The 144,179-nt window shown below is 38.6% G+C and overlaps 1 protein-coding gene, 1 long non-coding RNA gene and 1 pseudogene across 3 annotated transcripts; 2 read left to right on the top strand and 1 right to left on the bottom strand.

The window, feature by feature from the left end:
• The first annotated feature begins 2,548 nt into the window (after nt 1-2,548).
• On the top strand, nt 2,549-48,643 carry LOC113831379 (synaptotagmin-10). The gene is made up of 6 exons (XM_035438817.1): nt 2,549-2,946; nt 16,850-17,417; nt 34,568-34,688; nt 36,108-36,279; nt 39,214-39,343; nt 43,078-48,643. Exons 1-6 carry the CDS (start codon nt 2,549-2,551, stop codon nt 43,147-43,149), a joined length of 1,461 nt encoding a protein of 486 aa, XP_035294708.1. The 3' UTR covers nt 43,150-48,643.
• A 3,565-nt stretch (nt 48,644-52,208) lies between these two features.
• On the bottom strand, nt 52,209-108,674 carry LOC103164463. 2 transcript variants are annotated; one of them, XR_003481403.2, is made up of 3 exons: nt 108,628-108,674; nt 96,931-97,142; nt 52,209-52,679 (listed from the first exon to the last, which is right to left on the bottom strand). It is a non-coding gene; the product is annotated as an uncharacterized LOC103164463 (long non-coding RNA). The 2 variants fall into 2 exon arrangements; XR_003481404.2 differs by lacking the exon at nt 108,628-108,674 and adding an exon at nt 98,381-98,510.
• Nucleotides 108,675-121,647: 12,973 nt separating this feature from the next.
• On the top strand, nt 121,648-131,645 carry LOC100767425 (annotated as a pseudogene).
• Nucleotides 131,646-144,179: the final 12,534 nt, after the last annotated feature.

The raw sequence follows: 144,179 nt of genomic DNA, 5'->3' as shown, positions 1-144,179 counted from the left end.
ATCTTGTGGTAGACTGATTCCCGTTTTCCTGAAGAGTCGCCATACTGATTTCCACAGTGGCTGTACAAGTATGCACTCCCACCAGCAGTGGAGGAGTGTTCCTCTTTCTCCACATCCTCTCCAGCATAAACTGTCGTTGGTATTTTTTATTTTAGCCATTCTGACAGGTGTAAGATGGTATCACAGAGTTGTTTTGATTTGCATTTCCCTGATAGCTAAGGATGTTGAACACTTTCTTATGTGTCTTTTAGCCATTTTAGATTCCTCTATTGAGAATTGTCTATTTCGTTCTGTACCTCACTTTTTAATTGGATTGTTTGATGTTTTGGAGAATTGCTTTTTGAGTTCTTTGTATATTTTGGAGAGCAGCCCTCTGTCAGATGTGGGGTTGGTGAATATCTTTTCCCAGTCTGTGGGCTGTCGTTTTGTCTTGCTGGCTGTGTCCTTTGCCTTACAGAAGCTTCTCAGTTTCAGGAGGTCCCATTTATTAATTGTTGACCTCAGTGTCTGTGCTACTGGTGTTATGTTCAGGAAGCGGTCTCCTGTACCAATTAATTCCAGGGTATTTCCCACTTTATCTTCTAGTAGGTTCAGTGTGGCTGGGTTTATGTTGAGGTCTTTGATCCATTTTGACTTAAGTTTTGTGCAGGGCAAAAGGCTTGTGTCTATCTGAACTCTGCTACATGTTTGCATCCAGTTATGCCAGCACCATTTGTTGAAGATGTTCTCTTTGTTCCAGCGTATATATTTAGCTTCTTTGTCAAAAATCAGGTGTTTGTAGGTGTGTGGGTTAATATCAGGGTTTTCAACTCTATTCCATTGGTCTACCTGTCTATTTTTGTGACAATACCAAGCTGTTTGCAGGACTATAGCTCTGTAATAGAGCTTGAGTCAGGGATGGTGATGCCTCCAGAAGTTCCTTTATTGTATAGGGATGTTTTGGCTATCCTGGGTCTTTTGTTTCTCCATATAAAGTTGAGAATTGTTCTTTCAAGGTCTGTGAAGAATTGTGTTGGGATTTTGATGGGGATTGCATTGAATCTGTAGATTGCTTTTGGCAAGATTGCCATTTTTACTATGTTGATCCTGCCTATCCAAGAGCATGGGAGATCTTTCCATTTTCTGGTATCTTCTTTAATTTCTTTCTTTAGAGACTCAAAATTCTTATGGTATAGGTCTTTCACTTTTTTGGTTAGTGTTACTCCAAGGTATTTTATGTTGTTTGTGGCAATTGTAAAGGGTGATGCTTCTCTGATTTCTTTTTCCACCAATGTGTCATCCATATATAGTAGGGCTACAGATTATTTTGAGTTAATCCTGTATCCTGCCACTTTGCTGAAGGTGTTTATGAGCTGTAGGAGTTCCCTGGTTGAGTTTTTCGGGTGACTTATGTAGACTATCATATCATCTGCAATTAGTGAGAGTTTGACTTCTTCCTTTCCGATTTGTATTCCCTTGATCTCCTTTTGTTGTCTTATTGCTCTAGCTAGAACTTCAAGGACCAAGAGATACATTTTGGAAGGGATAAAAGATATGCATGATCAGTTTGTGATATACTCCTAACATTTTCATTTAAGACAGAGGAAATTGGACAGAGGAAATTGGATTTATATTTGTATGAGGGTAAGCAAATTTGGTAATAGAGAAGTATAAGGTTAATCAAATCTAGAAAAATTGTCCTTTATTGAGAATCTATTTGACATTCAAAATTTTAATAATGCTACATACCATATGGCTAATTTGGGTCTCTTTGGAAAGATAGAAATTAGTAATGGGAAGATTAATTTGTATTTGTTTAGACTTCATGTTTTCTAGCAGTTTAAGACTTGCAGACTCCCATAATATCCATAATATGCTTCTCCTCATACTTATGCCATACACTGAAATGACACATCTGTTATTATTCATGCTCTGGTACTGGGAGATAAACTACAGCCCATACCTTTTTCTTTGAGCTTTCCTTCACTTTTGACTAATGCCCTTTAACTTTATTCCAGGACCCTATCCAGGATGATTTGCAACATTTGGTGGTGAAGTCTGCTTAGATTCTCTTTGACTGACATGTTTCCCTAGAACTTTTGTTGATGACTTTGATAGGAGTACTAGTTAGGTGTTTTTAGGATATCTATTTCTCAGAACTTGTCTGATTTTTTTTATCATGATTAGACTTGGGCTATTGGTATGAGGAGCTCTTGGTCCCCAGACTGATCACTGGGAAACCATCATGGGACTGATCCAGACCCCATGAGTGTGGGTGTCAGTGAGGAGGCCTCGGAAATAAATGGGACCTCTTGTAGTAAATCAGTACTTATCCCTAGCATAGGAATGGACTTTGGTATCCCATTTTAAAAGAGGAAACAAATAGTTTCTATTATAGACAACTTCAGAGTTTAACTTTCTGGTTTTGTGGCAGGGGCATGTTGGCCACCTTCACTTGGAAAATCTTGAATCCTTTGTGGTATGTTGGGTATAACATGCATATGTCGAGTGTTCCCTGAATCCAGTTGCTAATTTTCCACTTGTATCACCATTTCTGCTTCTTCCTTACATGGTCAATGATATTTCTTTCGGTTGTGATTTTTTCCCAGATATCTCAGTCAGCCTGTTGGCAGTTGTCGTGAGCTTCTGCGGCCTAGCCTTGTTGGTTGTCTCCCTTTTCGTCTTCTGGAAGTTGTGCTGGCCATGCTGGAAGAGCAAGCTTGTGGCTCCCAACGTCAGTGCCCTTCCACAGAGCATTTCAAGTGCTCCAACTGAAGTTTTTGAGACTGAAGAGAAAAAAGAAGTTGAAGAAAATGAAAGGCCAGCACCAAAAGCTGTTGAGCCTGCAATAAAAATCAGCCACACTTCCCCCGATATCCCGGCAGAAGTACAGACCGCTTTAAAGGAGCACTTAATTAAACATGCGCGTGTGCAAAGACAGACCACTGAGCCCACATCTTCATCCCGGTAAGGACGGGCTGTGCTTGTGATCCCATGGGTGTGATTTCAGAAGAGAACAGGAAAGAAACAAGAAAAATCAACAGTAAGAATAGGGTGAACTCCCATAGCTCTGCCTATTCCCATCCCCACCTGCTACCCCCCTTTAGTTCCCCGCCCCACTGCAGCCCCCAGTTTACCCAGGAGAGCTCATCTCCTTCCCTGGATGACCCATGTGGAGAGAGAGGAGGTATTATATGAGCAAGGGTTGTCAAGGTTATGACCAGGGAAATCCACAGAGATTGACCTGAACTTGTGGGAGCTCACTGACTCTAGACCTACAGCTGGGGAGCCTGCATGGGACTGAACCAGGGCCTTTGCAGGTGGGTGACAGTTTTGTAGCCTGGTCTGTTTGTGGGACCCCTGGCAGTGGGACCAGGATCTACCCCTAGTGTGTGAGCTGGCTTTTTGAAGCCCATCCCATATGGTGGGATTCCTTGCTCGGCCTTGATGGGGGGGTGGGGGCAGGTTTGGGGTGGGACTTGGTCTTGGTATACCAGTCTTTGTTGACTCCCCATTGGAGGCCTTACCCTTTCTGAGGAGTGGATGGAGTGGGGGGGAAGGGGGAGGGGGAGAGGGAGGGGGATGCTATTGGTATATAAAATGAATAAACAAAAAAGACAAAAAGGTCACTAAAAAAGAATTGAGGTGGGGGCAGGAGAAAAAAGAAAGGAGTAACGGGAAAGAAGAAGAAAGCATGTAAACATATAAGGAAGTCAAGTGACAAAGGGTGGGACACAAAGAAAATTAAAAGCAAACAAGTAGATAAAGTGGTGTGTGAAAAGGACTTGGTATTTGACTCTTTGAAATGTCATCAGCCCACAGCTGCCACTGCAAGTTTTCAATTTAGTTTTGTTAACTAATAAGTAGTGTACAAACAGCCATTGAAAATGTATATCACAGAAGCATGAGTACACACACGCACACACACACACACACACACACACACACACACACACACACACACTGAGCCGCTCACAATAAAAACAAATGGAAGATAGTTTTTAGTCTGCAGTTAGTCAGTACCTAAACTGCAAACACAAAAATGCATCCCTTATCTGAGCCCATGTAGATGAAATTTTCATGCTAGGCAATTCTACAGGAACCTAAATGTCACAGGCATACCGTGCAGCAAAGACTTCTTTTAGAAATGCGTTCCGGAGAGATGAGTAAGAGAGAGACTGTTACCACTGAAATAAAAAACTTGAGAACAAGGAAAGCGGGTAGAACTGTCACTCAGGCTAGCCTCCTGCACTGGTTAAAATGTATAATCAAGCCACAGATGCTTGCTAGTTATTTTGAAAACATTTTAACCAGTGGCGTTTATGGTCATTTAAAACTGTGCATGAGTGAAATGACCCCATATGCCTCCTTGATTATTATTCTATTATTTCTGAAAACCACTGTAACATGAATAGTAAAAACCCAGTGATAGATACTGGGGTTCAAGCTGAAAGATCAGAGAAGCAAAGCAGCTAGCCACTAGCTCTTACCTCTACCTCAGGGTGAAAGTGCTGTCCTGTCCTCAGCGTGGCTGGAGAATAAATCTTACATGAGACCCCTTGTGTTTTTTTTTTCTTTTATACCTCTCAGATCCTGGGATTAAAGTTGTGGGATCCCAAGTGCTGAGGTCTGCTTTGTGTGAGCTGTTTCTCTTTTAGACTGAATCCATTCATATAGCTCAGTGTGGCCTTGAACTAACAGAGATCTGTCTACCTCTGTCCCCTGAATCCTGGGGTTAAAGGTGTGTACCACCACTGCCTAGTTTCTATAGCTAACTAGTATGGGTGGCTTTGCATTCTGATACTTCTGGCAACCTTTATTAAATCATAAATAATATATCGCCACAAACCACAAAGCAATTTTTAAAAGGAGCAGATCCTCCTGCCCACCAGGGGTTATTCTAAGACCCCAGAGGATTTATGAAAGCACCAAGCTCTATAAATGCTATACTTTCCTGTGTGTACACACCTATAGTAAAGCAATAACAACAGTAGTGGTTAATAATGAAATGATAATTAAAGCAGTATGATATGGTCCCATTGTCTCAAAGTATCATATATATATATATATATATATAATATATATATACATATATATATATATATATATTTTCTTTTTGCTGTGATATGCAACAATATTCTCTCCAGGATGCAATAAAGGGAAATGAATGATGCAGGTATTGTGACGTAGTGTTGAACTTCTGCATCAGAGTAACTTGAATGAATGCATGGTGGTACATAGATACAGCAGTGTTTCTGACCACCAAGATGACATGTTAGTGACTAAGAAGCAGATTTCATGAACTGAATGAATGAAACAGGCAGTGGTGTGAGCCACATCCCCTGGAAGACAGAGTAAAGTGAACAACAATTCATCTCACCCGTCAGAAGAGTATTCAGTTTTCCATTTATGAATTGTTTACTTCTGGAATTTTCCATTCAGTATTTCAAGCCTTCAGTTGGTCACTGGTAACCAAGACAACATTTGACAAAGACCAGAGAACATAAAACAGGATAAGAGGAACTACTGTCCTAACAATTATGAATAAATGACAGCATGGTGTTTAGACTTATCAACTGAAGTTTAGTCAACATCAGTTGATAAGTATACACTTCACATAAATAAAATTCAGGTGATGAAGATGATGCAGGTATTCTATTTGAATGAAATTTCTATCTCCAAAGCACTATCAAAAGAGTACAGAGACCATCTGATTATTCCTAGTTAAGGGAGAATGAAAGACCATACTAAAAACGCATGTGAACCCTGAGCTTCGGCTATGGGATGGCTTCTTGCAATCACTGCAAATAATTTAATATTGGGGTTTTCAGGAATTATATGCAAAAGAAAACAGCAATTAGGTCAGAAAATTTTTCTTTGCTCAGTCTTAGAAAACATAAAAATAGGTTGTACACATTTGGTATTTTCTAAGTGGAAAGAGACTGCACAAATCAGTGATTTGGTTGGAATGTTGCTGTTTGATCTGCTTCTGTAAGTACCCTTATCTACATGGGAGGTTGTGGAAAAAGAAAGGAAACCCTTTCCTCTCTGTGCCTTCTCTGTCCTGCAGAAAGTATTAGTGATTGTCTCTATTATTTGTGAATTAGCCAAAGCCCTGAGAGATTAAATATTTTGCCTAACGTAATGAAAGCTTCCAAGACTGATAATTCAGATTTATCCAGATGGATGGAATGTTTCAATTTTTAAACATAATGCAGGTTTTATACAAAGAAAACTGAGTTACAAAGTCGGCTGAAGACAAGTAGTTTGGAGTTGAAAAATATCTTCCTGCTTGTCCCACTAAATTAAAGGTCTGAAATTGGGTGTGGCTACTGTATGCTTGGCATGGGGATGAATGCCTTGTAGAAAATTTCATCACTCCTGCTTCTCAAAATCCCTCATCTTCATCTATCACTTCATCATGGTGTGTGTTCCCTTAATACAAAGAAAAAGAGGAGATTGCAGAATTCATTATGCAGTCACCTTGGACATGACATGGAAATTACTTTTTAATAAATCAAATTGTCCAGCTCTAATGCCAATTTTGCATGACATGGCAAAATCAAAGCTACATGCTACATGTACACATGTCCAAAATAAACTTAACTTTAATTTTCCATTTCCACATCTTATTAGTTTAGACAAGAGATGACATCATGCTCTTTCAAGGTTCAATTATTCCTTTCTCTATTGAAATAACATTTTGACAAATCTAGAAATTAGCAACATTTCTAAAACATTGCTGGACACTGGGAAATTTTTCAGTTTCTCATCCCCATTTTCAAATCCCTGGACATTTGACCTCTCCAGCTGTTTGACAAACTACTCAACTTCCCTTGTATGTTTCTTTGTTACTAAAATTTTCACGCGTTCCTCCTGATTGGCCCTGAGTTCTCACAAAACACATGTTTACTTCTGAGTGTAATAAATGTGTTCTGTCCTCTATGCACTCAAAGACTCCGTGAATCTATAAAGAAACTTACATCGTGTGATAGTGACTTCACTATTAGTAAATATAAATGTCACCTGTGTATTGGACAAGGTGAACTTCGGAGCACAGAGAGGTTATTTCCAGCTGAGTCATGAAGAAGTGTTACTAAGCTGAGAGGCAAATATGAGTCCATAAATTTCCCGTGGAGATTTAGCAGGTTATTGCTGATGGGAACACATGAAGTCATAGAACAAAACGTACTGCTAAGAAAAGAGCAATCTGGTGGCAAAATAAGCAGAGTCAGCAGGAATCAAAATATATGAGGCCTTCAAATTACGGCTGAGATGTGCAAAGGCTTTCCTTTCAAATATATGTTCAGTAGAAGTCACTTGTTTCTAAGAGTTACATTTCAAAATAATTAACTCAGCAGCTGTTTATGGGGATGACATGTCTTTTGAAACTAATGTAGTAAATTTATAAAGGAAAGAAACATGGTGTCTTTTATCAAAACTTACTTAGATGATACTTCAGTGATCATCTGTCTTGTTCAAACTTTCAGAAACTTGAAACTGCCAGAATTTGTCATCTAACTTTACCTAAATTCTGGATGTTTCTACCTGGATAGTTCCATGCATTTTCCTGTTAGGTATTCGCTTCTACTCTGCTTTTCCTAGTAAAGAATGCACTACAGAAACTCTGCACAATGTAGTGAATTTGAAAAGTGAATCAATTGATTCCATCTCCTTGCCTTGCCCATCCAAAGGGAACTTTCATGGTTACGTACTCTTCTAAGTCCCCTGAAAACCTTAACCGCCTCTCTATTTTTGTTCATGCTGTTTTCTGTCTAAATGGTGGTCTTTTTATTTTTTTATTTTTTATATATTTGAATTACAAACAAGATTGAATTACATGACAATCCCAGTTCCCTTCTCCCTCCCTTCCTCCCCTACCACCCCCCAACTAAAATCCTACCTATCATATGTCCTTTCTTCTAATCTACACCTGACTCAACCTTTCTGCTTCCTCATGAGCTCTGCATCCTTCCTTTTTATTTACTCAAAAATCTTCACTGAAAATATTTCCGAGTCTATGTTTCTTCCCAGACATAAGCCATTTTCCCTGTTGTTTAAAACTGAAGTTACGAGCATAGTGTCTCACTATTGAGCTTGTAGAACTAAATGCTAAATTCTCAAACTACAAGGATGTGTAACCTACTTCTTTTTTTTTTTTTTTTTTTTTTACTTTTTTTAATTTGAATTACAAACAAGATTGAATTACATGACAATCCCAGTTCCCTTCTCCCCGTGTAACCTACTTTTATACCGGCCTATCTTCCAGCACTGTGTAGGTAGGTACACAGCAATTGTCAAAGGATGTTTTTCATTGAGTGATCGTTGCTTCATTTCAGTTTAATCAGCTAGGCATCAGGTGGGAAAGGGGCAGTGTGCTCAAATTAGAAGGAGGTTGATGGTGGTGTACTCACAGAAGGAGTATGGAAACCAACTTTCTGTTCATTCATTCATGGTGTAAAAATTGAAGGAATAGTCGCATGGGTTCATCACTGTTCAAGGACTCTAAGGACCCACCAAAACGATTAGAAAACATGAGAGATCTAATTGAACATGAACAAAGCAGGGAAATTTGTGTAAGATAGATGCTGACTATATGTTCTGATGGAATTAGCTATGACTGATTCTAAAACAATTCATGCAAAGACCATGCACAATTTTATGAAGAATAATTCAATGTACCTTGTTATAAGGAAAATGAAAAATTATGTAAAACTGTGTGTAATTTTATTTACTGTAAGGTTTTTTATATAAATTAAATTTCTTTCAAAAGAGAACAAAAAACTGAAATTACTTATTCCAGGTCATTGTAAGGAATACAAAACAAGATATAATAATGATAAAAGGGAGCATTTGAAAAATATGTAGCTAGCTGGGATATTAAGAAGCAATGTTTGCCCAGAACAATAGACAAAACTAAGGTCAATCTCCTTAAGCTGTAAGTTCATGAGACATGTGGTCATGAAGTCAGTGCATAAGCTGTCTTATAAAAGGGGTGTATTTGGTGTGTACACATGCTGCTTTTCTCAAATGGGGTACCCCCCTTCAACCAAGGCTGTACCTAACACAACAACCAGAAAACGAATTCAAGTTTGAATCTATTTTAGTTTTCTAGCACTAATAAATAGTAATTTTTTCTATAAAAGCACTAATTTCAGATTGACTGGATGCTTCCTCTTTATGATGTAGATAAGTCCTAGAATATTTCATAGCATTCATCACACGGACCCTAGCATAAATCATTTATATAATAGCTATTTGTGTGGTCCCATAATGCTTTTAAATTAAAAATATAGTAAGACGAATCATTATTTTTTACATTATGAACACCACAGTCTAATAAAATACTGAAGAATGACCGACACAGACATGAAAGAAATTGGGTAATTCCAATAGGTCAGAGACATTGTGCTAAAGGACAGGGAGGGCAGAAAGGTGGCAGACAGGAGGAGGTCAGCTCAGCTCAGGACAGCAACTGTTTTTCAGAACCTAGCTCAGCTCACCCAAGAGCTGGGCTGAGGATGGTCAAAAGAGTGTTGCTATATAAGGGAGAGACTAAACTGGCACACTGAGTACAGAAATTTAAGGTCAAAATACATTCAGTCAGAACACTTTTGAAGGTTCTAGAAATAATATAAAATGAGCCTAACATTTATTATATTAATCATGTTATTGATAATTTTTTAATTATTTTTTTACTTTTGAGTGTTTAATGTAATTACATCATTCACCTCTTCCTCCCTCCAAACCTTCGTACATATTCATATATATATACATATATATACATATATATGTATATGTATATATGCTCTCTTTTAAGTTCATGAACTCTATTTTCATTAAATGTTGTTATATATGTATATGCATATATATTCCTATAAACACAACGTGCTCAGTCTATACAAAGTTACATGTTTTCAGGGCTGACAATTTGTTGTAGGATAGCCAATTGGTGTGCTCATCCCTGGGAAAGACTATTTCTCCTGCTCTCAACATTCATTAGTTGTCTGTGTGTAGGGCTGAGGCCCTCTGGGCTTCCCTCATCCACTTCAGCATGTCTATTGTTGTTCATCTCATGTTTAGGCAGTCATGTTGTTGAGATTTTATGGGTATAGCTTCTGATATTTCTAGGAGGCACAGTCTCACAGTGAAGAACTTGATCTTACCTTCCCCCCCCCTCTTCCACAGTGTTCCCTGAGCCTTGGGTGCAGAAGTGTTTTTTTTTTTTTTTTTTTTTTTTAGATGTATCATTTGGGACTAGGGTCCACATCAATGCATTTTGATTAGTTGTGGTTTTCTATAATGGTCTCCCTCTGTTGCAAGAGGTTCCTTGATGAGGGGTGAAAAATACACCTGCAGGTATAATGACAAATATTTATAAATTAGTTTAGTGATTTTGCTGGTAAAGCTGGGGAAACAGCATTGGATCGAACCAAGTCCTCTGAATGTGGGTTCCAGCTAGGAGGCCAAGATAGTCTATGGGAATTTTAACAGTGGAGCCAGTCTTTAACCCTAGAGCACAAATGAACTTTGGGAACCCATTCCCTATGGAGCAATACTATTGCAGCCCAGATACAGCAAGGTGGGCCTAGGCCCTCCCCCAAATGATATGACAGACTTTGAAGGTCCCTGGTGGAGGGCCTCACTATCCCCGGGGAGGAGCTGGGGAATGGCTGGTGGGTTCCATGGGAGAATGGGAGGGTGAGGGTATGGAGGGGATGGATATATAAATATGAATAGTAATTAAAGAATTTAAATTTTTAAAAAAGCTGGGTCATATGGTAGATTTATTTTAGTTGTTTTTTTTTCAATTCTCCACACTGATGTCCAGAGTGGGGTGTGCAATGCCCCCAACAGTGAATGAGGGTCATTTTCAACACGCTGGCCCCACCGCTGCATCTCCTCTACTATTTGTTGTCAATTGTTTTGTTGATCTTTGCCATTTTTACTGGGGTAAAATTAAATCTCGAAGTTGTTTTGGGTTTCATTTCCCTAGTTGGTAGGGAAGATAAACATTTTTTATATATTTCTTAGTTGTTTTGTTCTTCTTTTAGGAACTTCCTGTTCTGGTCCCATGTCCATTTTATGGATGAGTCATTTGTTTTATGACTTTTTTCTTAGCTCGTCATATATTCTGGATATTAATACTTTGTCAGATGGGTAACCGACAAAGATTTTTCTCTCATTTTGTGAACTTCCTCTTCACCTGGTTGATTTTTTTTTTTTTAGCTGTACAGAAGCTTTTTAGTTTTATGAAGTCCCACCTGTTAATTGTTGGCCTTACTCCTTGGACAAATAGAGTCGTAGTCATAATGTCGTTTCCTACACCTATATTAGGGAACTGCCTGTGTTGTCTTCTAGCAGTATCAGTGTCTGGGGTTTCACATGTAAGTCTTTGATCCATTTTCAGCCAGCTTTTGTACAAGTTGATAGATACGATTGTAATTTCATTCTTCTGCGTGTGAACTTCAGTTTTCCATTGGTCTATGTGTCTGTTTCTGTGCCAGTAACATTGTTTTGTTACTACGAGTCTGTAATATGTGGTTTGTGTCTTTTGATAGGCGAATTGAGACCACTAATATTTAAAGTTATTGTTGAAGTGTGTGTGTTAATTGCAGACATCATACTGTTGGGTTTTGGTGTTGCTGTTTGTGTAATCAGTGGTACTTCATGTTTTAGTAATTATAGCTTCTAATTTCTTTCCATGGTCTCTGTTATGCCCATTCCTCTTTTCAGCCTGAAATATTGCTTCCTGTATTATCTTTAGGTTTCACTTGTTGTATCTAAATAGTTTTCAGGGTGTTAATATTATGGAAAGTTTTCCTTTCTCCTTTAACTATGAAGGATAATTTTGCTGGATACATTCTTCAAGCTCGGCCATCATGGTCTTCCAGGTCTTGGAATGCTGGTCTCCAGGCTCTTCCTGCATTCAAAGTGTCCACTGAAAATCTTGTTATTCTGATGAGTTTTCCTTTGTATGTAACTTGCATTTTTTTTCTCTTTGCAGCTTTCAATACACATTTCTTTGGTTCTGCATACTTAGTGTTTTAACTATGATAGGCCACAAGGATTTTCTCTTCTGGTCTTGTCTACTCAGTGTTTTGTGGGCTTCTTCTATCTGTATGTGTACGTTTTTTCTTTGTTTGGGGAAGATTTAGTCTATGATTTTGTTGATGGTATGTCCTATGCCATTGGCTTCAGATTCTTCTCCCTCATCTATGACTATAATTCAATGGCATAGTCCTTGCTTATTCAGCCTAGATCTTCTGCTTTATCTTTGAGTCCTGACAGTCTATCTTCTGCTTGATTCATTCTACTTGTAAGGCTTTCTGTCCTTTGAGTTTGTAGCTCTATTTTTACCTATGAACTTTGAATTTTCATTTGATTTGATTGTGATTATACCCTGGTTCTTTGTTCTTGGAAAAAGAAAACATGTAACTTGTTTTTTATTATTATTATTTTATAGGAACCAACAATTGAGAGATTTTGGATATTTTAAAGAAGCTGATATTTTAAGCCGTTTGAATTTTTAAAGACTATGGGACTTCTAATGTTATTTATGCTTCATGTTGTAATATTAGCATTAATATGCAATCTTAGGATCAAATAAGAATGTTTATTGTTGAATAGGGAGGTATTTGTGTGCCAAGTTTTAAGGAGTCAAATGTCAAGGGGGTTTTGTTGTTGTTGTTGTTGTTGTTGTTGTTATTTGTTTGTTTTTGTCAACTTAACACAAATTAGAGTTATCTGGGATGAAGAACCCCAATCCTCCAAATGCCTCCATCAAGACTACCTATAACAAGACTGTAAGGAATTTTCTTGATTAATGATTGATGTGGGAGGGTCCAGCCCTTTTGGGTAATGCAACTCCTGGAAAGGTGGTCCTGGATTGTGTAAGAAAGCAAACTAAGCAAGCCATAAGAAGCAAGCAAAAAAAATTTAAAATAAAAAAAAGAAGTAGCAAGCCAATGGTTTCTGCTTCCATCACTATCTTCAGGTTCCTACCATGAATTCCTGCACTGCATTCTGTCAGTTTCTGGGGAATGTAAGATAAAACAAACCCTTTCCTCTCCATGTTGTTTCTGGTCATGGTATTTTATCACAGCAGTGGAATTCCTCCCTAAGACAACAACCAATGCCTTGATCTCGTAGCAGATCATCACTTGTTGCTAAATCTCCTTCAAAGCATCTAAAACTGCTCTTCTCTGACTCTGCATCATTAATTCTCTTTACTTGATAATTCTTTGGTCTCAAAAAGAACATGGAAAGGTAGGAAATATTCACCAGAAGTATGCTCAAAGTCAGAGCTGTGGAATAGTTTCCAATTAATGATAAAAACAGAATCTAGAGCCAGGCGTTGGTGGTGCATGCCTTTAATCCCAGCACACGGGAAGCAGAGGCAGGTGGATCTCTGTGAGTTCGAGACCAGCCTGGTCTACAAGAGCTAATTCCAGGACAGCCTCCAAAGCCACAGAGAAACCCTGTCTCGAAAAAAAAATCTAACTAGTGGCATGGGAGTGTGATTAAGATATAAGACATTCATAGTAGGGAAGTAGATCATTGAAATTAGAGATCAGACTTTGGGAAGAAACAGGTATATGGTGCCAATTAGAATAGAAGTGTCCAAAATGATATGGAACCAGGAGACTAAAATAATGTAGAATTTCAAGGGAATGATTAGAGTAGTGATACAGGGCTAATAGCAGGTGATTTCCATGAAGATGTGCTTCAGTGACAAATCAGAGAGCTATTTTATTTCTGAACTGTATAAATGTGGTAATGGGGAACAAGAGCTATGGAGTATTCCAGACCAAGATGCAGAAGAGAAAGCATCAGTAACCACATGAGAAGGCCAGGGCAGGTTTCTAAGAAACAATAAACTGAAAAACATTTATACAGTCAGTTACTTGTGTAGTTACCCTTTCTGTGTAAGACAACTGAGGCCCAGTTGCAGTCCTTCACAGTCCAGCACTTCTCCCAGAGTGTTTGCATGGGCCTCCAGAAGTTTGAGGGATGAGAGGTGCAGCAGTTCACATTTTCATTGTTTGAAAATTTGCTTATCACTGTCATTCTAGAAGAGAAAAGATGGAAGAGGGAGATGCTGTGTGTTGTCAATGGTGATAGTTCAACACTGTATCCTTGAACACTTTTCTTAAGCTACTAGCTGAACTGATTTAGATTCTGCACCATTTACCCTGTAATTATGACACTGGGACTTGTACAAAAGTGACACTACAGTTTTTGTTCCATTAAAAGGGATCCTGTAGACATGAATCCAATGAGTGGCTTTACAACCATGCACATCACATTCAGAGGAATAAAGAAATTTCTAAGTTTTGATAGAAGGAGAGATAATTAAATTATTGTATTTGAAAGCCTTTGAAATTATGAAATAAGCTTATGACATTCAGTAACTAACTTCCCTCAGGTTCTGTCTATACAAATCACAATTGTTGGACAAGTAAAAGTGATTTTAATAGGAATATTGTTTAATGAACCTTCTCAAGGAGCTAAGGGCTGCCCCATTATGCAGTGATGAGCACCCCAGACTTGATTTGCAAACTGGATTATAATAGGCCAATTTTATAGTTCATAACAACAATGGAGCCTATGGGAATTTTTTCCTGCTATTTCATAAATTCTCTCTGGCCTTACTCTGAATATAATTCAGGCTTCTGATCTTTATTTTAGGATAAGTTTAGGGTCAATATTCATTACATGGAATGAATAATGGATTATAATGGAAAAGGTCTAAAGAGACAGATTGCTTCAAGGTTTACAGTCAAATCTGAAAGACTTCCATACATGTGTTTATATGCTCAGTTACAGAAACTTAAGTACTGAGTCTTTTTTATCATTTTTTATTTAATTACAAACAAGATTGAATTACATGACAATCCCAGTTCCCTTCTCCCTCCTGTCCTCCCCTACCACCCCCCCAACTAGAACCCTACCTATCACATATCCTTTCTTCTAATCTACACGACTCAATCTTTCTGCTCTCTCATGACCTCTGCATCCTTCCTCCTCTTCCCTTCTCATTCTCATAGCTCCCTCCCCCCTCTTCCCATGCTCTCAATTTGCTCAGGGGATCGTGACCCTTTCCCCTTCTCAGGGGACAAAGTTTGTCTCTTTTAGGGTCCTCCTTGTTTACTAGTTTCTCTAGCAGTGTGGATTGTAGGCTGGTAATCCCTTACTCTATGTCTAAAATTCACATATGAGTGAGTACATATCATGTTTGTCTTTTTGTGATTGGGTTACCTCTCTCAGAATGGTTTCTTCAAGTTCCATCCATTTTCCTGTAAATTAAGTACTGAGTCTTAAAGTAACTATATTCTTAATTAATAGCTAATTTTTATCTTATCTTAGATTTCTAGTATATTTCTTTGTATAAAAACAATTTTTCGATTATGGTCAAATTTTAACAGTCATTATTTAATAACATAAATTGTTATAATATCTATGTTGCTGATCTCAATATACGTTAAATATATAAACACATTACAAAATACACTTTACTAATATACTTACTAGAATTTTTTACACCATGGAATTGTTATAATTTGGCTTACAAATTCAGTGTCCTTATGCCATTTCAGTTTTAGTTAGCTATTTAAAGAAATGAAAAGAAAACCTCTAAAATTATACCTTATTCAACCAAGTAGTAAGTTTTGAAGTTTAATATGTGTGTGTGCTTTATATATAATGTTTACATGAAACTGTTATATAAAGCATATGTGAATATCTTTCAATATTTTTATGATTACTGAATACAACACATTAGTACTGATAAAAATTGTAGGAGAAGAATTGCTCTGGCAGCAAAAAGAAGACAATAATGGATTTGCTTGAGTTTGGAGGAGGGTTCTTAGGAAATCAGTTTTGAAATCTTGGGGATTTAGAGACATGGGAGTAGAATCTTATATAGCTGGGACATATCTGAGGACTATATAACTCAACCAGGAATTATAGTCCAAAGCTGTAATTTTAAGATGGATAGATTGGAGAGAGAAAAGAACAAAAGACCTGGAATGGACCCTGCAAGAAGGTCCGTGCACTGGCATAGCTCATGCTGGATAGAAATCATGAAGGACGTATAAAGGAAAGGATCTCAATTCAATTTATACTTACATGACACTCACGAGATTCGTGTATTCAATATTTGGAAATGTGGATGGATAATAATGAGTATGATATATTCAGTTGTAATTTTTAAGACTCATTTTTGCACCATTAAAATTGTTCACTTATTTTGTCCTTAAAGATTTGAAGCCCACCCCAAGTTAAGGGAAATACACTCACTTGGGTTGTCACAACTCTATTCATTTTAAAAGTAAATAATCATCTAGTTATCTTAAGGATGAGAAATAATTGGCATGTAAGAATATGTTTTATAGGGTTTTGTTTTAGTAGCAGAGTTACTAAAACATGAAATTTAAATTTCTAGATGTAAAGAAGTGGACCAAGTGAATAACTTTCTTCAGTCTAGATGTGAATGATGAATGAAGACATGCATAGTGTTTACGGAATAGAACATTGTAGAGAATCCTGTTCCTTCACAATGGTGTTTAATGATATGTTTATGAGTGGAAAAAAGCAGAACCACTTCTAAAATGTACATCTGTGGGTTTCAATTATCTATTAGATTTTAGACTTTTTCTTTGACTACTGTCATTCTGGCTTTTCATGTGGCCTCATGTGAGTATGGGGCAGCATTGACAAAAACAAAGCTAAAATCATCCCACACGTGGACAATAACATTGTTTCCTGATGCTGGCTGGTGGGGAGGGTATGTGCGCCACTTTATAACTTCCATCAGAAATGACTAACCAGAATGATTTTGTGTATGTGTGTCTGTGTGTGTGTACAGCCACAACTCCTTCAGGAGACACCTACCAAGGCAAATGAATGTCTCCAGTGTTGACTTTAGCATGGGCACTGAACCTGTTTTACAAAGAGGAGAAACAAGGACCAGCATCGGGAGGATCAAACCAGAGCTCTATAAGCAGAAATCAGTTGACTCCGAGGGCAACAGAAAAGACGATGTCAAAACCTGTGGGAAACTTAACTTTACGCTCCAGTACGATTATGAAAACGAGCTCCTCGTTGTTAATATTATCAAAGCTTTAGATCTCCCAGCTAAAGATTTTACAGGAACTTCTGATCCTTATGTGAAGATCTATCTTCTTCCAGACAGGAAAAAGAAATTTCAGACGCGAGTCCACAGGAAGACGTTAAACCCTCTGTTTGATGAGATATTTCAGTTCCCAGTGGCCTATGATCAGCTAAGCAACCGGAAACTACACTTTAGCATATATGACTTTGACAGATTTTCCAGACACGACATGATTGGGGAAGTGATTCTGGATAATTTATTTGAAGTCTCTGATCTCTCCAGGGAAGCCACAGTATGGAAAGATATCCACTGCGCAACCATGGTAAGCAATAGATCTTCCAACTTATCTTTGACTCCTGGTGATATTTAAGACCAACCATGGCCCATATTATTAGAGCAAACTCTATAAAGCTGTAAAACTTAAACCCCAAGTTCTTGCAAAGGTGCTATTTGATTTTCTAGCAGTATAACTTGGGCACCTAATATGGCATAGGAAACACATGTAGGCATAAAAGCAAGGCAGCTTTTACACATTGCTCCAAATTGTAAGGCTTTTCTTTTACAAAATACTCATGTGTAACCTGTTCCCAGTATCAGTTTCTCCATAAATGATGCTGAGTTTCATTATTTAAAGTGATTTTGTTTCACAGGTCAAACCTGAGATGTACACTGATGCAACATGGTTTGATCTGAAACAGCCCATGTTTAAAAGCCTCCATGGAATGTACATGGTTACAATACATGGGATGCCAAAGGGTCAAAAGATAATCCTCCATATTGAATTATTTTTTCACTATGTGTATTTTTCAATTACAAAATGATACCAACTATAGTACTGAAAAATTTGAAAGCAGTAAAAACACAATAGAAACAAAGTAATCAACAATGCTACCAATTATGTAAATGTTTTGGGTATTACTTTCCTGTTTCTGCTCTGAATATGTTAAAATAGTTGTGAATTTTTACACTGAATTTTTATTTTCAAACTCATTTGATCCATGCTAATTTGTTTCAGTCATGATCTTTATTGTTTTAAGATTTTAAACTCTGTGTGTGTGTGTGTGTGTGTGTGTGTGTGTGTGTGTGTGTGTGTGTGTGTTATTTACATGGCACACACTTATGGAGGTCAGAGGACCAGTCTGTGGAGTTGGTCTTTCTACCCTTAAGTGGGTTTCCATGGATTGAATTCAGATTACCAGGCTTGCACTGCAAGTGCATTTACCTGCTGAACAATATTGTTGGCTACACAATACATGATATCTCAATATGTTCTCCTTTAACTTAGCCATTTTCTTGTTGTGCACGTCAATGAAGCATAAATTTTGTTTTTAAAAAATGTGAGTTTTTCAACTCACCTTTATAAGCCTGTGTTTCTGCCACAGAATTACAGACCAGGAATTAGAGAATTGCCCTCCTAATTTGCTTTGATTTACTAATTCTAAAGTCTGACCATTTTACTTTTTACTAACAGATTGTCTTGATATATTTATCACGTTTTCTTAACATTTATTTTCTAACTCAGTATTTACCAAGTATTATTTGCAAGTGTTATGTAAAAGAGTTGACCTTGACTTGAAAAGTAAAAGGAATATCTTGTCCCTCTTGCCAGCTATTCGGAGTACTGAACGCTCACACTGATCTTCCAATTGAATATAAATAAATACATTTTATCATTTATTATTAAATTTCTTTGGGTACTTAAATCTTTTTAAATGCAATTTCTCATTCTGGTGCAATATTCTTAATTTTAACTTCAGTTGTACTAGATCTATCACAGGATCAGAGTGATGCCATTTTTTTTAATTTTGCTATTAGTGATTTTTTTCTAGACTTTAACCATGAGATTATATGTTCACTGATACAATTTTCAAAATGACCAAACTCCTATTTCCTTTTTTTTCTTGTCCATTTTTATTTGAACTAGAAACAAGATTGTTTTACATGTCAATCCCAGTTCCCTCTCCCTCCCCTCCTCCCCTGTCACCCCCCCAACTAAAACCCTACCTATCATATACCCTTTCTGCTCCCCAGGGAGGGTAAGGCCTTCCCTCTATGTGGACTGGGCTCCCAAAGTCCACACCTATGCTAGGGATAAGTACTGGTCTACTACAAGAGGCTCCATAGATTCCCGAAGTCTCCTCACTGACACCCATGTTCAGGGGGTCTGGATCAGTCACATGCTGGTTTCCCAGTGATCAGTCGGGGGACCAAGAGCTCCCGCTTGTTCAGGTCAGCTGTTTCTGTGGGTTTCACCAGCCTGGTCCGGACCCCTTTGCTTATCACTCCTTCTCTGCAACTGGATTCCAGTTCAGTTCAGTGTTTAACTGTGGGTGTCTGCTTCTGCTTCCATCAGCTGCTGGATGAAGGCTATAGGATGGCATATAAGTCAGTCATCAATCTCATTATCAGGGGAGGGCATTTAAGTTAGTCTCTCCTCTGTTGCTTAGATTGTAAGTTAGTGTCATCTTTGTAGATCTCCAGACATTTCCCTAGTGCCTCCAATTTCCTTTTAAGCCTAAATATGTGGTGAAAGGATGGTGATACGTTTAACCAGGATAACGGTAGACAGTATTACAGGCAGTGGCCACAGGTTAGCAAAAACTCCTCCCTCCCGCTAATTTGTATTAGTCATGAAAATTGGAACTCACCCTGACAGCAGAGAAAATTAAACTTGAGATAAAGCTCAGGTGGCTGGGTGTTTGTGTGCCCAAAGCCGGAAATTTAATTTCCAGCGTCTTCTAACAGTATGATGGCACACACCTGTAATCCCTGAGAAGTAAAGACAGAAGGGTTACAAGTTCAAGGTCATCCTTCAATATACAGAAAACATACTGAGACTCTGTCTCAACAAAACAGGAAAACAAGCCAACAATACCAGAGCTCAGAAAATCCATGTTCCTTAGGTCCTTCAGATGACAGGCCATCAGGATGCAGCCAGTGTTATGAGCGTCATTCAGATGGTATTGAATGACAATTTGAATTGCCCTGGAAATGCTTCCTGCATGTCCTGGTCCTTGTCCATCCTCCCATCCCAGAGCCCTCTTGGATGCTTTCACTGCTGCAATCCACTTACTTTACTTTTCCTCAGATTATTTGCCACCCTCTCTTGAAAATTAGAAACATTGCAAAGAATTAGGTAGGTTTTTCTTTAATCATTGTTCCAATATTTAAAACTCCCCAAATCCCTAAGATGCTTTAAGATGATAAAGACCTTCGTTTTTATTCTGGGTTGTCCCCTAATTAATTGTGTGACATTTTGAAAGGTCAAGATACTCGTTCAGAATCAGCTGTAAGAACCTTAGGAGACAGCATTTATCTTGATCGCTAGTGTCCCCATGACCAGCCAGGTGCCTGGTGTTAGGGGGTATGCTCACTAAATGTGAGCATGGTGATGGATGAACAAATCTTTAAAGATTGATAAGGTATTTGATACAGTTGGAATCAGAGTTTGGGAGCTGTGAGAGTAAAATAAGAAATTCATGATGATAATAATAATAATAATAATAATAATAATAATAATAAGCCAAACTTTTAGGGGCGTGTGTGTATCATGAAGTTTGGACTTTATGTTGTAAGATCTCTGTGAAACACACACCAGATTCCTTTGAGGGTTTTAGCAGAGCCAAGTGTTACTGGAGTTGTTGAAAGTAAGAGCCTGAGACTGGATAGCCCCAGTAAGCTATGTTCGGCTAGCTATACTTAGAAAAACCAACTAAGCAAACAGGAAATATTAAAAAGCAGTAAAGGCAGATTCAAAGTGACCACACTGGGGAAAGGGATAAAAAAAATCCAGTGACACCATCTTTCCCCACTTTGCCAAGTCCATCTTCAGGGTACTGACATGAAGGTAAATTTTAAATTGAAGGAAGAAAGGTACCCATAACTAAGCAGTCTTGGTTCTGCCCAACATTACCCAATCTGTCTCCCCTGCCAGACAATCTTAAAAGTTATTGGTAAAACGTACCATCTCCTTTCAGAAGGTGAGCTTCCTCTCTCTGGGAGGAACCAGGATTCAGCCTTTCCCTTTTCCCAGCATGAGATTTCTTGGAGAGAAATCCCAAGTCCCTGAGAGCCTTGTTTCAATAGTCCACATTGTTAGTATGAGGGACACTGGGTCTCTTTAGAATGTCCTTATTCCTTCCAGGCTTCCTTATTATACAAGCACAATACAAATAACACTGTACAGCTATTAACCTTTATGGTTTTCCTCATTAGTCTCCACTTAAATGAACCTAAATGCTGACTGACTTGAGAATTTCTGCCTCCCTCATCAGGCACATTTTGTAGCAATTGAAGTGATAGCTTTATTTTGTGACCACTTTTTCTTCTCTTGAATTTGAGATATTAATGACATTGATCCTTTGTGGGCTTTTCTGACCCTTACCTGCTATAGCAAACAAGCCTGAAACTGTTGTTCTGACATTAATTTTTTATTTTGGTGTATTTATTTTATGTATATAGGTTTTTTGCCTGCATGTGCACCATGCCTGGTATCTGTGGTGGATCCGAACAGGGTGTGAAATCTTTTGAGACGGGAGTTGCAGGTGGTTGTGAGCTACCATGCAGGTCCTGGGAATTGAACTCTGGTCCTCTAGAAGAGTAACCAGTTCTCTTACCTGCTGAGCCATCTCTCCAGCCCCAGATTGAGATGTTCAGAGCATGCTTCAACTAGACGTCTTCCAATGCCTCAATTTTACTAGTGCTTATAGTTATAAACATTGAGCCAGGAAACAAATTATTTCACCTTATTGAACACCTTCATTTTATACCAAGGACAGAGAGGCCAAGTAAGGGTAGGTGAAGTGCTGAAGATTAAATTCCATGAGTTGTGTCAAGAAAAACATAATAAAATTTTATAGTTCTTTGAATCCAGTACACCATTCTGATTTTCACTATAAATACATTTCCTTGGAGGTGGACAAAAGACTAGTAATTTGATGAAGGAGCTCACTTAATCTACTTAGTAGCACATCTTGCTTTTAGCAATATACTACAGAAAACCATCTGTTTTCTTACCCTCAAGGAAATGTGGAAGGCAGGCTACATTTAGGGTGCTAAGTAGATGTGATGACTGCTGTAACCATAGAAACCAGTGGCTTTTTGAGGTTTTTTTTCAATAAGTCTTCATTAGTCTACTTCCCAATATATCCCTGAATGCAGAGACTTCTCTTCAACAAACACCCCCATCCCTATTTCACTTGATTTCCCTCTTCTCTCTCTTCTCCTCCAAACCTAGGTCACAAAAGATAAAGACGGATTGCAAATAGTATTGCTGTCGTTATTCTATTCTGTGTATCTGTTTGCTTAAAGTACTTATGTGACCCTGTAAGGTAAAAGTTATTCCCATTTTACTTCAATTAAACCCAACTTTAAGGAGGTCAGGTTCTTTTGCTTTATGTTTGGGATTAATACATGGAAGATGTACAGTTTTTGTTGGTGTCTGAGTACATATCCATACATGTGTGTGGATGGATGTGCTTGTGTGTTAGCATGCATGTAAAGTTTGAGGCGGGGTGTCTTCTTCAATCTTTCTCCACCATGTTTTTAGGACAGTGTGACTTGCTGAAGCTAGAGATCAACAGTTTGGCAAGACTGTCTGGCCAGTGAGCTCCAGAGATTCCCATGCCTTTTCTTCCTTAGATCTGAGATTATAGGTGTGCACTGCCCCACCTAGCTTTGGCATGGGTGTTCTAGTACTGGGGACTGAACACAGGTCCTCATCCTCAGATGGCAAGCACTATTGTGATTGGCCCATCTCACTAGTCTGAAGATTTGCAGTTTCATCTCCATCATTTCTAACTGAATCCTTTCCACTTTGCCAGGCTCCTGCTCTTCCAGCTCACTAACACCTTTGGATCCTAAGCCTCAAGTGAATATCACATCTCTTTTTCCCATGTGTACTACTCATTCTTGTTTTTGAATACTTATCATGCTACATATATATACATATATATATATTATACTTTTTATTCTTTGTGAAACCTCATCACTTTAATTCATTAAACCTGTATAAAATGATGCTACAGCCAAGACAAAAAAAAATCAAGTTCACAAACCCTTGTATCAGCCTCATGTAGGTGGAGTTTTCCTGTCCTACTAGTCCACTTCCAAATTACCACACAGAGTCATATTATAAATTATAAATGCTTGGCCAATAACTCAGGCTTATTACTAACTAGCTCTTACATTTTAAATTAACTCATATTCCTTATTTACATTCTGCTATGTGGTGGTACCTTTATTAACATAGCACGTTCATCTCCTGTTCCTTCTGTATCTGGTTGGTGACTCCTCTCACTCCTACTGCCCTTCTTCCTCCCAGCATCCTCTTAGTCTGGATTTCCTGCCTAACCTCCTCCTGCCCAGCTGTAGTCCAGTCAGCTCTTTATTAGCCAATAAGAGCAATGCATATTCATAGTGTACAAAAAGATGGTTCCAAGCAGCCTCCTTGTTACCTTCCTTAATAGTCATCATTTTCCAACTATGTACTTAGAGTATTGTCACAGTGAACACTTAACTAAGTTAGTGTGTACATGGACTAAATGAGTTAAAGATACTCCTTGGAAGAAAATTTATGGAATGTCAAGTATTAGACTTTCCAATGGGTTTTCAAATAGTTTTTTCCCAGAGATACAAGAGTTTCTAAAGGGCTAAGAAGGGAACTCATACACAATACTGCAGAGAGTAACAACCATGAGGGAATTTTCAGATGCCCCTCATTTCAAGCACTTTACAGAAAAGTAACCACAGCAATAGTGCATAGTTCCCTACTTAAGTAGAATATACAAAATACACTTCCTTGTCTTGATGGCACAGGTCATCATTTAGTGTTCATTTTTGTTTATACTTCTAATAAAATGCTAAGAATATAAACTGCTCTGTATTCAGAGCTGTTTTACCTTATTCATTACCATATTCAGAATGACTCTAGATTATTGTTTTTAGAATATTTGCTTCTTTTTATCCACATTGTGTCTTTATAGGTACCTTTTTATTTCTTGATAGCTATGTTTATTTCTGCTACTAAATGTCTCCTTAGATTTCAAGTGAGTTTTCACCTGTTGTAGATTGGCATGGCAGATAAGCATCCTTGTTAGAATTTTCTCTAAAATAGTAATAAGTATTTGACAAGCAGTTGTAGTCTCCTCAGGGACAACTCTAATGTACATTTCCTGTATTTATGCTGAATGTTTAAAGCCCTTTCAACTTGACCCAGGGCTACCTACTGTGCACCACATTGTAGGGCTTAAATGGGGCTTTCTAAGACACAGTGGTACTGGGGAGACTAATAAGAGACAGCAATTGGAATTCCATCTGCAAATTGCGGTGGTCTAGCAACATAGGAGTGCTAAGGGCACTGGGCTCAGTTAGGGCATGCTGCAGCTCAGATCATTGCAGCTGCATACGCAGGTCTGCTTTATGACACCTATGTGTGGGACCTTGCTTAAGGCCACAGGACTGTTCACCTTCATTAGATTCATCTCTCAAGACTGTGGCCTTGGTTGTCTCCTAGATAACTGTGCCTTTTATTCATTCATGTCTCTGCTTCTTGAATGAAAAAATAACCTTTCTCGGGGAATTCAACTTCTGTGACATTATTGTACAAATGCACCACATCCGTTTTTACCTCTTCGTTCATCCATTTGCCCTCAGAATGCCCCACCATATGGAGTTTAAATGTTTAAGCAGAACCTTATGACATAGACATGAAGTCTACTAGGTAGTGACTCAGAGCCTCTAGAAGATGCACATTGACTGTGTGTTTTGCTTTCTGCAACTCCACTGGGTGCTTTGAGCAATTCACCAGTTTCACATCTGTGTTTACCTGTCAATAACAGTTAGTCATGGAAAGAATCTTTGGAAGATGAGATTCACTGGCCAATAAGTAGAAAAATTAATAGATTGTATGATGAAAGAAAGAATATGATTAGTTAGAGGTGTGACTGATTATTCATTAAACTGTTGAGATGATTCTGGTTTTGTATTTTTATTATTTATTTTTCAAATATATTTGTATTAGTCATGGTCGCCTAGAGAAAAAGAGCTGGTAGAACAGATATATAGACACACACACACAGATATATATATATATATATATATATATATATATATATATATGTATATACATATATATATGTTCATATTTATGTATAATGAACATATATATAGGATTTATTAGTGGTTTACAGGTTATTATTCAACTATTTCAATGATATTTGCCTGGATTTGGTCATTGTAGTTCCTCATTCATTTTAATCACAAGACATGGTAAGCACCAAGAAATACCAAAGGGTCTCCTGTATACTATAAAAAATCTTTCTTACCTCTATTGTGGAGAAGCAACGCAATTTCCCCTTGGTAATCTAGACCAATCACCACTTATAACACTCTTATCCCCTTATCAGCCTGTTGGTTTAAGGACATCAGAAGCCCAAAGTAATCAGGGAGAAGTTCAGGCTTCCAGTTCAATGTTTGTTGTGTTTCCTGGAAGAAGTGCTCCCTGATCTGGAACCAAAACTTCTAGGCCAGAAAAGCTTAAGCATGTGGGAACAGGAAGCAAATTTTTTTTTCTAGTGAATCAGTAGGGGTGGATAGTGAGTGGAATGGCTTCCTTTTTCACCCCTTGATTTCTGTGCTCATGGAATCCTGGCTATGGGAGAAACCATACCATATACTGGATGCTGATTCAAAGCATATGCTATCTTCTGGAGAACCCTGCCCCCCAGGCTCCTGCCACCTAATTGACCCTGTAACTATATCTTCAAAAGGCCACTCCATTGTTATGTCAGGCTATCTACTTTGGGATGACAGGGAACATGATAATACCAGTGGATTCTGTGATCAAGGGCCCACTGTCACATTTCTTTGTCTGTGAAGTGAGTTCCTTGGTCAGAAGCAATACTGTGTAGAATACCATGACAGTGGGTAAGGTATTCTCTAAGTCCACAAATGGTAGTTTGGGCAGGAAAGGCAAATCCGTACCAAAATAAGTATCTACTCCAGTAAGGACAAAGTGTTGTCCTTTTCACAGAGGACAGGTCCAGTGTAGTCAACCTGCCACTAAGTCCTGCTTCCTGTTCCCACATGTGTAAGTTCTTCTGGCCTAGAAGTTTAGGTTCCAGGTCAGGGAGCACTCCTGCCACCCTGGGGAAGGGTACCATATCAGAGCCTCAGTGTTGGTCTCTGCTGTTGGCCTATCTGGCACTCAGCAGCAGCTGTAACTGGGTCAGCCTTGGTGAGTGACAGTCAATGTTGTCAAGTCCATGTGTAATCCCCATCACTGCCACCATGGTCACTTTGTTCATGGGTCTGTTATGCAATGATAGGGGTGGCTAAGAAAAGAGGCTGATTATCCTCAGAACAGGTCATGCTATCTACTTGATTACTGAACTTCTCCTCAGCTGACATCACCTTTTGATGAGCATTTACATGGGACACAAAAATCTTCACATTCTTCACTCATTTGGAGAGATCTACCCATCTATTTCTTCCCCAGATGTCTTTCTCAGCAATTTTCCAATCATGGCCTTTGCAAGTCCCTGACCATCCAGCTAACCCATTGGTTACAGCTAATGAATAAATGAACAATCACATATCTTACCATTCCTTCTTCCAGACAAAATGTAAGACCATCTGCACCGCCCAAAATTCTGCCCATTGTGAAGATTTCCCTTTGATAATGTCATTCAGGCTTGTCCCAGAAGGGGGTTATAATGCTACAGCTGTCCACTTCTGGGTGATTCCTGCATAATATGCAGAACCATTGGTAAACCATGCCATCTTCTTCTCTTCCTTAGACAAATGATCACGTGGAATACCCCATGAGGCTACAGATGCATGCTTGGAAATAAGACAGCATTATAACAGAAGTAGAAACCATAAGCATTTGGTGAACTTCTTCATGTCACTTGCTTGTCACTTTAGAACCTTCTTAGGCCGGATCACATATGTACCACTTCCATTTGATAATGGATTGCTGTTGTGTATGTCCTACTTTATGGTTTGGTAGGTCAGATAACACCCAGCCTATGATGGACAACTCATGATAGCCTCGTGGTACCTTGGTGGTCTATTGTCAAACATTCAGTTTCAACCAAGGCCCAATAGCTGGGCAAGAGCTGTCTCTAAAAGAGAGAATATCTGTTTGCAGATGATAGTAGAGTATTGCTCCAAAATCCCAAGGATCTCCTCTGATTCACCTATAGGGCCTGCCAAAGGCTGCAGACAGAATCCCTATCTGCCACTGACACCTCAAGTACTATAGGTACTGCTAGATCATGTGGTCCAAGTGGTAGAGCAGCCTGCACAGCAGCCTAGACCTGTTGAAGAGCCTTCTCCTGTTCTAGGCCCCACTCAAGGCTAGCAGCTTTACAAGTCACATGAGGCATAGTAACACACTCAAGTGAGAGATGCGTCATCTGGTATGGCAGCTGCAATTGGAGTCACTACTTCATTAGTGATTTGATTGTCAACTGTCATTTTCCATAATTCATCTGTCTTTTGCACTGGCCAGATAGGAAAGTTAAAGGGAAATGTGATGGGAACTACCACCCCTGCATATTTCAAGTCCTTGATGGTTGCAAGTTTCTGCAATTCCTTCCTGGATGTGGTATTGTCTTTGATTCACTATTTTCCCTGGTAAAGGCAACTCCAGTGGCTTCCATTAGGCCTTTTCAACCATAATAGCCCTAAATCCACAGGTCAGGGAATCAATCTGGGAATTACGCCAACTTCTAAGTGTATCTTTCCCAATTACACATTCTAGAATTGGAGAAATAACTGCAGGATTGTTTCAGAGAATCACCGGACCTATTGTGATTCGGACTTCAGCCAAAACACCATTATTCACCTGACCTCCATGAGCCCCTTCTTTAACTGGAGGGCTTCGATGCTTCCTTGATTCTCCAGGAGTCAGTGTCAATTCTGAACCATTATCTAACAGATTCCAGGACATCTGAATGGGTGGGAAGACTTCTATTTCAACAATGGCTGTCTCCCGGTGGAAAACCAAGAATCCAGTAGTTGCTCATTCCTCTAGGATGAATGTTTCCAGTGGTCTTCAGACTCCCCAAGAAGGCTCTAATACCAATAAAGAAATGAACTTTCCAGAGAGAGTGAGGACAAGCCAGCACAGAACAAAAGCTTCCATCTTCCATGTCCTTTTGTATAGGCTGCCACCAAAGGTGTGGTCCAGATTAAAGGTAGATTTTTCTACCTCAAAAGATACAGATTTAGGGTGGGTCTTCCCACTTCAAGTAATTCAGTTATTATCAAGAAATGTCCCTACACAGATGTGTCCAGCTGCTGAAATTTTAGTTAATTCCAGATGAGTCAAGTGATTAACCAAGAATAGCCATCACACTGCTTGTTCTTTGACAATTTCATACATACATGTATACGGTGTATTTTGATCATATCTTCATATCTTCCCCTGAACACTTCCCCTTCCCCACCCCACCCCTTTCCAGCAGTCCTCTCCATCTCCCATCTCTTTTTCATTTTTTCTTTTTACTGAAGATAGTGTTTTATTTTTTTCTCACATAACATATCCTAATTACAGTTCTCTTTAAAGATTTTTTACCACCTCTTCCAAGATGGTCACAGAGGCTTTGGAGCAAGGTATATGATACAGATGTTTCATTTAGGACTGGCCCTTTACACTCAATTATTCTTTGTATTTTGACCAGTTATGGGCTTTTGTAGTAACCTCTGTCCACTACAATAAGAAGTTTCTCCGATGAGGGGCAAGAACCACACTACTCTATGGCATAGGGACAAGTAGAGTGCCTCTAGACTCTTATATTATGTTCACTGAACAAAATATAGTAGTAGGTTCTCCCCTTGGGACTACAACCCCTCCAGCCAGGGACGACAGTACAGTAGGCTTTAAATTTAATTTTAAAAAGTATGTTGATTATCCCCATGACTTCATGCCACTATGTCACCTAAGGGTGTATCTTGTCATTGTGGTTTCCAGGGTTCACAGCTGGATAAGACAGTTCTTTTTTATTTTTAGTTACTCATATTTACATAGCCATCCTCCCCATTCCCTCGCCCTACCATCCTCCCATGTTCCCCACCCAACCCACCCCAACCTACCCCCCCGACCCCTCCCCAGGGACAGTGAGGCCCTCCACCAAGGACCTTCAAAGTCTGTCATATTGTTTGGGGGAGGGCCTAGGCCTGCCTTGCTGTATCTGGGCTGCAATCGTATCCCTCCATAGGGAATGGACTCCCAAAGTCCATTTGTGCTCTAGGGATAAAGACTGGCTCCATTGTTAGAGGACCCATAGACTGTCTTGGACTCCTATCTGGTACCCACATTTAGAGGGTTTGGTTTGGTCCATTGCTGTTTCCCCAACTTTATGACTAGGGTCTCCATTCTATCAGTAGGTCAGGTCAACTGTTTCTGCAGGTCTCTCCATCCCCTTCTTGGCTACTTTGTTCAACCCTCCTCCCTCTCCACAACTGAATTCCAGTAGTATGGTTCAGTGGTTAGCTGTGGGTGTCTGTCTCTGCTTTGAACAGCAACTGGATGAAGATTCTCCTTTCTCTCCCTGCCCCAGGGCTCCAATTTGGTCATGGGTTCTTGACCCCATCCCCTTCTTCGAGGGACTATTTTTCTCCCTGAAGTCTTCACAGCATCTTCCTGCCATACCATCCTGAATGCCCCTAATCATGTCTGTTCATTTTTAAGACTCATTTCATTTTAACTACCCCTTACCTCATAACCCTCCATCCTCATCTGTCCAGTCCTCTCCTTGTTTGCATCTTTCTGCATCCAATTTACCATCTCCTCTCCTTCATTTTATATATGTGCTACTTAATCTATGTGCTACCACCCACTTCCTTTAAGGCAAGACACGTCTAGACCTTTCAACTGTATTCTAGTGTCCTGGTTTTAAGAGGAACTCCAAATTAAACACCCACAATTAAAGAGTCAGATCTAGGAACTAAATAGAAGAAAGTGCATAAGTGTTTTTTTTTTCCCCTGAGGGTAGTTTATCCCATTAAGTATAATTTTTGTTTCATTTTTCTTTATAGCTGAACAAAATTCCTGTGTGTATATTTTCCACATTTCCATTCTCCATTCATCTGGACAACTGGACTGATTCCATTTCCTATAGATGGTGAATAGAGCGGCAATGAGCATGGATGTGCTAGAATAAAAAGCTCTGTATTGCGATATAGAGTCATTTTGGGTATAAACCAAGTACTGATACAGCTGGGTCACATGGCAGATTGACTCACAGTCTTTGGGGAAATCTCCAGGTTGATTTCCAAAGTGACTGTAATAGTTTGTATCCCCCACTAACAGTGTATAAAGTTCTTCTTTCCTCATGTCCTTGCCACCATTTGCTATTATTTAGTATCCTTGCATGAGATATAATCTTAGACTGCATTCCCCTGATAACTAAGAACACTGAATACATTTTGAGTGCTTCCTAACCATTTGCAATTTTCCTAGTGAGAACTTCATGCTCAGTTCATAATCCCATTTTTCAGTTGGGTTGTTCACTTTGAATTTACTTTTGTGAAGTTCTTGTATATTCTAATATTAATCCTGTATCGTGTGTGTGTGTGTGTGTGTGTGTGTGTGTGTGTAGTTGGAAAAGATTCTCTCCCATTCTATTCACTTCCTTAACAGTTTCCTTTGCTGTTGAGAAGCTTTTTAGTTTGATGAGGTTCCATGTGTCAAGCTTTGGTCTTATTTCCCATGTTACTAGAATCCTGTTTAGAAAATCATTACCTATATTTAAATTGCAATCAAGGCTACTGTGACCTCACAACTAGACCCTTCCATGGGTGAAAATGAAAAATTTTGTTCAAACTGCCAGGGCTATCTCATGGGATTCAGAGAGAGTAGAAAATGGTGGGGAGATTCTTGACAGTTAAATTCTTGCAGCAGGAGGTAGGCAAGTTAGCTGGAACAGCCTAGGAACTAGCACGGGGCTTTGATCCATTGAAGGCTTTGAGTCAAAAGAAAACTAGATGCCCATTCTGGAGGTATTTGACTGTAGGGGACAGATAAGGGAAGTAATGACTTTTCCTGACAAATAGAAACCCATTTTTCAAGGTTTCTGAAGCAGGCTTGTTTGGGCAGCAATCCATCTGTTTACCTGCCGAGAGTCCAGTATAAGCCAAGCCCAGACTGTCATTTCAGATATTTCCAGTAGCACTGTCATTTTGGGGGGTTGGAAGCCCACTTTGAACCTAGCATATATATTGTTCGCCCTACTTTTAACAGTTCAGAAGTATCTGGACTTTATAAGATCTTTAATTCATTTACAGAATTAAGTTTTGTGCAGGGCAAGATAATATGATTGCAGTGTCATTCTAATACATGTTAAATGCCCAGATTTCTAGCACCATTCATTGAAGATGGTATCTGTACTTTAATGTATATTTTTGGATTCCTTGTAAAAAAAAATCAGTAGTCACAATTATTTGTACATATACCTGGTTCCTCTAGACTATTTCATTGACCTATGTGTATTTTTGTGCCAGTGTCATACTGCTTTTATTACTTGGGGTCTGTGCATGTAACTTAAAATCAGGTATAGTGATGCATCCTACAATATTATTTTTGCAAATGATTGCTTTAGCTATCTTTGGTCTTTTTTTGCATCCATATGTATGTTAAAGGGTGTGTGTGTGTGTGTGTGTGTGTGTGTGTGTGTGTGTGTGTGTGTTCATGCTTTATATATCTGTATAAAATATAGCAACCATGGATAAGAGAAAAACACATATCTGTCTTTCTGACAGTGGCTTAATTTGGTTGACACAATTATCTTCAGTTGTCTCTACTTTCCTACACATAACATAACTTTGTTCTTATTTATGGCTAAAAAGAATGCCACTGTGCATATGCCCCACATTTTCTTTATACATTTCTCTGTTGTTGGACACCTGTATTAGTTCTGTATGTTAGCTATTGTGAATAGTGCTGAAGTACACATTGATGTGCAGTGTCTCTGTGATACGTTGACTTAGAGTTTAGGGTAAATACCCAGGAGTAGTACATCTCAGTCACTGGTAGAACTGTATTTAATTTTATGAGAAACCACCATAGTGGTTGCCATAGTGACTGGACTAGTTTACATCCCCACCAGCGTTCATTCACATGTGTTAATGCAGGTGCCCATGTGCTGCGGTGCATGTATGGAGATCAGAGGACAACCTTGGGTGGTGGCCTTGCCTTCCACCCTGGGACAGGGTCTCTTGTTTACATCTGTGTATAGAATAGCTGTCCTGTAAATTCCCAGGTGTTCTACTCTGTCTCCACCTCTTGTCATTGTCAGAGGATTAAGATGACAAATGCATACCATTATGCCCAACTTTCCATGGTTCTATGGATCTGAACTCAAAATTTTATGCTTTTCTGGCAAGTGCTTTACCCACTAAGGTATCATCTTGGCTCTTAATTTGCATTTCTCTGATGGCTTGTGAAGTTGAGCCTATTTTTATATGTATGCTGACCATTTATCTTTTGGGAGCCATCTGCTTGTTTTATTAGCCTAGTTACTGATTGGGTTGTTTGCTTTATTATTTAGTTTTTGTATTCTTTGTATATTCTAGATATTAATCCCCCATCTGATATGCAAGTAGCAGACTCCTCCCATTCTTACATGCTGTGTCTTCACTTGATTGTTTCTTCTGCTGTGCTGAAAGATTTTGATATGATGAGGTCTCATTTGTCCACTTTAAGCCTTATTTCCCAAGTGACCGGATTTCTATTCAGGAAATTGTCCCAATGCTAATATCTTGAAATGTTTTTCCCCAACCATTTTCTCTAACAGTTTCTGAGTTTACAGTCTTTGATCTGCTTGGATTTGATTATATACAGGATAAGAAATAGGGATTTATTTTATCCTGCTGTATGTGCTCATCCAGTTTTTTCTCAGCATACCATTAGTTAAAGAGGCTGTCTTCTTTTCCACTGTGTATCATTGACATCATGTGGCTGTTGCTGTGGGGTTTTATCTGGGTCCTTTATTCTACTCACTGATCTCACTCTGTGTTTGTACCAGTGCTGTGTTTATTTTGTTGATATGGCTTATAGCATAACTTAAAAATCAGCGTTGTTTTACCTCCTGAATTATTCTTTTTGCTCCAAATTGCTTTCACTATCTGGGATCTTTGTAGCCACCATTGTACTAAATAGGGGGAAAATCTTCAAGCATTTCCACTAAAATCAGAAACAAGACAAGGCCATCTCCTTTTTTTCTCCTATTCAGTATTGTGCTTGAAAGCCTTAGGTCTAGTGGGCAGTAAGACAAGAGAAGGAGAGAAACAGGAAGAAAAGAATGCCAAGTATTCCTGTTTGCAGATTCTGTGATTCTGACATGAGACCCTGAAGACTCTGAGAAAGCTAAACGATTTCAGGACAGTGACAGGATATAAACTAACAGACAGGTTAATAGCCTTCCTATATACCAGTAAGAAACATGCTGAGAAAAAGATCAAGGAAGTACTCCCATTTAAAGGGGCTGTGGGGAGGGAATAAGCACAACCAAGGAAGGAAAGACCTTGGCAATTAACCTTTAACACAGACACAAAGACAAAGACAGGAATAAAAGAAAAAGTCAAACAACTGAACAGAGAGATGGTTAAGTTCCAACAGCAGTACCTTCAACAGCAGAGGCAAGTGCCACAGGACAGGGTTGGCACATTGGAGATGAAGTAGTAGGATCCAATCAAATGTGAGTTTACATATAGGGCTTTTCAGTGTGTTGCCCAATGGAAGACACACAGAAAGGAAGCTCTTCACAGTCACAATAAGAGAGTTGTGAATCAAGAACTTTCCAGACATCACATTGGAGCTTATAGTCATCCTATCTCCCCGCCCCTCGTGTGTGTGTGTGTGTGTGTGTGTGTGTGTGTGTGTGTGTGTGTGTGTGTGTGTGTGTAAAATTTGCTTTTCATTTCATAAATTATCAGTTTGATATGTAAAGCTAAATTTATGGAGTGAGAAATGAGTTTTAGACACCCATTCAATGCTGGTGGGAGATATTGGCTTGAACAGTCACAGTAGATCCCAAAAGAGTCAGTAATAGATAACATGTTTTGTCAGTAGTGTAGAGAAGACCTGCTCTGGCTTGGTTGGATGCAGATGTAGGAGGAAATGAAAACTCATTTCCTAGTAGGTGCCTACTAGGTTTGGCTTCAGCCTCTGAGTAAGTCATACTGTCATTTGTTCCCGATGACAAATTTAAGACTAAGGTGGTCAGTGGGTGGAATCAGCAGTCTGGTTCTGTCTGCTAATTACAGATGGTAAGTGAGCAACTGGGATATACTCTTTTTACTAACTCCATTCATAAAAACCTTGTTACAATGTATCTGAATCCTCAATGAAATTATTGAAATTTTGTAGCATTCTAATAATGTGAGCTTTTTACACTTATCTTCCATTTCATTTTGCTTTCACTGTTTATTGTTTGAAATTGCTAACATTACCAATTGCCAATCTAGGAAAGCATAGACCTGGGCGAAATCATGTTTTCCCTTTGCTATTTGCCAACTGCTGGGCGTATGACTTTGACCGTGATCAAGTGCAGAAATCTGAAGGCAATGGACATTACTGGGTCATCGGGTGAGTACCCAGCATAGTCAATGGCACACTCCTACATAAATAATTTTACATATCTAAAACCGTGTGACTTTTAATTATTTCTCTGCTATGGGATAAAACAAAAGCAGAGAAATTACAACTCAAAATGTTACAACTCACCTTCTTGGATATTAAAATTATGAAATCTTTGAAAACTATCAATAGATTGACTTTAAACTTTGGTTTTGTCTTTATTCCTTCCTTTCTTCCTTTCTTTCCCAATCTAGTCTATCTAAATGCCTAATTTACTTCATTCTCCCAAGCTTCCAGCTAGTCTATTTATAAGGGACAGTCCTTAGACTTTCAGCTGTGAATCAAGTCCATACAAAGACATTTAAATTGAATCTATTTCCTTGACTTGTCTACAGAGATCAAATGTAAGCTCACCATTTGTGCTTACATTCTTGACTGCTTCCCAGTAACAATTTGGAACGTCACCGGAAACTACAAGAAACAAACAAAAACAGTATGTCAAGAAACTCTCGAGGGAAATTTCTCTTGTAGGAAATTTGACAAAGGAGTGAAACACACGGTGCTTCCTTCTCCCTTCCTTTTTATGGTTTTGAACATAAACTTATGTTGCAGTGTTTGTCTGGAGAATTATGAAGCAACGTAAACCAGCAGATGGCAAAGGAGGGGACCAATTATTAGGGAGGCTTTTATGTGTATACCACTGAGATCTTAATCTGGGGACTATATCATGAGCTACCTATTTCTTTTTAAAAGTTTGCAAAATATGGTGTGAAGAAAGAGGTAGAAGAAATTTATTTTGGTGAAAACCATTGGGTCAACATATACCGTTGAACATCAACAGGGCACCCTCATAAGTGTCTGTGTTTGAGACTATTGTCTCGTTCTACCTCACAGTGGGCATATGCATCAGCCAAGGAGCACTGGTCTTCTGAAAAGCAAAGAATGTCATCAGAGATAAAATGGGGGACCAGAGGGCAACAAGGCCTCATTCCCTTATTAAGAAACTGTCACTCATTCAAAGAATGTCTCCCTTAGAATAGTCTCTTCCAAGTGTTAAAAAGAAAAGTATGTGGGCAGGCAGGTTAGATATTAACATCTCCTCTTACATGAAGCAGTATGTTCATAATTCCCACATGAAAATAACTTTTGTTCCTTGAAATATACAGATACATGTTTCTAGAGCTTAAAATGTACATACTTGCTCAACAAATTAAAATCTGATCCTATGGAAGTAAAAGTTATGACTATAGGAATAGACAAAAAGTAAGATCAAGAATCTGTTGTCCCAAAGTAAGTTAATTAACTTTAAGATGATTCATGCTGAAGGGCTCACACACACTTTCTTAGTTAGTAAAAATGAAACACAGTGTTTTGTGCAGAGCAAAACTGGATGTTTTAACTTTAATGAAGCTACCTCCCTTCTCACAGATCCTTATGTTAAAGTGTCTTTGATGTGTGAGGGCCGAAGACTTAAAAAACGGAAAACAACCACAAAGAAAAATACTCTCAATCCTGTGTACAATGAAGCAATTATCTTCGACATCCCTCCAGAGAATGTGGACCAGGTCAGCCTGTGCATTGCGGTCATGGATTATGACAGGTGGGTGGAGGCTGCTGGCCCTGATGCAAACCTTCAAGTTGTCATAGCCAGATCACATCTGCTTTTCAGGTTACTCACTGTTACAGCAGATCAAACTTCAACAATGGCGCAACAATTCATGAGAATCTGCAGTTATAGTTTTGCTTTGGTTTCACCTCCAAAGCAGTATTTCTTAACATCTACCTGCAGCTGAAGAAAGAGTGAGTCTAGAAGTAGCCATGAAGTTCACGACACACAAAAGAACTATTCAGAAGTCTTTCTTCAGATTAACCAATACTGCAACCCAGAATTGACTTAACTAGAGGGGCTACCATTAAAGGATAGCAGTGCTCACCTCAGCTCTAGAATGAACTGGCTTTGAGAACCAGCATGTCTTTTGGATTCACTTTCTCCACTGGGAAGCTGTTAGCATGCTGTAGAACATGGGTGGTGATGGGATTAGAAGATGCATAGCAGGCTGTTCAATGCTTTTATACTTTGCTTTGTTGATAACTCTACCACTTGTGTAGAACATGAATATAAAATGCCTAAGAGAATACACACTGAACTATGAGGAGTGGTAGTAATTTGCCATTCAGTGTCTCAAAGCCAGCCCCTAAAAATAAAAATAAATAAATAATGATTTTTCTGACCTATTTGAGTTTATATTAAAGGAAAAACACCTGTGATTACTTTTCATTGGTAGAAAAATCTTGAATTATCACATACTTCAAACATTAAAAATGTTATAAATGTTTCAATAATAGCCCTATTTTGCTTTAGCACTACCTCTTATTGACCTCTATAAGCAGTGAATTTGGGTGGATACAGCCGAGCATGTTGTCAACACAATGTTAAGAAAATAGATCTTAATACCACATAAATCAGGAAGACAAATATCTCCAAATATCCCTGCTGAGAAACTTCATATTGAGATGAATTTACATAGGAGAAGACCAGAAAAACATACTGGAGCATTCCTAAAATCTCACCCAAAGGCTCCTCAGAGATGCCTATCAAAGTGACTCTACAGAAAGTCTTTCAGATTCTTTCAAATTACACTCTGTTTCAAGAAATAGCTTATGAAGAAAGTTATGATGACAGAGACATGTAACCTTAACACTCAGCAGGCTCATATCAGTTGTATAGTGAGTCTAGGGGCAGCCTGGGCTACATGAGACCTGGTCTCAAAAAGATTTTTAAAAAAAAAAGACCCAGCTTGTCAGGTGTTGCCTTGCCTCAACTGATGGGATCCAGCTTCTGCCATTGACTCTTGGGAACTCTTCAGGGCATCCAGTTTGTTTATGAAATGAGATGATAGTAATGTTCCCCAGAGTCAGGCCGTGAGCTTGGGATTGATTGTGTCATTAAACTCAAAATACTTAGACATAGTGGACTCTCAAAAATATTAGTTAACCCCAGTCCCAGTGGACACATCTACAGAACACCTAAGGCTCAGGGAACATTGCAGAAGAGCAGGTAGAAAGATCACAAGAGCCAGAGGGTCAGGAGCTTGCTGTGAGACTGTGTCTCCTAGTAATGTCAAAAGCTACACTCATGGAATATCAGCAACATGACTGCCTAAATGTGTGACTACACCAACAGGCATGCCAAAGTGGATGAGCCTATGAGGCTCCAACCCTACAAAAAGAACTATAGGTGACTGAGGAAAGCCGAGAGCAGAAAAGGTGGTCTTCCCCCAGGAAGAGCACACCAGTAAGTTGTTCAGTGTCGACTGTTTGGCCCTGGAAACATACATACAAGTAATATTCTACAGACTGAAGGGTTTACCTTTAGGAATATAGGTATGTCTGAACATATACCTATATGCATACAATAGCAATTAATGAAAGAAGAGGTCATGAATGTGAAGCAGGCTGGAGACTGTTTGGAGGGGAAAAGGGAGATATGGTGTAATTATATTTTAATATCAAAAATAAAAAATAAAGATAAATATTAGCCATCATTTTATTGGTTGCAGTGAAAACAGAGCATAAATAGAAAATAGTAATGTCAAACAGGATGCTTGGTTATGCAATGATAAAGTAGGACTAAACATAACCCTGCCCCACTTAATTACATTGCCAGCAATAGCATGCTTACTCGTACAATTTTGAGTCAGTTAAATAGAGACTATTACACAAGAAAGTGAGCACTGTCCTCTTGGCATACAGTCAGAACACCATTACAAAACAAGCCTTGTGAAAGCAGCATTGCAAAAGTGAGGAGTTTGCTGGTGTCCCCCATGCACACGTTTTCATTGCCAACATTGCAGAGAGTTGAATAGGTTTGTCACTTTTTTATATAAATTCATTTTGTATGTTGATGTTATCTAGTTAATTATCTTGAGTCTTTGTTTGTTTGTTTGTTTGTTTGTTTGTTTTGAGAAAGATACTCTATACCCCAGCTGGTCTCAAAACTTTCTCTGTAGGTAACTTGAACTTCTGATCCTCCTGCCTTCACCTCTCAGCCATGCCCCACACCTGGCCTAGTTAATTTTTATTTAGGGATTTTCATTTAATCAAAACTGGTACACATCAAAAACTGGTACACAACAATCCCTTCTCTGTTAGGGAATATGTTCCATCATGCTCCATAGATAATGGAAACCAAAGACAGTAGTGAGCCCCATGTATTCTGTTCTTCCTACATGTACAGATCTTCATAAAGCCTACTTTATCAAATGTGTACAAAAAGAGATTACCAACAATGAATAATAAAATAGGATAATTATAGCAATATACTGTATAAAGCACTATTTAATAATGATATGTTATTTCTAGAACTTTTCATTTGATATTTTCAGACAGTGATTGTCCATGGATCACTGAAAGTACAGAAAGTAAAATGTAGGTCCGTAGAATCTATGCTTTTGATGATGTGTTTAAAAAATGTACTGAAATGTACATTACTTTGAATTATAACAGTGAAAGTATGATATTCCACAAATCCTAGGGTGGGACACAATGAGGTCATTGGCGTGTGTCGAACTGGACTAGACGCTGAGGGTCTTGGGCGAGACCACTGGAATGAAATGCTGGCCTACCACCGAAAACCGATCACACACTGGCATCCCTTGCTGGAGGTAAGGATGGGATATTGCATCTTCCCTCATTTATATTGCCATCATTTAAATATTTCTTATCTGCTAACTTTGATTTGACATTTCACTTATTCACCTTTCCAAAACTGTTCTTGCTTTTGTTTCAGTCTCTAACATCATCTATTCAAAGTTCTGTGTGCCTTGAGGGATTTTTTAAAAACCACTAGATGTCTGTCTGAGGCTTCTTGTTCAGTTAGCCTGTGAAAGGAGCATATTGTTTCTTTTGCATAGCCTTAGGCTTACATCAGTGACCAGGGGCCATTGTCTTAAGTTCATTACTCAGTGGGAACTGAGCTCTGGTTCTGCTTCTCTGTGGAAAAAGCCACTTTACCTAAAGCCCCTTTCCATTTATAAACCCCTCATAAAGCACTGCTGTTAGATACATCTGTGCAAGGGACACAGAGATCCCATCCCATCCAACTCTGGTCAGGAAGAACATACAGAAATTTAAACTGTCAAGGTACCAACTTAGCTGCATTCAAGGGCTGGCCATGCTGGGAGGCTTTTATTGTACAGCGTTGGTGAGTGGCTTGACCAATCTGAGTTTCTGCTCTGCCTATTCAATGGGAGTAACTTATAGTGATGATGGTGAACACAGTGTAGCACAGATTGGCTCAATATGAGATCTTAACAGCTGTGCCCATGCCTGAGTTATGTTAGTAAAGATGAGTACCTGTTTTTGCTTAGAACTTTTAGTCAAAGTTAGTCTACTGGACATATTAAGTATTGCATGGCCGAATCCCTTTCTTTCCAATGATGACAGTTGCTGGAACCCCAAGAACCACATCACAAACTGAGACATAATGTGTTCACAGAAGGATAAAGGACTTTGTGAATTTCCATAAAATTAATACTTAAATAGCCACAAATAAATAAATAATAACAGCCTTTTTGAGGGGTAAGTTGAGGCTTTCTACACTAAGTTTTGATTTTAAAATGGGAGAGACTGTCCACCGTAACTGACTGAATGTATCAGTATGACTGGGTTTCAGTCTCAGCTTAGTTACAAGAATGAGACCATGGCTGTGTTATTCACGACATTTTGTGGAAACTGGGTGAACATGTCATGTTCAGGCCTTGAAAGCAAACTTCCATCACAGATCCTATTTACACATAAATGTCCCAGAACTTTGCTTGACTTCATAATTTAATGTAAATCATAAGACACAGGCACACACATCGACGACACAGATGCAAACACATATACAAACATACACAGACACACATGCAACAGACATGCACAGATACAAAGACCCACAGACACCCGCACATACACAGACCTACATATTTTCAGAGCATATATACACTGACATACACACGTATTTAGTTACTTTCCTATTGCTGTGAAGAGATACCATGACCAAGGCAACTTATAAAAGAAAGCATTTCATTGTGTCTTATGTACAGGGGTTACATTGGCTCTTATGTACAGGGGTTACAATGGGTCTCATGTACAGAGTCTTATGTCAGAGATTTAGTCCATGATTATCACTGTGGGAAGCATGGAGACAAGCAGACAGGTAGGCAAGATGCTGAAGCAGTAGCTAAGAGCTTCCTTCTGATCCATAAGCACACAGCAGAGAGAGACTGGGGTAACCTGGTGTAGGCTTTTTAAACACCAAAGTTGTGACACACCTCCTCCAACAAGGCAGTATCTCCTACTCCTTCCTAAACAGTCAACCCACTTAGAAAGAAACATTCAAATATATGACCCTTTGGGACCCATTTTCATTCAAACCACCACACACCTACATAGACATACATATACACATAGACAGACATAAACACAACACACATGCACACATTCATACACATACATAGATACATAAACACACAAACACACATGCACACACATACACACACACATATACAGATATATAGATAGCTAGGTAGATAGATAGATAGATAGATAGATAGATAGATAGATAGATTAGATAGATAGATAGAGGCATAGACAAATACCTACAAACAGACATATGCACACAGAAATAGACAAACACTGATACACATACACAGACACACACTCATGTATATAGTACATGGATACATACACACATACATAAACACATGCACACAGATATACACATGGGCATAGATATACAGAAACATACAGACACACACATACATATATATATACACATAAATGCAAATACATATATACACAAAAATACATACATGCACACATGCATGCATGCACAATCACAAAGTATGCCCTGAAACTTTCAGCAGTAGAGACAGGTGTATTTTCTGGATAGCTCAACACTTACTAAAGTATATTTTATTTGGTCTCAGTGGAAAGTACTGTCTAAAACACACTTCACTGCTTGTTATATAATTGTGCTCTTTTCCCTGGGTCTCATTCTTGTAGTTTGAAAGGGAGCCTAAGCTCGAGAACATAGAAAGGAAAAAAAAACACTTTGCTACACAGGGAGCCATACTGAATGGAGATATGGACTCTGGTGCTTGTTACTCTGATACCTGATCTTGGAGAAGCTATGTGCCCATCCATGCTAATGCCAATTTCAAGGAGAAGTGAGAACAAATGAGCAAGATTTAAACAAGTATAAAGAAAAGCATATAGCCTGAAGTGTGTATATATATATATATATATATATATATATATATATATATTATATATATAAAGACTTGTAGTTTATATTAAGACCAAGAATAAAAGAACCCTTTTCAGTCCCCTTTCTAGGAACACAGGACATAAAATGGCATCAGGTCACAGACAGTTTTCTAGTAACTGGATCAGGGGCAACTGGTATTTAAAGATGAATGTACTTTCCTCTTTTTCTCATCCCCTATGTCTCCATTCAGTGGACAAACAGATTATATGGACCACAGGCATATGACCAGCCTAAATTTAGCATTACAGAAAAGTTGGTTGGCAGAGGTGAAAGCCTCATTTAGAAAAATCGACTTCAACTTCATTAATCAAACTTCATTAAACTCTTGAAATAGACATGTAAGGGTCATGAGAATTACTTGTCCCTTGGGGTTGCCACCTGGCAAACTGACTTTTTCAGTTTATGAATTCCCCAGATAAAAACCTGTTCCTGCTTCAAAGCAAAGGGAATACAGCCTTTAATTAGTTACAGTTTGTTGCTGTGATAAAACACCAAGACCAAAAGTGACTTCTGGCAGAAAGAGTTCCTTTTTGACTTATTGTTCCAGAGGAATATCCATGTGGTAGAGCAACACAGTGGCGGGAAGCCAGAGAAGGAAGCAGAGACAGCCCATTTTTATCCACACACAGGAAATAGAACAAACCTGAAGAGGGGCACTGAGGCTGTAAATCCTCAAAGCCCACCCAACAAGGCTGTCCCTTCCAAAGGTCCCAGAAGCTTCCCAAACAATCCTCAAATATGTGAGCCTACGGGGACCATTTCTCATCCAAACTAGCATAAGTCTCTGAAGTCTACAACTTCTTATTGCTCATACCCATAAAGTGTGGGATCCTTCTAAAGCCATAAAAGTTGCCATGAGACATTCTGTGTACCTTTTATATTCCAAGCTCTGTGTGTTATAGGAAATATTTGTGTTTTCTCTCTCTGCCTCAGAAGATAAGTTCTGAAGAATGTGGAGGTTATAGAAATCACCTCAAGGATTTACAAATTGTGTGTGAATATCCATAATTAATAGAGAGACACTCTAGTCATTATGTGCTTTTTCTTCATTGGGTCAGATATTATGAAATTCCTATGTTTCAGCTACCAGGTCGGGCAACCAGCTTTGATAGTCAAGGATCCTGCTCTTCTCCAAGGCCACCATCCACACCATAAACCCTCCAAATAAGACCATGTCATAGAAAGACTTAGAACCACAAGCTCATCGTATCAGACACACACACAAACACAGAACATTTGACTTCTTCATTTAAAATATACCCATGATAATGGATAACTTGATGTATAATTTCTTTGTGTTTTACTGCTTGTTTTGTTGTTGTTGTTGTTGTTGTTGTTTTTAACTTTGAGCATATCAATACATTTTACCTGAGTACTAGCAGTCCTTAGTTATAAAAGGTGTTTTATATTCCATGCCATCTATTAGCACTGTGTTTTAATGTTTTAATTCTTTGCTTAAGCAAAGAAATAAGTATTTTGACAAGAGAATCCACATGTGTGTAAAATTAGTTTATGCCTGTGTTGTATGACATAGTAAAATGTGTCATTTCCAACTGTACTCATGGTACTATGTAAACTTTGATGAACATATTTAAATTAATTCTACAGAATGAACTCCTTCAAATTCTAATTAATGTCACTTGTCTGATAATAGTTTTTTCTTCATAATCAGCATTTTTGTCAATGAGGTTTGACCCTCAAGCTTCCTTTTTGGGACACTCGTTTAAGCTGCAAAATGAAGACATTTTGAATATAAATGTACAAAGTGACATTGAGTGGCTGGTAAATGAGGCTACCAGCTAACAATGTCTCCCTGTCAGCATTAGTTCCTACACCTGCTGTACCACTTAGTTGGTAGTTTTAAAACTGCTAGTCATCTATCTTCACCTCAAGTGTTGCGCTGGTTTCCCTAAGTGGCTACAGTCATAACTATGTCTTTCAAGGTTCTCCCATACTGTGCCATGTCTGTTCTGTAACTTGGGGCTGTCATATGGCTCTTACGCTTTTGATGGATCGCACTGAACAGAAACCAAAGGTCCAGCAAAACTCTCAGTGTCGTGGTCCTTTAGATAGACAGGTGATGACTCCACCCACTCAGGAGTGCATCACTAGAGCTGGAGAATCTCCAGGAAAGCTCACCAAAATACAGATGTGTGTTATAAACAGTACAACTTTCACACTTAATAAAAACAAATAACATGCCAAAGGACCAGACAGCCAGTCCTTTAAATAAAAGGCATTGACCTTCAAAGGGATTAATGATCAGACCATTAGAGGTAAAAACTATGCAAATGTTTTTGTTTTTACAAGAGAGAACTTTTTTTGAAATTAAGTCAGCTTTTTATTATCTCATTTGAAGACCCCATTGGAAGGAATCTATATGGAATTGCTCTAACCTTACTTTTGAGGTGTGCATATTTAAAGTTTATTCCACAATGGGTTTTTTAAAGGGAAAAATTTATATTTGGAATTTAAAACAAGTTCATTAGGATGGGAAAGTTTTAGAAAATGAATTTTTTATATTTATAAAATCCCTTATTTCAAATATTAGGAAATATATTTAAAAGTCTTGAAATTTCTCATAAAGATTCAGTTACTGTTAACAAGGATATAAACACGTCTCACATTAATATTTTCAGTGTAAATTCAATTCTGCCTAAAACTTTTGAAAAATGCCTGTGGCAAGCTAATGAAAACATACTGCTAAATTTTTTCTCATTAAAAATCAAAGAAATCTGTCTGAAAACACTTGACTATCCTGTCAAGCCAAAACAAACAAACAAACAAAAATAAACCCTATTCATTACAGAGTGACTCAAGATGACAACTAATCTTGATGTCTTTGTTTTACCGTAAAATACAAGATGCTAAATGGAAATAAAACCTTAGAATCTTAGTGTGGTGACATTTAGGGAGATGATTTATCAGTAGATAGAGCTGTGACATTTCTTTAGTCAGTAAAGTATGCATTTTCACTCAAAATGTTATCTTACAGACTTACTCCTTGCAAAATTACAGCTAATTTCCTAAAGAGAACAGGCTAAACCTCCTGATGAACAAAAGGAAACTGTCAGATAACCCGAATATTTCAAATAGGAAGGCAAGCAGACAATTAGATTGGAAAAAAATACTAAACACAAAATTGCACAAGAATTAAGTCATTTGTTTCTTATGAGAATTGCGTCAAAGCATCTGCTAAACCTATGAAAGACATAAAAGAGAAAATTCACAACTTTCAGCTAATGTGTGAGAGTTCTCTCTCAGAGTCATACACAAAATTCGTAAGAACAGCAGTACATGCTGAGAAAATTTAATCCTTCTCTGTCTTACACAACACCCCCTCATCCTACCCATCCACACACAGAAACTTCTCTCTGCTTGTGAAGTACTGTGAGTTTCTCGGTATTTAAAATACAATTCAGTGTTCTAGATACCCTCCACTAACTTGTGGGATGGCAGGTCGATGCAGCATGAAGCTGCAACTTAAGTATACAATAATCTCCTGATTTCAGGGATGCATTCAGGGACTTACCAATATATGCATCTAGGAAAAAAGATTCAGTGTTGCCTGGTGGGCATGACAGCATGGTTGCTAAGTACACTGAATATGAAAGACAGTATGTGTCTAGTGCACAGTCTTTTCACAAAACCAGCAGCTGATTCCTTTGGAGTTTTGATTTGCTCCTCACTGGGTGTCCTACATTTGATTTTAGTCCAAAGGTCCAGAAATGATTACTGGTTTCTGAATGCATTTTTCTCAACAGTAATTGTTTTCTTTCTCAGGCTACCCTGTGTTGCTGATACTACCCATGTAACACTCACTATATTCATACACAGTCAGTTCAGTAACTAATGTTAGGACAAATGCCAGGAAAGTCATGGGAGGAAGCAGAGCCAATCATGTACCTTTATGTAGTTCTGTGGTGTGTGCACATGCTAGCTACCACAGGGAGCTCACAAAGGATCAATACTGACTCAGGGTTCATATTAGAGCAAATGTATTTGAGCTATTTGGTTGTGATATTTCATTGATATTCACAACTGTGCTTGTTCTCTTGTAGGGTTTATTCTTTTCAAAGTTTCCTGGCTCAATAAAGAACTCTTAAAATTCCATTCCCCAGCCAACTCTACTATCTATAATACAGAATATAATTTATTCCAGAATGAGATGTCCAAGCAGCCAGGGATTATTACAATAAAGGAACATAAAATCATAACGTTGAACACAAATCAATTTCTTTCTACCTCTTCAAAAAGACTACTTACTATTATTCTTGAGCAGAATCTGTCTGATTTTTGTCATAATAGCTGTGATAGTACCAACCAGTTTAATTGCAAGTAGTTAGAAAAACCAGGTTGGTAGGGCCTTGAGAAACCATTCAGTCTCTTTGTTAAAAGTAAAGAAAGTGAGACCTGGTGTCACAACTTGGTCTTATAACAATTACAGTTTTTCTGAGCTGACCTAGTTGGTTTCAATGCTTGTAGTTTTTAGACTAAAAGTGTACTGTTGTCAACAAGTAGATTTTTAAAAACCTGAAAATAAGATAATTTAAAGAAAACACATAGTTAGTGAAAAAGATATTAAAGTAAAGGAAACAAAGATATTGAGATGTTGAAAAGGGGAACTCCTTTGTATTTTAAGTCTTAGTGGGCAATGAATTCTCAAATAATGTTTCAAAACTCCATGACTCATCGTTTAATCATTACTCAGAGACATGGCTCAGGATACAATTTATCTAAACCTGCTGTAAGGACCTAAAATTTAGGAGAAAATGAGTTTAATATTTTACAGTGGAAAAAAGAGCTGATTAAATAAAATGCTATTTCTAAAACATTATCTCCTAGGTATTCTATTAGCTAAGAATTTTCTTTCATTAAAAGATCAATATTTATCCAATAATCTGTCAGTTAAGATTAAGTAACTACTTATCATCTACCACTAACAATTAATCAAAAAGATATGTATTTGAACAGTGGCATTACATATTCATCAAAATGCATTCTCATTTGATCAAAATGCATTTAATTGTATTTCATCAAAATGCAGTTAAATCATTATTTTCCTTTCATCATGTCTATCATGTAACTAAAAGAACTTTGATTTGGTAGTGTAATAGTGCTGTGCTAAAGAGATAAAGAAAAATCATTCAGTTAAGGACCCAGATAAGCCTTAATGATTTACTTAATGAAAACATTTGAATAGTAGAAACTAGTGGCTGAAAAAAAATAAGTAAAAGATGTTTAAGAAAAATAATAGTATTTTGTATGTCTGAGATGATTAAATACATTCCTCCCAGGGTGAACTATTTATGTAAATCCTATTTTTATCTCTATTGTGACAAGAAATATGAATTGCTCTTGATATATTTATATGAAAATATTTTAATCTCAAGCCTACAATAATTTTTGCTGTAGACCATGAGACCCTTTGCAAACAGTGAAATTATGTCTGATTTTTATCACAGAGGGTAAAAGTAAACCATTGTCTTCTGATGTTCTGTTGAGCTGCCTCTACTGTACACAGAATGCCCTACTTACTGAACATGGGATTGTGTTTTAATTATTCAATCGAATGAGGATTTTGTTTCCTGAAAATAATTTACTAGGTATTGGTGCAATTTACAGGTATGAGTAAACACTCACTAAGAATAAGTGTTGATGTTGCAAAGTCAATGCATGAGATTGTTAGATTCAGTGGGGCTTTCCATATTGCTTCCTGTGTGCCTCATCTGAGCATTAAGACAGGAAATTATAACTTTCCATGATTTTCTGAAAACCTTGCACACCCCAAACAACTGCTGTCCCCAAGATTATGTGAAATAACAAAATAACCATTCTCTATAAATACTTTCATTAATATTTGCTGTTTTCTTGTAAAGTGCTTTTAAGCTTTGCATTTAAAGAATGTAGTAGTATCAATGTAAAGATAAAGGAGAAGCTGCATAAAGGAGAAGCCGGTGAAACAACAGTATGTAAAATGTTTGCATTTCTAGCTTGTTCCTTAAACAAAGAGTGCAACACGCAGGTTGTCAACATTAGCTGCTACTAACCCAACAGATCAATGACTGGGTTCACATTCAAATATGGAGAAACCACAGAACACTGTGAATTCAGAATCAAGATAAGTCAAACTAGAAAAGAACTGGCTCCCATGGTAAACGTGGTGTTTTCTCTAACTCCCTTACAAGTCAATAGTCACTGTGTATGCTGATAGGACCTGCTCATGTTTTTCTTCCCACTGAGCCTCAGGCAATTTGAATACATCATAGTTCATCTTTTTTGGATACCTTTAAATCATTGTTCTTAATGTAACTTTTCTAGTGAAGTTTGTGATTTAACGCTTAGCCATTATTTAAGCCAGTATCTTTGACTTCTACATTATAGAATAGAAATTGAAGTCTTGAAATTTGCGTCTCTGACTTTTGTACATTGTGACCAGTCATTTGTGAACCTTGACATCTTACCATCCTATTACTTAGAGCAGATGTTTCTGTAAACCCTCTGAAAGATGTTACACAATGTATTTTGGTATTTTTACTATGTCTTCTTTAGAGTGTATGAACGTATTTGTCAGGATCAGATGAATTATGTAACAAAGAAACCTCAAAGCTGTTATGAAGGAAAGTTCATAATTACTTTTGTAAAAGAAATGGAGATGCACTTGAAATATAATTTTACTGTTTCATATGTATTTTAAAAAGAAATAAAGTGATTATAAATAATTTATGTTACTAAAAAAATTTCTTCTTCCTGATTTAATTTTGCAAGATAAGTGTGAAGCTTTTCTTGATCTTGAATTAAGCATAGTTGCCAGTTGCCTTTAATACTCACTAAAGTGAGGACAGAAAAGCACAGCACTCTTCTGTACCATCATTAAGTGACTCTGTAACAAGGCACATTTTACTCAGAGAAGAATATAACAGGTTGACTGTAGCTGGGACCTAACAGCTGGAACTCTGTGAAAAGTAAAACAATTTGAACTTTGACCCTACTCTAACAGACACAAAAGAAATTAATTCCATGTGTATACCCTCTGCCCTGCTCCCCCAGCCCCACCAACTGATTCCAAGCCGACCCCACAGTATATTTCCCTTTGCAATGGTTTTGGAAAGCCAGCTTCAACCCCTTATCACTGCCTGTCTATTCTCCTTACCTCCAGCCACTTCCTCAAAAACCCAATTCTTGTTTGCTTACCTAGATTTTCCATTTTTGAGGTCCATGGATCTCACTGGGAAGGTGAAATAGAATAGACCTGGGAGCGAGTAGAGATGGAAACATGAGGGATCAAGTGGGGGTTACGGGAAGAATTGAATGGAATTGGGGGACTGGGGGGGGGGTAAGTGTGGAAACCTAGTGTACTGGGAACTCCATGGACTCTACGAGGGTGACCCTAGTGAAGATAATGAAGGATATGAGACCTGAATCGGCCATCTTCTATAACCAGGTAAGGCTTCCAGGGGTGAAACTGGGACACCAACTCAGCCACAAAACCTCAACCAACAATTTGTCCTGCCTGCAGAAGGTACTGGGATAATGGAGGCAGAGAACTTGTGGGAGTGGCCAACCAATGACTGGTTCAACTTGAGGCCCGGGACACAAGCGGGAGCCCATGCCTAACACTACCTAGACAGCCAGGAACCAGAGGCTGGATATCCCAGAGACCTAGGATAGAATCAAACATGACTGGCAAAAAAAAAAGTAAATGAAAAAAAATGACTCCTAATGATATTCTGCTATACGCATAGATCGGTGCCTGGCCCAATTCTCATCAGCAGGGAGTCATCTACTAGCTGCTGGGAGCAGATGCAGGGACCCACAGCCAAACACTAGGCAGAGCCAGGAGAACCCTGAAAAAGTTGGGGAGGAAGGATTGTAGGAGCCAGAAGGGTCATGGACACTATGAGAACATGGCCCACAGAATCAACTAAGTGGGGCTCATAGGGGCTTGCAGAGACTGAACACACAATCAGGGAGCCTGTATAGGTCTAACCTAGGTCCTCTGAATATATGTTATAGGTTACTGCTATGTAGCTTAGTCTTCTTGTGGGACTCCTAACAATGGGAGTAGGTGGTGTCTCTGACTTTTTTTTTTCCGAGACAGGGTTTCTCTGTGGCTTTGGAGGCTGTCCTGGAACTAGCTCTTGTAGACCAGGCTGGTCTTGAACTCACAGAGATCCGCCTGCCTCTGCCTCCCGAGTGCTGGGATTAAAGGCGTTCGCCACCAACGCCCGGCTGGTGTCTCTGACTCTTTAGCCTGCTCTTGGAACCATTTTCCTGATACTGAATTTCCTCATCCAACCTTGATGTGAGGGTAAGTGTCCAGTCTTATTGTAATTCATTTTGCTGTATTCATTGGAAATCCCTACAAGGTCTTCTCTTCTCTGGAGGGAAATGGAGGAGAAGTGGATCTAGGGGAGAAGAGAGTGGGACGGCGGTGACTGGGAGGATGGAGGGAGAGGAAACTACAGTCGGAATGTATTGTATGAAAGAAAAAATCACTTCAGCCATTTTAGATTCCTCCATTGAGACTTCTCTATTTAGTTATGTACCCCATTTTTTAATTGGATTATTTGGTGTTTTGGTGACTAGCTTCTTGAGTTCTTTGTATATTTTGGAGACCAGCCCTCTGTCAGATGTGGGGTTGGTGAATATCTTTTCCCAGTCTGTGGGCTGCCATTTTGTCTTGCTGACTGTGTCCTTTGCCTTACAGAAGCTTCTCGGTTTCAGGAGATGTCCTAGTTACACTGCCATGGGCCCCACCAACAGATCAAGCTACATAACTATCACCCACACTTAGAGGGCCTAGTTCTATCCCATGATGGTTTCTCAGCTGTCAGGCCATAGTCAGTGAGCTCCCACTAGCTTAGGTTAGCTGTCTCTGTGGTTTTCCCAAACATGATTTTGACACACACGCCTGCACCCCCCTGCTCCCACCTTGCTCATATGATCCCTCCTCCCTCTCTTCAACTGAACTCCAAGAGTTCAACCCAGTGCTTTGCTGTGGATCACTGCATCTGCTTCCATCAGTTAATAGATGTAGGTTCTATGATGACAATTAGGGAAGTCACTAATCTAATTATAGGGGAAGACCAGTTCAGGCACCCTCTCCACTACTGCTAGGAGCAGGACAGTCTCTTCTAAAAAAAATTTTTCTTTTAATTAAAAAGAAGGTAGAGATGACAATAAGGGCTGTATCTGTGAGGAGCTGGAAGGAAGAATGGGTGTGAATATGATCAAAATATATTGTATAAAATTCTCAAAGAACTAATAAAATACATTACTTTAAAAAACAACATTCAATTCTCAGGTTTCTACAGACCCTCCTGTTTAAACAGGAAGCTAGCCTTAACAAGGTTGAAACAATAAGGGATATCCTTCATGCTCACATTCCTTTCTCCCTCTCTGACCTTTCCCAGATTGTAAAATCGCTTTATGCTGATACTAAGGCAATAGACTAAGGCATTGTAGCACACCTTACCATCCTACAATCTTTCTTTACAGAATATTTGTTATTTATTCCTCTACCATACTGGAATGGCAAAACCCACATCTAAGCTTTGGCACTGGCTTTTGCAGACTCTCCATATCCAGGATCTCTACTTCACCCATATGGAAAGAAGGTAGCCTCTTCTACCAACCCTAAGTAGGATCACCTTGACTACTCCCTGATCTGGTGCATGTGTCTCACTTCCTTGCCTTTTTCTGATGCAGGGTAGCTCTCAAAACAGGATCAGATTGAAGAAATCACGAAGAAGCTTGCATGACATGCCTTACAGACTATCTCCTTTAAAATACTAATCTAGAACCTGCCTCAAAGGCAAGAAGACTGACTGTACTGTGTGCCAGCTTAATCTCCCAGTCCTCCCTAAACACTGGTGGGGCATGGAAGACCTCTAAGAACTAGAAGTTGTTAGGAGGATGTTAGATTGGCATCTTAGTTCTGGTTTCCCCTGCTGCAACAAAACACCATGACCAAAAAGCAAGTTGGGGTGGAAAGGGTTTATTTGGCTTACACTTCAGCATTGTTGTTTATCACTGAAGGAAGTCAGCACAGGCACTCAAACAGGGCAGGATCCTGGAGGCAGGAGCTGATACAGAGGCCATGGCTGCTTACTGGCTTGCTTCCAATGGTTTGCCCAGCCTGTTTTCTTATAGAACCCAGGACCAGCTGCCTAGAGATGGCACCATCCACCATGGGCTGAGACCTTCCCCACTGATCACTAAATGAGAAAATGCTGAATCTCAAGGAGGCATTTCCTTAACTGAGGCTCCTTCCTCTCTGAAGACTCTAGCTTGTGTCAAGTTGACACACAAAAGCAGCCAATACAATTGGTTTTGATGGAGGTGGTATGGAAATAAAAGCAGACCGTCATTTCTAGAAGAAGAATCGTCTTTTAGTCAGAATGACTGAAAAGCCACAGACTCTCTATGGAATGGAGACAATGCACAAGTGGCATCGGTGGTGTTGGGGTTTTATAGGATGGAAAAGGGGGAAATGTGAGCATAGAAGAGTCCGTCTGCAGCTCAGTTCCCCTGCAATGTGGAAGTGGTTGATCCCAGCTGGCTTGCTATGTGGGTCTCCTGATTAGAAGTTTTCACAGGTGTTGTCAGTCAACTCAGCTTTCTTTTCCAGAGTTGCTCAGCCCACCTGAGGTTGTCAGATAATTAACCCTTCATTCCAGACCCTGAAAACAAATAAAAAGAAGAGAAATGTTGGGCTCTCTCATTGGCTACTTCCTGGGGATGGATGATGATGGAGGAAGAGGCTCTGTCCCCAAGATCTAAGGGGACAAAGGTTAGATTGATTTATCTTGGTTTTATCTTGGTCAACTATGGTGTATCATGCTATTGCCATAGTGCTCTCATAGGGAAACCCCTAAAATAATCATTAGAGGGCTGAAATGATGTGGTCACATTTTAACCATATTTTAATTTAGTCGTTCTGAGTAAGTCTATAACCTGGTGTATTAAGTTTCTCATGTTTGCTACTCCCTCCCACCAGTAACTCTTACTGTACTTTTTTAGGCCTACTTTTCAGTTTTTCAGGTGACATCCCAGTGATCTTTGAGTTATACACTCCATCACTTGCCTCTGCTCTTCTGATCAGGTCACAAAGAGATTGAACTGTTCCTTCTACTTGACTCCTTTTTGCCATCACGTTTTTAGTCTCTAGTTTTATGTCTCCCAGGATCTTGTTCTGTGTATTGTACTTTGTTTTCACCTTATTACTAAATTTGTCTCATTTGATTTCTTTTCTTCTTTTATTATGCTTGCTGAATTCTTCAAGAAAAATGATTAATTTAAAATTTTCTGGACCCATGAATGTTGTGTGCACTGGGTACTTTGAGAATTTTGTGTATATCTAGGTTGACTTGTCCTTGGTTCAGTGAAGCAGCAGGCATCCTGGATGAATTGAAATTGGTGTGGGCTTCTGGAGCCACTAGTGTTGTTAACTTGGTAGAAGCTAGAATCAACTGGGATATGCCTCTGGGAATTATACTCGCCGAAGTGGAAAGATCTGCCCACTGTGGGTGGGACCATTCCCTGGATAGGAGAATCCAGGACTGCAGCAGCTGAAGAAGTTGTGCTCTGGCTGAATTCTTTTCTTCTGACTGTAGATTGTAATTTGATCAGGTGCTTCAACCACCTTCTGACCTTGACTTCCCCACGCTGATGGACTACACCCCAAATTATAAGATGAAATAACCCCCTCCTTTTTTAAAAAATGTTTTTATTATTCAAATGAAATAGATTCTTGTCGTCAGTGGGCCCACTGAGCCCTGGGAGAAAGTTCATTCTAAGGCTGCTTCCCTCGAGAAGCTTGATGATCACTTTCTTTCAATATTCTCCACAACTCAGTGTCTTTACTCTCTGACATTCTAAAACTTTTCTTATCTAAGGCGAGCAAATGCTATTATGTAAAGTGATGTTGAGCACTGTCAATCCTGTCAATCCTTGCTCTCCTGATATAGGTAAATTTTAAAAAAAAGAGTGCAGCAATGATTCACTGAGCCCAAAGTGGTGGCATAAATTGACTTTCGTCAGAAACTACTTAAAAGAAGAGAGTTGATTAGTTGAAGGCTGGCTATCTCATCTGAAGTCCCCATATATGGTAGGAGTACATACCATCCCCCCTCGCCCCGCCAACGTTAAATGCCATTGAGCAGAGGAAAATGAAAACACATAGTTTATATTGGAGAGCTTTGAAGATGGGCCCACAAAAGACGGGAGTGACACTTTAGAGAGGAACTGACTCATGCTCCCAGCCTGACTAAGAGCTATTAGTCTTCCATTTTCAGAAAGTTGTTAACATTGTCAAAGAAATTCAGCATAATTAGGCATGTTGGGTAATGCAATCGAGTAAGAGGATAACTCCTTGGGAACATCCTGTTGCTGTCATCCAGAAATCTGGAACTTTGACCCTCTCTCGTCATTGTACATCAGGCATCTTTTTCCAGTCAGAAGCAGCCATGGAGCTGGGGTTCACCTCCTGCCAGATATAAAGCAGAATCTTGTTCTGCTTAGATCTGTTCAATAAATCTCAGGTTTTCAATCAAACCACACTCTGGGATACCTCTTCTCTGACTAAGTCTCATTCTTCTTTTTTTCCTAAATACTTGCACTGTGATATTTGTATTCTAGACAGATGATCAGTAGTCTTAGATGGCCTCAGATATTTCCAAATCTTTGGCCCAACTTCCTGTGGCATTTCACAGTTATCAGAGATTGCTCGTCTATTCACATGACACCCATCTCTAGGTCAGATCTAGGCAGTCTTCAGGTTGCTAATTCCTGGACCACCTGCTTTAGAAGACTTTCTCTTCTTCATCCAAAATCGTCACTATTCATGAATGTAACTTGTACCTTTTGCCACTCCACATCATTCTACCTTAAAGCGCCAGGACATACATTATTGAAATGTATATTTCATGTTGCCACATATAACTGATGGGAGATGTCATTCTGTAAATACATTTATCTTATTGGTTGATGAATAAAACACTGTGGCCAATTGGGCAGCGAAATAGGCGGGTCTAGGAGATGAGGAGGATTCTGGGAGGTGTAGGCAGAGAGCAGTCGCCGAGTAGGATGCCTTGTCCCTGGGCTAGGTTGAAAAGCTTAGTGAACTCAATTGAGGTTAAAAAATACAAATACAAGAAAGACCCATGTGAGCATTCCGATTGAGGAAGAGGTGTTTTATGAGATTGTGGATCATAGAGGTTTAAGACAATTCTTCCCATCCACACAGATGCACCTACCTTGCTCTTTTAAAGAGATAACTCATTGAATGTTTCCTTCCACACTGTATTATTTGCTCTCAAAAGTTGTATTTCTGAACCACTCACCAGACGGTTAATCAACAGTGTTGTCAAAGAGTTTCGTTCAGTGCCAAGGGGAGGAGTTACCAGAATTGTGGGTTTATAAGTGAGTCCTCAATTTAATGAGCCTTTTTTTTTCTATTCCTATACCATGCAAGTTTCATTACTATAGCTCTTCAGTATAACTTGAAATCTGGAATGATGAGGCCTCCAGTGATTTTGTTGTTGATATTATTCAGTATTATTTTGGCTACCCCACACATTTTGTAATGCTGCATAAAATTTAGTATTGATGAATTTCTGAGGGAAATTGTATTGGGATTTTGATGTAGAATTCATTGAAAATGTTTTGAGTAGGATGGATATTTTCATATTAAACCTGCCCATCTATGAACATAGTAGGTCTTTCCATATTATTATCATTTCCTTCTTTTCCAGTGTTTCAAAGTTGTCATTGTACAAGTGTTTTACTTCTTTGGTTTGGTATATTCCAGGATTTATTTTTTAAATGACTCATGGTATTCTTTCTCAGTGGGTTCTCATTTATATGTAGGAAAGCTGTTGGTTTGGGGGTTTTATTTTGTATCCCACTACATCGCTGAATGTATTTATCATGTGTAGTGTTTTTCTGGTTGCGTTTTCCAGGCTCCTTCATAATCAGCTACAAATTAAAGCCCTTTGTCTCTTCCTTTCCTATACATGTCCTCTTAATTCCCTTTGTTTGTCTTACTGCTCTGGCTACAACTTTAAGTACTGTGTTGAATGAACACTAATGAGAAGAGTGGATAACTTTGTCTTCTTTCTGATTTTAGTGGCAATGTTTTGAGTTTTTTTTCCACTTAAAGTGATGTTGGCTATGGACTTCCTGCATATTGCTTTTATTGAATTCAGGAATGATTCCTGTATCTTTAGTCTCTCCATGACTTTCTTCATGAATGGATGTTAGATTTTAAGACAGGCCTTTTATGCATTGACTGAGAAAAATCATGGGATTTCTGTCCTTCAGTCTATATATGATTTATGTGTGTTGAATGATCCCTGCAGCTCTGGGATGAAGCTGACTCAATCATTTCAGTAATATTTTTGATGAGTTCTTAAATATAGTTCGTAAGTATTTAGAACTTTAGTCTCTATGTTTATCAGAGATAATGTCCTACAGTTTTATTTTTTGTTGTTGTTTTTTGTTTTAGTATCAGAGTCATACTGACTTTTAAAAATGATTTGTGAAAGTCCCTTCCTTTTTCTACTTTACAGAACAGTTTGAGCCATGTTGGTGTTAGTTCTTCTTTGGGAATCCGATGAGTTCTGCATTGAATCCACCTGTCCAAAGTCAGGTTTTATTGGGAGATTTTTAATTACTACTTACCTCACTGGATATTATAGGTCTATTTAAATTATTTACTTTCTTAATTTAACTTTAGTAGCTTGTCTATGAGAAATTCATCCATTCCCTTTAGGTTTTGCAGTTTGGTGGAATACAGATTTTAAAGTATGTCCTTATGATTCTCTGAATTTCTTCCATATCTACTGTAATGTCTCCCTTTTTGTCTCTAGTTTGGATTTTGACTTGTTGAGAACAAATAAGTAAAGAATGTTTGGCATATATACAATGAGGACTTATTTTTAATGCAATATGTGATAATGCGCTGTGTCGAATCCCTACTGTAATGGGCCTTCTAGCAGTTAGTATTTCTATAGGAAATAATATGTTGGAAGTAAAAATGAGTCATCCTAGGAGTATTGACAATGTAAAGAAAAGAATAATTGTCAAGCTCTGGCTACTGGTCCACAGATAAATGGGAAAATATGTATATTATGATTATATTTTATATTTTTGTAAGTTGTACCATTGCTATAGGCAAACTGGACATAGGTTTGAACGTATCAGAAAATATATGACTGTCAAAAACATCTAAAGTCAATTCAATTAATGATAGAATTCCAATTTTGTCATCATATTGTGATTACAATACTGCAATCACCACAGTTGAATTTAAATTACAATTACTATAATTATAATTAAAATGTGCCACAGCCAGGGCAGCCATGTTCATCACAGAGACCTGGTGTCTTAGGGTTTTTACTGTTATGAAGAGACACCATGATGTGGTGATGGTCCCTCTTTTGTTACCAGGTTGATGCCTCTGGTGTCAATTCACTGTTTGGCTTTACTAGTCCTCTTGGAATCCAGAGGAAACCTATAGGAGAGTGCAGACATGAAGTCTAAGCTACAAGTTATGAAGGGAATGAGACCCAGACCTTGGTTGGGTCCTTGAGGGAGTTTATATAAAACCATGAGTTTGGATAAAGCATCTTGTTTCTTGGGATGCTTTTCTGCAGGTGGCAAGGTAAAATTGAGAGGAAACATTTTTAAAATTTAAAGTTGAAGTTGCTGTGGTGGACTGAAAGAAAATGTCTCCCAAAGGGTGTGGCACTATAAGGAGGTGTGACCTTGTTGGAGTCAGCATGGTCTTATTGGAGGGAGCATGAAACTGTGGAGGAGGGCTTTGATGTCTCATATATGCTCAAGCCACACCCAGAGAGTCACTCTACTTCCTGTTGCTTTCATATCAGCATTTGTAGTCTTCTCCATCACCATGTCTGCCTGCATGCAGCCATGTCCCACCATGATGATAACGGACTGAACCTCTGATACTGTAAGCTGCCACCTCAATTAAGTGTTTTCCTTTATAACAATTGCTGTGGTCATGGTGTCTCTTTACAACAATTGAAACCCTATGCCTTCTGGTGTCCACAGTTGCTGGCACATTGCTCCTGAGTAGTTAATTGTTATCGCCCCCTTTTTATTTATATATTTGATTTTTTAGTAATAAGTGAGCTTGTTCAATTATGATTTATCTTTGGGGGTTATAGAAAATGCCATGAGAGACACGAATTTCCCAGAGTTGACATAAGGAAATAAAAGTTTTATTGGGATAAGCAGTATCACAGTCTATTTACTTCTGTTTTGAGATCCTCACAATAGAGAGAGCAGTCAATAAGTGTGTGTAAACAGCTCAATCAGACTCATAGGTTTAAGTGGAAGAAAAAATAAGGCTTAAAAAGTTGTCAGCATAATGTGAACAAGACAGATTTAAATTTTTGAGCCTTTATCTATAAGAATTTTGATTATTTTTGTGAAGCATTACTAGCCAGTTCTTGAAACTGTTACCAAGAGTACATTAATAACTTATAAGAACTGCATTAATTTAAGTAGGGATTTAACATAAATATGCTAAACTTTGAACTTTGAAATTTTAATATTATATGTATATGTACATATATATATATATATATATAATATTTAAGTCTTAACTTTATATACCTTAAATCGCTTAACATAGTATTCTGAAAACTTCTATAAACCTTCTTTTCCTTTCTGTTCTGGAAACATACAGTCATTTTAACCCTTATTACAACTTCCCAAACCACACACACACACACACACACACACACACACACACACACACACACACACACACATATATATATATATATATATATATATATATATTTAAACCTGGATATACCATACATCCATTTAAACCAGTGTTCTCAACCTTCCTAATGCTGTGACCCTTTAACACAGTTCCTTATGTTGTGGTGACCTCAAACTCAAACCATAAAATTATTTCATTGCTATTTCATAACTATAATTTTGCTACTATTATGAGTTGCAATATAAATATCTGACATGCAGGATATCTGATATGCAGCCTTCAAAGTGGTCGTGACCCACAGGTTGGGAACCAGTGATTTAAACCTACATAAATAAATCCCTCTTCATTAAAAAATATTTAATATTTCATATCCATCTGACCTTTTTATTTACTTTTTTCCTCAATATCATGAGACATAGACGTTTGATCATTGAAATTAGTCATTGAAAAAGTAAGCCCTTTTTTTTTTTAATCACCAATGAAGCATAAAGGAACAGTAAAAAGCAATTTTTAAGTCTGTAATAACAGTGTGGTAATTTCGGGTGTTCTTTTTTTCTTCTCTCTCTCTCTCTCTCTCAAATCTGTTTATGAGCTTACTTATCACAGTAGGAAGCCTGTTAACTCTAGGAAAAGGCAAGGTCTCATTTTTACATTTGAAACACTTAGCGGCCTCACCAGAATGTGTCTTTTCGTAAGTCAACAAAACAAATAAGGTGACAGCCATCTGTTTACTATCTGGCTCCTGGAAAGCAACTTAAATTTATTTCTCAGGGACTCCAAAGCAACAGTAACCACATGCTAAATGCTAAAGGATTCCACAGGACTTAATTCACCTTGCTCGTGTTTCTGTTTTACAGGTGTTTCTATTTTCTTCCAGTTCTCAGGATCTTACATTCCCTTCTCTAGAAACCAGGTAGAATGCTCAGTACTAGTGACTGAACATTGATCTAAGTCATCCCCATTAATTTTAACTTCTCTTAGCTTCAACACATGACTAAGTAAAGCGACGTAATGTTTCCAAACTCTTTCAGATTCCCCATGTTCTTGGGTACCAATGATTCACAAATCAGTGTGTTCCCCAAACTTACACACTCTGTCCAAACCCAAACTGTTTTTGCATTTTGAGGAAATGAGCATCCTTCCAGCAACACTTTCCATGGCCAGTGCAGCCACGGGCACCAAGGGGGTCTCCTGGAAAGGCAGGTAAGAGTACACAGAGACAAAAGACTCTGGGGTCACTTCAAGAATGAACAACTCTTATTTTTCCCGCTGTTGCTTGTGCACTGTTTCACTAGACACCAGAGATAGCGTGGCAAGCAGCGCATGACCCAACAGTGTCTTTGAGCGGCTTATCTGAATTCCGCCTTTTGCACTCCCTGCTCTCATGGCCTCACATTACAATTTCCTTCCTGAAGTCCCCCACAGTTGGAGGCCCAAGAAACCAAGAAACCTGGGAGCTGTTCCCACCCTTGGGTTCTGAGCTGGCTCGTATTTTTGTCAGTTTGAAATAGGATTGTTTTCTCTGCCAGTTAAAGATTTAAAAGGCTGGGGAAAAGCTGGGCATTGGTGGTGCACACCTTTAATCCCAACACTCAAGAGACAGAGGCAGGCAAATCTCTGTGAGTTCAAGGCCAGCCTGGTCTACAGAGTGAGTGCCAGGACAGGCTCCAAAGCTACACAGAGGATACTCTGTCTCAAAAAAACACAAAAAAAAAGAAAGAAAAAAGGCAGGGGGAAAATCTCAGACATAACAGATAAAAGAGGAGAAATCTTGAACACCACAAACAGGAGCAGACAGAATTAGCAGTTAAAGAAACACCTTTATCAGGGGTGTGCAGTCCACAGTGGTTCCAACTTGTCCATCCATTCCATCAGCAGGGGGTCTACTGTTGTAGGAAGAAAACCCTACAGATCTTATAAGATTTTTCTTTTAAGCTGCTAGTCTTTTGTATCAGGTCAGTGAGGTAAGGAAGAAACTATTAACGAGTCAATTTTTATAAACAGTTAAAGCCAAACCTAGCCTGTTTGCCCTGCTATAGCAAGGGATTTTGCCCTAGAACTCCAGCTACAGAGCTCTATGAAGAATTCAAATTTCCATTGTTAGGGTAACTCCTATTCTTTACTCCTTTATTGCCTTTGCTTTTGCATTGAAGAATTATAATTGGCTGTTCCTCCTGACACTCATGTTAGGTTATCTCGGATTTTTTTAAACCCCTATTCACATCGTTGATCAACAGAAGACAGACATTTCTCTTGTTAATCATCTGTAAGCTCTTGCCACTTATTTGCACCTAAATGATACAGTTCTTTATGACAAATCAATCAGCCACTTCAACCTTCCCTACTTTAAATAATTCATGTTTCAATCTTAGAGACTTAGGCTAAGGATTGGATTTGTTTCTGTATTTATTTGTTTTTAATTTCTTGGCATACAAAAGGCAGTCTTCTATACACACATAACTTTTTAATTTTGCATCACAATGAAATCTTTTCTGACAGCATAAGTGAAAATTAGGAATCCAGAAGTAATATTAAATTTGATTGCCTGTGGAATCATTAGTGTCTCTCTATTCAGGTGACAATCAAAAGAACTGGAATCCCTTTGGTCCACACTTCAAGTGTCAATGGACTCACCAGTGTCTTAGGCTGGCAATAGTCATTTGGGTCAAAGAGAGAGTGAGCACTCAAGCATTTGTTAAGAAACTCAAGGTAGACTTCTAAAGGTTCATCTTTATAATTACCAAAGTGGGAGGCAACTAAAATTATTTTATCGTGGAAAAAATTTAATTCCCAAGCCATAAAAATTCAGCTCCCAAGCCATGATGCTGAACAGGATGGAGTGTTCTTTATAGAATTCCCTGGGTAGAGATGAAGCTGAGCACAGAATGCTTGCAATTTCTTTCTTCTCCCTGGAACATCAACACCAGTATATTGCTGGCAGCTATTGTATTTTTTTAAGTAAATAAATATATTTTCACTATCAAAAAAAAGAACTGGAATCTTTAAAACTCTGAATTGTCACATGTAAAGCAATGGAAGAAATACTCCTTGTCTTGGGGACCTTTACATTTGTACATCCTGGATCATGCCTGGCTTTTCATGGCTAAGCCTCTTTAGTCACCATTTTAAAAAGTTTCTCTACATAGACACTTTTTTAAAAAAAGACTTATTTACTATGTATACAGTGTTCTGCCTGAATGCATGACAGAAGAGGTCATCAGATCTCATTATAGATGTTTGTGAGCCACCCTGTGGGTGCTAGGAATTAAAATCAGGACCTCTGGAAGAGAAGCCAGTGTTCTTAACCTCTGAGCCATCTCTCCAGCCCACATACACACTTTTTTTTAATTATTTACATAAACATTTTAAAGAAAAATTTCCTTAAACCAGACTTTCCTGATATTTAATTACACTTATGTTAATGACTTTAATCGAATTATCATAGGTACCATGTTAGCCAGGTGATCAGCATAATTACAAATGGACTGGTGTAACAGAATAAACTGAAAATACACAGAGAGTATAGATAGATAGATAGATAGATAGATAGATAGATAGATAGATAGATAGATACATAGATAGATACATAGATAGATAGATAGATATGGATTCACACCTTACCAGGAAAGAATAGCCTAACAGGGCTTAGGGCTTTGATAGGTAATATAAATGAAGCCCTACTAATATGGTTAGTTTTATTATTAGTTGATACTATTAGTTGATAAAACAATGTTTCCCTGTGACTTTTTCAAACATCCTTCAATGTTAACAATCTCTCTCTCTCTCTCTCTCTCTCTCTCTCTCTCTCTCTCTCTCTCTCTTCCTCCCTCCCTCCCCATCTGTAGTGACCTCATCCTCTCTTCTCCTATCTCCCTCCCATTTTCCTCTATTGCCTTTCATAGCAACCATTTATTTCCGACTATCTTCTTCTCTTGAATCTTTCTTTTTCCTCCCTACATAAGCCCTTTCTACTCTCCTGGATTTTGTCCTTATTTAAGGTTATCTACACAAATCAAAAGATTTTAATCTACCAAATATAGACTGTGAATACATTTCTTATTATAGTAATTTATATAAATAAAAATACACTGTAGAAATGTGCTTCCTATAATATTGCTTTCCCAGCCCCAACTTAATTTCCAACAAATTTTCTAACAATCGTTCTATAAGTACTTGTCACCCATCATGGTTTAATTTCTATTGTTGATGATAAAACATCATGACCAAAGGCAACCTGAAAACGAAAGGGTTTATTTTGCTTACATGCTCTTATCACAGTCCATTACAAAGGAAATGATTCAGAGATCATGGAGGGGTGCTCCTTACTGGCTTGCTCCCCATGGCTTGCTCAACCTCCTTTCTTATACAATCCAGGACTACCTGCCCAGGGATGGTACCACCATAGTGTTCAGAGCCCTTCTACGTTAACCATTAATCAAGAAAATGCTCCATGGGATTATCTACAGGCTAATCTGATTTTGGTATTTCTTTTTTTATTGGCCACAAGTGTTTTATTCATCAACCAATAAGAGAAACATATGTACAGAAGAACATTCCCCATCATCTCCTCTTTTCTGTCTAAATAAAAAGGGTTTTAACTTTAATATAGTAAAATTATATGTAACAAACAGTTATCAAAAAAAACAAAAAAACAAACAGTTATCAAGTAAGAAATGTAGTTACAATATTCAGTCCATTAACATTTGGCAAATTTTATAGAAGATATTCTATCATCTATCCTATCTTTGGGAGTCTAAAGTCTAATATGTAACTTATCTTTTATCCTAACTAAGGAAAACTATAACAATAGCTATCTGTCTTCAACTCCATCAAAGACCACAGAAGGATAGTATATAAACTCTAGAATTGACAGAGACATCTCATTACCTGAAGAGTCAACCAAAGTTCCTCTGTAACATTGGGGCATCCATCTTCAGCCTGTAGGCCACAGTTTGTCTGGCAGACTTCTCAGCCAAGCAGGAAATTTTAAACTGTCTGCCTGCATTGGCAGCTTGTCAGTCATTTTTCTGTGTCATGCAGAATGTCTGGCAGACACTTCCATGAAGCAGAAACCTTTCAGGACTGTCCATCTTGTTTTGCAAGTTCAGCAGTCACTTTTCTGTGGGTTCTACATGTCCAGTTTATACGGCAACAGTCAAACAGTCTAGGCAAGATCGGTTTCTTGCCCAAATGGCTAGTCTCACCATATTGAAAGCAAACTCCATAATGAGTTACTTCGATGCCCATCTTCCTCTCAGACATAATTGGTATTGCCAGGAGCAATTGTGTTTCACTGTCAATAAAAACCCTAAACCGTTTTAAATGCCATATTCTTGAGGTCTTTGAAAGGTTTGAAGAATATCTACCCATCTCAAATGCATCTCTGTATATCTAGAAAACCTAACTAACCTAACTGTAAGTTTTGGCTATTATTGGTGACAATATACAATCTGTATTTAATTATGCATTACATTTTAAAATATCTGTATAAACACAATACCTAAACAAGAGGAGAAATACACATATCACAAAACTGACCTTAAATTTGTATCAATAAATCAAAATCCATATTCATTACAAAATCCAATGTAAAGTATTCATTTCTATATAATTTCCCCTTTTTTCCTTTAAAAATAGATTGGTTGTGATCCTTAATCATTTATAACCAACCAAATTTAAATGAAAATAAACATTTATAAACAATATTTGGGAATGTGGGCGTCATTCACTCTAAACTTCGTCCGGCTGTTTGGGGGTGCTGTCATGGGGATCCTAAGAAGACCCAGAAATCCTGGCTGTAGTGGTCTGTAAGTATACCTCGTCCCAGATGTTTTGAATGTTGAATCACCTGGTCACTGCTTCAGTGGGTCTTGCTTCATCAAACCATATTAGTCTGGCCTTCCAGACTAATCTGTGGATTCCTTATCCACAGCTTTTCATTTTCTGTGGAAACACAAATAAAATCTCTTTTCCAAAGTAACCTATCCTTATACTTAAATTTTGAAGTTAAAGCATTTTTAAAATATATAAACTGGATTAATCCAGCAACATTTCTTTTAGCAGCTGTTGTTCCTTCCTTAGCAATTAACAACACAATAGCATACAGTATCCAGACTGTGTATTTTATATCTTTACGTGGATTTCTTATTTAATTATTATTATTACTCTATTTCTTTTACTTTTATTTTTTTCATTTTCTGAGACAGGGTTTCTCTGTGTACTTTTGGCTGTCCTGGAATTCACTCTGTACACCAGGCTGGCCTTGAAATCACAGAGATCCACCTGCCTCTGCCTCCTGAGTGCTGGGATTAAAGGCGTGCATCACCACACCCAGCTATTCTATTTCTTGTTTCCTTTTTATTTTCTCTCCCAATCCTACAAATGAAAGACTTTAGTTCACAGAGAGAAAAAGTTTCCCACAGGCCTTGGCCCTTTACAAGGAAATTGGCCCCAACCCCGGGCACATCCTATGGTTTAGACGGGGGCAATCGCCAAGACAACCCTCTTTGGGTCACACCTGGCTGGCCAGCAGACAATCAAGGACTTTCCAGGGTACGTTCTGTGGTTTTTTCCTTTGTAGAAAAGCAGGTCACACCTGGGTGACCACTCTAACATGAGATCATACTTTGTAATCAATCACTTTGTGCCCCTTGCCTGTATGCTGATCTGCGGTTTTTTTCCTATATAAGGAGCTTGCACCCCAGGCTGGGGTGTGCAGCTTTCCCGATATTGCTGACACCCGAATGCACATTCATTCAATAAACCCTCTTGCTTTTGCAGCTCTTGGTCTGGTTTCTGAGTCTCGGGGGCTCCTCAGGATCCTGGGGCCCTTAGGGGTCTGGGGGTCTTTCACATATATTTTCAAACACACTGTAAACTTTTTAGAGGTTTTAATCCATCTGAATCTGTCTTTACTGTAAATCTTTACCTTTTTCTGGCCACACATCTTTTATCTGCTAAACAACATTGCTAAAATTAAAGTGGCAGCTGTTTTAGCCACTGTCTTTCCAAGATGGAGGGGTATGTTTACTGCCAGCACTGAGAGCTGTGCTCACCACCTTGGTCTATGCTGCCATCAAGCAGCATGCTGCCAGCTTGGAGATGTGGTCACTGCCACTGACAGCTGCTCATACACACCATTCAATTGTTAGCAGGGCCTCTTAAAAGAGCCTTGCAGTTTTTTCCACTTATGCTGAGTCAGGAAACCTCCCTTAAAGGAGCTATGTGAGTCTCTGCTTGTCTGTAGCAAAACAGAGCCCACCTGAGAAAAATGCTTCTACCAAGAAGCTGCGTTCTTTGTTTTTAAAATCCCTTTTTAAGCATTTGTCAAGTTTATGTGGAAATTCATGCAACCAATGTTGGGCTCCATTTTATTACATGAACTCTTCCCACCAGCCTGGTCCCATAGCCGCGTCAACCCCAAATGAAATTGCAGATACTATATTAATTATAGAGCTGTTGGCTGTTGGCTAAGGTTTCTTATTTGCTAGCTCAGTCTTAATTATTAACCCATAACTACTAATCTGCGTGGTCTTGGCTTACCAGACCTACAACTTCTTTGCCTGCTACATCTTGACTGCTCAAGTCTCCTCAGAGAAGAGGATATAGGGGTATTTCTTAATTGAGGCCCTCTCTTTCTAGATGGTCCTTGCTTATGCTGAGGTGACAAAAAAGTAACTGGCACAACCTGGGTAGGAATGTGTTTCTCAAGATTTAGGAGGTTCTTATATATAATTTTATAGAAAATGTTTTTTATGTCATGTGGATGCTGAAAATCAAACCAGGGTCCTATAGAAGAGCGTGGGGGCAGATTTCTTAACTGCAAAGCCATCTTTCCAGTCCTGAGCACTCGACTTGTTACCACCATTGTTAGAGTCAGAGATTAGGCCGTGGCAGCCCTAAAACCCTAGGCTTGGACACTTGTCCTCAGCCAATAAAAGCTGACAAATAATGATGAAAAGCAGAGAGACAGACAAACAGACAAAGATTGATGTATGTGCCACCTTATAGAGATGGAAAAGAGAAAGGGGGCTTAATGATCACTCCCCACCCAAGAAAATCTTTAGGTTCCTGACATTAAGTTTAGGTTTAAATAGAAAGGAAAACACATAACTAAGCAGTCATGGTCAAGGCGGCCCCACCCACCATTGTTGTCTCAATATCAGTTTCTCCTGCAAGATGATCTAGCAAGTTGTGAGAACAAATGTAAAATTTCTTTGAGAGAAATAAGCTTTCTCTCTATATGACAAAAAAAAAAGTCCCATTTTTTTTCTTTCTCCCAGCATGATACTCCTGGAGAAGTTCCAATTTCTTGAGATCCTTTGTTTCAGCAGTCCTACAGCCCAAGGGGGTGGGACATAAGTGTCACTTTAGAATATCTTCCTTCCAGTGAGGACAGCTACAGACTTACTAGCAATATCATGCTGCTTTGTGAAAAATAGTACAAATAAATCTCTACAATTTCAAACCACTGGGGTGAAAACCAGATGTTACTGATAAAAAAAAAGTACATGATGCCTTTAAAATAGTACATAAATACAAATAGACCTAGCACAACTTTCTGTGATGATCATAACCCTATATAAAACAGCCCATCATCTACTTCCCAATTACTACCGCCAATAAAATAGAGAACGTAAGTTTTAATGCTATTTGTGAAAGGGGTAAACTAAACTCAAAGGCTTCACTTCTAGGAATGAAGGGACCAGATCCTCACTCAGCCCCCTGCTTTAGTAGGCATGGCAGGCTACAGAAAAGACACGTAGGCCTCTGACACAAGGAAACTCCAGATCCTCTAGCCTCCTGGAGCCTAGGGCCAAAACTAAACACAAAAAACTCCAGACTGCCCCCTAGCCTCCTAGATACTTGGTTCCTGGGAACTGTTTGGCCACAAAAGAAACTTCAGGGGAGACCAAAACCTCCTCTATAGTCTCCAGGATACAGTTCTGAAAACTATTGGTATCTATGTACAGCAGGCCACCTGCAGGTACCACTGCTGAAATTCACCAACCATTCCTGTTGGTTGGCCTGTACATTCGCCTTCAGTGAATTATGCTGCTTTGAGCATATTTCAAAAAAGAATTTCCCCTTTCAAAATACCCATGTGTTCAGTTTAACCATGTTCTGATTTTAAGTTTTCTACATTCCCCTACTTTGATTTCTTGGCTTTTTTTATTTAACCAAAGCACAGAAGTATCATTACTAGTAATGCCAAAGTGCTAGACAAGCCCCAAGACCACATACAAATCAACCGTGAGGCCTAGATTTTTTTATGTCATTGGTTATGACATAAAGTTACTAGTATATATAAAGAAACATTTCGCATGAAATTTTGAGCTTCCAGATTCCCTTTAAATGCTATATCTAGCCCTTCAGCATCATTATTAAGCAAAAATAATGATGGGCTTTCATTCAGTAATAGCAAGAACATTTTAGATCACATACTCTCTACTACTTTCTACTACAAGATCATCCCTACCCCTTTCTTTATTTACCTACCCCTCCAGAAATTATCTATTACCCTACACAAAATTCAAGTCCAAGTGATCAAAGACCTCAGCATAAAACCAGATACACTGAATCTGATAGAAGAGAAAGTGGGGAATAGCCTTGAACACATTGGCACAGGAGACAACTTCCTGAACAGAACACCAATAATTCAGGCACTTAGGATGGACAATTAATAAATGGGTCCTCATGAAATAGAAAAGCTTCTGTAAAGCAAAGGACACTATCAAGAGAACAAAACAGAGTGGGAAAAGATTTTCACCTACCCCGCATCTGGCAAAGCACTATTATCCAAAATATAAAAAGAACTCAAGACACTACACATCAGAAAAACAACTAATCCAATTTTAAAATGGGGTACAGATCTAAACAGAATTCTCAACAGAAGAATCTCAAATAGCCAAGAATCACTTTTAAAATGTTCAGCATATTTAGCCATCAGGGAAATGCAAATCAAAATGACACCGAGATTCCATCTTACATCTATCAGAATAGCTAAGATCAAAAACACAACTTATGCTGGAGAGGAGGTGGAGCAAGAGGAACACTCCTCTATTGCTGGTGAGAATGCAAACTTGTATAGCCACTTTGGAAATTAATATAATGGTTTCTCATAAAATCGGGACTCAATCTACCTCAAGACCAACTATAACACTCCTAGACATATAACCCAAAGTATGTCCAATCATACCACAAGGATGTTTGCACAACTATGTTCATAGCAGCTTTATTTGCAATAGCCAGAAACTAGAAACAACCTAGATGTCCTTCAACAGAAGAATAGATAAATAAAATTGGTACATTTAAACAATGGAGCATTACTCAACTGTTAAAAACAATGATATCAGGAAATGTGCAGGCAAATGGATGGAACTAGAAAAGATCATCCCTGAGTGGGGTAACCCAGACCCAGAAAGACAAACATTATATGTACTCACTCATAAGTGAATATTAGCCATAAAGTAAAGGAGAAACATGATACAACACACAGACCCAGAGAAGCTAAGTAACAAGGAGTGCTCAAGGGAGGATTATGAATCTCACTGTGAAGGGTAAACAGAATGGACATTGCCAGTGGGGGTGGAACAGGAAGAAGAAATGGGGTTGGGAAAAGGAGGGGAGAGAGTCCTGGGTGAGACCATTGGAATCTGGGGGCATCTCTTGGATGAGCTAGAAACCTAGGACAGTGGAAATTCCCATGAATCTATGAGGGTGACCTTAGCTAAGACCCCTAACAACAGGGGATACAGAAACTGAACCAGCCATCTCCTGTAACCAGGCAATAATTCCAGTGTAGGGATTGGGACACCAACCCAGCCACAAGACCTACAACCTGCAATCAGTCCTGCCTACAAGATGTACTGGGGTAAAAATGGCACAGAAATTGTGGAAGTGACCAACTAATGATTGGCCCAGCTGGAGACCTATACTCTAAGAGGGAGCTCACCCCTGAGAACCAGGGCCCAGAGGCCAGATACCCCTGAGACCTAGGATAGAACCAAACACAAATGTAAAAAAGTCAATAAAATTATTCCTAGTGATATTCTGCTATACTCATAAACTGATGCCTAGCACAACTGTCATCAGAGAGGCTTCATCCAGCAACTGATAAAAACAAATGCAGAGACCCATAGCCAAACATTAGGCAAATCTTAGGGAATCATTCAGAAGACAGGGAGGAAAAATTGTTGGACCCAGTAGAGATCAAGGACACTAAGAAAGCCCACAGAACCAAGTAACGTAGACTCATAGGAGCTCACAGACAGAACTGACAACCAGGCATCCTGCATGGGACTGAACTAGGCCTCTACATATATGCTACAGTTGTGTAACTTGGTCTTCCTGTGAGACCCCTAACAGTTGGAGCAGGGGCTGTCTGTGTCTGTTACCTGCTTTGGGGACCCATTCCTCCTATAGGATTGACTCATTCAGCTTTAAAAGAAGAGGAGGTTCCCAGTCTCAAAGCATCTTGATATGCCATGACTGGCTGATGATATCCATGGTAGGCTTGCCTATGTCTGAAGAGAGACAGTAGAGGGGGATTGGATGGGGTAGGGGTGGGGAAGAACAGGAAAGAGGGGAGGGAAGGGAAACTCTGATTGGGATGTAAAAACAATTAAATAAATAATAAATAAACAAACAAACAACAAACTGATTTCTTTGTGTATCAAGTTAACAAGGGGTAGAGTTGTGATGGTTAGTTTTGATTGTGAACATCACCATTGAGGATCTACTAAAAAGGCTCTGCACATATTTTTGAGGAATTATCTTCATTACATTAAGTGATGTAGGAAGACCTCATCACTGTAACACCACCACTCTCTGAGCCTTCAGTCCTGAGCTGGATAAAAAGGAGGAAGCTAACTGAGCACTAGTATGCCCACTCTTTCACTTGACTGTGTACATAATGTAACAAATCACTTTACCTTCCTCTGCCTTGATGTTCCCACAATGATGACCTGTAACTACAAGCTATCATAACCTGTGATGATATCACTATCAGGTGCTTTGTATTGTGTCACAACACCATAAATGACACTAACATAGCCATCAACTTCCAGACAAACCCATATTTGATTTTTTTTTTTGGTTTTTTGAGACAAGGTTTCTCTGTGTAGCTTTGGAGCCTATCCTGGCACTCGCTCTGGAGACCAGGCTGGCCTCCACCTCACAGAGATCCACCTGCCTCTGCTTCCCAAGTGCTGGGATTATAGGCATGTGGTTTTGTTTTTGTTACTACCTCTCTATAGAATCTAGTACAAATATTTGTTCTCTTAAATATCTCACCATGCCTATTATTCTTTCAGATAAAAAGCCACTTGTTCTTTCAGATACTCAACCACTGAACCATTTACTCTTTTAAAGTGAAAAGCTGATTGCTCTAAGTTGTTAATATTATTATATATGTGTGGACAGGCAGGTGATAGACTGAATACATAAATGATTCAGTAAATAAAAGTACAGATAAATGATAATTTTTGATCTCTGAAAAATGTTATGTGTTTAAGTATAGTCAGTGTTAGCAATTGTATTATGCCTTTCAACATGTTTCTAATGAAAATATTATTAGTAATTAGAATAGTACAAAACAAGAATATGTTAATATGTTAATATTAAATGAGTCATTCAAACTAGCAGGATATACATATTTATACCTTTTAATCAGAACACCAATGACTTAATTTTTCTTACCTGACATGGAGAAAATACAATATATGTACTTTGTATATAAATTGTTCTATGAAATACCATGAAAGAACACTAAAATTTGGGAACAAATGAGAATTTTAATATAAAAGTACATGGTTGATTGAAGAACATTAAATATTCCCCTCCCAATAAAAAGGTAAATTAAATTTTTTAAATTCTTTAAGTTAGCATGTAAGATGCTAGAAATCATGACACTTTGAACAAAACATGTCTCAATGACATGTCTCCTCCATCTCCCTCATACCCCTGAGGCCCCCCATTTCCTTTTGTGCCTTCCCTTACCCTAATCTCTTTTCATCTTTCACATCCTACATGTCCTTTGGCCTACTCCTAACCCTTTCTCATTATCTGTTATCTAATATTTATATTATAATAATGTTATATATTATATAATACTTTATATATTACATATATTATCTCTTCATCTCCTTGCTAGTTTTTTTAAGGCTTTACCTACATATCACAGGAACTAGAAACAAAATAAATAGTTTTAAATGTCTCTGAAGAACCTTCAAGCAAAATCTCAACAAAACTCCATTCCCTTTTATGAGTTGAAATATTAAAATTTTTAATGTTCCTTAGAATAAAAATGACATCAATAAAACAGCATAACTCAAGAGAAGTTCCAAAAGTTAGCTAACAGTGCATGTTCTGCTGCACATACCAACATTAGTAATACATGATTATGTCCATCAGTTTACCAAATGTCACAACACTTGTAAAACTTAACACCTACATATGGGACAAAGAAAAAGAAGACACTATTGATTAGGAGTCAGTGAAGTCATATTTGTATTAGAAGCCTTAGGAAGAAAGTCAATAGCTAAAAGAAATCACATTTTTCAGAATATTCTACAATTTCTTCCACCTTGGAGACAGATAAAGGCATGGTACAATTTTAATAGTGGATAAGTTATAAAAGTAGCTACATAAAAATTAAAGCAGGATTTCTCTAATACTGATTTTCATTTAGTAGAAACTCTATCAAAGTAAGTTTGCACAGTTCATTAACAAACAAGTACCACCTGAGCCTCTAAGGGAAATGATAATTCCAAAATCCAGCCAGACACTTAAAGAAGCCAGGAACCAAAGAAGCCTCAAATTTTATACCAGTTGGTTTCACCAGCATTAGAAGCACTTTGCTAGTATATTATAGCAAAGTTGAACTCTAACAATAAATCATATATTGTGAGCAAATTGTAAAAGAAGCGTTCACCTCCTCAAAAACACTAAAAGTAAAATTCTGAGGTGGTCCAGATATTACTAATCCTGGGTACATAGCCAAGGACTCTGTGTCAGCATACCACAGAGATACCTGATCATCCGTGCTTTGGGCATCACTATCCACAATAGTTATGGAACCGTCTGATATCCATCTAAAGATTAATAGATTAAAAAGTACTGTTGCACAATGGCATTATATTCAGCTGGAGAGAGCAATAACATTATATAATTTTCCAAAAAGAAGTACATGGAGCTGGAGAGCATCATGTTAAATAAGCCAGACTCTAAAGGATAAATATCACGTTGTCTCTCATATGAAAAACCTAGATATTCTAAAGATGTGTAAATAAAACATGAAAGCAACAGGGTAAGTTCTTGAGAAGAGACCCAAGGGGAGGGAACTGAAGGGGAAAGAGGAGGTCAACAGGAGTATGAGTAAAGTTCATGGTATACATGAATGAAAATGTCAAAATGAAACCTGCTTTGCATAATGATTGCGCATTAGTGAAATATTTTAAAGGTAATAAGCTAATAAAAAGAAGCCACCTATGTAGTGCCTACAACAATTCCCAGAGGACGTAATCAAAGCAAGGGACTTGACAAGACACCAAGTTCTTCCCAGGTCAACAGCCCCTTCTGAGGAGCACATTTTCCCTCTCTGTTTTTCTGACAAACCCCTAAATATGTCTCAGAAGACCCAGACTCATCTGCAACAGCCTCATCCCCATGTATTTCAATTCCAAGCATAACTTCCTTTTTCTTCCATTTTCTGTTGAACTTCTTGGGGGTTTTCTTTATGAAATGTGTTTCCCCCACAATATTGTTGTTGAGGGATTTATCTGTTTCCTATGCTTTCAGACCTGCCCTCTGTTCAAAGAACTCAAAGACTGCTTCTGCCAAAACCAGGAATAAAGCTTAGCCTCCATCTCTACCTTCACTGAATCTGTCTCCTCCACAATCTTAAAATTTTGGGTCAAATGAAAGTAGAATTGAAACTTCCCAGATGAACATAGATTCTCAAAAGTAGGGAGGGGCTGTAAAAGGAAAGGTGGGGAGGTATTGGGGGAATGTGCATTTGGACTTCTTTATTGGTGGTATATCAGAAATGAGACTTGAGCCTGCCTCTGTTGAGTGAAAGTCTAGTTCTCTTTTTGCTATTGCTCAACTTTGGTTATTTTCAAATTAGGCATGAAGAGTTGATAGGTCAATCAGTCGGATACTCAGTGTTGAATTTTGATTGGAGAAATGGGTTTATGCCAATTTAGTGGTCCCCAAGAAAGCATGTGAATGGAACAAATTATCTGGTATAGAAACTATGCTACCAAAGTAGGTCTGGGAATGTGAGCATAGTGCAGGTGAGTGAGGATCTGAGAGGCCCACCGTGCTCAGGTCACATGACCTTAATTAGGCTAGGAATTCAGGGATGGTATGGAGGACAGGAGAGGTCATTCAACAGACTGGGCAGGTATTCAGGAATATTGGCATTGGGTTGTGATCTGGGGCACTCAGCTGGCTAGACTGGTCCACACACTGGGTAATGCCAGCTAGGCTTCAAAGCATGGGAACCAAAATAATGGGTAAGGTCCTGGGGAGCTCACCAAGATGGGCTGATGCACAGAGGACTCAACCTGAGATAGGCCTTCTGGGAATATGTGGATAATACAAGCAGTTGGGGATCCTTAGGGAAAAACTCAGAAACGTTTCATTATAAACTCTCTCTCTCTCTTTCTCTCTCTCTCTCTCTCTCTCTCTCTCTCTCTCTCTCTCTCTCTCTCTCTCACACACACACACACACACACACACAATTTACAAATATCTGGCCATCAAAACTAACATTTTTTTTGTAATGTAAAGAGTTTATTATGTCACCTACCATGATATCACTCTCCTTTGTACAATCACAAATGTACTATAAATTTAGAATAGGTGGCAATGTCCCTTGAAAGACATTCTTTCAGTATCTCAAAGTTAAATATGATAACAACTGATCTTCTCTTAATCAATGTTACATTACATGATAAACAAATTGAGGAAAGAAAACATTCATATCTGTGCAAACACGTTCTTAACAAAACATGATAGGAACATTCATGTCAACTATGATCTTCATTTCTGCAACTGGTCATGTGACCTTAGCTGGTATTTATAACTACCTTCCTCTACTACCCATTGTGTATTTCATCCTCCATCAGTAAGCACCTCAGTGGGTCATGTCAGTTCTTTGCCTGGAAGAGTGACCCACATCTTCATTCCTGACGTGTGTGTGCCCTTCACCTCTACATTGATTCTAGAAATCAAACTCAGGGCACTGGGCTTGCAGAGTAAATACCATTATCTGCTGAACCATCTTGTTGTCCCTCTTCTGATCTTTATATTCAGTCTATTAGGTATGATCATCTGTCCTACTTTCCAGAATAATAAAGCAAGAGAAGTGAAGTAGGGTGCTAAGCAACTTAAACCTTGTTGGTGGAACCAGATTGCAAGTCAAATTTCAAGAGCCTGTTGTTCCTAACTACTCAGCTTCCACTCAAAAGAGCATATGAATGAGCCTTAAATGAAGGAAGTTCAAAACAGATCATCATAGAGATAATTTAAATGAACTCACATTTCTGTGATGTTATTAATAACATGGTTGATAATATGCACAACATATATGTTAAAAAAAAAAACCTATTGATTCAGACTCGGAAGGAACATGGCAAAATCAAAATTCAAATCAGTTGAGCCAGATATGGAAACACATGCCTTTTATGCCAGCACCTGAAAGTCAGAGGCAGATAGATACCTGTGAGTTCAAGGTCACACTGGGCTACATATTAAGACCTTGTTTCAAAAATTCTAAAAAGGAATAGAAATATTTAATTCACTCCTAAAGTCATGCTTCAATAATCTATCATTTAGAAACCAGTAACTGTAGGTTTTTAACATCAAAGGCAAAGTTAACAAAAAAGGACCCTAAACACCATTGCTCACCAGTTCAACAATGATGACTAGATAACCATTATGTGCCATAAAGTCATGATTCTGCTGCCTCTTTTCTGCCTAGAAGACATCTGGAATTTTATATTTGACCTGGAGTCTACCTTCTGAAAAGAGGTCTTTACAAACATGAGACTTAGATGACTAAAGACTGGACATGAAAAAAGCAAAAGGAGCTACCTTTGGCTATTTGAAAGGTTGGTAGCAAAGAAGAAAGCCCAAGCAGCATTGCTTCAAATACAAAATAGATCAAAATCAGTAAAATGTTTAAAAGGGGGCCATCTCTAAAAATAAACAATTCTAAATGAAAGACCAACATAAATATCAAAACACAGGCTGCATAACTGAATAATGGAAGCAGGTTCCCAACACTGGGAGCTTACTAGAGCAAAATCCCTACCGAGTTTCTTCCAGCTTTACTGTTACAACACTTAAAATCTAAAAACCAAAAAAATCATAAAGATATTACAGTAACTACAATATCTAATTTCATTAGACACTCATTAGTTGTTTCCACTGAGAAATATTTTAATGACATCATGTTTGTAAAATTCTGCAGTAAAAGGAAAATAAAGCTTTTAGCCCCAAGGAGAAAAAAAAACAATAAAAACCACCAAGCCTCCCAATAAGCTCACTTTATTCTGAAACACATTAAGAAAAATCTATTACCCTCAAAATATTATACTTTTGAGTAGCACTTAATTGCTAGTGTATACAAGCTCTGTCTGCTGTAGATTGTATAAAAGTGTTATATTACAGATATTTGCAGTGCATAAAACTTGCTCTAACTATAAAAAAAGACCCAAAACTTAGCAAAATAAAAGGAAAAGCCCGTTATAATATAAGCAATCCTTCCTGAGAAGAATAGGGGATCAGATGAATTTATGAGTAACTTTATAATGTTTTAATGGGATCTTAATATGTTCCAAAATCATTTTAAAATTTTTTTCATGTCTTAAATTATATTCTCTAAGTTATAATTAATGGCAAAAATAACATTTCCATTGTGAAACTAGCTTTTAATTGATGTTGAATCTTTATATCTTGTGAAATTATAACCCTTAATAAATAATATACTTAAGTGTTGCCATTTATAAGAAATATTAATGTTGAAATGCTCTCAAAAGCAACCAGAATTACTATACAAACAAAAGATTCAGAAATTCAAAAGTACTCTACCTAGTAGGTTCTGCCTTACTAAGAACATATTTCAGAGGGCAAAGCCAGAGATATGGAGCTAGTCAATCCTTTTAGAGCTAGTAAATTATGTGTAAATTGCAGGTATCAGACAAGATATTTACACTCTTGGATTTTGTTTTTGCTGTGATGTGATTGTAATTATGTCACTGTTCTTCCCTTCTGGAATTAGAATTGTCAGCTAATCTCTAAAAATTGACTAGCATTTCTGAGTTGGTAGGTCTATAGGTCCCAGGATGAGCAGATAAGCCTTAGGTCTCATTCTTCCCCCTGTGTATCCATGAGCTAAGGAGATGGAACCTACCCGGCTCTCATTCTTCCCCCTGTGTTATCAATGGGCTAATGAGATGGAGCCTGCCTGGCTCTCATTCTTCCCCCTGTGTATCCATGGGCTAATGAGATGCAGTCTGCCTGGCTCCTTTCTGCCTGTGTCTCTGTCTCCAGCTCTGTAAGTGATCTCTAGATCATATGAGGATGGAGCAGAGCAGCACCTATCACATGGGTGAATGGGGCTTCTGGTTTGTACTAAAGGCAGAAACTGGGAAATGGCTGGGGACTAAACCATGGGTAAGGTATAGAAATCCCACTACTTAGTCTAACTTCTGTAATCAGAATGTTTTTTTGTCCTGACTACCCAGTCCCAAATAATCACACAGAAGCTTATATTAACTGCAAAATCTCAGCCAATAGCTTAGACTTATTATTAACTAGCTTTTACTTTTAAATTAATCCATTTCTATTAATCGCTGTATTGCCCCCATAGCTCATAGCTTTTCCTCATTTTCTACATGCCCTGCTTCGCTGACTGACTGGCTGTCCAACTTCTTCCTGACTCTGCCCTTCTTCATCCCAGTCCTCAGTTTGATTGTCCCACCTAACTTCATCCTGCCTTGCTGTAGGACAATTCAGCTTTATTATTAATCAATGAGAGTAGTACGTACTCACAGAGTACAAAAGGATTACTTCACAGCAAACTTCTGCTTGGGACAGACAAAACCAGTGTCAAGCTAGACATGCCCATCTGATGGACTAGGGAATGAGGATAAGAAGAGGGCAACCTGGACTCAAGGATTCTTTCTTTCATCCTAGGCAAATTATTTTTGAGGATCTTGAAATACAAAATGGAGAAGTGGGGGATGGTGGGGTACTGGGCAATGGGTAAGTTGTGGAAATCACAACACTTAGTCCAATCTCTCCTCAGAACAGAACAGACCACACTAGCTGCTCACCAGGGTCAAGCTGAAGGTGCTCACCTGGCAGACTACAGAATGAGGGTAGAAAGATAGCAACCTGGCCTAGGATTCCACTGTCTCTTCTCCGTCTCATGGGACACACTGGTTTCAAAAAGTCAATACTCAGCTGCCTTTTCAAACTCTAGGTAGAATTAAATCATTGACACTCAAGCAAATACCCCTTTCTTTCTTCAGGAAGCATGACACCAATATTCCACAAGATGTTTCCTTACAGGAATTCAGTTCACAAAATCTCTTTCTTTGCAGAATCTAAAGAAAAACAGAGGATATTAAGTTTTTCTGGCTATCTGCCTCCATTTGCACACATCCACACAAGCAGATTGTGAATACAACCTTCCTCGCTGTTGGTCATACCAAGTCTAGCCATAGTAGAGGCGGAAACTTCCGTAAGCTTGTTCCTTCTTGATCTCACCCATGAACTTAAAAGTTTAGACTCTAAAAGGAAGGCTATCAGTCCATTTCCAGTACATGACCCAGTAGATAAGACTCACCTTATCTACAGTCTCCCAAAACAGTGACACAGGCTGGGGATCAAGTGTTAACACACATAAGCTTATGGCAGACAATTCACACTCAATTAATAACAGGTCGAATCAGGCCCAGAATGTGTTGAAGAACCTTTACAGACTATGCTGCTCATTTCTCCTTTGCTTACTGTAGGTCTTTATTCCTCATTTTGTTCCCCTTTTCTCTTTCTCTGTTAATAAATTAAATGATTTTTTGTAATGAATTTTTTTCTTCTTTAAGGTTATCTCCAACATGTCAGTAATAACTTATCACCTGGTCCCACTATGACTTTCTCACCCAGAAGACACACTGTACACATATTTTCTTCATTCATAGTGAATCTGAATGGATGAGGAAGACAAGTTTAATGCAATTTAACTATATTCTTATCAATTTTTATTTGAATTAGAAACAAGATTGATTTACATGACAATCCCAGTTCCCTTCTCCCTCCCTTCCTCCCCTACCACCACCCCCAACTAAAACCCTACCTATCACATACCCTTTCTTCTATTCTTCACCTGACTCAACCTTTCTGCTCACTCATGACCTCTGCATCCTTCCTCGTCTTCCCTTCTCATTCTCATAGCTCCCTCCCCCCCTCTTCCCATGCTCTCAATTTGCTCAGGGGATCGTGACCCTTTCCCCTTCTCCAGGGGACAAAGTTTGTCTCTTTTAGGGTCCTCCTTGTTTACTAGTTTCTCTGGCAGTGTGTATTGTAGGGTGGTAATCCTTTATGTCTAAAAACCACATATGAGTGAGTACTTATCATGTTTGTCTTTTTGTGATTGGGTTACCTCGCACAGAATGGTTTCTTTGAGTTCCATCCATTTGCCTGCAAATTTCAAGATTCCATTGTTTTTTTTTTCTGCTGAGTAATACTCCATTGTGTAAATGTACCACATTTTCTCTATCCATTCTGCTTCTAGTTTCTGGCTATTACAAATAGTGCTGCTGTGAACATCGTTGAACAGATGTCTTTGTTGAATGAATGTGCTTCTTTGGGGTATATGCCTAGGAGTGGAATTGCTGGATCTTGTGGTAGACTGATTGCCATTTTCTTGAGGAGTCGCCATACTGATTTCCAAAGTGGCTGTATGAGTTGGCACTCCCACCAGCAGTGGAGAAGTGTTCCCCTTTTTCCACATCCTCTCCAGCATAGACTGTCATTGGTATTTTTTATTTTAGCCATTCTGACAGGACTAAGATGGGCAATTTAACTATATTTTTTATTCAGTATGAGTTATAATGTATCTAAAGGTATGCAAAGGCATACACATAAGTCCTACATTGGGGGCAGGTGGCCTTCAAGCATGGCTCTAAATCACAGTCTCATAATAAAGTTCATAAACAGCATTATGTGTTTTTCATAAAATAGAGAAGATACGCCTCTCATTGTATCCAGAAATGATTAGCTAGCAGAGACTTCATGGAGAAGGAGCTGTCACCATCCTACTAAAAGCACACAGTCCAGTATAGCTCATGTTGTCCCTGATGACCCTGAGCAAATAAGGCAAGGTGAATGAAATGCCTACTTTTCTAGTTCCCACCTCAGATCATATGCTTCTTCTCAGTAATGACATTACATTTTATCCTTGTATCTAAAGGCAGCAAACAAGATGTTTTTTTAAAAAAGTAGTGTGAGAATAGGAGTCTTAAAAGTATAAATAAGTAAGAAACTATGAATGAGTCAGGCGTTGGTGGCACACGCCTTTAATCCCAGCACTCGGTAGGCAGAGGCATATTGTGTGACCCAAGAGACAATCTGTAATCCGTAGGGTCGAGATATCTTTATTGAGATAAATACCAGCCAAACACAAGCCAGAGCGTACCAGGGGCAACCAAGCAGCCAGGACAGAGAGAAGGGGCAGGAGAAGCGGCTTCCATGTGCTCTCTGTTCCTTAAGAGCCCATGCTGCATCATCCTGACCTCACCTTGACCACTCCTTGACAGGTGTGGTCAGGCACACCTGTAGCCAGCCTCTAACAGGCATGGCTTACTGTCCCCTACAGAGGCAGGCCTATCTCTGTGAGTTCGAGGCCAGCCTGGTCTACACAGTGAGTGCCAGGACAGGCTCCAAAGCTACACAGAGAAACCCTGTCTCAAAAAAACAAAAAACAAACAAACAAAAAGAAACCATGAATGTTACTTTTTTTTCTCCTTCTCTGTCAAGGCTCCAAACTCTCCAAGTCCTTAGATATCTCCCTGCCCTCCACAGGAGGATACACTATTCTGAGCTTCACAGAGAATCAATAATGCATGAAATTTAGAAATGATTCATTCCAAACACAAAAGTGTTCAAAGAATACCTACAGGAAAATAACATCTACAAGAAAATATTTTTAAAAAACTATGCTTATTCAGAAGAGAAACAAAAGTCTGTGGAAAATGTAACATTTCTTCAAAGACATTAAGGGCATTTGTTATAGTCTAGTTTGGCTGCTGTGACACATACTCATAGGCTAAGCTTTAAAAACAGCCCATATATTTATAGCTCAGAATTTTGGAGGCTTAAGTTCTGAATTCAGGGCTTCTGCATGATCAGACTCTAATAAGGACACTTCTACATTTGAAATTGACATTTTTGGTTAGCCTTGAAAGACCCCAGACCCCTAAGGGGCACAGGGTCCCGAGACTCAGAAACCAGACCAAGAGCTGCAAAAGCAAGAGAGTTTATTGAGTGAATGCGCATTTGGGTATCAGCAATACTGGGAAAGCTGCACACCTAGCAAAGGTTATAGCCTCTTTTTATAGGGAAAAACCGCAAATCAGCATACATGCATGGGGTACAAAGTGATTGATTACAAAGTGATTGATTACAAAGTGATTGATTACAAAGTATGATTTCATATTAACCAGGTCACCTAGATGTGACCTGGTTTTCTACAAAGGAGAAACCACAGAATGTACTCTGGAAAGTCCTTGATTGTCTGCTGGCCAGCCAGGTGTGACCCAGAGAGGGTTGTCTTGGCGATTTCCCCGTCTAAACCACAGAATGTGCCCAGGGTTGGGGCCAACTTCCTTGTAATGGGCCAAGGCCTGTGGGAAACTTTTCTCTTTTTGAACTAAAATCTCTCAGCCTCCTATGAAGGCATTGGGAGTTCCTTTCGTTACAGCATAGATCTCATAACAAAGCCAGCAGTTTTCATAGCCTGATTGTTTCTCAATACCATTTCTTTGTGAGTCAACATTTCAATATGGTAAAGAGGAAGGGAAGGGGAGAAAGGACAGCCAACCAGCAACACAGAGAGGAAGGTTTTTCTACCTCACAGACGGTTCAACATTAATTGGGAATTCTAAAAATTTCTATTTTTCTCTTTTATTGAGAGTCTTACAAAAATAGTATCATATTTCAAATAGAATTGTGCACGGTCCTATCAGCAGACAGATTAGTTGAATAGATGCCCTTCTTTGTTCCCTTCAAACCTTGGGGTTTTATCTTTTATAATATGATTTAGAGGCATGCTCTGGGACAAAATTGATTTCTGGAAAGGGTATATCTCTAAAGAGCCATTTTTATAGCTCTGTACACAATTTTATTGATGCCCTAATCTTGAAAGCTTGCAGAGATGGCTTGCTTGTAATGAAAAATCCTTAACTGCTGCACCTGTTTGCTTGAAAAAAAATGTCAACATTTCTGTCCTGTTTAAAGTTCATAACTCAGTGTAATCTTAAATCTAACACTAATCAAGTTAACCATTAGAGCACTAGACTGTGGTGATGGGCATCTGGAATTTAACTTCACCATACAATGTTTGGCAATGTTTTCATTGTATGTGATATTGAGGGGTTTTTTAATTTTCTCATATTAGTATATTTTCATTCATAATAATTACAAAGATTGGATAAGCTAATAGTGAGATAAGAAAACTAGATCTGTCCTTGGGTGACTCATCTATGTTTTCACCACCTTGAAATATAATTATCCAAGTATGGAAAATGAGGAGACAAAGTGACTTGAAAAAGATTATCATCAATCCATCAGTAGTAGGTGATTTGATTTCACCTCTCTCCAATATACAGGTCATCTAGGCAAAAACTAAATAAAAAACATCAGAATTAATTGACATACACATCAAACAGACATAGCAGCTATCTACAGAACCTATCCAAGCACCAAAAAATACACATAGAATACACAAGAATACCCAGCAGCATATGGGATTTTTTTTTCTAAAATAGACCACATCCTAGGACAAAAATAAATGTTTAAAAATTCAAAAAGATTGAAACCACTCCATATATCTTTCTGACCACAATGTAATCAAACTTAAAATTGACAGCAAAACAAGACAAAAAACGCTTTAATAAATACATAAATTCGTGAATATCACCCAACCAATTACTGATAATGAATAGGTTAAAGAATACGTCAAGAAAGAAATAAAAAAAGTTTTCCTGAAACTATGTTAAAATGAGAACGCAACAAACAAAACCTCTGAGACACATTAAAAGCGGTCCTACAAGCCGGGCGTTGGTGTTGCACGCCTTAATCCCAGCACTCGGGAGACAGAGGCAGGTGGATCTCTGTGAGTTTGAGGCCAGCCTGGTCTCCAGATCGAGTGCCAGGATAGCCTCCAAAGCCACAGAGAAACCCTGTCTCGAAAAAGAAAAAAAAAAGCAATCCTACAAGGGAAATTTATAGCTCTAAGTGCCTACATTAAATAACCAGAGCTAACTTACTCACATTCCTTTGTATACATGCAGCCATGTATACCTAGAAACACTGTCTATCTGGGGCTCCCAATGGCCACATCAGGCTGGGACTCAGGCAATTTTCACTCTCCTTCCTACCCTCCATTACAATATTGCCTGTCTCATCCCAAACCCTGTAGCGGCCTGTTTGCAGATGCTCCTCTACTGGCCTCATCCTATTCCTTGGGGACTTGACTTAATCTCTCAACCATCCCTTCTAGTCCATCCACATTCCTTTGTTTCAATCACTGTCCTAGCTAGTTAATATCAGCTTGACACAAGCTAGAGTCATCTGAAAGGAGGGAAATTCAGTCGGAAAAAAAAAAAAATGCCTCCATGAGATCCAACTCTACGGCATTTTCTTAATTAGTGATTGATGAGGGAGGTCCCAGCCCATTGTGGGTGGTGCTATGTCTGGGCTGGTGGTCCTGGCTTCTATAATAATGCAGGCTTAATAAGCTGTGAGGAGCCGGGCAGTGGTGGTGCACGCCTTTAATCCCAGCACTCGGGAGGCAGAGGCAGGCGGATCTCTGTGAGTTCGAGACCAGCATGGTCTACAAGAGCTAGTTCCAGGACAGCCTCCAAAGCCACAGGGAAACCCTGTCTCGGGGAAAAAAAAAAAATGTGAGGAACAAAGCAGTAAGCACCATCCCTCCATACCCTCTGTGTCAGCTCATGCCTCCAAGTTCCTGCACTGTTTGAGTTTCTGTCCTGACTTCCTTTGGTGATGAACAGCAATGTGGAAGTATAAGCCAAATAAATCCTTTCCTCCAAAACTTGCTTTTTTTGTCATGGTATTTCATTATAGCAATAGAAACCCTAACTAAAACAGCCACCAATGACTAGAAACACTTTCTACCTATGACTCCCAGTGGCCACAATGAGTTGGAACTCACTAAGGCAAGTCACACTGTTCTACACGTCCTTCTTTACAATCTCAGCTGCCTTACCCCCAGTCCTGTAGCATCCTGCTTATACGAGTCCCTCCTCCCTCCTCAACTCCATTCACTGGAGAACACAACTCTTGGTACAGACCAATGGTCCCCCTAGTCTTTTCATCCGTGTTTCTTCAGATATATTCTTTGCCTTACTACAGCCTACTTGCAGGAGTCTTTCCTGCACCACACCACCAACTCCCTGAGAACCCCCACCTCTTGGTGTGGCCAGGATTCCCTTAGCTCTTTCCCACAGCCACTCTCAGCCTTTTCTCTTCCATCTCTATTCTTCTCTGCCTCCCACTGACCAGCAGAAGCACTCTACTAGATGACCTACAGACACTACACTTTCCTAAGGTTCAGGAAGCACAACAGAAACAAAGGAATGGAACGTTCACCCAACAAAGATAATATCTGACATCAATACCGCAATCATCATGATTCCACATGCCTAGTTACTAGTGTAAAAAGACAAACATTAATAGCCAAGACAATATATCTCCACCAAACTCGGTAACCCTATTAAAGCAGGCCATGAGAAATTCAATATACCTGAAGCATAGAACAAAAACTTCAAAATAGCAGCTATGAATATGCTCCAGGACTTAAAAGAGGATAGGAATAAATCGCATAATTAAATCTGTAACATGAACAGTGGAATGAAATAATTAAACAGTTCAAGACATGAAAACAGAAATAGAATCACTAAAGAAAAACTAAACAGAAATAAAACTAGAAGTGAAAATTTTGGGAAGTCAAAACCCTCAGAGGTAGTCCTCACCAAGAGAGTACAAGACATGGAAGAGAGAACCTCAAAGACAAAGGTAGAAAGAAATAAATATCTCATTCAAAGAAAATGTTAAATCTTTTTTTAAAATCCAGGCACTAAAAATCCAGGAAATCTATGAAAAGTAGAACTATGAAAAGTGTTCCAAATCTACAAATAATAAGAATAGAGAAGGAGAAGACATCCAGGTAAAGATACAGAAAGTATTTTCAACATATTCATAGAAGAAAATTTCCCCAACCAAAAGAAGGAGGTGCCTATCAAGTTACAAGCATACAGAACAGACAGTACCATAAAAGAAATCCCCCCATGGCACATAATAATTAAAACATTAAATATATAAAACAAATAAAGAATATTAAAAGCTGCAAAAAAACTAACATATAAAGACAGATCCATTAGAATAATACTTGAATTCTCAATGGAGACTCTAAAAGCCAGAAGGACCTGGACCAATGATCTACAAATTCTAAGAGATAAAGATGCCAGCCTAGACTACTATACCCAACAAAACTATCAACCACAATTGATAGAGAAGAAAAACATTACACAAAAAGAAAAAAATTAAACAGTATCTATCTACCAACCTTGCTATACAGATGATACTAGAAGGAAATCATCAATGTGAAGATGTTAACTATATGCAAGAGGACCCAAGGAATAAATAATTCCCCTGAACAGTAAATCAAAAGAGGGAGGAAGACCACACTATACCAACAAAATAAACACTGCTCATTGATAATTCTCCTTATCAATGGTCTCAACTCCCCAGTAAAAACAACACAAACAGAATGGATGTGAAAATAGGACCCAACTTTCTGCTGCATTCAAGAAACACACTTTGCCATCACAAATAGACATTACCTCAAAGTAAAAAGATAAAAAAAAAAATGGTATTCCAAACAAATGACCCAAGGAGTAAGCACATTTAGCTATTGTAATATCTGACAAAATAGTCTTCATACCAAAACTATTCAGAAGAGAGAGTGAAGGGCACTACATACTAAGGAAAAACCTAACAAGAAGATATTGTGATTCTTTATCCTGCTTTTTTTTTCTTTTTAAAACAAACTTATTTTACACACCAATCCCAATTCCCTCTCCCTTCTGTCCTCCCCCTCCCACCACATTCTCTCCACCCCATCCACTCCTTACAGAGGGTAAGACTTCCCGCAGGGCTGAGGCCCTTACCCCTGTATCTAGGCTCAGCAAATTATTTCTCCATAGGGAATGGACTACAAAAGGCCAGTTCATGCACTAGGGATAAATACTGGTAACACTGCTAGTGGCCCCACAAACTGCCCAAGCCACCCAACTGTCACCAACATTCAAAGGCCCTACCTAGTTCAGTCTTATGCAACTTCCCCAGGTGTCAGTCCAGAGTCAGTGAGCTTATTTGCTCGGGTGATCTGTTTCCTTTAATCTCTCCTCCCTCTCTACAACTGGACTCCAGGAGTTCAGCCCAGTGCTTAGCTGTGGATCTCTGCATCTGCTTCCATCTGTTACTGGATGAAGGATGTTGTAATTCTAAATATTTATGCACCAAATGCAAAGACATCAATCAAAGTTCATAATAGAAGCACTAGTACAGCTAAAACTCACATGTTACCACTCATACAGTGATAGTGGGTGATTTCAATAACCCATTCTCACTAATAGACAGGCCATCCAGATAAAAATAAGCATAGAAATGCAGTAGCTTACATTATAAATCAAATGGACCTAAAAGATATTTTTAAAAGGTTTGGCCCAAACACAAAAGAAAGCACTTTCTTAGGCCAGGCGTTGGTGGCGAACGCCTTTAATCCCAGCACTTGGGAGGCAGAGGCAGGCGGATCTTTGTGAGTTTGAGGCCAGCCTGGTCTCCAGAGTGAGAGCCAGGATAGGCTCCAAAGCTACTCAGAGAAACCCTATCTCGAAAAAGAAAAGTAAGAAAGAAAGGAAGGAAGGAAGGAAGGAAGGAAGGAAGGAAGGAAGGAAGGAAGGAAGGAAGGAAAAAAGAAAAGAAAAGGAAAGGAAAGGAAAGAAAAGAAAAGAAAAGAAAAGAAAAGAAAAGAAAAGAAAAGAAAAGAAAAGAAAGCACCTTCTCAGCAGCACATGTAACTTTCTCCAAAACTGAGCACATACTTGGACACAAAGCAAGTCTCCAAGGATATAAGAAAAATTGGCATAACACTCTGGATCCTATCTGACTACCATGGATTAAAGCTAGATATCAACAACAGAAGGTATAAAAATTTGTGGAAACTGAATAACTCACTACTGAATGAAAAAAACAGGTGAAGACAGAAATGAAGAAGAAAATTTAAAACTTTTTAGAACTGAATGAAAATGAAAACACAATATACTCAAACCTATAGGACGCAATGAAGACAGTTCTAGAGGCAAATTCATAGAACTGAATGTCTACATAAAGAATGGAGTCATCTGTGATCTCATATAAGCAATTTTGTAAAATACCTGAAAGTTCAAGAACAAAAAGAAGAAATAACACACTCAAAAGAGTAAACAGCAAGAAATAATTAAACTCTGAAATAAATAAAATAGAAACAAAAAGTAATATAAAGAATCAATGAAATGAAGGATTGACTTTTTTGAGAAACTCAATAAGATTGATTAATCCTTGGCCAAATTAACTAGAAAACAGAGAGTGAAGATCCAAATTAATAAAATTAGAGATGAAAAGGGGCATTGTTTTTTTTCTGCTGAATAGTACTTCATTGTGTAAATATACCACATTTTCTCTATCCTTTCTTCAGTTGAGGGACATCTAGGTTGTTTTCAGGATCTGGCTACTACAAATAATGCTGCTATGAACAAGTGAAAGACTTATTTAATAAAAACTCTAATACACTGGAAAAGAAATTGAAGAAGACATTAAAAGATGAAAAGATCTCCTATGTTCACATATTGATACAATTCATATAGTGAAAATGGCCAAAAACAATCTACAGATTCAATGCAATCCCCATCAAAATTCCAACACAATTTTTCACAACAATAAAAAGGACAATTTTCAGCCTCATATGAAAACACAAAAAATACACCATAGCTAAAACAATGCAGAGTAATAAAAGAAGGGCTGAAGCTATCACAATCCCAGATTTTGGGCTGTTCTACAGCAATAGAAACAATATGATAATGACATAAAAGCAGACACATTGATCAATGAAATAGAATTGAAGATCCAGACATAAGCCTATATGCCTATAGATACCTGATTTTTTTTTTACCAAGTAGCCAGAAATACACACTCAACAAAAGACACCACTTTTCAATAAATGGTGCTTATCAAACTGGCTTGCTGCATGTAGAATAATGTACATATATTCATATTTATTAGCCTGCACAAAACTCAACTTCAGAAGGATAAAGGACCTAAACAAAGGCCAGATACTCTGGTAGAGGAGAAATCAGAGGATAGTATTGAAGACATTGGCACAGGAAAATACTTTCTCAATAGGACACCAATAATACAGATACTAAAACCAATAATTAACAAATGATACCCCCTGAAAATCAAAAGTTTCTATATAGCAGAAGACACCACATTTTGGGCAAGTGGCAAACTATAAATGGGGAAAGGTCATTACCAATTGCACACCCAATAGGGGCTTAATATCTAAAATATATAAAAAACTAAAAAACCTGGACATCAAAAAAAAACAAATAATCCAATTGAAATAGAATCTTTCCAAAAGAATAAACACAAATGGCTGAGAAACACGTAAATGTTGACGTCCTTAGTCATCATGTAAATACAAATCAAAACTACTTTGAGATTCTATCTTATATCAGTCAAAACAGACAAAATCAATAAAATAAATGACATCTCATGCAGGCAAGGATATGTGAAAAAGGAAACACTTATTCGTTGCTGGTGTGTAACGAGTCTTTTTCTGTCCTGCCAGCCAGCTCCCAAATAATGACACAGAGACTTAATAACTATGAAAGTTTGACCTATAGCTTAGGCTTGTTCCTAACTAGGCCTTACAACTTAAATTAATCCATTTATATTAATCTATGTTCTATCACAAGGCATTACCTCTCTTACATCTTGCACCTCCTGTTTCCTTCCCATGTCTCTTGTGCTCCTCAATTCCTCCTCCTCTTTCTTTCTCTCCCTGGAAATCCCACCTATACCTCCTGTCTAGCTATTAGCCATTCAGATTTTCATTACATCAATCACGGCAAATATATCTTCACACAGTGTACAAATATCCTACAACACTGGTGGGAGTGCAAACTTTGTACAACTGCTATGAAAATCACTGTGGTAATTCCTTAGAAAGCTGGAAACAGATCTACCTCAAGATTCAGCTATACCACTCTTGGGCATGTACACAAAAGACTCTATATCCTACTACAGAGACACTTGCTCATCAATGTTCATTGCTGCTCTATTCATAACATAGTGGCTTTGTTCAAAATTCTATTTGTACATATATGAAAATGTTATGATGAATGTATCGTGCGTGCGCGTGTGTGTGTGCGTGTGTGTGTGTGTGTGTGTGTGTGTGTGTGTGTGTGTGTGTGTGTGTGTGTGTGTAAAACATCTTAAAACTCTTGTGTCTGGTAATCAGCTAAAGATGTTTCCCTCAGTTCAGTCTTCAAGATTCTACCGAATGTGACCCTGCCACTTTCTCAGGCATCCTCTTTCTTCATGTGCTCCTTCCACACCCTTTCTTCAACAGTGTTATTTTGTGTTTCCTGACACACTCTGGGATTTCCCATTCATCTTTCATCCAGAAACTATTTCACATTCTTTCAAGGGCTCCTGGAAAGCGTAATTATCTACCTGATGCCCTATATATAGATGGAGTTTTCCTTTGCATCTGCTCTTGGTACATTCTTAGTGGGGCTTGGCATGTTCCAAGTAGTGTGAGTATTGCTCAACATTCTTGATAGACTTGTAAGATATCTTAGAAGAAAAACTTTGTCCAAGATGGTCTGCTTCTTTCATCTAATTATTATTTAATATTTCAAACATTACTTATTTTGATGTAATAATTGTTTTTAAAACAAGTGGTCATTCAGCTGTTCCTCTCTACTAGGTGAAAGACTGATATGAACCATATGTGAATTTTGTATTTCTATATTGGATTTATGAGTTAAAAGAAAATGGCACCTTTTATGGCACATTTATCATTTGAACAGAATCAAGAAGCACAGACAAAAGATTTTCTCCCTATGTATTGGCATAAAATGTTTGGCCTATGTGGGCATAAAACAATATGTTCTTCTGTAATTCATGTATATTGCCAACTTGAAAAGCAGTTTCGTGTAGAAACAGATTTCAGAGTCTTAGTATAACTGTCTATTTTCAGAGCATCATTCTGTGCCTGGAGAGATGGTTCAGAGATTTAAAGTTCATGATAGTTTTGTAGAGACCTGAGCTCAGCTCCTAGAACCCAGGTTTGGTGGCTCACAGCCACCTGAAACTCTAGCTCCAAGAAATCTGAAGACTTCTGGCATCTGCCGGCACCTGCACTTGCATGCACACATCCACACAGAGACACAAACACACTTAAAATTAAATGTTTTTATAATCATTGTTCATTATCATTATGAATAATCAATTTTTGTTTGGACTTCGTAAAATACAATCTATCAACATTTGACAAACTGCTAAATATTACACGTAATTCAGATGTCATCCATACTACTTCTGAACTGGTTTCTGAACCACCTGTATTTTTTTTTCTCTCTGGTTTTCCTTACCTTAATTTTGTAAGACTCAGATTCCTCCTGGGTTTTAAACTTTTTTAAAAAAAAGAAATTTACGAGGCTGGAGAGATGGCTCAGAGGTTAAGAGCACTGACTGCTCTTCCAGAGGTCCTGAGTTCAATTCCCAGCAACCACATGGTGGCTCACAACCATCTGTTATGAGATCTGGTGCCCTCATCTGGTGTGCAGATATACATGGAAGCAGAATGTTGTACACATAATAAATAAATAAAATCTTTAGAAAGAAAGAGAGACAGAAAGAGAAAGGAAGGAAGGAAGGAAGGAAGGAAGGAAGGAAGGAAGGAAGGAAGGAAGGAAGGAAGGAAGGAAGGAAGAGAAAGAAAGTTTACTCACACTAGGATTGTGGGCACTTGTCTGACTCTGTGAAGGTGAAGGGTTTGTTGCCATTTAGCATGCAGATTGTCAAGGCTTTACCCCATCATGGCTCTTTCGCTTTTTCTTTCTCTGCAAGTCCTGCCTTCTCCTTAAGAGAAACTAAAGTCCTTCATTTGTCTTTGTAATCTACATTGTAGAAACATTTATGTACTAATCTGTGGTAACTGAGGATGTCCTTGAGGTGATGTCATAGGTCAATTTTTTCATTTTTATCATTTATTTATTTTTGCCTCTGAAAACAAATTTTCTGAAGAATAATCCTAGAGGGTAAAATCATACATATCTTATTACATATGTGCAATTCGTTTTTATTTATACTGTTGCTTGGAGAAAGTTTAATGAATATGTTGGTGCTATAGAAGAATTGACCAAAAGAAATAAAGAATAATGTTCCCTCACAAAATGAAAACAGAGGTGGGGGCTGTAGTGATGGTTCAGTGGTTAAGAGCACTGAATGATCTTCAGGAGGACCTGGGTTCAATTCCCAGCATCCACATGGCAGCTCACAACTATCTACCTCCAGTTCCAGGGCATAACTCCAATACTCAAATACTCAGGGCAAAACTCCAATGCACATGAATTTTTAAAATAAATAAATAAATAAATTTTTAAAATACAAAATTTTTGAAAAAGAAAAGTTTGAGTGCATTTTTAAAAAATAAAAAAGAACTTCAACACACTTCAAGATTACCACATGTTCTTCATCTATCTATCTATCTTTCTGTCATCTATCATCACCTATGTGCCTCTCCCTCTCTGACATGAAATGTGCCTCTACTGTATTAAGTCTTGATTTTGACATCAACATGGTTCACTTTCTTGTGCCTTCAAAACTTTTCCTTGAAGGTATAGATATGCTAATTTTATGTATTGTTTTACAATTAAATATTTTAGATACATCAAATTTGTTTTTCAAGTGAAGTATAAGGCAGATAAGTACACACACATTTGTTGGGAAATAGGAAATAGCATTGAGTTTTTCTGTAGGCTTCAGTAGCAATTCTGATGAAGTTCATTTTGCTTAAAGATTTCCAGGGAGCACAGAAGAAAGCATAACCCCCTTATCCTTTGCTGGGCTTCCCACAAGCTACCTGCTTGTGACTGACTATTAGAATCTAGTCTAAGCACTTATCGCTTGCAGCTTGTATGCTCTCTGAAACTGCAGTGCGCATTGCAGCTTTTAGTTCCGTCGCTTTTCCTCTTTGGAACACCACTACCTCTCACAGCTCCCCAACTAGATTGCTCACTGTTCTGTCTGAAACAGCAGTTCTGTGCTTTTACGTTACTTGAATTTCTTGTTCACTCTGCTTTCCCTCCTGATGGGCTGCACATTTATTTTTGTTTAGTTCACATTCTGTCTCTAGGGCTGGGCACAGGACTTTGCCTAAGTTGTGGAGACTAGCTCTAGTTATAGCTGTGGCACTCACTGCCAGATGTGAACGGCAAGACCCAACAGGATCAGTGGTCTTTAAGAAAATTAATTGCAGAATAGAGTACAGTAACAAAGGAACAAAAATCTTCCCGGACAATATAAAAATCAAAATATCTGACATCAAAAAATGCATATACAGAAACAGAAAATATAACTTAGAATGAGGATAAAAATTGGTCAGTTGAAAACAAAACAAACCACAATGACATACTATATTATACCCATTTAATGACTAAAATTTAAAAAAAAAAATCAAGAAGTCAGCACATTTTCACAAAATGGTGGAAAACTAAACCTTTTATTGCTACTGATGGGAATGTAAAATAATATAGCCACCTTGGAAAACAACCTGGAAATCCACTAAACAACTATGACAGTATGAATGAGAATTCCCCTAGCAGACTGAAGTACTTGAACACTTACTCAGTCCCCAGCAGGTAACACTGTTTGGAGAGATGATGGGGAGATGGAGCATTGCTGGAGGGAGCATGTCACTGGGGACAGGTTCTTGTGGGACTCCTAACAGTGGGAGCAGGGGCTGCCTCTGACTCTTGCTTGTTTGGAGACCCTATTTCTCATACTTGCCCAGCCTTAATACAAGGCAAGGTGTTTAGTCTTACTGTAACTTGGTAAGCGTTTTGTCCATGTGGATGATAGGCTTGCCATTTTCTGAATAGAAATGAAGGAGGCATGGATGGGAGATAGAAGAGAGGTGGAGAGTCTGGGAGGAGAGGAGGGAGGAGAAACTGCTGTCAGGGTAAAATAAATAAATAAATAAATAAATAAATAAATAAATAAATAAATAAATAAATATTAAAATAAAAAGAATTAGAGGAAAATAGAAAAGAGCTCATAGCCTCACTCCACTTCCTGTTTGCTTCCTCTACTTTGTGTTTGTGGTTGAAAATGTGATCTCTCAGCTTCTTGCTCCTGCTGCTATGCCTGTCACAGCTTATTCCAATGTTTGCTAAATAAAAGTTAACAACAACCTTCATGGGCAAAGCAATGTTCTGTGTCCCATTTCCTTTCTGAGTCCTTACTTTGAAGAATGTAGATATATATTATTCAAACATAGTCATTCCTTTGTAAATTAGTCTGTATATAATTCTGGAAACCCTTCCACATGTAATTTTGGTAGATTATCTGCAGGAATATTAATTCACACAACTTATTTGCTATTTAAGTAGAAATGCAAAACTTCTATTTAGTACTCTTCCCACTAGTCACCTGCTACAAGGGGAAAATCTAGAAAATATAGTCTGCTCCAACTCCAAGAGTTCACAGTTTGGTATTGGTAGAAACTCTTCAAGCCTCTCCAAGAGTTTCACTATGAGTTTTTCCCCATCAGATACACTACTTTTCACCATAGAGTGAAATGACCAGCAACACCATCTGGCTCATGGCATCCGTAACAGCTTGTGTAGTTTTACATTATCTGCTATTTTGAAAAGCACTAAAATAGAATATAACGTGTTTCTTAACTCATTTATAAGATAATTTATTCATAAGGATAAAAATGTTACTAGTGATCTGGAAAAAATAAACAGAGAGAATGACTGTTCATTATTGATGTAGAAAGAAATTAAAAAAAAACAGTAATTCTGCCAGGCATGGTAGTACATACCTTTAATCCCAGTACCTAGGAGGTACAGGCAGGAGGATCAATAAGAGTGCAAGGTTATCATTAGCTATACAGTGAGTTCAAGGCCAGCCTTGGGTATTTTATGCACTGTCTCCAAACACACACACACACACACACACACACACACACACACACACACACACACACACCAGTTTTTATGGTGTGCTTTTTTCCTACTTTAAAAAAAAAAACAAGTTTCTGTTTTTATAATTTTACTTTATTTTTACTTTAGTAGTAACTTTTTTAGTAGAGTTGATGACATCCCTAGCCATGAGCTTTTGACTGTATTTAAAATGCCAGATGTATCCATCCCTCCTCTATGGAGAATATCAAATACAATCAGAAAGTGGCTGATTACATCCTGTTTTAGTCAGTACTCTATTGCTGTGAAGTGACACCATGACCATGGCCAATTCTTAGAAAAGAAAGCATTTAAGTGGAGCTTGCTTACAGTTTCAGAGGTTTAGTCCATTACCATCATGGTGGGGAGCATGACAGCACACAGGCAGACACGGTGCTAGAGAAGTAGCTGAGATCCACAGGCAACAAGAACAAAATGCCATTGGGGATGGCTTGGGTTCCCCCAGTGACATACTTCCTCCAACAAGGCCACACCTTCTAGTCCTTTCAAATAGTGCCACGCCCTGGTGAGCAAGCATTCAAATCTATGAGCTGATGGGGGCCATTCTTATTCAAACCATCACACCCCCATAAAACACTTTCCACTATTGCATGAATGGGTTCATCTTGCCTGGTTAGTGTCACCCAGCGCCTATAGGTGAGTAAGACTATTGGTTAATATTGATGCATAACATATTGCCATTATTGCTCTTTTTATATAAATATAAATATATACATATATATAAGCTAATTGAAACTCAAATATGTGATGAATCCAAGGTGCTTCAGTTAGTGCTCACCTGTGCATGCAAATTTGATTTCATCTTTAGTAAGTAGTAAAGTTATATGCTTGCCAAAAAAAATAAGTGACACACTGGAAGACAAATGTCACACAATTTCAATTTTATGTGTAACCTAGAAATGATGAACTTATGGGAACAGAGAGCAGAATTATGGCTATTAGGCTTCAATGTGGGTCTTTTAACAATGGGGAAAGGATTGGTTTAAGGATATAAAACTGCAGTTGGACAAGAGGCATGGACTCTGTGAAGTCTTGAGGTCTACTGAGAGCATGATAAATATGGTTGATAACAATATGCTATATTTTAAAAGTTGTGAGATAGTATACTTTAAGTGTTCTCAAAACAAAAATGATGAATATGTGTGATATAACATGTTAATTGGTTTAATTTAGCCATGCCATTGTGAACATACTGTATTCTGTATCATAATTGTGCATGACTTTATTTATGAACTAAATAAATGAATGGAAAAAAGGCTATTGGTTAAAAAAAGTTCTTCTCCAGCAGCCTACACAACATCTTCTGGCACTTTGAAAGCTCACTAGCATGTAGGATGCTGCCAATCCAGTTCCTACTTGATCTTTCTATGATTCTACCACCAAGGTATATGGTGCTTTTTAGTAGAAGTATCTTAACATCTAGCGAGGGGGCCCCTGAGGTCAGAACAGGGTATCATAAACCTTGGAACTACAGTTCAGGTGTTTTGAGCTGCTGGATGGGGGTAATGTGATCTAAACTCCAGTTCTCATTATTGATTACCCAGTGCTCATAACCACTGAGCCATCTCTCCAGCCCTCTTTCTCCTTTCTAAAGCAAAGTATTCCTTAGATTTTTTCTTCCACTTGGTGGGATTATTATCTTAATTGTCAAATAAAATTGAAACATTAAATTATGTTCTATCACTTAGAAAAATGTGTTGGCTACAATCATTGTTTTTCAGTAACTATCAACAATCCACACTGAAACAGGTTTGGTAAAGGAGCAGACAGCCATTTCTTGTTTTACCAAGATATAGACGAATCAATGCATTTTATGGATCTATATAAAAGTCAATGTGTTCATGGCTTCATCATTCTAAGGATGTTGATTTAATAGAGTTCAAGTAACTGTCCCTCAATAGGCTTCAAGCTAACCAACAACAGATATGTTTGTGAGTGTCATGTGGTTCCTGGGAATCAAATCTGAGTCCTCTAGGGGAGCAGCCAGTTCTCTTAACTACTGAGTCATATCTCCAGCCCTTTCATTCTGTTTTTGTTTAGTTGGTTGTTTGGTTAGTTGGGTTTTTTGTTTGTTTCAAGACAAAATCTGGCTATGAAGCCTAGGCTAACCTCAAATGAAGATGAGATTTAACAGGGAAAAACATAGAGCAGATATTCATGAATACCATTCACTTTTATCATGGAAATTAATATGCAATCTAGTATCTTTAAAATATATTTTATAGTCTATAAATATTTCTAATTTTAAATGTGCAAAGGAGCAGCAACTGTAAACATTGTTCTGAAAAATGTACGGTCTCAAAGTAATAATCTTAACAGATTTAATAGTTTTAATTCAGTCAGTATGGAATTATTTTCTTCTGATTCAGAAATTAAGTATTTGACCTGCTAGCAAAAGTTTTACTTATAAACATTTACTGTAAGTCTTAAACAAGTTCTTCTTTCACACTTAAACCAAAAATTTTACACTTATCTAACTCCCTGAGGACAATATGTAAGAAAACAATTTCTTGATGAACCTAAAACATAGATATATTCACTCACCTTGGCATCTGAACATATCAGTTGAAGGAGACTTCAGAAAGATGAAAACAAATGGATTATCCATCCAGAACCACTTAAGAAATGCAAGGTAATCACAATAGAAGATACGAGCTATGGGACCACACAACCTGGGTTGACATGCCAGCTCTTGTTATCTGTCAGCCATGCATCCTCCCGCAGACAGGGATCAATTCTGTGCCTCAGTTATCTACCTATAAAGTAGGGAAAGTAATAGGCCTCTTTTGGTAATTTGAATAAGAATGGCCCCATAGGCTCATATATTTGAATGTTTAGTTCCCAATTGGTGCACTGTTTAGGAAGAATTAGGAGGTATAACTTATTGGAGAAGGTGTGTCACTGAGGGTTGGCTTTGAGATTTCAAAAGCTCACACTATTTCCAGTTATCCCTCTCCCTGCTTCCAACTTGCCAATCAGGATGTAAGCTCTCAGCTACTGCTCCAGCATCATGCCTACCTGCCTATTTCCATGTTCCTAGCCATGATCATAGACCAACCCACTGAAATTACATGCCCTCTTTTGAAGTTGCCTTGGTTATGATGTCTTCTTGAAGCACACTAGAAGAGTAGCTAAGACACCTCCTTACACTTACTCTAAGAAATCACTGTTCTTAGATAAAGAGAGATGACTTGATTATTGGGACCTTCCTATTCCTACTATTAGGAGAGATGAATGGCTGTTTAACATGGAAGACATTCAGTGAGAAAAAATTGTAATTTTTCATAGTATCATCCTCATCTGAACCTCTATTTATAGTCTACCATCTGGCATTGAGATCAGATAAAGGAAGCATGATGGTTCCAGTGCAAGCCTAGGAACTAACATTATGGAAAATTTTCTGAACAACCACATAGAAATAATCATTGCTAAGCCCCACACAAAATAGGATGCTTTATGTTCCATCTGTCTCTTCTGGGCACAGGACTGAAATAATTATTTGAGGACTATCTTTTTTAAACAATGCTTAAATTTAATTTTTATTTTATAGAAAGATACAAAGACAATGAAAATGCTGAGAGATGTCATAGCTGAGTTTCCTATTGCTGTGATAAAACACCATGATCAAAAGAGTCACCTTCACTTCCACTTTCACTGATGGAATTGAGAGCAGAAGCAGACGGCAGAAACTGAAGCAGAGGCCATGGAGGAATGCTGCTTACTGGCTTGTTCCTCACGGCTTATTCAGTCTACTTTCTTATATAATCCAGGACCACCTGCTCATCGATGACACCACCTACAGTGCTCACCCTCAACATCAACCATCAATGAAGAAAATGTGCAACTGACATGAACAAAAGCCAGTCTTGCAGAGGCGTTTTCTCTATTGAGTTTCCCTCTTTACAAATGACACTAACTTGTGTCAAGTTGACAAAACATGAGCCACCATACGATAAATGGAATGACATGAAATTCATAAAGGTTTTGTGTTTACCAATGGCCTTTCCTGGGGTCTTCTTCAGGACTCCACCCCTGCCTCAGCTGCTCTCCATGACCCTTTCATGCCTTCAAAACCAGTATCACTGGAGTAACCAGCTTGAACATGTGCAACAGCAGCCACCTCTAGACCCTGAAGAAACAATTCCCAGGAGAATTTTTCCACAATGATGTGTGTCTCTTCTTTTTTTTAAGTTCTTTTTTTAATTACAAACAAGATTGAGTTACATGACAATCCCAGTTCCCTTCTCCCTCCCTTCCTCCTCTACCACCCCCCAACTAAAACCTTACCTGTCGTATATTTTTTCTTCTAATCTACGCCTGACTCAACCTTCCTGCTCCCTCATGACCTCTGCATCCTTCCTTTTCTTCCCTTCTCATTCTCGTAGCTCCCTCCCCCCTCTTCCCATGTTCTCAAATTGCTCAGGGGATGGTGACCCTGTTCCATTCTCCAGGGGACAAAGTTTGTCTCTTTTAGGGTCCTCCTTGTTTACTAGTTTCTCTGGCCGTGTGGATTGTAGGCTGGCAATCCCCTACACTATGTCTAAAATCTACATATGAGTGAGTACATACCATGTTTGTCTTTTTGCGATTGGGTTACCTCGCTCAGAATGGTTTCTTCTAGTTCCATCCATTTTCCTGAAAATTTCAAGATTCCATTGTTTTTTCTGCTGAGTAGTACTCCATTGTGTAAATGTACCACATTTTCTCTATCCATTCTTCGGTTGAGGGGCATCTGGGCTGCTTCCAGTTTCTGGTTATTACAAATAGTGCTGCTATGAACATCGTTGAACAGATGTCCTTGTTGTATGAGTGTGCTTCATTTGGGTATATGCCTAAGAGTGGAATTGCTGGATCTTGTGGTAGACTGATTGCCATTTTCTTGAGGAGTCGCCATACTGATTTCCAAAGTGGCTGTACAAGTTGGCACTCCCACCAGCAGTGGAGAAGTGTTCCCCTTTCTCCACATCCTCTCCAGCATAAACTGTCATTGGTGTTTTTGATTTTAGCCATTCTGACAGGAGTAAGATGGTATCTCAGAGTTGTTTTGATTTGCATTTCCCTGATGGCTAAGGATGTTGAACACTTTCTCATGTGTCTTTCAGCCATTTTAGATTCCTCTATTGAGAATTGTCTATTTAGTTCTGTACCCCACTTTTTAATTGGATTGTTTGGTGTTTTGGAGAATAGCTTCTTGAGTTCTTTGTATATTTTGGAGATCAGCCCTCTGTCAGATGTGGGCTTGGTGAATATCTTTTCCCAGTCTGTGGGCTGCCATTTTGTCTTGCTGACCATGTCCCTTGACTTACAAAAGCTTCTCAGTTTCAGGAGGGACCATTTATTAATTGTTGATCTCAGTGTCTGTGCTACTGGTGTTATGTTCAGGAAGCGGTCTCCTGTACCAATTAATTCCAGGGTATTTCCCACTTTATCTTCTAGTAGGTTCAGTGTGGCTGGGTTTATGTTGAGGTCTTTGATCCATTTTGACTTAAGTTTTGTGCAGGGAAAAAGGCTTGGGTCTATCTGTAGTCTTCTACATGTTTGCATCCAGTTAGGCCAGCACCATTTGTTGAAGATGTTCTCTTTGTTCCAGCATATATATTTGGATTGTTTGTCAAAAATCAGGTGTTTGCAGGTGTGTGGGTTAATATCAGGGTTTTCAACTCTATTCCATTGGCCTACCTGTCTATTTGTGTGCCAATACCAAGCTGTTTTCAGGACTATAGCTCTGTAATAGAGCTTAAAGTCAGGGATGGTGATGCCTCCAGAAGTTCCTCTATTGTACAGGGTTGTTTTGGCTATCCTGGGTCTTTTGTTTCTCCATATAAAGTTGAGAATTGTCTCTGGTGGTGGATTAGTATTTTTCCCTGGTGCAAGAAGGGACTTTGAGAGCCCATCCCACATGAAGGGTTACACTCTGGCCCTGGACACATGGGGGAAGGGTCCAGGACCAGTACCGGAAGATTTGGTGGACTTTGCAGAGCCCCCGTTGAGGGCCCTACCCTGCCTGGGGAGTGGTGGATGGATGGGGTGGGGGGTAGGTTGGGGTGGGGGAGGAGGGATGGGGTGAGAGGAGGGAGAGGGAAAATGGACTTACAAGTGAAACAAGCTTGTTCCCTAACTAGAACTAATAAATAAATTTTTTTTAAAAGTTGAGAATTGTTCTTTCAAGGTCAGTGAAGAATTGTGTTGGGATTTTGATGGGGATTGCATTGAATCTGTAGATTGCTTTTGGCAAGATTGCCATTTTTACTATGTTGATCCTGCCTATCCAAGAGCATGGGAGATCTTTCCATTTTCTGGTATCTTCTTTAATTTCTTTCTTTAGAGACTCAAAATTCTTACGGTACAGGTCTTTCACTTTTATGGTTAGTGTTACCCCAAGGTATTTTATGTTGTTTGTGGTAATTGTAAAGGGTGATGTTTCTTTGATTTCTTTCTCCACCAATGAGTCATCCATATATAGTAGGGCTACAGATTTTTTTGAGTTAATCTTGTATCCTGCCAATTTGCTGAAGGTGTTTATCAGCTGTAGGAGTTCCCTGGTTGAGTTTTTAGTAGACTATCATATCATCTGCAAATAGTGAGAGTTTGACTTCTTCCTTTCCAATTTGTATTCCCTTGATCTCCTTTTGTTGTCTTATAGCTCTAGCTAGAAGTTCAAGGACAATATTGAAGAGGTATGGAGAGAGTGGGCATCCTTGTCTTGTTCCTGATTTTAGAGGAATTGCATTGAGTTTCTCTCCATTTAATTTGATGTTGGCTGTTGGCTTGCTGTATATTGCTTTTATTATGTTGAGGTATGTTCCTGTTATCCCTGATTTCTCCAGGACCTTTATCATGAAGGGGTGTTGGATTTTGTTCTTGTTTGTTTTTGATTTGGTGATAGTGGCGAGATTATGTGTGGGATTTTATCCCTTTTTCCTTTTGACTGTTAGTAAAGTGGGCTTATCTATTGCCTATATTTTTCTGCTTATAGTTACCTTCCTTGGGTTGTAGTTTTCCTTCCAGAACTTTCTGTAGGGCTGGCTTGGTTGATATGTATTCTTTGAATCTGGTTTTGTCATGGAATATCTTGTTTTCTCCATCTATATTGATTGAAAGCTTTGCTGGGTATAGTAGTCTGGGCTGGCATCCATGGCCTCTTAGTGTAGGTAGAATATCTATCCAGGACCTTCTGGCTTTCAGAGTTTCCATGGAAAAGTCAGGTGTGATTCTGATAGGTTTGCCTTTATAGGTTACTTGGCTTTTTCCTTTGCTGCTCTTAATATTTTCTCTTTGTTCTGTATGTTTGGTGTTTTGATTATTATGTGTTGAGGAGACCTTTTTTTTGGTTCAGTCTATTTTGTATTCTGTAGGCTTCTTGTGTTTTCATTGGCATATCTTTCTTTAGGTTGGGAAAGTTTTCTTCTATGATTTTGTTGAATATGTTTTCTGTGTTTGAGTTGGATTTCTTCACCTTCTTCTATACCTATTATTCTTAGGTTCTCTATTTGCAACTGCATTGGCATTAAATGTGAATTCATGAAATTTTCTGTGAAGAATTTCATTGGCATTTTAATGGGGATTTCACTGGACCTGTAGATTATTTTTGGTCTGATGGCCAGTTTTTTGATATTACTCCAACCAATCCTTGAGTATGGGAGGTCTTTCCATCTGGCATCTTCTTCAATTTCTTCTCTCTCTCTCTCTCTCTCTCTCTCTCTCTCTCTCTCTCTCTCTCTCTCTCTCTCTCTCTCTCTCTCTCTCTGTGTGTGTATCTTAAAGCTTTTGTTGTGCAAATATTTTACATCCTTTGTTAGGTTTATTCCAGATTTTGTTTTTGAGACTATTACAAATAATTTTGTTCTCTGTATGCTGGTTTTATGTGTCAACTTGACACAAGCTAGAGTCATGAGAGAGGAAGGAGCCTCTGTCTGAGGAAATGCCTCCTTGAGATCCAGCTGTAAGGCATTTACTCAATTAGTGATCAATGGGGGAGGGCCCAGTCCATGGTAAATGGTACCATCCCTGGGCTGGTAGCTCTGGGTTCTATAAGAAAGCAGGTTGAGCAAGCCAGTAAGCAGCACCCTTCCATGGCTTCTTCATCAACTCCTGCCTCCAGGATCCTGCCCTGTTTGAGTCCCTATCCTGATTTCCTTCAGTGATGAACAGCAATGCTGAAGTGTAAGCCAAATAAACCATTTCCTCCCTAACTTGCTTTTTGGTCATGGTGTTTCATCACAGCAATAGAAACTCTTACTGAGACCCCCAATGTGTTTGCTGTTTGTATATTGGAAGGCTACTTATTTTTGTGTGTTAATTTTGTGCCCTGCTACTTTGCTGAATGTAGCTACCAACTACAGAAGTTTTCTGATGAAGTGCTTAGAGTCTTCTTTTAGAATCATATCACCAATACTTTCTTATATTTATATTGCTTTTGAATACAGTTTTATTTCTTTTATCATCAGAAACAATACAGAATGTCATTTTAGTTTTTCTGTATTTGTTGAGACTTGCTTTATAACAATATATGTGGATAATTTAGGAGAATATTCCATGGGTTGATGAAAAGAATGTGTATTCTTTAGTGTTTGAACAGAATGTTCTGTTGATATAGTTAGGTCCATTTGATTTATGATGTCACTTAACTCCAGAGTTTCTCCTTTTTTCTGACAAACTGTCCATTGTCACAGTACTGGGGTTGATATGTGGCTTTAAAGTTAGTAGTTTTTTAGTGAAATTGGGTGTTCCTCTGTTTTAGTGTATATACATTTAGAATTTTAATATTGTTTCAGTGGCTTTTCCTTTAATGAATATGAAGTGTGTCCTTTCTTATCTCTTCTGATTGTTTTTGTTTTAAAATCTGTTTTATCAGATATTAGAATAGCTACATCTGCTTCTTTCTTAGTTTTATTTGCTTAGAATGAATACCTTTTTCCATCATGTTAGCCTGAAATGGTGTCTACCACTGACAATGAGATGTGTTTCAAGGAGACATTGATCTCCTTTCAAAGATCAAACATGTTTACTAATTCAATCTATTAGCCTGTGTGTTTATATTAAAGAATTGAAACCATGAATATTCAGTTATTTCTGAAAGATATGTATTAGTTCCTGTCATTTTGTTAATTTTGTGGTGTTTTCTTGTCTCTTTTAATCACCTGTCCTATCATTTTTTATTGCCTATGTTCTCTTGAGTGTGTTTATCTTTCTCTGGAGATTGGATTATTCCTTCTAAGATCTTCTGTAGAGCTGACTTAGTAGTCATGAATTCCTCTAATATGTTCTTATCACAAAGTTTTTAGCTCTTTTTCAATTTCAATACATATATTTCTGGATATAATAATCCTAGTTGACAGCTTTGGTCTCTCAAGATATGAAATATATCTTTTCAGGCCCTTCAAATTTTTTGATCAAATGATCAGGTATTATCTAATTGGCTTGCCCTTGTAAATGACTGGCTCTTTTTTTCTTGTTCCTTCAAAAACTTTTGTTCTGGGGGCTAGAGAGTGGCTCAGCAGTTAAGAGCTCTGACTGCTCTTCCAGGGGACCTGGGTTCAATTCCCAGCACTCACATGACAAATCACAACTATCTATAACTGCAGTTCCAAGTAATATGACACCTTCATACATACATGCAGGCAAAAAGCAATGCACAATCAATAAATAAATAAAACTTTTGTTCTGTGTTTTTATATTTTAACTTTAATATGCTGTGGGGTACTTGTTTTCTGGTCTTGTCTTCTACCTCACCCTGGTCAGAATAGCTATCATCAAAAAATTGAAATAAATGCTGATGAGGGTGTGGGGAAAGAGGAACCATCATTCGCTGCTGGTAGACTATAAATGAGTCTTCAGCAATATTTGCCTTCCACCTCTGATGTGGAGTGATCCTGGGCAACAGAAATAGACTGTGTAATATTTGCCAAACACCTGGATTTTTAAAATTAATGTGGGTACTTTGCAAAAAGATAGGACTTCATGTATTAAGCAATATATGTCAATCTCTTTGGTTCATTTCTTCCAGCTGTGCAGAAGTCATGTGTTTTGACAGTCATGTATTTTTTACTGTGTAAATGACAGCATGCTGAAGCTTTTACAGTGTTTAACATATGATTCAGTTAAAATATGGAACAGCATAAATTCAATAATTAAACATAGATTTCATTTTGGATTATTTCAAATCAAAAGATATATCTTTCATTTTTTAAGGTTTGAGATTGTTTAGTTTCATTTGTTGATCTTAGAGCCTGTACTAACAGTTTTCTGTTCAGAAAGTCTTTCCCTGTGCCGATGAGTTCAAGACTATTTCCCACTTTCTCTTCTATCACACTCAATGTCTCTGACCTTGTGTTGAGGTCCTTGATCCATTTGGAGTTGAGTCTTGTGCAAAGTGATACTTATGGACCTTTTTGCAATTTTCTACATGCAGGCATGCAGTTTACAAGCACCATTTCTTTAGGATGCTCCTTTTGTTTTGTTTTGTTTTGTTTTACATAGTGTATTTCTGGTTTTCTTATCAAAAATCAGGTGTCTGTATATGTGAGGACTTTTGTATGGGTTTTCAATTTGATTCTATTGATCTATACATCTGTTTTTATGCCAATACCATGCTGTCTTTATTACTATAGCTCTATAATATATTTTAAAATTGGAGCTGATGATACCTCTGGCGATTTTTTATTATTCAAAATTGATTTAGCTATCCTGGGCTTTTTATGTTTCCAGATAAAACTTCTGTATAGCAAAGGACACCATCATTTGGACAAAGAAGCAGGCAACAGAAGGGGAAAAGATTCTTAACTAACTACACATGCAATAGAAGACTAGTATCTATCTAAATAGGGTGCTCTCAAAAGAGGAATCACTAATGGCTGAGGAACACTTAAAGAAATGTTCAACATCTTTCATCTTCAGATAAATGCAAATCAAAACTGCTTCAAGATTCCATCTTACATAAGCCAGACTGGCCAAGATCAATAAAACAAATGCTGATTACTTCAGCTCATGCTGCTGAGGATATGGAGTGGGGACACTCATCCATTACTGATAGAAGTACAAATTAGTATAGTCACTATGGAAATCAGTATAATGGTTCCTCAGGAAGCTAGGAATCAACCTACCTCAAGATCTAGCTATACCACTCTTGGACATATACCCAAAAGACCCTACATCCCCCTAAAGACACACTTGCTCAACCATGTTCATTGATGCTCTATTCATATATTATCAATAATTTAACAGCTAACATCCATGTATACGTGTATATATAACATATTTGTCTTTTTTGGGTCTGGGTTACCTTATCCAGGATGCTTTTTGTTTTCTAGATCTACCAATTTACCTGTGAATTTCATGACTGAATTCATTTTTTAACAACTGAGTAATATTTGTTGTGTAAAATCATCCCATTTTCTTTATCCACTCATCTATCAACAGATATCTAGTCTGTTTCCAAATTCTGGCTTTTTTTGTTTTTAGAGACAGGGTTTCTCTGTGTTACTTTGGAGCCTATCCTGGTACTCTCTCTGGAGACCAGGCTGGCCTTGAACTCACAGAGGTCCACCTGCCTCTGCCTCCCAAGTGCTGGGATTAAAGGTGTGCAAAGCATCCTGGATAAGGTAACCCAGACCCAAAATAGACAAATATGGTATATATACACTTATACATGGATGTTAGCTGTTAAATTATTGATAATGATGCTGCGATTACTATAACCACAGAGTTTAGGTATAGATCACCCTAGAAAAGGCAAATAGAATACATAGTTATGGATGGATAGGGGAAGAACTGGAATGAGAGAATCAAATAGTAAAGGGGAGGGAAGAACAGTTAAACTAAGGAGCATTTGAGGAATTGTATGGACATACAATATAGTCGAAATTCCTTAAATATATACATATATGAAAGTGATATAAATGGAATCACCAAATAACAAGGGAGATGAAGTGTACTTGTGATTCACCAGCATAAAGTTTGAGAGTTGCTAATAAAGAAGACCTATGCAAAAGATACTATTAATAAGTCTTAACTTTTCCCTAGAAATATGATTCACATAGCCTAAGAAATATGCTTTCATTTCCAATTCCTCTGTTTGATCTCCATATGTGAAAAACAGGCCACCCTCAAAATTTGCTAAAAGGTAAGAAATCTTCATGTTAGTAGAATGCCATGTTTCTTATTTACATTTTGGAAAAAGCCTAAAGAAAAAGGAAGGGCTGAATAAGGAGGAAGCCTCAAGCATAGAGAGCACAACAGAGGGAACTACCTTTGTCTGGTTCCACTTTCTAAAATGACCCTTTTATCTGCAGAAGATAAAAGGAAAAGCTATGCCTCTCCTGCCTTCTTTTATTTGGCCAAATGAGTAGAAGACAGTTTCTTTCACTGTAAATGCTATTTGTGTTTGTTTGAGCCTCTTTTTCATCAACAGCAAAATCTGACATTGTTCTGTCAGTGGGGAGAGTCAGCCTGGCAAATGCCTCCCTTTGAGGTTGACTCTGGCTTGTTGTTTATAGTATTTGGAAACCAGGTAGGGACCCCCACTCCAGGAGGTAAACACTTTCTTTTCAAACATACAGAGGAACATACTTTGTGGTTGCCATTGGCTTTTCCTTCAAGTGACAAAACTGTTCGCACAAATGGTGTTTGTAATTCACTACAGTCAACCAAGTAATAGTTTTGTCATTTTCTGTCTGCAACCAACAGTTTCATTATGTTTCATAATGTGGCATTGGCACATTAATCGCTGCTTGGCCCAGTTTTATTTTAAATGACACAACAGAACTGTTACATGAATGCTTGGCCTCATTCCACCCAGTCTAAACCATGCTTGCTTGCATCCGCATCCAACAGGGCCAAATGTATTTCAGTAGAGGCTACTTGAAGCTTTGTCTCAAAGGGAACTGCTAATAATGCTTCTGTTCACTTTGAATCCTTGGCCCACCTCCCTTCTCTGTTATTTATCTCCCTGCATTGCTCCTCATGTTCACAGTAGCAATCAAGTTTACAGTAAAGCACCCTTTACATTATATTCCCTCTTTTTCAGAGATTTCTCAAGCAGCTATTTAAGAATATTAATTTCAATTATTATTCAATTTCAATCTGTTTCAACCAACCATAGAAATTAGGTGACTTCATTAGACTAGAGAATTTTATAAAAAACAAAGAATAAGAAATTAAGACTACCATCATAAGTGACAAGACCAAGTCAGAAATCCCAATAACTCTGGTCACCTGCTTGCTCTAATTTTGCCTTTATATTTCTCCACACCAATTCCTTTTTCTTCTCTTAATATCTGACTTCATGGAGTCATGCTGTGCATACCTCAAATGTTACTTAGACCAAATTCCAATTTCTGAGTCATTTCCAACACACAGGCCCATTCTGGGCTGTAGGGGAAAATGCTGACCATTCCCCCTTGGGGCTGGCACAGGTGCCACTGACCACTGGACGTGGTCAGAGTGATGTAGCAAGGCTTTAAATATCAGAGATGCATGCATGCAGCCCTCATTTCCCTCTCCTGCCTGGCTGAACAGACGAGCAGGCATCCGGTGTAAACCTGGTCGCTGGCTCCCTTGCGTGAGTACTTTCCTAATAAACCATCTGTTATCAATCTAGTTCTGACTCCATTGTGTTCCACATTACTGTGCCTCTTAGATACACAGGACATTGACTGTGAACAAGAAGTTTTAGTGTCATCAGCTTGACTATATCTGATTTAACTACAATCCAGAAGTGGAGGTCATGCTTGTGATCTAGACCTTGAGGCAGGAAAACAACATGCCAGTGATCCAGATCTTGAGGCTGGAAGACACACTCTTTTGATCCAAATCTTGAGATTGGAAGGCACACCTTTAATGTGGACCATGCCTTCTGCTAGAAGCCCATATAAGAACAATGGAAGAAGGAAGTGTTCATTTGTTTTTTGCCTACTTGCCCTCATGTTGTCAGCATATCCACTCCTTTGTGTTTCTGACATACACAGAAGACCAGCTGAGACAACCAGCCTCATGGGCTACTAGATTCTTGGAATTTCCATTTACAATTAGCCATTGTTGGACTATAGCCTGTAAGTCAGTCATTCCAATAAATTTATATATACATGAATTTATATATAGATATAGATATAGAGAGAGATTCATTCCATAAATTCTTTGACTCTAGAGAACCCTGACTGTCTTAGTTAGAGTTTCTATTGCTGTGAAGAGACACCATGACCGTGACAACTCTTGTAAAGGAAAACATTTAAGTGGGTGGCTTACAGTTCAGAGGTTCAGTCCATTATCATCATGGTGGGACATGGCGGCATGCAGACAGACATGGTGCTGGAGAAGGAGCTGAGGTTTTTACATCTTGATATGCAGGCAACAAGAAGTAAACTGAGACAATGGATGTGGCTTGAGCATATATAAGACCTCAAAGCCTGTCTCCACAGTGGCACACTTCCTCCAACAAGGCCATATCTATTCCAGCAAAGCCACACCTCCCAGTAGTGCCACTCCCTATGAACTTATGGGGCCAATTACATTCAAACTACTATACTGACTAATACAGTTATCAAGATTCTGTCTTGATGACAGGGGAAATTGTCAGAGAAATTATATGTGCTAGAAACAGCAAAAAGATAATTCTACTAAGATATAGGTTCCATTATCCATATGTAGACATAAAATGACATTGTACTATAGTGGTCTTGTCATAAAAGACTACTGCAAGTCAATATGCCATGTTTGGCTGATACCCATGGGAGGCTTGCCCTTTTCTGAGTAGAATGGAGGAGGAGTGGATGGGGGGAGAAGGGGGGAGGAGAGGGGACTGGCAGGAGAGGAGATAGAGAAAAGTACAGTTGGAATATAATAAATAAATAAGTAAATTAATAAATAAATAAATAAATAAAAGTGACTCTCTACATTTCCAAGTTTAAGTGACTAGAAAGGCTTCAGATTCAAGGCATGACCAATTCTTTCTTTAAACTCCAGGCTATTTTTTTTCAACTTTTTTTATTTGAATTAGAAACAGGATTGTTTTACATGACAACCCCAGTTCCCTTCTCCCTCCCGTCCTCCCCTACCACCACCACCCCAACTAAAACCCTATCTATCACATATCCTTTCTGCTCTCCCTGGATGGTGAGGCCTTCCATAGGGTGTCATCAGAGTCTATTGTATCCTTTGGGATAGGGCCTTGGCCCAGCAACTCCAGGCTATTTTACTTTAACAATTTTTTCATTCATTTTACATTCCAACCACAGTTTCCCCTCCCTCCTCTCTTCCTATTCCCTCCCCCACTCCTACCGCCCTTCCCTCTCCCCCCATCCATTCCTCCTTCATCTCCTTTCAGAAAAGGGCAGGCCTCCCATGGGCTTGAACAAAGCATGACACATCAAGTTGAGGCAGGACCAAGTACAGACTCCAGGCTATTGCACCCAAAATGCAGCTTGCAATACAGCACTGAAAGAGCTTTAGAAACCAGCACCTGTACAGTTTCATGGAGCAATGTCCATCCTGCTTCACAGTGATTGGATCATATCAGTTCTAAACAACATGTTTCTACAAGCTTCCTGATCCGTTCAAAAATGTTACATTTGGGAAGACAAGACAAAATAAATAAATAAATAAATAAATAAATAAATAAATAAATAAATAAATAAGTTTATGGAAGGATATGAAGGACTTAAACCACTGCCAATCTTCACATATCTTTTCCTGCAGCTGAATTGGGAATTGTTCTTACATTTATAATAAAGGCATTTTACTCTATATTGAAGGATGAATTATTCCTGATTTTAAAATATTTCAGCGCCCATCACAAAGTCACCATCCCTTCATTCACTACTTTCTGCTGAAAGCAAACATTTTCTGCTTTATTGAATATTAATTCCTATAATTCAAAATTCTTTTTCTTTACCCATCTCCTTTCATGGCAACATCTTCCCTTTTCCAACATCACCCTTTCTTGTTTCCAAATTGCGGGCAAGGGGGGCGGGGGAAGAGAAGTTGAATAATGTCGTGAATTTAAATGCATCTGTTGCCATAGGAACAGTAGCCACTGAGTGTGCAGAACCACTTGTGGCTCCAGTATATGCAGGAGACCTATTACCAAGCCTGGAAACTAATTCCATAAACAGTGACAAGAGTGTGCACATTTAGAGAAAATTACTCATTTTGTTGGAAGGAGGCAGGAAAAGCAAAGGAGGCACAGGTGGTCATGATCATGCCGGTTGCCTAACAAAATGGCTGTTTTTCAAAGAGTTCTCTGTTATTTGTAGCAACCTTGACTACAAGAAAATAGTGAAATGATCTTTTCCTAGGTTTCTTTGCCTGTTTCCCTGTGGGCCAGGTGACCGTGGGGTAATCATGGTTCCAATCTTTCCTTTAGCAAACTGCTGCCTATTTAGCACCATGAAATTCTGAGTGATGATTCCAATAGTTCTTGGCCACTTCAAAAACAAAGAGCCTCCATTAAATTCTTGGCACCATGGAAAGAAAGCTGTAGCTACATTTCTCATTCTTCTCATTAAACATAATCAGCCATTGTTGCTTATCCTCTGGGTTAAAAAAGACGAGAATAATATCTTTAAGAGTGTTGCTCTCCTCTCGTCTTAAAAAAAAAAAGTTGACAGATAAAGTTAATCACACCCATAACTCTGATTTTCTGAACAAAAACTGAGGATGGGGTGCACCACGGACAGAGAGGTGGCTGGCAATGCTGTGGCAGCAAGGCTAGGAAAACCAAAATCTGAGAATTTGCAAAAGCACCCCAGAGTGACAAGCCTGAAGAATAGAGGGTTCTCTTGAAACAGAACTGATCAAATGAAAACACACATGAACACATGGGATTTATTACAATGGCTTACAGGCTGTGGTCCAGCTAGTCCAACTGTAGCTGTCTCCTTAAGGAAATAGTGTTTGATTCACATGGCTGGATGTCTCATCTGGTCTTCAGTGTACATCAGAACCTTGAAGAAGTAGGCTCTAATAATTCCAATGAAAGATTGGCGACAAAAGCTTCCTTCATCCATGTCCTTTATATAGGCTGCCATCAGAAGGGATGGCCCAGATTTAGGCTCGTCTTCTGACCTCAAATGATCTGGATTTAAGGTGGGTCTTCCCAAGTCAAATAATCCAATTAAGAAAAATCCTTCACAGGTGTGCCCATCTGCTTAGGTTTCAGTTAATTCCAAATGTAGTCAAGACAACCAAGAATAGCTATCCCAGAAAGTGACAGTATGGGAACAAAACTGTGTTTAACCTGGTACAGCCTCACAGATCCAAGTATTCTCGGGTACCAACTGGAACACTGGTGAATAAAACAGTCAGAACCTAAGGAGGGAGAGAACACCCAACCAAAACAAGTACACACAAAAATGGCTGCACTTTCCACTCACTCTCCAGGCTCCACACACTGAAATCCCTAGCGGTGGTAGCTGGTAGGTGGGTGTCAGAGCATAGGAAACTACAGAACACTAAGGTCCACATAGACTGACAGCCGCCTCACTTCTACTGCCCACTACACACTCAACTACACAGGACAAAAGAGGCGAGAAAAACCCATTCAACTGGTAAGAAAGAAATGCTGAATGATCTCAAAACATCTTCTATTTCATTTTATTTCCTCTTCTTTATTTTAGACTTTTGTATTTGTATTGTTCCTTTTGTTTTAGCTTACATTTTGCCTGAATAATAATTTATGACTGTCCTCTCTTTGTCTCCATTTCTGCCCCATGCCCAGCAGTAGATGCCAACACAAATGAACTCAACAGCATCTTTGGGGGCTCTTTGTCTCATAATGTTAAGTCAGGCATTATTTTTCAAAACCCTTACAGGCCCTTTACATGTGTGACTTCCAGTTTTGTGTTTTTATGGGATTCCTGTGGGAACATGTCTATCTCTATGTCTATATGTATGTCTTGTGCTTTTTCTTTGGCTCTTTCTATTGTTAGGTTGTTTTGTCATATTACAATATGTTTGTTTATGTTTTATCTTATTGTATTTTATTTTATTATTATTCCTTAGCTTGAGGCCAGTCTGGTCTACAAATCGAGTTCCAGAACAGCTAGGGCAACACAGAGAAACCCTGTCTCAAAAAGAAAAAAAAAACAAATAAATAAATAAACACCAACAAAAGCATCATCTTTTGTTGATGCAATGTCAAGCAAAAGAAAGGTTATAGCATATGTCTCAACGAAGATGTGGGGACTATATTTCAATTTATATATAACCTGAAAGTAGAAAGAAGACCATAAGAGAGGGAGAAACAGTCTAAGGTGGGGGCGAGGAGAGAGAGAGAATAACTGCAGTCTATATGACATGAAGACACAGTAGGACTGACTATCTGGGAAGAGGAGAAAGACTGGAAAGAGTGGGGGAAGGTGGACAATTAGAGTGCTGTCAGGAAACAAATAGGAACAAAGTACATGGAATAATGAAACCCACTATTTCAAATGCCAACACAAATTTTAGATAAAAGAAGCGAGGCTATGTTATACCTAGAGAGATTACAAGGAATTAAATCACCTGTGCCCTTAATGCAATCACCAGAACTAACGCCTCAAGTGAACAACTAAAGGGTCTAGTCTGTCACGATCACATAAAATAATTAATGACCTTTTGTGGGCTTATCTCATTATACTAGCTTTTTAGTATTTTTCTCTTGTTCACCAACAGAATAGTTTCGTGAACACATAAAGGTTGGTAGTAAAATTTAAAGAATTGAATTTAAGTCGGAAAAAGACAAACATTACTAAAGCAGTCCATTGTACCAAATTTAGCAACTAAACATGATCTAAGAGTGATACGAGTTTTTCAGGACTTTGATTTCTACATCTATAATTAAAATGCTAAATTGCTAAGTTGAACTGCTGAATTACTAACCCTGGTTTCTGTGAATCCCATAGAGGATATTCAGTCGTGGTTTAGGGTAGAGTTTGTACACTAGAGACAATAGTTATCAGAGTTTTCTGTTATGTTTCCCATCCAGCTTGACCTGTACCTGGCTATGTTACCTTAAGCAAGTCCCTAAAAGCCATCACTCTCATCATTGGATAGCCTCCCTGATTCCATGCAAAAGGGCTCAGAAGCACAAAGGCAATTTAAAAAATACAAGCGAGCCATATGGCGATTATACAGACCCAGCCTCTCTAGTGTCTTCACTGTTATCATCTCCCTAGCAAGACCTTGTCTAGGTCACTTTGGTGCCCAGTCACTATGTCTCTTAGCTGTTAGCCCCACATAACACAGTACATAACCCATCATCGATTTTCTGTACAAATTCAATAGTGGTAGGAGTATAGTTTCCACAAAAGCAGAGTATTTTTCAATGCTTTTCCTTTGATATAACCACAGACCTAAGTAACAGATGTTTATACAAATTTTTAATTAATCAATACAACATGAACAATTCATTGCCAGGTTTTGTTTGTTTATTTTGTGGATTTATAGTTCACTCATTTGTGTTTTGTTTCATAGCAGCAGAGAGGATGTGGTTTGGGTTTTGGGTTTTGCATATGTTTTTTGTTCTGAGACAAGGTCTCATGAGTTAGAGTCAATGCTGGCTAAAACTCATTGTTCTCCTGCCTCAGCCTCCCAAGTACTGTGTTTACAGGTGTGTACTAGTTCACCCAACTTATTGCCATCTATAAAAAAAAACTTTCAAAAATTATAGAAAACCATTAGGGCTTCTGATGACAACTGGTAAAGTTAACAGAATCCAGTAATATAATCCACAATTGAGGTCATCTATGCTTACACATGCCCATATTCCCTGCTCTCAGGACACTGAAGCAGGAGGGTAGAGGGGTCCAGAGCAGCCTGGGTGATTATACATGTAAGACTTGTAGACTTGTAGTGAGACAAGCACAAAATAAAAACCAAAACATAACAGAGCCTAGAACTGTTCTTTAATCGGAACAGCTGAAGGACCACAGTCTCTCTGAGGAATTGGAGGCCGCATGCTGCAGCACTGGGGGCCTGAGGTTTTGTAGGAACTGAGTTAGGGAAAGGGCATATCAGGATTGGGTCTAAGTGGCTAATTTTTTGGTCTTAGTTCTGCCTCTGCAGTCTCAGATAGGAACTGTCCGTGCTGGCAGTTATTCTTGAGCTCTCGGGGGAGAGAGTTCAGGGGGAGGGAGGCAGATTCTGGGCAAGTGTTGGCCAGACAGAGATCTTTACACTTTTTAGTAGCTCCAGTTGTTACTTCTTTGTCAGGGGATGGGAAGACACACTGTAATGTGCATCAACTTTCATCTTCATTCTCACTGGAATCTCCCAAATATCTAACACTTTCATTTGAAATCTATAAAAAATACCCTCTCTGTCTCTCTCTCTCTCTCTCTCTCTCTCTCTCTCTCTCTCTCTCTCTCTCTTACAAAGTACCAGGTTTCCTTGTAGCCATTTTCTTACTTAGTTTGGTTGCTGCCTTTTATTTGAAATGGTGCCAGTGATATATGAACAAGCCCCAATAAAATTAGTCATAACATGTTATGTCTCTTCAACAGATTTTAAAACCAAAACATCCTGTCATAATGTCTCATCATTTCTCACTGTCCATTGTGCTGTTTATTTTTAAAGCCCCTGTAATATAGTTTTCACAAGGAGGCTGTAAGAAAAGAAATTAAAAAGTTCAATCTCAATAAAAATCAAAATAAATCCATGGAGAATAAAATAAAAACTCTCTCCCAGAAGTCTACCATAGATGGTTTTCCAGCTGTTATCAACCTTTATATTGTCATGAATATATCCTGTTAAACTGCTCTGGGTTATTTAGTCATGCATGATACAGGAGTGTACTACACATGACAGCTATAAAATAAAATCCACCAGATTTCTGTCTGCCATTCTGTGTATTTACCAAGTAGCATGATTTTCTGAAATAGTTGTCAATTGTGATACAAAAATCCAAGTCATTTCAGTCTGATCAATAATTTAAAGACAATTATATAAAATTTCTATGTGCTCAAATGACAAAGAATTCCCATTTGGCCTGAGTTAAAGTACACAGTATTGTATATGTGTTCATAAAAGAGCTTCAGGGCAAGTAGTATCCTATGTTTCCCCTGTGATACTTTTCCCTCACCACTAACTGATTTATGGTTACAATGTAGAATTTACAGACACATGAGAACTTAAATAGGCCCCAGCCAAGCATTGGCATGTGTGGTTTGGGGCATGTGTGTATAGAATGTGTACTCACGCATGTGGAAGCTGTAGGTTGATTTCAGGTGTCTTTCCTCAGTTTCTTTCCACCTCGCTTTGATGCAGGGTCTCTCACTGAACTTGAAGCTCACCAATAATTAGACGAAGTTGGCTGGCCAATGCACTTCAGGCATCCATTGACTCTCCAGAGCTTGGATAATAGATGAATGCCACCATGCCACCTTTTTACATGGATGCTTGCTGTCTGAATCCAGATCCTTAAGCCTGAGCAGCTGGCAGGCACTCTACCAGACTGACCTATCTCCCCAGCCACCAATAACTCATTTTAAGGATGAGAAATAAACAAACCCAGTAAGTACAGTTTTTCTAAATATTTCTGCCATCACAGAAATATTTCAGAGATACAATAGGCATCTCTAAGGATTCTTTACACTCGGAAAGAGGCCTGCAAAGTGACTCTTTTCTGTCTGTGAGCAACAGGGAGTATGGTGCAAACAGAATCTATGTGTGCCTCTCTAAGACACAGTGAATTCTTCAAGTGTGAACAGAGGTTTCTCTCCTGCCTGCCAGTTCCCAAATAACCACTCAAGGGCTTAATATTAATTACAAACTGTTGGACTTATTAGCTCGGGCTTATTATTAACTAGTTCTTACAACTAAATTAACCCATTTCTATTAGTCTATTTTACCACAAGGCCCATGACTTGTTACCTCACAACTTGCTTCCACAGCAGCTGCTATGGCATCTCTCAAACTCTGCCCTTCTCCTGTATCACTGCTTAGATTTCTCGCCTGGCTCTATTCTCACTGGCTATGGCCAAATCAGCTTCTTTATTAACCAATGGAAATAAAACATATTCACAGCATACAGAGGGACATCATTCAAGTAAGTGAATGATAACCTAACAATGCTGTACCTCAGATGATGATCATAATAGACATTAAATAAGCATGAAAAGTTAACTATGTGTGAGGGATACCAAATTAAACAGGAGTAAAAAATATTATGATAAACGCGATATACACCAAACCAATAGCCAACATCAAACTAAATGGAGAGAAACTCAAAGCTTTTCCTCTAAAATCAGGAACAAGACAAGGATGTCCACTCTCTCCATACCTCTTCAATATTGTACTTGAAGTTCTAGCTAGAGCAATAAGACAAGAACAGGGGATCAAAGGGATACAAATTGGAAAGGACGAAGTCAAACTTTCACTATTTGCAGATGACATGATAGTCTACATAAGTGACCCGAAAAACTCTACCAGGAAACTCCTACAGCTGATAAACACCTTCAGCAAGGTAGCAGGATACAAAATTAACTCAAAAAAATCTGTAGCCCTACTGTATACAGATGATAAACTCAATGAGAAAGAAATCATGGAAACATCACCTTTCACAATATCCACAAGCAACATTAAATATCTGGGGGTAACACTAACCAAAAAAGTGAAAGACCTGTACAATAAGAACTTTGAGACTTTAAAGAAAGAAATTAAAGAAGATACCAGAAAGTGGAAAGATCTCCCGTGCTCTTGGATAGGCAGAATTAACATAGTAAAAATGGCAATCCTACCAAAAGCAATCTACAGATTTAACGCAATCCCCATCAAAATCCCAACACAGTTTTTCACAGACATTGAAAGAACAATACTCAACTTTATATGGAAAAATAAAAAACCCAGGATAGCCAAAACAACTCTTTACAATAAAAGATCTTCTGGAGGCATCACCATCCCTGACTTCAAGGTCTACTATAGAGCCATAGTTCTGAAAACAGCTTGGTATTGGCACAAGAATAGACAGATAGACCAATGGAATCGAATTGAAGACCCAGATATTAACCCACGCACCTACGAACACCTTATTTTTGACAAAGGTGCTAAATCCATACAATGGAAAAAAGATAGCATCTTCAACAAATGGTGCTGGCACAATTGGATTCGGACATTCTGAAAATTGCAGATAGATCCATACCTGTCACCATGCACGAAACTTAAGTGCAAATGGTTCAAAGATCTCTCCATAAACCCAGCCACACTGAATCTTCTAGAAGAGAAAGTGGGAACAACCCTTGAACAAATTGGCACAGGAGACTGCTTCCTGAACATCACGCCAGAAGCACAGACACTGAGGTCTGCAATTAATAAATGGGACCTCCTGAAACTGAGAAGCTTCTGTAAGGCAAAGGACATAGTCAGTAAGACAAAACGACCACCCACAGAATGGGAAAAGATCTTTACCAGCCCCACATCTGACAGAGGACTGATTTCCAAAATATATAAGGAGCTCAAGAAGCTAGCCACCAAAACACCAAACAATGAAATTAAAAAGTGGGGTGCAGAACTAAATAGAGAATTCTCAACAGAGGAATCTGAAATGGCTGAAAGACACTTAAGAAAGTGCTCAAAATCATTGGCCATCAGAGAAATGCAACTTAAAACAACTCTGAGATACCACCTCACACCTGTCAGAATGGCTAAAACCAAAAATACCAATGATAACCTATGCTGGAGAGGTTGTGGAGAAGAAGGAACACTCCTCCATTGCTGGTGGGAGTGTGAACTTGTAAGACCACTTTGGAAATCAGTATGGCGGTTGCTCAGAAAAATGGGAATCAATCTACCTCAAGATCCAGCCATTCCTCTCTTGGGTATATACCCAAATACTGCATGTCCATACAACAAGGACATATGTTCAACCATGTTCATAGCAGCATTGTTTGTAATAGCCAGAACCTGGAAGCAACCTAGATGCCCCTCAACTGAAGAATGGAAAGAGAAAATGTGGTACATTTATACAATGGAGTACTACTCAGCAGAAAAAAGCAATGGAATCTTGAAATTCGCAGGCAAATGGATGGAACTAGAAGAAACCATCCTGAGTGAGGTAACCCAATCACAAAAAGACAAATATGAGTCTTCATCCAGTGGCTGATGGAAGCAGAGACAGACATCCACAGAAATACACTGAGTTGAAATCTGGAACTTAGTTGAAGAGAGGGAGGAATGAAGAACGAAGGGGTCTGTACCTGGTTGGAGAAACCCACAGAAACAGTTGGCCTGAAAAAGGGAAAGCATATCGACCCCAGATGCTCTTTGGGAGGCCAGTACGGGACTAATCCAGCCCCCTGATCATGGATGCCAATGGGGAGGCCCCTGCACTCCTGGGAGCCTCTGGAAGTGGACTGGCGTTTTGCCCTGGTGGGTGGGGGGGACTTCGAGAGCCCATCCCACTTGAAGGGATTCGCTCTGTCTCTGAACACATGGGGAGGGGCCTAGGCCCAGCACAGGAAGATTTGGTGGACTTGGTGGAGCCCCGGTTGGGGGCCCTACCCTGCCTGGGGAGTGGCGGGTGGATGGGGTGGGGGGTAGGTTGGAGGTGGGGGAGAAGGAATGGGGGTGAGGGGAGGGAGAGGGAGAGGGGAAGTACATGTGAAACAAGCCTGTTCCCTAACTTGAATTATTATTATTAATAATAATAATAATAATAATAATAATAATAATAAGAGAAAAAAATATTATTCCACATGTGAGATATACCACATACTAGAACTTCCCATCCTATTTCAAGAAATAGTCATCAGTTCTTCCACAATTCCCGACTCAAGATATCAATAGCAGATTCCAAATGCCACATGTAAATTAAATGCTACGTAAGTATTTTTAGGGCTGGCAAATGACTCAGTAAGTATGCTTGATGCACAGGCTGACAACCTGAGTTTGATTCCTGGAACAACTGTAGGAGAGAATCAATTCACACATGTTTTCCTCTGACTTCTACATGTACATCATGGCATATGTGTGACCTGCACACAGAGAAAATAGTAATAGTAATAATATAATAATAATAATAATAATAATAATAATAAATTTAAATACCAGCATGCAAGAGACAGGGCCAGCCAATATTCTTTTTCTTTACTATTTTTTAGTTAGTATATATGATGGTAGTTTTCATGTAAACTTGACACAATCTATAACAATCTTGCAAAGAGTATAATTAAGCTTTGCCTATGTCGGGCTGGCCTATGGGCTGACTTTTGGGGATTGTCTTCATTATGTTAATTTGATACAGGAAGACCTAGTCAGAAAACAGGCAGCACCATTCCCTGCCTGGGTTTACGTTCTAAATTGCACGAGAGTAGAGAGAGCTAGCTGAGTGGTGGGCATGTGTGTATTCATCCACACTGTGCTTGACTGGATGTGCCTAGCTGCTTCAACTTACTACCTTGATGCAGGACCCAAAACAAACCCTTTCTACCCTGAGACGCATCTTGTCAGGTATTTTGTCAAAAACAAAACCAGGATAGCTTACAAAACAATGGAATTCATCAAGTCATGGTCACACGTGTTTGCTCATATACATACACTATGTAGATATGTTGAACTTTATTCATATTTGCTCCCAGTGTCCTCTCTGGTCCCTTCTCCCACTCCAATCAGTCCTCTTATTCACAAATCTAGAGTCTGCATATGAGCAAATATGTTCTTCAACATAGTTCACCTTCTACTTTCATGTCATATTACGTATTTTAATCTAGCTTTTTTTTCTGAATATGTCTCAGGTTGGTTAATATGATCTCTAGGTCATCCATTTGCCTACAAAGGATATAATGTAATTCTTTTTGACTGAATGCAATGTCATATTTTCTTGTCCATTCATTTGTTTGTTGCACATCTAAGCTTAACTGGCCAAAGCTCTAATGTTGCCCCTTGTCTCTGGCTATTACAGCCACAATTCCCCTGTCCTCAATACTTGTAAAGGGCTGTGGATCTATAGAATAAAATATAAGACTCTTGCACATTTCTGTAAATGTGTAAATCCTGATAAATGACAAGTATTAAAGTATATATCTATAACTGTTGTCTGAAAGAAATTGGAACCTTCTGCCCACTAGTACTGGTTGTTACAATGGAACTCATTTGAGACTAGCCACCAAACTAGCAAAGAAATTCTATATGATATATATATATAGATATAGATATATATAGATATATATAGATATATATAGATATATATAGATATATAGATATATAGATATATCCTACTTCTTGACATTTGGCTTCTAAGTACTTCTGTAATTCCTCATCCCTAATTAGAAATAAAGGGGAAGATTGTTCCTGAACCAACTGACCATATTATCTGCTCAGTGTTCTTGGTACTACTTCTCATGGAATCTTCAGATTCTATTGACCTACAAAGCCTTTATTCTACCTCTTTGGAAAGGCTGCCTGAACTTCATCCATAGATCTTGTTCTCGTTGCCTAACAGTCAAGAATTCACTCTATGCACAAAACATGAGTTAGTGTGCCATGGTTTTGTGCATACTTTACAGAAGGCCTTGAGGTTCCCAGGCCAAAGTCAAAAGATCTATGAGGTAGAGCAAATGAGACTACATCGAAAGAACTACCAGAGATGAACATTCAAGGATTGTGTAAGTGAAACCAGCATTTCCAAAGGAGCAGCTCCTTAAAATTTTCAGCCTATTTATCTCTTTAAATTTTTCAGCCTTTAATACCAGCACTCAGGAGGCAGAGGCAGGTGGATCTCTGTGAGTTGGAGACCAGCCTGGTCTACAAGAGCTACAGAGAAACCCTGTCTTGAAAGAAAAATTCAGCTTAAGTGCTAAATACCAGTTTAGTCTTACTCATTCCACAACCCTGCAAAAAAAATTATTACAGTGATAGTCATCACCACGGTATCAGTGGTTTCCTTCTACAAACTTCCCAGTTCTCACAATGAAGCATGAAAATCACCAGATAACATCTGCACCAATAGAGGGTTGCCTTGCAGGGGACTAACCAAAGCTCCAATGATCTGAGTCTTTTATCATCAGTAGTAAGCATATTGGCTCCTTGCTTCAAAGGAAGATACTATCTTTATATTCCAACTCTGTTTTCTGTACAAACATTCATGAAAGGATAGACCATAACAAAGCCACGTGTGCCTCTTCTCACATGATGTTCAGAAGTGTAAGTCCATAGAGAAATATGTGCTTCAAGCACTCATGCATATTTTATGTATGTGTGCATATATGAAACATATGTGTAACTACATGTGCTAATAACCCTTTCTGTATCCTGGACTTCTTTAAGGGAAACAATGATGAGTGATGTGAGAACTTAATGACGACCATCAATGTGAATTTCATCTTCCCTCCAAAGCTCCTGTCCCCACCCCGTGTGCTCCCAACTCCTTCCTTAGTGAGTGAAGAGGAAATGCAAAAAGCCTCTGGAGTAGACTCCTGATTCACCTACCTTTTCTTTTCCCTCTAGCCCACATCCCTGGGCAAGACATGTGCCTCAGTTTAAGAGCACAGGAGATCCCAGAAGGGCAACAGGGACAGAGAAAGGCTTGAGCCTCTGGAAATAGGACCAAAGAAAGAATAAAGCATGGTACAGTGTGGACTCTCAATGCCTGGAATACAAACCTGGAACCACTGGGGCAGGGGATAGGACACAGAGCTCCCCCTCCTCCCACCATATCTGCCAAGACAACAAATAAGTCCCTTGCAGCTTGGTAGTCTCTGGGTAAGAATAGTGATTGCTTGATCATTACCTTGTGGTACCAGTTACAGGACCACACTGGACAACTCCAACTCAAGTTGCTCCACAATGATTAACAGAAATGGGTTAATTAAAGTTATAAGAGCTAGTTAGAAACAAGCCTAAACTATTGGCCGAGCTTTCACGATTAATAAGAATTCTCCATGTGGTTATTTGTGAACAACTGCCGAGACACAGAAACTCCACCTACAAATACTTTTACTTTATCTCCAAAGACATTCCTAGGTGAAAGCCACTATCTCACCACCAATGCACAGCAGCAACTGAGGAGACAGCTACTGACACAGCGGTAGCTTACGTGGCCTTAACTGCTGTTCAGGACCAGTGTGTCTTACTCACCCCTTCCTTGAACCATGGGTATAAACGTCAATCTGGTGAGAAATAACTTCTTAGCATTACTGAAAACACAGGCTTGCTCTTATGCATCCTCTGTGAGTGTTTTGGGGAACCCAGGCCATGTAGAAACGTGTAGAACAAACCTTAAAGCTGATCTCTGTCAATATAAACAAGGACTGGATCAGCAGAAATGGAAAAGCAACATTAAGTAAGTGAGAACTTTTCAGAATGCCTGGGACTTGGTGGTGAGGTTTAGATGAGAGATACAAATAAGGGGGGGGGCAGTCTGGTAAAGGTGAAAATATGGACTAGCTGCTAGCAAATAGAAACAAGAGGCTACAAGATGGATCAACAAGGACTCTGCTTATATGAGACTGTACAGATACTTTTTTAAAATATTGTTTCTAAACGAGGAGGGTTGTATGTGCCTGTAATTCCAGCACTCGGGAAAATGAGCCAGTAGGATGAGTTCAGTGCCAACCTAGAGTCTTGCATACCACTCTCTCAAAACGTAGAGAAATAAAAATTATAATTTTTTTATTTTTAAAAAATAAGGAGCAATTGTTTGTTTGGAAGCAGCAGTTCTGAGGGTATAAGAGCCAGTTGTTTTTTGTTTTTTTTTTCACAGATTTCTTGCTGATGTCCAGACAGAGAAATTGCTATTACAAATCAAGAAATGCTTAAAATAGGTGTTTCACTAAATCCCTCGTCTTATAGCAGATTCTACCTACAATGGAGCCTGAGGCTGAAAAAAAGTGGTGAATTCTTTGATGTGAGCATGGAGTTCATGACATCAGTGGCAAACTTGGGTGGCACCCTGGTGTACCTTATTTTGACAAAGCTATCTGAAATCATCTGTTACTCCTAGAGCAGACTCACATTAGATCTTATCCTTTCTGTCCAGTCACATTTACACATGGTTACCCATCCTTCAATCACGTCAGCCAGTACACCAAAGGTCCATATGACCCCCAAGAACCCGAGATGCAGGGACTGAGCTCTCAAGTCTGTGGCTCAGGTGCTATGTTCAAGTGCACAGTGTCAGAATGAATTAAATTAGATAACACCACCTGTGTCTGCCACGGCATCAACTGCTTGCTTAGTAGGTGGAAGTCCTCATATTTTTTTTCCAAAATGTGATTTGTGTTGAGAATACCCACTAAAATGAACAGAGTAGGGGTTGGTTTCGTCCTCTGTCTTCACATCTTTATATTAAACACCACTGGAGAGATCGCTAACCTGACCGCAGCTGAAATGTCATATTTTACACTAAATACAGATTTCAAAGGAAATTTTGTTAAACACATAGTTTACTAGAGGTTACAAAATCCAAGAAGATAAAAATCCATGAGCACAAAATTTCAGTCTGAGGATGTAGCTCAGTTGACAGAAAAGTTGCCCATTGTGGATGGGCATTCGGTTTAGTCGTCAGCCACGTAAACCCACACGGTGGTGCACACCTTGAATTGCAGCACTCGGGAAATGGAGGCAAGAGGATGGGAGTTCAAGGTTATTCTCAGCTAGTTTGAGGCCAGCCTATATGAGTCCTTGTCTCAAATTTTAAAAAGTAAATGATCTCAAATATTTAAATGTAACAAGAAACAGTACTTTGAAATAATTGTAGAAGAATACAGATGCTAATTTGAAGGGGTATAATCACATTAAATGCTGTTATTTAAGTGTTTTGATACATTTTAGTTTCTGAAATACTTAAAAATTCAAGTTTTTATTACCTTCACAAATACACACACCACATTTCCGTTTTCCACTGTGTTAACGAAGAAAGAAATATGCTTAAAAAGATGACATTTCTCTGTATTACTCCTATGTCTAGAAGGCAAAATTGCAGATTTTAAAATTGTACAATATCATTCAAGTTGAAATTTAATACCAAGGATTCACCTAAAGTACCACAGATTGTACTCAGCACAAAACACAACTAAAACTGGCCTGTCCGAGGCTTGCTAGTGCAGTACGTGCATCAATGCACTTAGATTATGGCGGAGCACATCTTCTCTAAGTGATTGTTCTGACTTTAATCACAATTAATCGGGTAGAAGAGCGGAAATGAGCCCCTAAGATCAAAGTGAGCAGCAGGTGAGTCAATGAAAGATCAAAGTGAGCAAAAGAGAGTGCTTCCAAAAACGGGAAGCAAAAGAATCTTTTGGCACCGAGTAATAGAATCATCAAACTGAAAATATTTTAAATTACCTAATTTACCCTCCCCGAAGATTTCTCACAACACCCAATCTCAACTCAAAACAGAAAATATGGGCTCAAATGTGCTCTTTTTTAATTTTGCTTTATGCATATGGGTGTTTTGCAAGGGTGCATGTCTGTAAAACCACATGTATGCAGTACCCATGGAGCCAGAAAAAGGCATCAGATCCCCTGTGACTGGAGTTACGGACTGCTGTAAGCTAGTGACTAGGTGCTGGGAATCGAACCCAGAACCATGGCAAGAGCAGCTAGCACTCTTAAGTGCTGACATCTCTCCAGCCCCTCAAATGTACTTTTTATATTGAACCAAAATATAAAGCCTTCTGCAGGTAGGAGGAGAGAAGTGGCTCTGTCACTCTTGGCTGGATATCACAAAGCTACCTCTACCACCCAACTGTCCTCTAAGTCAATGGTTCCCTGATTTGGGTTACACTGAAGCCATCAAGGAAGCTTAACGCCATAAGGTGGAGTGCACATCAGCTAAGTTCTAATCCCCCTTATCTCAGGTGTTGCTTGGACATTGGAAACTGTAATGTCTCTCCTGTGCAACCAGAGTTGAGAATCATCATATTCAAAAAGAGTTTCCTTACTTACAATAGCTTTGATCCCTTCACCAAATACATCCTTCCTTCTTTCCTAGATGTTACCCACGTGACACAATTTCCAAATACCCTTACCTTACTTATCCTGAATGTTAGCCACTGTATAAATTTTTTTAATCCTCATCTAATGTATAGGGGTGTTTTGCTGCATGTGTGTCTGGAATTGGAGATGTAGTTGTGAGCCTCCATGTTGGTGCTGGTAATTGAACCAGGGTCTTCTGGAAGAGCAGTGTTGATTGCCAAGCCACCTCTCCCACGGTTGAACTTTACAGGTACAACCAACATGTTCTCCAGAGGACTTACCAATGGGAAATAACTTCTCATTCTTTGCTGTCTAAGTGAAGTTCATGTTGGAATAACCAGACAGCATTTGTGAGAGTACTATCAGTTTATTCTCACAATCCTTTACATGTGAGTCAGTTCTGGGCCATGAATCCTTAAATACCAGCAATGAAGTTTATTTCCTGATTTGCTTTTACCCCACATAGCTTTTATCCTATTAGCTTACTTTCATCCATCCCTATCTTACTAATTTCTAAATTAATTGTTATTTGATGTATACATATATATATATATATATATATATATATATATATATATTAGCCTAAGGCTGGTGTTAGTTTAAAAAAGTTAGCATACTTACCTTGAGCACAGACTCTGAAGGACACAAAAATACTCAAGAATCAATACAATGACATTTTGATGCAATAATTTAAAACTTAAAAATAATACAAATAAAATCCATAGGAAACAAAATTATCAAAATTGTAAATGTAACCTTTCTTTGTTTGTTTCATGACCTGGTGCTATCAGGCAATGGAAGAGTCATTTCTAAGCAGCATAAACTAGATCCATCAGTCCCCTGGATGTGTCTCAGTGAGTCTATTGGGGTAACAATGACATGAGACTTATGGACAAAGTAGTGTTTTATAACACTGTCATGATTTCTGTTTTCAATTTCTTGCTCCTTTTCTACTTTGTCCATAATATGGGAAGATATTTTGGTATGTGTATGAGGAACACACGTTTTCCCTTTTGCCTAGCACTTCAATAAGGTGCCTCATGGTACTAAAATAACAATTTTCTACCCTCCCAGATTCATTATTTGTAAATTAATACTCACAACAAATGCTGGCAAAGATGCAAGGAGAGAACCCTCATTCACTCTTGGGATTGCAAACTGGTACAGCCACTATGGAAATCAGTATAAAGAATTCTCAAAAAGCTAAAAAATAAATCTACCATATTACCTAGCTATATTACTCTTTGGTATATGCCCAAGGGACTCAACATCCTACTCCACACTTACTCAGCCATGTTCTTTGTAGTTCTATTCACAATAGCTTAGAAAAAGAAACCTAAAAGCAGAAATTTTGAGTCAGGTGTAGATTAGAAGAAAGGACATATAACAGGTAGGATTTTAGTTGGGGGGGTGGTAGAGGAGGAAGGGAGGGAGAAGGGAACTGGGATTGTCATGTAATTCAATCTTGTTTGTAATTCAAATATATAAAATTTAAAAAAATAAAAAAAGAAATAGAAACCTAAGTGTCCTTCAATCAACAAATGGATCGTGAAAATGTGGTGCATATAAACTTGGAATACTTTCCATCTGTAAAGAAAACTGAAATCATGAAATTTTCAGGTAAATGGATAGAACTGGAAAATATTATACTAAGCGAAGTCAGCCCAACACATGGAGACAAATGCTTTCTCTGGTTTGTTCTCTTCCATTTGTTGTCATGTTTTCTTAAACATGTCATCATGTTCCTAGCTCAAAATCTTCAGATTGAGTATATAACCTGGAGTAATTGCAGAAGCCAGAAAAGTAAAAAGAAACATGGTTGGAAAGGGAACTCAAGATAGGGGAATAGCAGGATATGAGTGATATAAAGGAGAAAATGTGGGGGCTTTAGCTTGTGAGATAGAGGAAAGACATTACAGAAGGAGTAGTAGGAGGGGAAATGCAGAAGCAAAAGGGAATGAAGGGTAAGCAGCACTAAAGACGTTCAAAATAGACATAGGAAAATACTATTTTATACTGACCTAAAATTACATATAATAACAATGGAGTACTACTCAGCAGAAAAAAAGCAATGGAATCTTGAAATTCGCAGGCAAATGGATGGAACTAGAAGAAACCATCCTGAGTGAGGTAACCCAGTCACAAAAAGACAAACATGGTATGTACTCACTCATATATGAATTTTAGACATAGAGCAAAGGATTACCAGCCTATATTCCTCTTCACCAAAGAAACTAGGAAACATGAAGGACTCTAAGGGAAAAATGGTCCCCAGGAATGGGAAGTGGCATGAACTCCTGAACTAATTGGGAGATGAGGGTAGGGGGTGGAGGGAGCTGCTACAATAAGAGCAAGAGAAGAGGAGTAGAGGAGAGGAAATGGAGGAGCAGAAATATTCAGTTTGGGGAAGAATAGAGGAGACAGAGCAGGATAAGAGATACCATATTAGAGGGAGCCACTATAGATCCGAGAAAAGATCTGGAACCAGGGAGATCTCCAGAGACCTACAAGGATGACACAATCTGACAATCTAGACAATGGTGGAGAGGATAACCTAAAAGCCCTTCCCCTAAAATGAGATTGATAACTTCTCTTTATGCCATCCTTGAGCCCTCATCCAGTGGCTGATGGAAGCAGAGACAGACATCCACAGATATACATTGAGCTGAAATCTGGAATTCAGTTGAAGAGAGAGAGGGAGGAATGAAGAGCGAAGGGGTCTGGAGAAACCTACAGAAACAGTTGGCCTGAACAAGGGAGAGCACATGGACCCCAGATGCTGTCTGGGAGGCCAGTACAAGACTGATCCAGACCCCTGAACATGGATGTCAATAAGGAGGCCTCTGCACTCCAGGGAGCCTTTGGTGGTGGATTAGTATTTTTTCCCTGGTTCAAGAAGGGACTTTGAGAGCCCATCCCACGAGAAGGGTTACACTCTGGCCCTGGACACATGGGGAAGGGCCCTGGACCAGCACAGGAAGATTTAGTGGACTTTGCAGAGCCCCAGTTGAGGGCCCTACCCTGCGCTGGGAGTGGTGGGTGGAGGGGGTGGGGGGTAGGTTAGGGGTGGGGTGAGGGAGGGAGAGGGAGAAGGGACTTACATGTGAAACAAGCTTGTTCCCTAACTAGAACTAATAAATAAATTTAAAAAATAAAAAAATTACATATAATACATATAAGCATATACATTTATTTATGAAGTTACACTACTTGCATGAGAAATCTCCAAGAAATATAGGATATTACTGTAGCCCTTGGTTGCCCCGAAGAAAATGAATATAAGTTCCTATTACTAAATATGCCTCATACTTTGGACACAGGACTTGGAGTAATTGATCTTGATCTGATCCATAAACCTACTCCCAATACTAGCTTTTATAGGACCAGAAGATGCTATGAAAGCTACCCAGCTGTAACACCTATAAACCACCTCAATGGCCACTATGGCAAGATACCCCTAAAGGAGCAATAGTAACATTCATATATTGGTGGAAGCCAACAGCTCTCTAACTGAACTTAAGACTCAATAAACAGAGGGGAAACGATGTCTAGTACTAGAGACCTAGCCAATTACTGAGGCTATGGATTGTGGAGGAGAACATACTACTGCCACATCACAGGACCATAATAATTCCTAACTGCATGTAAAAACATCTTTATACCTCAAGAAAGTGTAGTTCGCATTTCTCATCAAAGAAGTTTCTCTCTTCAGAAAACAGAGACCATTACAGAAAACCACAACTAGTCATGGGATGCCCAGCTCCACTAGATTCATCTATAATACAGCTCCTATGCTAAGTCCTAAGAAACATTTCAGAAGAATGGGAAGGTTGTAAGAGGAGGAAGACCAGAAAGTCTCTGCAATAATGTGCCCCCTACAAATGACCGGGATGCTCCATCCATAAAACTTCAACCAAAAGTATGGCTCTGAAACAAAATCTGAACAATGGCAATACCAGTTGACTTTCTGTTGTGATTTGATTGAGAACAGCCTCTATAAGTGCATATGTTTGAATGCTTGGCCCCAAGTTGGTGGAACTGTTTAATAAGGATTAGTAGATGTGATCTTATTGGAGAAGGTGTGTCACTGGGGGTAGGCTTTGAAGCTTTAAATGCATGCACTGTTATGATAAATCTTTCCACCAAAAGCCGCCTGAGCCCCACCGCCATGTGTGAGCTTTATGCCAGCTGCCCGCCTGAGTTAGGGCCCAAATGAATACACGGAAACTTATTAGGTACAATGCTGCTTGGCCAATGACTAGGATTCTCATCTGTTAGCTCAGTCTTAATTATCTTTTTTTTTTCTTTTTTCGAGACAGAGTTTCCCTGTGACTTTGGAGGCCGTCCTGGAACTAGCTCTTGTAGACCAGGCTGGTCTCGAACTCACAGAGATCCGCCTGCCTCTGCCTCCTGAGTGCTGGTATTAAAGGCTGAAAAATTTAAAGTGCTGGGATTAAAGGTGTGCGCCACCAATGCCCAGCTCAGTCTTAATTATCTTAAATCTATATATTTTATAAGACTTATCTTATCGGACGCCTTGTTGGCGCCCCTCCTTGCCCAGTGGCTCATATCCTGCCGCTGGAGGAAGCGAACGGGGAAAAAGGGCTCTTCCTGTTTCTCCTTCACTTAAATATGAGTCTCCTTGCTATGTCACTTCCTGCCTGGATCATCACTTCTCTACTACATTTCCCAGAATCCTCTTTGACTCCTAGTCCTGCCTAACTTGCCGTTTCATTGGCCAAACAGTATTTTATTTAACAGTCAATAAGATAAACATACAAAGAAGTACATTCCCCATCAGTGCACCATTCTACTTAGCTCTCATTCTCTGTCTAGTGACTGTGGATCAGAGGTAAACTGCTGTCATGGTCCCCTCCATGATGATCATGGACTTAGCTAACCTTCTGAAACTGTAAGCAAGCCTCAATGAAATGCTTTCTTTTACAAGTTGCCTTGGTAGTAGTGTCTCTTCACAGCAATAGAAAAGCAACTAAGAGGGATAAATGTAGTACAGTTAATCTTAGAGGCAGTGCTGAAGAACATACAAAACACCCTACTACCCACATCAACATAAGTATCCAGATGTGGCCAATGTAGACATGGAGGTTAACAGCATGCAGCAAATCTGTGTCAGTGCCAGTGAAGTTCAAGCTGTGCATAGCTCAACCAAATAACCTCAAAGGCTAAGTGGGGATTTGCCAATCTCCAAGCCAAGTGTACAGGAAAATTTAGAGGATTTGAATTCACACTTACAGTAGTAGGTGAATCTGGACTTGGAAAGTCAACATTAGTCAACTCATTGCTCCTCACAGATTTGTATTCACCAAAGTATCTGATCATCATAGAATAAAGAAGACTGTACAGGTGAAGAAATCCAAAGTTTTACAAAGAGGGTGGTGTTCAGTTGCTGCTAACCACAGTTGATAGCCCAGGGTTTTGAGATGCAGTAAATAATAGCAATTGCTGAAAGCCTGTTATCAATACCTGATAGCAGGGTGCCGTGTTCTTTGTACTTCATTGCTCCTACATGACATGGACTTAAACCACTGGATACTGAGTTTATGAAACACTTGCATGAAAAAGTGCATATCATCCCACTAATTGCCAAAACAGACACACTCACACTAGAGGAATGGCAACAGTTTACAAGACAGATAATAAAAGAAACCAAGGACATTACATTAAAATATATAAATTTCCAGAAACAGATGATGAAAAAGAAAGTAAGACAGTAAAGTACAATTTACCTCTTACTGTGGTAGGTAGTAATACTATCATCAAAGCTAATGTCAAAAGAGTCAGAGGAAGGCTTGGGGTGTGACTGAAGTTAAATAATGGTGAAGATTATAATTTTACCATTCTAAGAAATACATTAATAAGAACACACATGCAAGACGTTACTAATAATGTCCACTATGAGAACTACAGGAGCAAAAAACTAGCAGTGATGACTTACAATAGAGCTGATAACAGCAAGAATAAAAGGTGGCTTATTAAGAGCCCTCTGGTACAGATGGGAGAAGAAAGAAGGGAATATGTAACCAAGATGAAGAAAATGAAGATAAAACAGGTTTTTGAGATGACGGTCAAAGAAAAAGTTCAAAACCTGAAGGATTCAGAAACAGAGGGCCAGAAATGCCAGGAGCAAGTGAAAAGGAATTTAGAAGTACAAAGAATTAGAGGGAAGACATCATCAGTTTGAAGACAGAAAAGCAAACTGGGATGCTCAGCAACATATTTTAGAGCAACGGAACTCTTCAAGAACATTGGAAAAGAGAAAGAAGAAAGGCATGATCTTTTTAAATCTATTGACCACCACTTATGTGTTAATTGCCAATATGCCAATTTGGACATTGGTGTTTGCCAAATCCATTTGACCAATTCACACCAATTTTATCCATAATGATGGATTTAATGGCATGGCAAAAATTATTTTTTGTTGTTGTTCTCAAAGGAGAGTAAGATGCCTTGAATTGTCTTAGGTGTTGTATACTTAGAAATTAACAGCTATCAGTCTGGGGTTCATGAGCTCCCCTTTGTTCAGATCAGCTGTTTCTGTGGGTTTCTCCAGCCTGGTGTGTACTCAGTCATATATGGGTTTTAGACATAGTGTAAATGATTACCAGCCTACAATCCACACCACAGAGAAGCTATGAAACAAGGAGGACCCTAAGAAAGACATACATGGTCCCCCAGAGAAGGGGAAAGGAACAAGATCTCCTGAGCTAATTTGGAGGGGAGAGGGAGTTAGGAGAAAGAGAGGGGGAGAAAAGAGGGGAGGGGGACATGAGAGGGCTGCTCAACTCTTTATTAGACCATCAGGTGTTTTAGACAGGAAAAGAACCACAGCTTCACCGAGCAACAAATGCAACATAAAAGAATGCAACACATCTTTGCATCATTAAACAAATGTTCTATAACATAAACAAATGTAACGTATCTTAAAATAATATTCTACAATAGGGTGGAGCTTTTCTTTTGTCCTTACTGCCCACTCCCAAATAAACACACAGAAACACACTAATTACAAAATGTTTGGGCTATTGTTCAGGGTAACTATTAACTAGCTCTTACAACTTAAATTAACCCATTTCTATCAATCTATATTTTGCTTCCCAGTGCCTGGCTTGTCTCTCTGTCGACTCTGCCCCCTCTTCATCCAAATCCTCAGTTTGATTGTTCCACCTAACCTTATCCTGCCTTGACATAGGCCAAACAGTTTTTATTAGCCAATGGGAGTAATAGATATTCACAGAATACAGAAGGATTATCCCCTAGCATCTCTCCCTTTCTGTCTAATCAAAAAGGAAGGTTTCAACTTTAACATAGTAAAATTACTATGTTATTTGTTATTGACAACAAAACAGTTATCAAGCAAGAATTACTGTTACTATATCCAGTCTATTTGTATTTGACAAAATTAGAGAAAATACTTAATTATCTATCCTATCTTGGTGAGTTTAAAGATTTATATTTAATTTCTCTTTTTATCATAACTAATAAAAACTATAATTATAACCATCTAATCTTCAACTCTATCAAAGACCTGAGAAGGAAATAATATTACCTGAGCAGGAAATGCAAGCAAGTGACTTCCAAAAATGTGACAAGTGACAGAAACAGCTGGCTGCCTAGACAGTCACCCAAGCTTTCTCTGTAATGTGGGGCATCTATCTTTGTCCTACAGGCCTAGCATATCTGACAGATTTTTCTGTGAAGCAGGGAATTCTGAATAGCTATCCTACCTCTTCTTAGCAAAGCTCTGCAGTCACCTTTCTTGTATCCTGATGATCCAGTTTGGACAGTAACTGTCAGCAATTGAGGCAAGGTCAGTTTCTTTACCCACATGGATAGCTTTTTCCATAAAGAAAATAAACTCCATATAGAGTTGCTTTCTGTCCATCATCTTCTCTGGAGGAGACATGTCTCACTGTCATGAAAAGTCTAAGTTATTAAAACATTTTAAATGTCATATTCTCTAGGTCTTTGAAGTGTTTGAAGAATACCTATCTATCTGAAATGTATCTTTGTATGTCCAGAAAACCCAACATGCCTATAATTTTGACTATTACAGATAACAACTGTATTTTCGTAATTTTGTATTTCTTAATTATACCTTACATTTTAATTGAACTATATAAACACAATGCCTTAAACAAGAGTAGAAATATACATACAGTACAACAAAATTAACTTTATAACTTGTTTAATAATTCACTTCACATCCAAGATAAATGTTAGAAAGCTTACAGTGTTCTGTAATTTGTATTGTCTCTATACTTCTCACCTACATAGAGAAAAAATTACTAATGATTTTATTTACTTCCTTACAGCAACCCCTCTACAAGAAGTTTTTTCTCCAGAGTAACACACAGACTCAAGATGTAGAAGCTATAGAACATCACACCTTTAAGAGAAACAATAAAGTATTTTCTATCGACTGCAGATGGTCAGACTCAAAGATGAGTCAGTGATTTCTCTAAAACTAGGAATGTCTAAGCAAAAGATTACATCATTTCGGTGATATATCCCAGATGATATTCTAAAGAATAAGAGAAGGTAAAGTTGGCTAAAATTGCAAGTTTTATATGAAATATGTGTTGATACCATACAGAATTAGAGGAGAAAGAGCATCAGAGGAACCTGTGTTCTGTTGCTCTAAGAGTCTTGCCAGCTCTGGAACACTGTGAGCAGAATCATAAATTTCTACAGAAAGAAATCAGTGGCCCTTGCAGCTTGTTTGTTTGTTACCTTGAGAGAAGAAAGACACTTGGGAAAGAAAAATCTACTTATTTTCATGATTTCTAATCCGAGTCAAACATACAGCTGGAATAGCCCCAGCTTCTTTCTAACCAAGCCCACACACATCTAATTGTCTACCCTGAGAATTCGCTCTTTCTTCCTACATTACCTTTTGAACTGTAAATTCCATGAGCTGACATGTAGAGTAAGACATCATGTTATTCTCTCTGTTCCAAGACTGCTTATTTCTTACCACAGAGGGAAAATTGGAAGTCATGCTTGTCTCCACGATTCATTGAACAAATTGTATTTAGAGACAACAATAAAATATTAATAAATCCTACAGGACAAAAAAGTATTTACAGAGATCCAAGGGGAGTCAACTAAAAAGAGGTGTTGGGGTTTTGCTAGGTGATCTTTGGCTCTTGGAGAAAGAATTTTCAGCCCAGATGACAAAAGTTCATTTAAACTATATTTCTAGACAGAATTATGTGCATTATGGATTTATGTTGATAGTCAATAGTATGGTTTCTTAATATTATTTTATACTCCTTCCTCCTTCTGTATTCACATTCCTCTCCCCTCCCTAAAGAATCCTCTTCCCAATGTCCCCAGTCAGATCACTTGGACCCTGCCATTCCCATCTCTACTGCTTCACAATTCCCTCAATCTGATGTAGTCCCTTTTTCCTTGTCTGGTTTCTGCAATTACTCCAGAGTATGTATTCACATCTGAAGATTTGGAGCTAGGAGCCTCTGATGAGAGAGAACATGTGACATTTGTCTTCCTAGATCTGAATTATGTCACTTAATACAATCTTTTCCAGTTCCATCTGTTTATCTGCTGAGTTCATGGTTTCATTTTTTTCTTTACAGCTGAATAATAGTTCATAATGTATGTATAACACATTTTCATTATCCATTTATTGGTTGAAGGACATTTAGGTTGCTTTCATTTCCTAGCTATTATGAATAGATCATCAATGAATGTGACATGAGTGTATTGCTGAAGTAAAGGTAAAGTATTGCTTTAGTAGGATGTCAGTTTTTGCCATATGCCACGGAATAGTGTATCTTGGGTCATATGGGAGGTTTATTTTTAGCTTTCTGAGAATTCTCTACACTTATTTTCATAGTGGCTGCACCAGTTTAACATCTCAGGACATTGAATGAGGATTTTCTCTTTACTGCATCACCTCCAGCATTTGTTGTGAGATGTTTTGTTGATCTTGGCCATTCTGACTGGGATAAAATGAAATCTCAAAGTTGTTTTGATTTGCATTTTCCTGATGACTAGTAACAGTGAAAGTTTTGTGATATTTCTTAGCTATTTTTTTTTCCTTCTCCTGAGAACTCTCCATTTAGGTCCCATTTTTCAAACAGGTAATTTGCAGTTTTTTGTTTTGTTTTTTCAGTCTTTGTTTCTTGAGTTCTTTATATATGCTGTGTATTAATCCTCACTCACATGTATAACTGATAAAGATTCTCTCCCATTCTCTAGGATTTCTTTTCACCTAGTTGATTGTTTCTTTAGCTGTCTATAAGCCTTTTAGTTTTATGAAGTTCCACGTGTCAGTTGTCATTTGTTGACCTTAATTCTTGGGATAATGAAGTCCTATTCAGAAACTCCTTTCCTTCACCTACACTATAGAGGGCACTGCCTATGTTTTCTTCTAGCAGTTTAGGTGCTTCAGGTGTCATGTTTAAGTCTATTTGATGTTAGGTTTTTGTGAAAGGTGATATACACAAGTAACATTACACAAACTGAGCAAGTTATATTTAGGAATATATGTGTGTACATACATATATGCATTAACAATGAAAAGAGAGGACATTCATTTGAAAAAGAGCAAGAAGTGGTATGTGTGAGGCTTTGGAGGGGGAAAAGAAAGGGATAGATGAAATAATTATACCGTAATCTTAAAAACAAAGAAAAAAGAGAATACTCAAAGGTTTAAATGGTTACTGTTGAATATCAATTGACTTACCTACTGACTATGGTTAAGCAGAGGTGGAGCTCTTCTATCCCTGGGTTTTTTTCTTCTTTAAGATTAATTTCCAGGATATAATTAACATAAACTTTATCTTCTATTATAATGGAAAACCACAACCGTGTTTTTTCAGAAGTGATGTAAGTTCGTAATGGAGGGAGCTAAGTGTTTAGCCAATTGATCTGTCTTTAGGACCTGTCTATTGTTGGAAAGTTAAGAGTCTGGTAGAGGTAATTACAAGACGTTCACATTGTGGAGTCTGCTTGCTGGATTTAAAGATTATCTGGAAACACCAATCCCTGGGAGCTATCACTCCACCTCATTAGATTTCCTGAATTAAGGAGACTACTTATAATCACGCCATCTCTCTCCATGAGAATCTAATTGTCACCCTGTCTCAGCATGTCCAAACTGCTGAGCCAACAAAGTTTAGAATAACAAAATGTAAAATTAACTTTTGAATTAAATCCTCAAGTGAAGTCGGGAGATAGGAAAGGAACAATCCCACTCTTTTTCTGTGGTGTGATGGGAACAGTAACTTTGAGCTTGTTTTCTATCTCAAATTCGAGACAAAGATTTCCATGCTTATCATTGATCCCTCTTCTTCCACCTTTTTTTGTCAGTAAATCTTGTCAGACAGGTTTTTCCAACTATCTCAGTTCTGTCCTCTACAATGCATCCTATCACACAGAGGCTTTAGCCATTCACACACAATGCTGCAATTCCTCAGCCTTGCAAAAGCTCTTTTGACCTGGATGCCTATACAGACACATACTTACAGATTTCTGTGTGGTGATATATTGTTTATGATTTATTAAGACCACTGGAGATCAAAATAGCAAAACAGCCATACCAGTTAGCTATAGAAGCTAGGTGGTGATGGTACACACCTTTAATCCCAGGAGTCGGGGATTAAGAGATATCGGTTAGTTCCAGGCCACACTGACTACACAGAATTGATCCAGTCCTAAAAGAAACAGCTCACACAAAGGTGATCACAGCACCTGGGATCACATGCCTTTAATCCCAGCACTAGGGAGGTGGAGACAGGAGTGATATGGCTGGGCAGAGAGAGGAATAAAAGTAGGAAGAGACTGGAACTGAGAGATTTTGCCTCTGAGGATTCATGGAGAGACTGGATTGCCATTTCAGCTGGGTAGAGGTAAGATCTACTGGCTTGGCTGCTTTGCTTCTCTGATCTTCAGCTTGAAGCTTGAACCCCAATATCAGTCTCTGGGTCTTTTATTTATCGAGTTACATTTCTAAGACGAATTCATTCTACAGCTCACTTTAAACTACTTCAGAGATTCTAAAAATGACCTCTAGCTATGTCTTCTCAAGTGAGACTGACAGTTTGCTGGAAACATTCACTCTTTGAGTTTATGACTCCATAAGAAAGTTATACTTTCTCCATAAGTAACAGAAATAGTGATTTTAATATTAAAGTTATCTATTAAATCAGTGGTTATGTGGCCACCCACTCCTTTGCCATAATGCCAAACCTGAAATGCCCTGCCTCCTGAAATGAAGAAATTTATGAACAAGAAGTTATCATTGAAGTTAAATGGTAGCAGATATGGACAAAGAATACTACGGGGCTTTGATCCCTTTATGAACTTGTGATTGGTGAGTGTGCAGAGATGGCACATAGCAGGCAACAGAATAACACTAAATAATTATTTGGAAATTAAAAGAAATAACTCCTTGGAAATTAATGCAAAAGTCAAAACAACTAAGTTGTAGATCTCCTGAATTTAGACAAATTCCTTCACTGCATTAATTGCATTTTTGGAATAAAAGAAAAAAAAACAGGGCAGGGACTATTAATCAGTGGTAAAGCACAGGCCCACCATGCTCAAGGCCCTAGTGTCAGTCCCCAGAACCAGGAAAATGCCAGAGGTTTCTTGCATACTAGTCCCCAAGACACAATGCAGCATGACTTCCAAAAGTTTTTCTCACTTCCTCTAAAGAAATGAAAAATGTTTTATTTTTTTAAGATTTTTATTTATTTATTTATTTATATTATGTATTTTATTTATGTATTATGTATGCAAGAATCATTCTGCTTCCATACATATCTGCACACCAGAAGAGGGCACCAGATCTCATAACAGATGATTGTGAGCCACCATGTGGTTGCTGGGAATTGAACTCAGGACCTCTGGAAGAGCAGTCAGTGCTCTTAACCTCTGAGCCATCTCTCCAGCCCCTGAAAATGTTTTAAATACTTCCTTTCATAATCTGGCTGAAAATAAAATATTCTCACTCAAGATGCAACATTTGCAACCTTTTTGCTATAAAACACTGTTGAGAAGAAAGTTAACTATAATGTAGGAATGGCTGTGTCATGGTCATGCTGTCTGACTTAATGCTGATTACATCAAGCAATACAATCGGTTAGTATTGATGACAAACAATGGTTTATTTAAAAAAATCCTTTCTTATGTTGAATGGTCTTCATTTTAATCACTCAGTTATGACTTGATTGCTGGACATTTTAAAAAACAAATGTGTCCAAGAAGAAGCTGGAAATGGATCCCTCTAAACCCAATTCTAAAAACTGAGGCAGTGGGCAGCACACTAGAATTGACCCTGTTGGTGGGGGCACAGGTGAGCCAGCCCTGAGGGCATGAGAGCAGGAAAGCTGACTCTGCCCACCTCAACCCCACCCCCCAGGCCATGTGGTGGCATGAGTGAGGGAAAGATGCTCACCATCCTGCCCCTTGCCACCTGCTGCAGGTGGGAGAGCTGGTCCTGCCCCTCACCAACTGCAGCACTCGGGAAAGAGGGCCCTGCACCTCACCTAGGCAACACAGTAGAGCTGGCCCTGGTGGTATGAGTGCAGGTGAACTAAATGCCAGGGCAAGAGAGCAAGGAAACTGTACTCCCTCCTTGATGCCTAGTGCATTGGGTGAGCCAGCCTGGGCAGTTCTGGAGAGCTCTCCGGAGTGAAAACAATAAGGGAAATGTAGAGGGCTGACCAACCCAGCTACCACCCAGGCCCAGAACCAGGACTACAAGGTAGCCACCCCAACACCCACCTCATCTATGAACTGCTGGAGCATGTGAAGGGGCCGGACCTGCAGATCCAAAGCTGCAAGATCTCCAAGGCAACAACAGGATATCCAAGAGGAGTCCCGGTGAGGGCACAGTATCGAGGGTGTAGCAGAAGCCAGAGGCCTAGAACCAGACCAATGACTCATTGCAATGAACACTTACAAGTAAAGATGTATGGACTAAAGTGTACACTGTGTGACTCACTGGGCCACACTACAGCTTCCATGCTGAGATTTTGGGGGTGGGGGCGGTTGTTTTGGTTTTGGTTTGGTTTGGTTTGGGTTTGGTTTGGTTTGGTTCCGTTTGGGTTTGGGTTTGTTTGCTTTTTGTTTGTTTGGGGTTTTGGTTTTTCTTTTAAATTGTATTTTATTGGGAGGGAGAGATTGCAAGGACAGAGGGTGGGTTCAAAGACAGGGAGATGAATGGGATCAGGATTCATGATGTGACATCCACAAAGAATCAATTAAAAAGTTAAAAAGAAAAGAAAAAGCTAAGGCAGGAAAATCATGAGTTCAAAGGCAATTTATACTACATAATGAGAGGCTGTCTATATGACAATCAATCTGAAAGTCCAACAATGGCCAAGTGATTAAAATAGATAATGTAAATTGGAGATATACTCAAATAGACTAATGCAGTTGTACAAAAATGTTTGGTTTTCAATATAATATAATGCAATAACCCCACTGATATAAAAAAACATACATTTATAAACAAAATGTAAGCACCCATTAGCTTTTAACTTTACATGATCTTCCATACATAGGTAAACACAGGTTTGTTTATGAATAGATATGGGTTGTAGTATGCTTACATATCTACATGATTTTCCATGTGTTTGCTTTATATGTTGGAGTTGAAATTACTGGTGCTTCTTTCATTTTTGTTCCAATTTTAAATTTATTTTTTATTTTCCACATATTGCACAGTGAATATTATGTTAATTGTGTAAGTAAATAGAGGATTTTATAAACCCATATAGCTTAAAGTTTGCAACCATTTTTCTTGTGTAGCATACCAGATACAGGAACCTGCTGGCATAGATTATTTTCAGAGACATGAAAACTACACAAGTATCTGTGCTAAATTAATGATTTTTCTACCTTCTATTTGTTTTTATCAATAATGAAATCACATGCTAGTATTTATGTGAAGCAGTTATTTTGTTATATTAATCAAAAATGAGAATGACAATGCAGTGTGTCAGGAGTGCTTTTAGGCACAGTCTAAATTACATGCACAAGTTCTCAGTGTCCATTATCTAAAACATTAGTGGCCAGAAGGATTTCAGACTTCAGAGTTTTGTCAGGCTCTGAAATATTTCATTTACATAATGAGGCAACTAGGGAATGGAACCCAAGTTTAAACATGGCACTCTCATTTTTCATATATTCCTTATACCCATAGCCTCAAGGATATTCTATGTAATATTTTCAGTAATTTTGTACACAAAACAAAGTTTCATGATGTATGATTTTTTCCCACTGGGATCATCACTTTTTGGCACCCATAAAGTTTCAAGTTTGGCCGCATTTTGAATTTTAGATACTAAAACATTTGACAGAAGAGAGGAGAATGGTACTGAACTCAAAATCAAATGTTCCCACTTGAAATCTTAGTCTATTACTTATAGTGCTTCCATGTTTTCCTGTGACCAATATATACCAAACAATCCACTATGCTCTCTCTCCTCCAAATTCTTCAGATGTTGTTTATGTAACACATTTAGAATTCAATCCAACATTTGCCTATGCTGGCCTTTTGTTTTTCATATGTTCTAGACCACATTTTCCAAAGATACCACAAACAAAGCAAGGTCAAGATAATATTATGCATGAGTTGCTTACACAATACTGTGTGCAGAGCTGGCCAGTTCCATTGGTACAAGCATGAGAAGACGGTATCTTCACAATGGAGCTTGTTCAGTTACACTCAAATCATAGGAGATGCCAGTTCCTCTTAATCCTTCCCTCTTCCTTGATACACTGCTCCATTACATCCTGAAAGCTAGCCACCAAGGTTTATTCTTTTATTTGGCCACTTTGTTGTGCCTCACTCATTCCTGAGTCTGATCACCAAGGTCCAACTATCAAAACATCAAGGTCCAGCAATCAAAATTCATTATTTTGACTAACCTACATTACTTTGACTAACCTAATTAAAATACCCAATCAGAACTTACCAACACATCCTAACTCATTCTTACACAGACCTCCCCATTTTTCCCTATAAAATTAACACCTTGCAAAGAAAGCTGTTTGCTGCTGTTTCTGCCCAAATACAATTCAGCCACCTTGTCTCTTTGCCTTGCTTAATAAAGGATCTCTTTGTTTTTGGTTTGTGCTTGGAAATTGGTGTTTGGGTGTGGTCTGTGCCCAATCCAGAGTCCAGAAGGGAGCACCCTGAAGTGCATGGGTCCCTTCAATTATGTTTTATCTGATTGTGTACTTTTTGCTTAATTAAGCATGGAATGTGTTATTTAGGAAGCTATGAAAATCAAAACTAAAAGATAAATTTAAAACAGGTTTTCTTGACATTTGTTTTGAATAATATGGGGTCACTAAAATACTGTTTTTAAAAATGGGGATGACTGGGAGATAGTGTTTGTGTTAGGCCCAATTGTGATGATTACCAATATCACAAAAGAGGGATGGGGTGAAATGGTTCCATGGCTAAAAGCACCTGTCTATCAAGCCCAAATGACATGAATTTGATTGACAGAAACCAGAAAGAAGAAGGAAAGAACCAGCTCATGAAATTTGTCCCTTGACCACTGTGTGTGTACATACGTGTGCACATGTGTGTGTATCCACACACAAAATAAAGTTAGTTTTTCAAGAAGAAGATGATGATGGTTTCTTTTCTTCTTTTTTATTTTATTTATTTATTTTTTATTAGTTCAAATTAGGAACAAGCTTGCTTCACATGTCAATCCATTCTCCCTCTCCCTCTCCCTCTCCCTCCCCTCCCCCCAAACCAACTCCCTACCTGCTCCCCACCTCATCCACCCTCCGCTCCCCAGGGAGGGTAGGGCCCTCCATTGGGGATCCCCAAAGTCCACCACAGATAATGATGGTTTCTATGGTAAAATAAGAATGAAATTTGTTGACTATCTCAGCAATTCTTGGGGATTCACATTGAAACACTGAGTAAATGAACTGAATTTTGACTTAGTATAGGGTTTCTCAACAAAATTAATTAACATTTAATCTCATCTATCAAACATACTTTAGGGAATGCAGATTGTAAAACTCATAATTCCATTTCCAAACCTCTGAAAGGTCAGACCAACTATTACACTTCATTGTCAGGTTTCTACCATATGGTTTAGGGGTTAATTAAAGCAAATTAACAACCTAAGTCTGTTGGGTCTACGGTTCTCCTTTGGGATCTGTTGTGCAAGTCTTCCTAATCTTCAACATATAGGGAACCAACTATAAAATTTATATATCTTGAAGTTCTTTTTTTTACTTTTTCTTTCTTTATTGTTAGGTACAACATAAAAATACATACAGCAGGAAATGGAAATCTTCTTGGATTTCTAAAACTAAAACAGAGTTCTCAAAAACATTTTTTTTCTGATACATATCTTGAAGTTCTTAACCAAGAGTCATTTCATTTGCACATTTTGGGCTGGCAGCCTTTCATTGACTCATGTTTCTCAGATGTTTTCTGCTTTTCTCAGGCTCAACTTTAGAAAGGGAATACTTAAAATATTCTACCCAAGAATTCGTCCATCGACACCAAAGGAAATTACCCAGTGATACTGCTCTCTCTCTCTCTCTCTCTCTCTCTCTCTCTCTCTCTCTCTCTCTCACACACACACACACACACACACACACACACACACACACACACACAGAGCGCAATGGAAAAAAACATCTATTTTGATAAAGAACAAAACCTCCTGGCCATACTTAAAACATTAAAATCTGATTTGCAGCTGCTTCTATTGCTCTGCAGAAACAGAAAGGCAGTAAAAGCATAGAGCTAGAATAAGGTTCTGGATGCCATAGCAACGGCATATTCCATGATGGCATTATGTACCACCTGGCATGCTCCTGACTAAAGTGTAATATTTGTCTCAAGATTAACCAAAATGGGACAAAACATAGACATAAAACAACTATCACATTAAAGCAACCTACCAGTTGGAGCATGAGGCATCAATCATTTTTATTTTCCTAATAATGTCTTTTGTGCTACCAGATGTTAGCACCATATCAAGATTTATTAGTAGAGCCAAACTTTAAAGTATTCAAAAAAGTAAAAGAAAAAATGTGTATTATAGACCTGCTAAGAAGACCTTACTGAAATGTATCTCAGTAAGAAATGCTAGCTAAACCTTCAGTTTATGTAATCAACTCAAGGCTAAAATAGAAGATACATAAAGGAAGACTGGCTACAACCTTCGACTACACAATGTGTCACTACTCTCCTGTCTTCAAACACAGTGCTTTTGTAGCAGAGATACATGGCATTTTACAGTATTAGTACTGAGCCAACCACAAAACAAGCGTCTTGATAATTTCTATCTTCTTATCAAAAATAGGTTTAGATAATCTACCCAAGTAGAGAAGTGTGAACTTAAATTTAAATATTGGTATGTATTCAATAAGCATCTATTCACTGAGAATGTATTCTACATAGAATACTACAAATGTTGTGGGGCATACATACATTGTCTTTCAGCAAATGTTTCTGACTTTCTCCTTTTAGAGTATATGGAGTTCCTGGATGGAGTCTCTATGATGACAGTAGGGTAATCTAATTACAGGGGAAGGCCAGTTCAAGCACCCTCTTCACTATTGCTAGGAGTCTTAGCTCGGGTCATCCTTGTGGATTCCTGGGAATTCCCCTAGCATTAGCTGGGGAGCCTGGATGGGACCTAACTGTAGCTTGGACTGTTTGAGGGACCCCTGACAGTGGGACTGGGATCTATCCCTGGTGTATAAGCTGGCTTTTTTTTTGGAGCTTCCCTATGGTGGGATGCCTTGCTCAACATTGATGCAACAGAGATCCTGCCTCAACTTAATGTGCCAGTCCACTTGTTGACTCCCCATGGTAGGCCTTACTCTTCTGGATGGGGGAGTGATTGAGAGGGAGGTGGGGGAGTGAGAGA

This window comes from Cricetulus griseus, chromosome 2 (assembly GCF_003668045.3).
Source record: "Cricetulus griseus strain 17A/GY chromosome 2, alternate assembly CriGri-PICRH-1.0, whole genome shotgun sequence".
NCBI lineage: Eukaryota > Metazoa > Chordata > Mammalia > Rodentia > Cricetidae > Cricetulus > Cricetulus griseus.
Note: the sequence above shows the minus strand (reverse complement) of the source record. Positions and strands in the feature narration are given on the sequence as shown.

Coding starts and splice junctions, on each gene's coding strand:
- LOC113831379 (XM_035438817.1), top strand. CDS start 2,549: ATGGTCAATGATATTTCTTTCGGTTGTGATTTTTTCCCAGATATCTCA. Junction 17,418..34,567: donor ATATCCACTGCGCAACCATG/GTAAGCAATAGA, acceptor TTGCCAATCTAG/GAAAGCATAGACCTGGGCGA. Junction 39,344..43,077: donor ACTGGCATCCCTTGCTGGAG/GTAAGGATGGGA, acceptor CCTATGTTTCAG/CTACCAGGTCGGGCAACCAG.